Raw genomic sequence first — 108,970 nt, 5'->3', positions numbered from 1 at the left:
GTGGGAAGCCGCCTCCGCTCCGCTCACCGACAGGTTGTAACGGCGAGTGACGTTGACAGGTGGGCCCACGCGCGGCTCCCCGCGGCGCTGAGCGGTGGGGTCATCGTCGAGAGCGTGGCTTCATCAGTCACGCGACCGGTCGCGTCTGCGCCTCCCGGCGTAACATGCCTGTAATGATCAGACCATGATACTTTGGGCTGGATCAGCGGGAGGTCAGCCAGTTCGGGTTCATTTGGCAGATTAATAAATGAATAAATCACGCTGCTTAGTCGCTCTCCTTTTGACACGAGACTTCGACACAGATAAAAGTTATATATATGCAGTATATTTATAAAAGAAGTATCACGTTTAGTTGTACTAGCTGGTTTTTGCTGCACGAAATAATTTCGATATTTGAACATGGCCGTATAGCTGAAGTCAGCATGCGTTCATGCCATTGCCGTAATGCCATCCCCTCGTAATGCTGAGGCAGTCCATGATTGTGCTTGCGAGCAAAGATGCCAGCACGGCACATGGAATTCGCAGGGAAACGGGCGTCCCCCGTGCCCCCGACGATCCACACACAGTTGACAGTTGTTTACCGGTACACTGGCATCAGAGCGCACAAGACGAGGGGACCGAGACCGACCAGAGCGGATGCATCGCACTGCAAACCAACACGGACGCTGGCTGCAGTAACGCCGGCAAAGCGAGGTGGATTCGGCCGCGGCCGTGCGCCGCTGCTCTGTAAAGACGAGGCCGCTCGCCCGTCCCTGATCGCATTCAAAGTGGCTGCGCCGCTTTTTTCTCGCCGTAAGTAAAGGGATTTTCTTGTGACGATGATGTGAATAAATAACTTTTGCAACGACACTGCATCTTCCTTCTTCCATCCGTGCAACAAACGGAGCTACTGACGTTCTGACCAATCAGCCCATAGTTCCCTCGTAGGAAAAAAAAAGGACCAATTACTCGCTGTTAATCTCGTGAACTAGCTGCAGGTGATAGCCAGGCAGCTCTACCGTGTGGGCTCAGGCAAAGCATGCCATCAAGCTCTACGGTGTACCCTCTTGAAATGAGAGGCAATACATTGATAACCTGCAGGCGACAACAAACGGCGTGCCCGTACTGCACGTACGCTGTGTACACAAGTATAAGTGGTACATGAATCCCTCTCCGGCTCTCCTAAACTCTTAACCAGTCGACTGCCCTTAACTTGGCTCAATTCGCGGAGTTACAAGCCTTTGCACAATTCGCCTCTTAACCAAAGAACGAGACCTGCATTCGTTTCAGTTAATAAGGAGTTCTGCCGTGGACAAATAACACACTGAACACTACCGACAATCGGTGGCGGAGTTGAGGGGGGCTGGCAGGAGCCATGGGGGGCGTCTATCTATCGCGCACTGCGATTTGAAGTCAATACGTCGCAGAAACGGAGAGTGTTCCAAAAAAATGTTTACCCCAAAAAGTTCACAAAAAATGATCAGCCAACTATTCAAATTGTTTATAAAAAAGTTTTAGAAACTCCAAATTTGTTTGAGAACAATTCAAACTGTTCCGAATAATAGAAACCAAAATGTTCCCAAGAGATGTTTTGCACTTTTTGAAATGTTCCTAAATATTCTAGAATGTTTAAGCGACTTCAGACCATAGCATCGCACAAGCATCAGGCGTTAGTTTTTTCAAATGTTAAACACTTTACAATGTGACAAAGTTTTGAAAACATTTTCAAATTGGTTTGAAGAAATTGGTAACTAAAAAGTTTCCCAAAAATATTTTGGATTTATGTTCATTTCAAAATGTTCGAAACTTTCTAAACAGTGCATATTTGTTTGGAAACAGTTCAGAGTGTTCCGAAACATTTAGATTTGTTCCGGAACATTTTGAGATATTCAGAAACATTAAGATTTGATTTGATTTTGGGAAACATTCAAGAGTGTTCGGGAACATTAAGACGATTTTCAGAAATGTTCCGGAACATTAAGATGTTTTCAAAAGTGTTCTAGATTTGATTTGGTTTTGCGAACATTTTTAAAAGTTCCTAAAAATTCAAAATTTGTTTGGAAACATTTCAGATTGTTCCGTTGGGCTTGTTTATCAAAAAACTTTTAAAAATGTGTACATAAAATATTCCAAATTTGTTCAATAACATTTCAGAGTGTTCATGAGCATTCCTAAAAATGTTGGAAAAAGAAAATTTTAGAACTTTTAAAGTGTTCCTAAACAAAACTTTTTAAAATGCTCCTGAACATTCAAAAAGTTCCCAAACAAGTTTGTGAACATTTCAAAGTGTCAAGTGAAAAATGTTTGAAAACAACTCACAATGTTTTGGATAATAGCTAGAAATGATCGAAAAAAGTTTTGAACTTTTTAAAATGTTTTTAAAGAATTGGTTTGGAAACACTTCAGAATGTTCCATTAGAACTTTTCAAAATGTTCCTAAACATTCAAAAAGTTCACGAACAAGTTTGTAAACATTTCAAAATGTAGTGAAAATGTTTGAGAACAACTCACATTGTTCTGGATAATTGCTAGAAATGTTCGAAAAAAGTTTGAACATTTTAAATTGTTCCTGAAGAATTTATTTGGAAACATTTCAGAATGTTCCGTTAGAGTGTGAATTGAAAAATGTATGAGAACAACTCACTATTGCCAGAAATGTTCAGAAAAAAGTTTTGAACTTTTTAAAATATTCTTGAAGAATTTGTTTGCAAACATTTTAGAATGTTCCATTAGAACTTTTTGAAATGTTTCTAAACATTCAAAAAGTTCCCAAACAAGTTTGTAAACATTTCAAAGTGTAGTGAAAAATGTTTGAGAACAACTCACAATGTCCTGGGTAATTCCTTGAAATGTTTGAAAAAAGTTTTGAACATTTTAAAATGTTTCTGAAGAATCTGTTTGAAAACATTTCAAAATGTTCCGTTAGATTGTGAAGTGAAAAATGTGTGAGAACAACTCATAATGTTCTGGATAATTGCCAGAAATGTTCAGAAAAAAGTTTTGAACTTTTTAAAATGTTCAGAAGACACGCACATGTTCCAACAAAACAAAAGGTTCTTAGCAAAAATAGAAATTCTTCTTGGAACAAAACAAATGTTCCAATAACAAAATAAAATGGTCCTAGCAAAATAAACTTTTTTGGAACAAATAATGACATAGAAAAATATTATCGAAGTATAATTAAATGCAGTCTTGTTTTGAAGATCTTGTCATAAGAAATACAACGTTGTAATCAAAATTTGATTTGGACAATCATCTTTTGAACTATGTTTGCTTACTCAAATTTTATTTGCATAAGAATCAATGCAACACTTTCATTGGTCGATGGCTGCTAGCCAATGAGACAAAAGAAGAAAGAAAAAAAGAAAACAACCAATGAAGAAAAATAAACTTAAGAATAATAAATGAAAAGAATGAATATGATTCCAAGTATGAAATAAGAATATCCAACAAAAAATGTTCCAAGAACAAAAAAAATATTTTGATGGTTTATTGTAAACTAAAAAACTGAATGCATAAAAAATCAAAATATATTCATGTATGATCTTGTTTTCTTGTATTAATTGCGCACGATAATATGGTGCAAACACTTTTCAAAAATAGATAAATTTTCTATAAGGATATTTGTGTTGAAGATTGGGATTCCAAACCATTTTCTGACCAACAAATGGTCATGTGTTCTCGCGCCCCCCTTGCGTTGGAGTAGCTGCACGCCGTACACTCCTCGTGGGCCATAGTCCACAGGGGCTATCATCGAACCTGCACGCATAAAAGCTCGGAACTGGCCAGAGTGGAATCGGGAAGTCTTCTGCGTCTGCGATAGGTCGAATTCAATTCGCGCGCGCGATAAATAGAACTGGCCGGAGCCATGCCCCCCTAACAATATAATTTTGTTAAGTATTCCTAAATCTCAGCTCAATTATAACTCAAGTTTTTAGGTTAAGTATGTCTGAGTTATAGATTCATGAATTTAATTCTAAGCTATACCAGACTCTTCAGTTTGTCAAGGATAAATGATTCAATGACCATAAAATTTTTACTGCAACTTAAAATATAATTATTAGCTCACCATAATTGGACCAAGGAATATGTAGATTTGAATTAATTATTGAAATTATATATTTAAGTGTAAAAATATAATTTTACTAAAATATATCATACAATATGTTCAATGCATAGATCTATTCTCGTGGAGTCCAAGGATTTTCCATTTTATGTTTTTTATTTACTATGTTTTTTTAAAAATTCATCCAAAATAAACATAAAAGAAAACGAGGAAATCCACTAAGAAAACTATCTAGAGAGGTCATATATTCAGTTTTGCAAGTTCACATAGGTACAATATCCGGCCTTTGAATTTAAGGCAGAAATGTAAACTCGGCTCATAGTTTAAAGGAAAAAATCCCGGGGTGATAAATTTTGGAGATAAATAAGATCCCCCCCCACTGTTTTCCGTGTTCATGACCAAAAGCCCAACCCAAACAGAACCGAAGCAGGGCATCGCGTTCTCGGCTTCTCGCACACACACACACACACACCCGCCTCCGTTGCCGTCTCACCCCCTTCCCCATCTCTCATCGCCAGTTCGCCACCACCCCCCGATCCTGCTGCTCCTCTGTCCTCGGCGCCTCCCATGAAACCCTAATCCCCCCAAAACCCTGACCCCGACCAGCACTGCCTCCGCCGCTATGTCGCCCCCTCTGCAGGCGCCCGACTACAAGCACATCACGGAGGAGTGCCTCCGCGAATGGAAGGGCCAGTCCGCCGGCGCCTTCCGGCTCCCCGATCCGGTCCCCATGGCGCGCTTCCTCTACGAGCTCTGCTGGGCGATCGTAAGCTCCAGACAGTTTGGACTGCTTCGTGATTAGGTTTCGGTCAGCCCGCTGGTCCTTCCGTGCTGATTGGGTGGGTTCGGCGGCGCAGGTGCAAGGCGACCTGCCGCCGCAGAAGAGCCGCGTGGCGCTGGAGTCGGTGGTATTCGTGGAGGAGGCACGGCGAGAGGAGGAGCTCGGCTCGGTGCTCGCTGATATCATCGCTCACCTAGGGCAGGATGTGAGTATATGCAACTCATATTGCTGCCGTGTCGTGGCTAGTGGGTTGGTTCAGGGGTGTGTATTTTGATTAGTCAAGTTTCTCTGTCTGGTATTGTGTTTCGGTAGCACTAGGTGCGTGAGTATGAACTGAATTGGTCACTCTGTTGTACGTCTATTGCTTGCTGTGGTAGCTAGGTCAACAATCGAGCTGAATTGTTGGGTATTTTGAACCGCTTCTCAGTGGAATTGTATACGAGAATTAGCTCTGGGGGTACTATTCTTTCATGTACTACGAGTCTTGCCGCGATAAAAAGTTTCACCTGAAGTTGTAGCATAAACAAATTGAATCCATGCTGTTCTAGGACCTAGGTCAATATACTTAAATACACTTTTTGGTAGGTCAGAAATGAACCAGATAATTGTCAGGTAAATCTGTTCTGACATGACCTACTCAGCGGCCTTGTACACATGAGCATGCATTATAGTAGCAGTAGCTAACTATTGTTCAAGCGATCATGAGTCATTCAATGAGCTTCTGTGCTAACAGGAGAAATCTTGTTCAGATAATGAATCATATTAAGGGTCAAAAGCTCATGCACACACTTTTCGTTTCTGGTTAGGTGATTACAAACTGAACACACCTGGTGCTACGTGCTAGATGTCCTTTTCAGCATGATTTATCCAAACTTTTGCAGTTTCGAATACATAACAATTACCCAAAAAATAGAATAGCACTGAGTTGTCAGTAAGAAATTCTGTTTCTATGTATGTCTTCAAACCAAAAGGTGGACAGTAGAGATGGCACTTGATAAAATGCAAATGCGATTATTTCATTGGGTCTCTTGCCGTGTCATATCGTTTAATATTTTCTTGCCTCTATTGCTTTGTTATTTATCCGCTGCAACAGGGTCATTGAATTTTAACCTATGATCCACTGCCCCCCCCCCCCCCCCCGGATATGTCCCTTTCCACTTGTGCCCTTTATGGGTAATATTTTTCTTGTTGTGTCCTACTTTGTGGGATTCCTCTTACAGTGTTTAATCAAGCTGACATGCTTCAACCTGCAGATTACAATATCTGGTGAATATCACAGCCGTCTTGTTAGAATGGTAATAACCTAGGCATAACTTTTAGTGCAAACGCACAATTCGTACTTCTTGCTATCCAACTTTTCTTTCGATTTAATAATCTGGACTGTCTCATTAATATTATTTCAATACTCTTCCTTCAGACCAAGTCATTTGTGGAATCCTCGATTACCGCACCTAGGCTTCTGCAAGAGCGGTGCGAAGTGAGTATTGTTATTCCTCGCGCTAGTGCACTGTATCTCTGTTGACCTAAATTCAAGATAAAGAGCTGATACATGCTTTCTATTTCGTCCACCCATGGACTCAAAAGGAAGATTTCCTTTGGGAGGTTGAACAGAGTAAGCTGAAAGGCCAAGATTTAAAATCCAAGGAGGTATGCTTAATGTACCAATATGTCAATGTGCCATATGCTTTGAATACTGCCAGGATTTCACAACTGTGCCCTTTTAAGCTGGCATACTTTTGTGGTTTTTTTATTTACCTTAACATTTGCTGTATGGCTGATTAATGTTTGTTTTAAATAATTGGTATAGGTTAGGGTCAACACACGACTTCTTTACCAGCAAACTAAATTCAACCTCTTGCGAGAGGAAAGCGAGGGCTATGCTAAGTTGGTATGTATATCTGCTCGTCCTGATTTTTGCATTCCTCATTTTTGTTCTTTGTAGTGATTGTAGAAGGGCAACACATATTCTGCTCAATTGGGTTATACCTATAAAAATCATGATGCACTTCTATTTTCTACACTGGGATGTGGGCTAGTTTAATACTTGAAAGCCATGCTGTGCTATGAATAAAGATAACCATAATCCTGTACTTTGAATCATAGTCAATGGGTTTGCCTGACATACTGCCCTGTGTATCTGGCTTGTCCTTGGCAGAAAGTGCATGCGCAGCTCTTGTGCTAGCCTGGTTGAACTTCACCGCATCACATATTGCATAACGAGTGCCGCGACTGATCTGATCATTCTTGTAGCCCGTTCACCACCTCTTAGGGCGAGGAGGGGTACATTGAGAATGAGAAGCCAAGAAAATCTATATGCGAGAATAAGTAGTTCGTTAGGGTGATGTCAAAATTTGGTAATATATCAGTTTTTACGGTTTCCCTAGAGTTTCTTGGAGAGGACAGAGAGTGAACGAACCAACCAACAACCTGAACATTTAAAAACGTAGCAAGCAAGTGCACTGTTCAGTAGTTGTCTATTAAAAATAATAAGCCCATCTTATTGTTTCATTGATTCTAATGAATGGAATTAGTCAAAAAGGCAGGGAGCTATGAGTTTATAATTCCCAAGGTTACTGTTAGAAATGCATTCGATTAATTCTAGACGGCATACTCTCCAATTTTGTCACTTTGGAAAGAAATGCGAACTGTGACTATAATTAGAAATGCCACGTACTGCATATTCTTCGGAGTATAGAGTCCTTTATGTATACATTAGTAGAATCCTCTTTGTGTACTCCTCATGTGCTCATATATATTTCCAACATGGTCCTATTATTGAATACAACTGCTATTGGTTTGGAAATTACATAAATGAGCATATTCCACTGTCTGGGATTTAGTCCTACTCTTCCTGTAGCTCTTGAAGGTTCTTTGTGATGCTTATTGAAGTTTAGCAGGTTTCTAATCCTAGTTGTGTCTGCATCATTCAGGTGACACTCCTTTGTCAAGTTGGTTCAGATCTGGCCTGCCAGAATTCTTCTTCAGTTACAATCAGCATTATAAAGGTTGCCATTAGGCCTTAATTTCCACCTTGCTATATTTTTAGCTTTTTATTAATAGTACTGTGTAATAACATATTGTTATTTTGTGACAGTCATTGATTGGTCATTTTGATCTGGATCCAAATCGTGTATTTGATATTGTAAGTATTCATACTATGGCACTGTTATTAAATGTTGGACAATATACTGTTGAATTTGTATAATTCTTTTGTCCATGTTATCAGGTGTTGGAATGCTTTGAAGTCTATTCAGATAGTAACATCTTTCATCAGCTCATTCCTCTTTTCCCAAAGGTATTTTCTGTTAGAACCAGTAGCCTATATTATGGTCATAATTCATGTAGTATTTTCAGTTTTTTTACCACATCTTACATGATTGCTGTCATAATTCATGCAGTATTTTTTTCTGTATCTTACAATTTCCTCTATTGCAGTCCCATGCTGCTCAAATTTTGGGGTTCAAATTTCAGTACTATCAACGACTCGATGTCAACAGCCCTGTTCCATCTGGACTTTTCAGAACAGCAGCTTTATTAGTCAAATCTGGTTTCATTGATCTCGATAATGTGTATGTTTCTTAACAGTCCTCTTAGACATAGTTATTCACATATCTGTAACTTAAATGCCTGTCTGATCATGTTTTATTTTGTGCTTGAGGTTTTCTAGCTTTGAGTTGTAAGGTGTAACCAACAGGAAATGTTTTATCTTCATTTTTTATCCTACTGTGGCAGCCATTTCTTAGTTTCTCAATTTTTTATAAGTTCATTTTCCTCAAGTTGTGGCAAACATAGCTGCTGCTGAACCAAAGAAAACTCATATGAATACGATTTCACTGATTGTTGTCTCTATTTTTGTTTTTTTGTTGTATAATATAGCCTGATTGCTGCCAGATGTATTATCGGTGATTAACCTTCTCAAATGGGTGTGTTTCATGACTTTTTCCTCAGCTATTCTCACTTGCTTCCAAATGATGACGAGGCATTTGAGCATTTTGATTCTTTCATTTCAAGAAGAATTGATGAGGTTGGTCTCCCTTTAACTTGTTGAAAGTTTATATCTGTAACCGTGCAAGGAGTGTGATTATGGTATACTTGTTACATACATTTTCCCCTACCAAATAGCTTGAAAGGGAGTGACAACAAAAGGGTTAAGGGATGAAAGGTTTGGAAGGTTTTGTTACACATTGTTGGCTAACTACCTGTACTATACTATACTCTGCACTACCCACTAATAAAAAACTGAGAGCATTTGTTGTTTGTTTCTTAACCGGAACAATTTCTAACTCCATGTAATTTGTTCTCGCATTACCACTATGGTTGTACTGATTTCTTATTAAGTATTGTTGGACTGAAGCTCACTCCTCTTTTTCTTGAATGCAGGCTAATAGAATTGGCAAAATCAATCTTGCTGCTACGGGAAAGGACCTTATGGATGACGAGAAGCAAGAAGTCACTATTGATATGTACACAGCATTGGAGATGGAAAATGATATAGTTGGGGAGCGAGCCCCTGAGATGGAAAAGAATCAGAAATTTGGGCTGCTTCTTGGTTTTCTCTCTGTGCATGACTGGTAATATACACTTATGCCATCATCTTCCCTTGCGTGTAATTGACTATATTAAAATATATTTCTATTGTTTATTCATATATTGCAATCAGATTTCTTTTGCGGTACATGCACTAGTCTATTTTTGGCATTTTGTAAATACAATTGTTGTATCATCATACTGCAAATATATTTAAAAGCAATTTTTAGCGTAGCCAAACTTGATTGGGACAAAAGGCTTTGTCCTTGTTGTAAGTATGGACTGAATGATTCCCTCTATGCTTTCCCAGGTACCATGCACAACAACTCTTTGAGCGTCTTGCACACCTAAATCCTGTTGAGCATATTGAAATTTGTGATGGACTATTTAGGTTTGTTATATCATTTTGTTCGTTTCAATGATTGCATATTTTTATTCCATCATCTTCGTTTAGTTCAATTTCAATTTTTTTTTCTTTATGCAGAATGATTGAAAAGACAATGTCTTCAGCCTATGATATAGTTTGTCAACTGTATTATTATTTACCTCCTAAGAATGATGTTGATCTACCGAAAGAGTTTTTCCAAATGCTCACCGCTTGTGGACCATATCTTCATCGTGATACTCAATTACTTCAAAAGGTATCTTCAATCTTCCTACCATTGCTACATCACTACATTGCTTCTGCCATCTTTATATACCTAATGGTTGTTCAGTGTACCGATGTCGTATATTATTGATTTGTAACATTACAATTCTTCCAGAAGCACAACATTAGGAGCATGTGCATTACATCTATTAAGTCATGACTAGAATTTCACTCCGCAGCCTGCATTGTTTCAATAAACCATGAAATTAGAATGTCGTTGTTGTTGCCCAGTTGTAACAAATCAGCAATCAAGTTTTGCAGCCTTGCAGAGCAACATGTTATAGTTTTGTTATATTCTAATGCATTTGAATAGGGTTTTCTATGAATATCTTTGAATGGAAATTGCAAGTGTCCTGTTCCAATGTTTGGATGCTATCTACTTAATGATTCGTCATTCATGTTGACTTTTCAGGTTTGCAGAGTACTAAAAGCATACTACCACTCATCAAAAGAGTCTACCCGTGCAGCAAATGTAGTTTCACCAGAATTTTGGATTGAAGAGGCACTTGGGTCGTGCTTGTTTCCTTCGTTGCAGCTTATCCCTGCCAATCCTGCTGTTGATATGGAGATATGGGGGGTTCTTTCACTTCTTCCTTATGAGGTTTGTCATAGTATATTATTTTTACTGCTCTATTCATGTTTTAGCTATTTGGTATCTTGACTATCCTTAGTTTCCAGGCACGCTACCGTCTATACGGTGAATGGGAGAAGGAGACTGAACAAAACCCAATTGTCCTTGCTGCAAGGCAAACTGCAAAGGTCATATTTTTATTTGTCCAACGTTTTTTCTAATCTATCACTTAATGTCAAGTTTATTCACAACCATCCTTCTTTTTTACTAAATCAGCTGGACACCAGAAGGCTCTTAAAACGGCTGGCTAAGGAAAACCTGAAGCCGCTTGGGCGCATGGTGGCTAAACTTGCTCATGCAAATCCGATGACCGTGCTTCGAACAATTGTCCAGCAGGTACGTGCAACATAAGTTGTGCGCATATTATTGCTGTTGTATTTCCTTGGGAAACCTTAATCACTTACTTTTGCCCATCAATTGTTGATGTTTTTGCAAGTGACTTTTGCTTCTGTTTCTATTTTTCAAAGTAATCATCCTCTCTGTAGTTCAGTATCATCTTCTTGTGCATGAGATCTGCCAATGGCCATGATGTTCTTTTGTGTCAAATATGCCACTTGATATGCACAATTAGTTATAGTAAGATGCTTGTACTACTGCCTAGGGTGGAACCTACTATTATAAAAAAATCAGAAACATCATAAAAGCATGTTTACCTCTTCAATGCCAAGTTACCTCCATGTAATTCTCCCTTGTTCAACATAGTCTAATTGACAGCGGGGTTACTACCGCCCTGAGGAACACAAGGCATGGCTTGAACCTTGAAGGGAAGGTACTGTGAGTGTTGAGTTAGACTGTAGACTGGACTGCGAAGTTTTGAGGAGTTTGACACTATTCTCTCGTCGTCTTGATTCATTATGGACATCATTTGGGAGGATTGGCCATAAGGATGATGAGATACAACAACAACAACATAGCCTTTTTCCCAAGCAAGTTGGGGTAGACTAGAGATGAAACCCGAAAGAAATAAGTTCAAGGTTCAGGCACATTGATAGTTATTCTCCAAGCGCTCCTATCCAAAGCTATCTCTTTAGAGATATTCCAATCCTTAAGGTCTCTCTTAACCGACTTATCCCACGTCAGTTTAGGTCTACCTCTACCCCTCTTTACATTATCGACCCGCTCAAGAACCCCATTACGCACCGGCGCCTTAGGAGGCCTTTGTTGGACATGTCCAACCCATCTCAGCCGATGCTGGGTAAGTTTCTCCTCAATTGGTGCCACTCCGACCCTATCCCGAATAACTTCGTTCCGGACTCTATCCCTCCTTGTGTGCCCGCAAAACCACCGCAACATCCGCATCTCTACTACACTCAGTTGCTGGACATGTTGCCTTTTTGTAGGCCAACATTCAGCACCGTATAACATCGCTGGACGAATTGCTGTCCTATAGAATTTGCCTTTTAGCTTTTGTGGCACCCTCTTGTCACAAAGTATGCCAGAAGCTTGCCGCCATTTCAACCAGCCAGCTGAAATTCTATGCCTAACATCTTCATCAATGTCGCCATCCTTTTGTAGCACCGATCCTAAATACCGAAAAGTATCCTTCTGGACCACCACTTGCCCATCTAGACTAACATCTCCCCCCTCATGCCTAGTCGCGCTGAAATCGCACATCATGTACTCAGTCTTGGTCCTACTAAGTTTGAACCCTTTCGACTCTAACGTGCGTCTCCACAGCTCTAACTTCCTATTAACCCCTGTCCTATTCTTGTCAACTAGCACCACATCATCAGCAAAGAGCATACACCAAGGGATCTCACCTTGTATATCCCTTGTGACCTCATCCATCACTAAAGCAAATAAATAAGGGCTCAATGCTGACCCCTGGTGTAGTCCTATGTTAATAGGAAAGTCAGTGGTGTTGCCATCACATGTCCGGACAAACGTTGTCGCATCCTTGTACATATCCTTAATGAGGGTAATGTACTTAGGTGGGACTTTATGCTTTTCCAAGGCCCACCACATGACATTTCTCGGTACTTTGTCATATGTCTTCTCAAGGTCAATGAAGACCATGTGCAAGTCCTTCTTAGGCGATGCTCGATAACCCTCTCCCAAAGCTTCATCGTATGACTCATCAGCTTAATCCCACGGTAGTTAGTACAACTTTGAACATCGCCCTTGTTTTTGAAGATATGTACTAATATACTTCTCCTCCATTCTTCCGGCATCTTGTTTGACCGAAAAATGAGATTAAAAAGCTTAGTTAACCATACTATTGCTCTATCTCCTAGGCATCTCCACACCTTAATGGGGATACCATCAGGGCCCATCGCTTTACCTCCCTTCATCCTCTTCAAAGTCTCCCCGATCTCTACCTCCTGAATTCTCCTCACAAAACGTCTGTTGGTATCGTCAAAAGAGTCATCTAACTCAAGAGTAGGGCCATCACTCTCCCCATTAAACAATTTGTCGAAGTACTCTCTCATCTATCCATGATCTCCTCATCCTTCACTAGCAGTCGATCTGTCCCATCCTTAATGCATTTGATTTGGTTGATGTCCCTTGTCGTCCGCTCGCGGATCCTAGCCAACCTATAAATGTCCTTCTCCCCTTCTTTCGTGCCTAGCCGTTGATACAGGTCATCATACGCCTTACCCTTTGCTACACTCACAGCTCGCTTTGCAACCCTCTTCGCTAATTTATAGCCCTCGATGTTGGCTTCACTCTTGTCAAGGTTGCACTCTTGTCAAGGTGGAGGCGCTTGAAACACTCCTACTACTCCTTCTCCTTAATAGCCCTTTGCACCTCGTCGTTCCACCACCAGGTGTCTTTCCCCTCCTGTTTGCCTCCCCTACTCACGCCAAACACCTCTGAGGCCACCTTTCGAACACATGTTGCCATCTTTAGCCACATGTCATCTGCGTCTTCTCCTTCTTCCCAAGGCCCCTCACCTAGCATCCTTTCCTTAAACGCTTGTGCCGCTTCCCCTCTAAGGTTCCACCACTTTGTTTTCGCAATCTTGGCACGTTTGTCCCGGTGGACACGTACCCGAAGACGAAAGATGAGATAATATCCAATTTTGGAAACTTCATGTGGAATATAGACAACTATTTTCTATGATTTTCAACTAATCTTGCACTTCTGGGCACTGCAAATCGAACATTGCTGGTCGTGTTACTACTCTGGAGAATTACAGAGCAAGGACGCAGTTTGTCAGGGTGTTTCTAAATTGTAATAATTGTTATTTAATTCTTTCAAATCCTAAGTGTTGAAAAACTATTAACATGCAATCCATTTGTTCTGGTACAGAATTTTTTACAGTTATCCCTGGTTTGACTGTGTTGTGTGTTGTCTTCAATTCTCTGTTTACTTAACCTACCTATGTGTTTACACTTGCATGTCAAAATTTGCAGGTCGAAGCATACAGGGATATGATCACGCCAGTTGTGGATGCTTTTAAGTACTTGACTCAGGTAGTATCCGTTATTTTGATTTATGTATTATGCTTATGTTATTGCTTGATTTATGAATGTATCTGTACCCCATTTACTGTATCAGCGGCAATTAATTTCGACATGCCTTTGTATGGTCATCTGTTTATCTTACAGCACTGTTCTATTTTACAGCTGGAGTACGACATCTTGCAATATATTGTAATTGAACGCTTGGCTCAAGGTGGCCGTGCAAAACTCAAAGATGATGGTCTTAACCTGTCAGATTGGCTTCAATGTCTTGCATCCTTTTCGGGCCACCTGTATGTACCTTTTGGCATTGCTGTTATTTTGTTCTGGTATTCTACATGTGATATTGCTTTGTTGCACTTTATTACTCTTTGTTAGTATTTTACATTCATGGGTTAGCCTATTCAGTTTTGGGATTTATAATTTTTGTGCTCCTAATTGTTAATGATAAAGTATATCCTGCTACTGAGTTTTTTTGGTCCAATTCTTTTTTGCAGGTGCAAAAAGCATAATGCTGTGGAGCTGAAAAGCCTTTTGCAGTACCTTGTTAATCAACTAAAGAAGGATGTGGGCATTGAACTTGTTGTCCTGGAGGTCTGCTGTCTGTCCTTTTTAAGCTTCATGTTGTTTGAATTATATGAGCCTTAAGCCTAAAGACTAACATAATGAGTCATGCAGGAGCTCATTCAGCAAATGGCGAATGTGCAGTACACTGAGAACATGACGGAGGAACAAGTTGATGCTATGGCAGGAAGTGAGACTTTGCGGCAGCAAGCTTCACTATTTGGAGCAACAAGGAACTATAAGGTTGTGAAGGGCATGCATTTCTATCTCAATAGCATATAAAGGTCAAACCATTCTTTTACTGATAAATTAAATTCTTTGTAGGTGTTGAGTAAGTCTACAAACAGGTTGAGGGATTCATTGCTTCCAAAAGAAGAGCCCAAACTTGCAGTTCCTATGTTACTGCTTATTGCTCAGCATCGGTCCAAGTATGATTTTCATTAATAAACTTTATGTCTCCACATTATTGCTTTGTTGACCTGTGCTCAAGTTGTCTGATCTTTAACTGTAGTGTTCAGCACAATAACTTATATACTCCGACTAACATATATTAGATGTATCAGCCAATACCAGGAGGTGGTGTATCTCTGCACATTATAGTATAGTTGATTATAATTTTATAATTTTCTTTCATAAGTTGACGCTAAAAAATTATAATGACATTATTTGGCCGAACCACTATGAGACATCTTGTGTTTGTTTCATGAGCTGTTTGTTCTAATTTCTTAACCATGTTAAAGGAGATGCAAAACATGAAATGGAGTAATTACTAATGAATTTATATACACCAAAGAAAGTGAGGACTGGATTGGGATCAAGCATTGGTTGACATAGATCGGTTAAACCATACATTGATTTGGCAAGCTTGGTGCTAATTTCCCACTGCTAATTACATACAGTTACAGAACAGCAGTACAGCACAGCTTTGCGATGGCAAATTGGACTTTGTCTGGCTTGCCGACCTCTTACATTAAATTTATGTGTTTGCAATAGATCCTGTCATATTTAATTTTAGTTTTTCTACACCAATTTAAACCTTGATAACATCATTTTTCTTCTCAGGATCATAATAAATGCTGATGCCAATGCCACATATATCAAAATGGTCAGTGAGCAGTTTGATAGATGCCATGGAATACTGCTTCAGTATGTTGAGTTTCTTTCAAGTGCCATAACTCCAATCGCCTATGCTCAATTAATACCTCCTTTGCAAGATCTGGTGCACCAATACCACATTGAGCCAGAGGTAGTACATTTCAGTTCCTACTATCTCTGCTCCCTTGCTCACTTCTATTGTTGGGTGTGGGTTTGGGTAAACAAGTGCTATTTATCTTTAAATGCAGGTTGCTTTCCTTATGTACCGCCCAGTGATGCGACTTTTTAAGAGCACGAATGGTGGTGACACTTGTTGGCCTCTTGATGATAATGAGGAAGGAGAATCTGTATCATCTGATGATCTTATCTTGCATCTTGACTCGTCTCAGGAACCAATCATGTAAGTCTTCCATGACTAATTTGGTCATCTTTGACCAATATGCATGTTTGTCATTACATAGTAGTTGGTTTTATGGAGAGATGATATGGCTGTACTGTTGTAGTATAATATAATCCCTGAACACTCTGTAACCTGGAATCTTTATAATGCAAGATTCAAATCTATTTGTTCTTTTTTTTTCTCGAATATGCAGGAGAGCCGCTATGTGTTCATTTTGAGTATCTATTCCGTAGCATGTGTTATTGGTATCACACATATGTTATTTAACTTTCTCCTCTTATTACCATTTTCCATTTTCACTCCAAAATTTTGGGGCAATTGCCATGCTATCGTTTATTCCAAGAAGTACAAACTAGCTAATTGTTTTTCTTTTCCTGTACCGCTCCTTATCTAATATTTGCAAGTTATAACTGTTGAACTTCTGAAATGATTTTTACATTTGACATTTTTTCGTCATCACATTGGTGAAGTACAACTATAGATATTAAATAGAAATAGAGGGAAGTTTTGAGAGAATTTGGAACGTTAAAGCACAATTACAGACAACTCTTCCTCGAACGCTTGAATGATGAATTATTATACACCGAAATCTATGAATCAATTTTTCAACCCTGTGGTTAACATTGGTTCACCTGTGTTTAAAAGTTGGTGTCATTTATTACTTATAAAATATAAAATATTTGAGCTGTTACTGATGGTGTTTTTATACACCTTAACATGGACGATCTTACTGTGCATTAATTGTGTATGCATGTGTGCTTGGATGAAGTGCACAGTTGTACTCAACTTTTTGGCCTGATAATCATCTTGGAAATTGTGTAATTTCAGATTTAGAGATAATTAACTTGAGAATACTGTTCAGCTCAATGAGTATAGTTCAGAAACTCAATAAATGTGTATTGAAGATCAGCTGCAACGTGGTGCACTGGTACCTGATTAGTTTTTTATGGTATGTTATAATTTTTCCACTCATGTTTTCTGTTTCACTACAGGTGGTCAGATCTTATTAACACAGTCCGGTCAATTTTGCCAACAAAAGCTTGGAACAGTCTTTCACCAGACTTATACGCTACTTTCTGGGGCTTAACGCTCTATGATCTTCACTTCCCAAAAGACCGTTATGATACAGAAATCAAGAAGCTGCATGAGAATCTCAAACAATTGGAGGACAACTCGGATAACTCTAGCATTGCAATTTCAAGACGTAAGAAGGACAAGGAGAGAATCCAAGATTTACTCGACAAACTGAACAGTGAATCTCAGAAGCACCAACAGCACATTGCATCTGTGGTCCAAAGGCTAGCCTGTGAAAAGGATAAGTGGTTGAGTTCAAGTCCGGATGCACTGAAGATCAACATGGAGTTCCTACAGCGCTGCATATTTCCACGCTGTGTTTTTAGTACGCAGGATGCTGTATATTGTGCTACATTTGTCCAAACACTACACTCCCTTGGGACTCCATTCTTTAACACAGTCAATCATATTGATGTCCTTGTCTGTAAGACCCTACAGCCAATGATATGCTGTTGCACAGAATTTGAAGCTGGCAGGCTTGGAAGGTTTCTTCATGATACATTGAAGATGGCCTACTATTGGAAGGTATTTTAATCCTTTAGGTTTACCACACATATATCTTCATTGTATTGATGGTAGTAGATAATTGGAGTCTCTGTTATTGTCTTTTCAACTTTTCAATGCTTTTTAATTGGTTGCCTCCAACACCTTGCAGAGTGATGAATCTGTGTATGAGCGTGAATGCGTAAACAAACCGGGTTTTGCGGTATACTTCAGATACCCAAACAGCCAGCGAGTATCTTATAGTCAGTTTGTTCGGGTAGGCTTTATCCATCCTTGAAGTTATATTTACTGCTGCTTGAAATTCTTTTCTTATACATTCTGCTATTTATTGTGTTATAGATGAAATCATGATAGATCGATTTTTTTTTCATCAATTACAGTAACTTAGAATAATGCCTTTATAATAGTATATTGTTTTGGATACACCAATTCGGTAGTAGTGACAGTTCCCATAAGTTCTCAGTGTGATCCAAGTTGGGTTCAATTTTTTTTACTAGATATCATGGTATTCTCTCTTATATTTTGGTCTTGACTTGAAAATCAGGAAAAATGTGATGCTTGATATCTTAATGTGTTTCTGTTATTCACTGTTTTCCACCCTGTATAGTTTTCATCATATTTTATTATTTTGTACTTCTGTGTTTCTTTAAAGGTTCATTGGAAGTGGAGTTCAAGAATCACCAAGGCGCTTAACCAATGCATGGAATCAAAAGAATACATGGAAATCCGAAATGCCCTTATTGTGCTTACAAAAATTTCTAGTGTCTTTCCTGTGATTCGTAAAAGTGGTGTCAATCTTGAGAAACGAGTAAGTCCCTTACCAGCCATTTCTTATGCTGCTTGCATATTTCTCACCAAATTTTTTGACCAGGTGGCTAAACTTAAAGGGGATGAGAGGGAAGATCTCAAAGTTCTTGCTACTTGTGTAGCTGCTGCTTTAGCTGCTCGCAAGGTAAGTTTGAAAATGCTTGTAATTAGTGTTTTTCCCCTGTCAGTGGGAAATGTCACTTTATATACAATATATTCAAGCACGTTGCTCATATAATATATTCAAACACAATGTTCTGTATTGTGCAGAGTTCTTGGCTATCTGAAGAAGAGTTTGGCATGGGCCACATTGATCTGAAACCAGCAACAACAAGATCTGTGCCTGGTATATGGAAACCTATTAAGTTGTTTGTTTTTTGGTTGAAGTTTTATGATTAGCTTGCATCATTTATCTTTGGATCTCCTCAGGAAACCAGTCAGCCGATCCCTCGATGGCAAAAGATCAAAATGCCCGTGCAAAGTCTGAAAGTAGGCATGAAAGGTTAGAAGGTGCTATGAAGCCTGATGTTCAACAAAAAAAGAGCTCTGTGTCCGCAAATGGATCTGATAATCAAATACCATCTTCCGCCGTACAAGGGAAATCTTCAGGGATTGTACGTGTAGCGGATGAACCTCCAAAGCCTGTATCTGATGAGGGGGTTAAGGTTTCTGTGAAGCCTAGTTCAGAATCTGAGGTATCTCCCAGAGTTTATATTTTGTTATTATGTATGGTTATCATATTTTACTTTACTTTGAATGAAAAGGAACAGAAACACACAAGAATGCTTAGCAACAATCACTAAATATAGGCAGGTTTTCACTTGGACCATGCATCTTTATCATTATGTAGCTCTGGTTAATCCATATGGTTTTACTTTCAGTAGTACTGAGAGTTTTTTAAAAGTGACTGCATGAATCCATGACAACTTATGTTTAATGACAGTGTGTAGCAAATTCTTTGTTACTCCATATTTTGATGTGAAATTTTTAACATTTATTCAAAAACTAGTTTGCCTATTCTTTGCCCTTTATAGTTTCATGGAACACTGCCCAAGTCTTTAAGTGCTATTTAGATCGTGTCATTTGCTACTCATTGTTTTACAGTAAATTTAAAGCTAACAAAACATGTGTACCATGGAAAGAGTTTAGGTTCTCATATCGCTTTAGGTAATACCTGGCTAAACTAAAGGGAAGTGAGGTAGCTCCTATTAAGTTATTACATCTAAGTTATTGAATTTATTCTGGACATAGCTTGTCCAGAAATTAACCATTATGCCTGAATGCATATCAGTGAGCAATGCTGTGTTGGGCATGAGTTGTTGGAATTTATTTCAGCTGTTCTTTTATACAACAGATAAGGGCGCCACAAAAGCGTGCTGCGCATAATGCTGGGAAGATACTGAAGCATGATGTGGCAAAGGAAGATGGAAAAGCTGGAAAATCTACCAGCCGGAATTCTAATCAACAAGCCTCTACTGTTCCTGTTGACAGAGAAGCTACTCAGGCAGCTGATTCTGTCCAAGATACCAATTCTGCTAGTAGCAATGGTAACTTGCATCCAGCGCCACGAAAAGCTTCATCCTCCCAAAGAAATGCAGTGTTGGCTACACATAATGGAGCAGTTAATCCATCTGGTGAGTCTACTGATCTGACTGACGCTACTGTGAGACAGCAAAAAAGATCGGTTCCAGCTGAGGAGCAAGATAGATCAAGCAAACGGAGGAAAGGAGAAACTGAACCCCGAGATACCGATTTGAGTGAGCACCATATAGAAAAGGAAAAGAGTTTGGACTCACGTGCCGGAGATAAGTTTCGTTCGGTGGATCATGAGAAGAGTGCTAGTGAGGAACAGAACTTAAGTAGGGCAGAAAAAATGAAAGAGAAATTTGATGATAAATATGACAGAGATCCTAGAGAAAAATTGGATCGAGCTGAAAGGCGCTGTGGGGAAGATGCCATTGATAGAGCAACAGATAGATTGTCAGATCGGAGAGAACGTTCTATTGAAAGGATGCAAGAGAGAGTTACAGATAAAGCTCCTGAAAAAGGAAGAGAGGATAGAAATAAGGATGAGAGGAATAAAGGTAATAAATATGCTGAATCTTCAGTTGACCGGACACATTCTACTGATGAACGGTTCCGAGGGCAAAGTTTGCCACCGCCTCCACCTCTTCCCACAAGTTTTGTACCCCAATCAGTTGGTGCTAACCGAAGAGAAGATGATGCTGACCGAAGGGGTGGGAGCGCTAGGCATATTCAAAGGTCATCTCCCAGGTGTGATGAGAAAGAAAGGAGGCAGTCAGAGGAGAATGCTTCGTCATTTCAGGATGATGGAAAACATAGAAGAGAGGAGGATCTCCGTGATAGAAAGCGTGAAGATCGGGATGTTCTATCAAATAAGGTAAATGATGTCTTTAGCAGCTCCACGTCTGGTTTGTTATAACTGCGTACTACCTTTTTTCGTTTGGCTGTAAAAGTATATATTTTGTTTTATACTAGATGATTGCTAGCTGCAGTTTGACTGCTGAAGAACCCTGGTGCTGTAATTTCACAAAAGCCATGCGAGATTTCTGCAACTTGAAGAACCACATGTTTGACTTACAAATCCTTCATTGATTGTATAGGTAGATGACAGAGACAGGGAAAAAGGAACTGCTATGAAGGAAGACAGCGACCCTAGCAGTGCTTCCAAACGAAGAAAGATTAAGCGAGAACAGTCTTCTTTAGAAGCTGGGGAATATGCACCTTCTGCTCCTCAGCCTCCTTCCCATGGAACTGGCAGCCCACAATTATCTGATGTACGAGAACGAGAAAGAAAAGGTGCAATTTCACAGCATCGTAGCTCGCACACTGATGACCTTCCTAGGACGCATGGCAAGGATACAAGCAAGCCGAGTCGTCGAGAGGCTGACCAGTAAGTTCAATGAAGAATAATTTCTTGTTTAAATATGCATTGCTCAGTTTCCAACAATTTGCTCTTTTTTTCCACTTTGCAATTTGCACTGTGTTTCAGTTGCTTTAATTGTTATGTGAATTACCATTTGGAGTTTTTGTGAATATTATCAATTCCATTTGTAATTTTGTATACTTGGCGTTGTCATTTCTCGAATGATCCTAACTTGGTTTGACACTTCTCAACTGCAGAATGCATGATAGGGAATGGGAAGAGGAAAAGCGACCAAGAACTGAAACAAAAAGGAAGCACCGGAAATAGCTGATCAATGCTGGCATGGATTCAGTCAAACTCATAAAATTCATCCAAGCGCAGTAGCGGATAAATTTCATGTTTTCTTCTGTGAGAAAACATGTTTCAGTATAACTAAGCATACTGTTTAAGAATATACTGCTGGCGCCAGTTAGGGAGATGTGGAACTTATCAGCTTAGGAACATAAAGTCTTTTCTGCCCAGGACCGCAACTAGAAGCTAGTCAATGCGAATTTAACCTACGGAGATGGGGCATGTTTAACTTCATACATTTTGTGCTGTAAACAATGTGAAGGTCAAGAAAATACATATGGGTGAACATAGACGTGTGGCTCACCATCCGGCTATTTTGTATTGTACAAGTACTAACTGCTAACATGTTGTAGGAAAGCATTTGGATCACCATTTTTTGCACGGTCTAGTAATAATGTTAGGGGGACAGAATGATTGAAATGTACATATTGTGGTCGGAAATTTTGCTTAGCTTTTTTCTGTTCAGTTTTATTCTTTTTTATTAAAGTTGGCTCTGAATTGGTTGTGCAGTTGTGCTTCGAGCTTGACGTAATGTGCTGGTGTTCTGGTATCTTCTCATTGTTGTGAGCATGTTGGGACGAATCAAGCAAGGATGACTTGCGCTTTGCCCTTCCCTTGTTTTGACTATTGACATAACGTATGGAGAAATATCATCAGGGATGTTTGAGAGATTTTTGTTGAAACAGTGGGATTTATGTAGGAATCGGAGAAGATTCCTGTTCCTGATTAGCCATTACCGGTCGATGGTAACCTGGGTGCTGGTTCTCTAGCGTTGGAAACCGGTAATCGTTGCCGAATCAGTTTCTTATTTTTTTTTTTACCTGGCCTAGCTTGTAATTGGGTTGTTACGGGCCAGATACATTTTCATATTTCTACTCCGTACATCATCAACAATCTTACACCTTAAGCATATGGAGATGCTTGAAAAACAACTGGACCGATCTTAGTGGGAGTTTTATAAGATGTTTTATGGTATTAAATGTGTGCTACATCAGCAAATTTATTGATAAGATAGAGTTTCATCCCATGATACTTATTCAGCTCGGTTAGTTCGCATTCTTCTTAACGATGCAATGCAACCATACACTAAGACTGGCCTAGAAATTGTTCAGAGACGGTGATTCGTCGCAATGATGATAGCTCAGTCGAATTGCCAGGGTGTCCTCCGTACTTTCAAGTTTGAAGTTTGAACACAGGGCACAAAATGCTAGACGTGGCGTGCTAGGAAAATCTTGCATGACCGAAATCAAGTAGCATTTTTATTTTTCCAAAGTTCCCACAAATTCAGCACAGAATTGAAACCATGTAAATCCAATGGTATAAAGAATTCATGACGCGAAGCAATGGATGTGTTGATGGCAGTTGGCCACTGATTCGTCATTTCGTCGTGGTGCTGAGTTCTCTTCCTGCGCCTTCTCTTCGGCGTCGCAGCCATTCACTTCCTGCCCTTGTTCTTCTTCTGCTGTTTAGCTGTTGATCGCCAAGAAATAAGAAATTGATCACTGCAGGTTAAGTAAAGCACCAAGAAATCAAGAAATTAATCGCTTCCATCGGGAGTTGCAAAGAAAAATCAGGCGGAACGAACGACAGAGACGACGGTGATGTGACGATGAATTACCCAGTCTCCTCTTGGCATCGGATTTGGCGAAGAATTCCGCCCACTCGTCCGTGAGCACGAACACCGGCTCCTCGTCCTCTGCTCCCTCCGCGTGCAGCAGCCCCGGCTCGGGATCCAACTCCCCGACGTCCTCTCCTACGGCGGCGGGGGGCGGCTCCGGCTGCCAGGGCGCCGCGTTCCCGTTGGCGTTGGGGAAGAACACGGGAGCCGGTACCTGGTGCTGGTGATGGAGGTGGGCTGGCGGCGCGGGAGCGAGCAAGTGGGCGCCGTGGTGGTGGTGATGGCAGAGATGGATGTGGACATGGTGGTGATGGCGGGGGTCAAGGTGTAGGTGGAGCAGGTGGTGGTGGCGGCACGGAAGGCCGGGCCCCGGGTGCGGTGGATTCATGGTGCCTGTTTTCTCGGCGGAGGTAGGGATGGTCGGCGAGTCGACGGCGAAACGGAAGGTTTCAAGAGGAAACCCAGCTTTTGCGTGGGCAAAAGGGGCGTTTGGTTTTAATGTAAATTTGCAAAATCTGAATGTGTCACCGTAAAATAAGGGGGTTTTACATTTTTACCATTATAACGAATGGCACTCATCAGATTATCATCTTTAGATTGGCACCTACAACTATACCAGCAGAGAGAAGTTTAACTTACAATTTTACCACTTTTGCGCATGTGGCAGCCACGGTGGCATGCCACGCGAGCGCCAAGTTAGCAGGGCCCCTACGCCGTGTTCCCGACGTTACTGGGCGCTGGGCCCAACCTGCCGCCGCTAACCCTATGTCGTTTGGCCCCCCTCCCCTCTGTCGCGTTCTTCTTCTTCCCCAACCGACCCGAGCCACCGCCACCTCCAGATGCCCACCCCCCGTCCCTGCACCGTGGGTAACAAAGGCGTGATTCTTTGTTCTCAGTCAGTCAATTTTACTTCCACTAACGGCATCTATCCTAAAATCGAGCCAATTCAAGCTATAATATGTACAACTGCGACAGTAATCAACAATGGAAACGAAGCAAAGCAGTAATCCGTGAGCAAGAACTCACGCTTTGGTGGCGGCGTAGATGGTGTACATCGGATCAGAGGGTATGACGGAGGCGGAGCCGGAGCCGATGTCGAGCACGAAGGTGCGCACCTCGGGGACCTTGGGGTGCTTGGCCTTGATCTCGGCGGCCACGGCGGCCAGCTTCTCCGGGTTTCCACACCCGCAGCGACGCCCGCTATGCTCTGCTCGCTCGCCGCCCTCGCCCTCGGGTCCGGCCGCCGCCGGGAGCTTCGCCGCCTGGAGCCGGAGCCGAACCTCCATCGCGCGGGCCTTCGCTCCGGTCATCCCTGCCCGCCTCCCATGCTCGCGCTCGCCCGCCGCACTCGAGAGTGGACGCCGAGCTCCAGAGCGCGAGCATGGTCGCGGCCGCAGCCACGCCGGCGGCGAACAAGGCCGCGTCGCGCGCGCGTGCCCCACCGGCCCCGGCCATGGAGGGAGGGAGAAGGGAGCTGGCGTGGGGAGAGGAAGCACGAGGGAGGAGGTCGCGCGCGGCCGCAGCCGATGCCATCAGTGGCGCCGGTGACGACGGCCCAGGCGCCGTAGCAGCGCGCGGAGGGGCTTGCCGGGCGTAGACCCAGAGCGCGAGGCGGATGGCGGCGCGGACGGCCATGAGTAGGCCCACGACGGCCAGCGCCAGCGCCGAGGCGGGCTGCGCGCAGAGGAACTCGACGTGGGCGCACGTGCCGGCCATGGCGTCGCCAGATTGGGGGAGCTGGGGAGCAAGTGACTCGATGCGATGGCGTCGCCGGGCATGAGCAAGTTGGGCCCAGCGCGCAGTAACGGCGGGAGCACGGCGTAGGGGTCCTGCTGACTCGGCGCTCGTGTGGCATGCCACCGTGGCTGCCACATGCGCAAAAGTGGCAAATATGTAAGTTAAATTTCTCACTGCTGCTATAGATGTAGGTGGCATTCTAAAGATGACAATCTGATGAGTGCAATTCGTTATAATGGTAAAAATGTAAAAACCCCGTAAAATAAGTTGGCAAGTAGTAAAAGTGTGGTAAAAATAGGATCCCACAACCTCTCCAAATCCTCTCCTCGCTATCCAATTCCAACCCTCTCTGCCAGCTTTCTTTGCCGAGCGGCGCGGCTCCCCCATCCACCTCCCGCGGTCCGCGCTGCTCCCGACCTCCCACCCTCTCGTGTCGGCGACGACCACCCTAGCGCCGGAGGTTTCGCTCACGCCGAAGACGGGAAGGAGTGTCGCCGAAGCTCGCGGAGATGAGAGCGAGGGTCGCCGGCACGGCGGAGTGGAGCTCCAGAGCCTTCCACCGCTTCTTGATCCCGACAGTCACCGCTGCCTGCCGCGGCGCACCTCCTGAAGGCATTCCCTATGGGCGTGATCGCTTCGTCCTCCTCCACCCCGGCCGCCGCTTCTTATCCATGTCCGCGTTTGCATCTGCCAGCCCCAGCCCCGACTCCATGTCGTGAGAGCCCAACCCGAGCGCCCTATTCGCGCCCGTGTCGCCCGATGACATGCGGCACCAGGAGATCAAGGGCCCCACGATGGAGCGCAACATGTCGCCCTTGGTCGACGAGAGCGCAAGCGAGGAGAAGAGCGAGGGGTAGCAGGAGGCGGCGACACGGCGGCTTGCCGATCGGGGATGGATGGAATGCGGCAGCTTGCCTATCTTGCCCATCGGGGATGGATGGAACGCGGCAGCTTGCCTATCGAAGATGGATGGAATGTTGGGCATGAGCGAGAGGAGGTGGGAAAAGGAGGAAGATAAAGAAAGGAGTATGACACATGAGGTCCATTGGCACTATAATATGCAGAGAGTCTAGTTTTAGAGAGTTGTTAGTTTACCCTCAGTTTAGGAAGCCTTTTTAGTTAGGATTATTGGCTTATTGTTAGTCTCTTGAAGATGCTTATTGAGAAATATAAGGCAATTAGAATTACGACTTATATTACTTAACGTACCAAAAAATATATTATTTTATTTCAGTGGAGTTAAATAATATAAAAATATTTCATAAGGAGTACTCTATGCCAAAGGTGTTATTATTTGTTAATGCAAACTTCTATTATTCACAGCAGAAATAGTTTTTTTTTACTCAGCATACAACTAGATGGAGTTATTTGGTTTAACGACTTCTCGTGATTTTGCAAGAATTTGCAATAAATCTTAACCAGTATGAAAGGCGATGAGGACCCAACTGAGCTTCAAACCATGTCAATCGCACAATTTCCACATGGAACAAGAACAGCTAGTATAAAAGATTCCAGATGCTAGTACGGACATCCGGAGTAAACAGCAGTGCAATCTTTAGGCCGTGTTTAGTTACTCTAGTTCCAAAAAATTTCCCTGACAAAACCCAATCCATAACCCCCAGGTGTAATTTCGAGACGAATCATTTAAGCCTAATTAAATCATGATTGAACAACGTCGTGCTACAGTAAATAATACCTAATGATGGATTAATTAGACTTGTTAGATTCATCTCGCGATTTAGAACCCATCCGTGTAAAAAAATTTATAAATTTCATCTAGTACTTCTAAATGCCAAGATTCTGTTTCCAAAATTTTTGGAAAACGGAACTAAACAGGGCCTTAGCTAGGAACCCGTCTTTCAACATGAAAGCAAATTTGGAGCAATTGGATTGATGGCCTAACACAAACCACTCGGTGAATTTTGGCAACCAATTTTTTGATAATCAAGTGATATTTCTATACACATTGCAATAGATAGGGATCTAAAGTAATGTGCTCTAAATTTGCCATGTTCGTCTCGAGAGATACATGAGATCATGCACTCTTCAAACCACCCGCCAGCAAAATTCTGTGGCTCCTGAATTGCACTAGTTCAACTACTCAACTTCAGAACACAAAATAGTAAAACATGATTACAGCCTCACATAAGCTGTTCATCAGGTACTTAAGTCCATTATTTCAAATACTTCTTATAGTTAACGAACTTTTAAAAGCCATCCGGGCCCCCTCCAGAACCATAGCTTTGGTTGCCTCCACCAAAGCCGCCGCCACCATAGCCGCCGCTACCATAGCCACCTCCACCAAAGCCGCCACCACCACCACGGTTCCCTGCAGGCCTGTCATTAGCGAAGTTCACACGGACACTCCGCCCTTCAAGTTCCTGCAATTGTTTCAGGTCTCCATTTAGACAAATACTGCTACAAGCTAATAACCGTACTAGAAACACAGGAGCAGAGGCGTGCAACCTTAACAAGCATTTGTTTCAGGTCTCCATTTAAACAACTACGACACACTAGTAACCATACTTCAAACATAGGACCAGAGGTCTGGCTCACCTGACCATCCATTTGGCTCATAGCCTCCTTGGCATCATCACTGTTGCTGAAATTCACAAAGCCAAAGCCTCTTGACTTTCCAGTATCCCTGTCTGTGATGATCCTTGCTGCAACATGAAAGTATTAACATTTTAAAACAGAAAACAGACCATGAAACAACAGGTGAGCAAAACAAATAAGAATTACTCGATTAACTGCCAACTCAACATTTAAATGTATACTAACCTTCGGTAACCTCTCCGAAGCTGCTAAATGCTTGTCTCAAAGTCTGCTCATCAGTACCCCAGGAAAGACCTAACCAAATGATACCGAATAAACATAAAGCAAAAGTGATGGATTGGCTTCTGAGCATACATCAAAGAAAACCAAACAACAAAAACTCACCACCAACGAAAAGCTTGGTGGACATTAGCCGAGCAACATTGAACAAAGCAGGAGACGAGCTGGCAGGGGCACCGCTTGTCATAGCACTGTGCCTTAGAAGGCTGCCAAGCTTGTTGAAGGCTGCCATTGAACACTAAACCTGGCCATTGAACAGATAAGTGAGACAGACACAGACTAACACTTAAACATCAGTTTGATAGGAACCCTTATACAACACACTGGAACAAAGCAATGCATAAAGCTACAGCAAAACAAAATGGACGGCAACATATCTAAGAGCATCTACACAGCATACTAGGCATTTAACACAGGAGACAGATAAAGCCTAAACCAACTGGGACTAGATAGAAATCACATATAAAAGCAATTTACAGTATCTGATTTCTTCCAGCCGAGGTTACATATGAAAACTACAGAACTCCAATCGAAGCCTAAAATTCGCATCAGCCAAATACATTTCACCAACAAAACTACAGAACTCATATATCAAAACAATTAAGAGGATCTGATTCCCGGGAGAGGGTATAGGCGAGGTGACATGTAAAAGCTACAGAACTCCAGTTGTAAGCCTAAAATTCCCCACATCCAAAACATTTCCCCAACGAAGATGCACTACCAAACAGGACGCGTGCAAAGAAATTCCCTCTACCCTACCGGCGGGGGGCGAGGTCCACATACAAACAGCGAGCATCCGAAATCCCCTCTTCTCCACCCAAGGATCCAAACATTTCCGCTCTGCCCCCCGACTGAATCGATCTCACGAACGCATATCTCACCATCAGATCAAGCGGAACAAGGCGGCGGATGGAGACGTACCTCAAGATTGGGATGGGTCGAGGCGACCAGACCAGGAGAGGTGGTGGAATAGGGGAAGAGTGAGCGGTGGAGGCGCGGCTTGGGGTTTAAGAAACGAGGGGGAGGGAGGCGGCTAGGGTTTTGTTGGGCGTTGCCTCTCGAGGATTTTGCCAAGCTCCAGCTCGGCGCAAAATATCTAGCCCGTTGGCGGCGCCACGAAAATATCCGATGCCTCCTGCCTGGATACACATAAAGTAACTGAAATTCCAACGCGCACCAGGCTCGTACCAGAAAAGTACTAGCTCACTCAGATTCTTTTTTTCCAAACTTATTGTGAATGTAGAATAGTAGTTTAGAACATAAACCAGGCAAACTTTTTTGTAAATTATAAGTTCCTATTATCTGTCCAAAAAAAGAATGAAAACTGTCCTATTGTTTTTTCCTCGAGATATTAACGGGCTAAGAACACATTTTATGGTCGCTATAACTAGTGTTCACGTAGCATTTAACTTTTGTGGCGGGTCCAGGAGCAACCGCGGGACCCACGGAGCTTTCTGGGGAAGACTAAAAAAAACAAGGAGAACAACTAGCGTCATCATCTCGTATTCTCGTATTCTCTCTCTCGTGGACGTGGTGATAAGTCCTCGGCCCAAGAAGACTGAGTCTAGGCCTTTTGAAGTGGGCTCCTCGATCTTGCCATTTCAGCCCGGTCCACCAGCCCTGCGGCCCACGCTATTGGCAAGGCAAGCACCAAAACCCGCAGCGCGAATGGCAGGTCCATAACATTCAGCAGTAGTATCATAATCCTACGAGTCTGTCTACCCTTTGAGCCTTGACGACACTGACGTATCTGACAGCATCTGTGCCAAGTCCTCGTCGTGCTCACTCGACCGTCTTTAACACGCTCGCCGTGCCGTTCGCCGCCATTACCAGGGTTCGGCGCGAGCGGCCGTGGCAGTCATGGCCGTGCTCGCTCCGACGGCACGCAGGACGAAGCTACTGACCGAGCAGGAGCACGACGAGCAATTACGCTCTGAGCCTCTGATCGTAAGATTTTCTGCAGAAGTACCGGTCGCAAGAGGGACATGTTAGACCATGTCTTACGGTGGTTGTAGATGCAACTTGTGTTTTGGTGCGAGAATTCCGTGCTAGGGTGAGCATCGGGGAATACAACTACAGTTCAATATGGGTATGCAAACACTGGCAGTGACAAAATAGGACGCTCTCTAGTGCGAATACTCGTCAAAACCGTGTCTCACTCTAATTCACAGATGGCACATATATCCGAGCGTGACTACGATTAACTAAGCACGGAATCATCAAGACTTGATCACATGTTATCTATAATTACCATGTCAAATACAAATCTGGTGGCAAGCAAAACACTCGACATCCCTGATAAAATCCCGAGCAATACATGTAACTATCAACCTGCAACACTCAACATTCAGTAACAAAATCGGCAGCTTAGCAAGATGCAAGTACTATGCAGCAAGGTTTCCAGCCCTCTGCCTAATTCCTGCCACGAGAGCGACCGCCATGCCTAGGAGGCACAACAGTCCACCCATCGGCGTCAGGTGCAGGCCACGAGGGTCTTGGTCTGTCCACCACCATCTCCACTGGCGCAACAGCCGCTTCATCTTCCATCATATCGTCATCATCATCTGAGCTATCACTGTCGGCGTCATCTGCTGCTAACTGCTCATGAGAACAAAACCAATTACAGTGTGCCAAGAATTGCTCCTGGTATAATAACAACTAGATAGGTTGGCGCGCTATGCGCGCCTGTAGCAAAAGGTTTGATCTAAAATTATAATAAAAATATATTATTATGTGCTATAGTTAAAGCAATATCGTGTTGATGTATTTTAACAATATGTTGATGTATTGAATGAAGTCTGAAAGTTAAAGTACATAGGTATAGTAGTTTAAAGTCTGAGAGCACGCTAAATGTATAGATATATATATTTTTAGATTTTTTTGTTTTATGTTAGTAGGTACGTTAGGTGAATTGATTTATATTTATTATTGATTTTGGTAGGGTAAAAGAAAAATTTAGTAATTTGTAGCAGGTATAGTTCATGAATTGTCATACAATTATATTTTGCGAATTAAAATCCATTAAGTAGTAGGGGCTAGCACATGTAGATGTAATTGATGTTTATTATGTTCGTGTAAATAAATAATTAAATATATTTTATGAATGAATTCCAATTGAATATTATGTGGGTACCACCTGAATACCACACAGGACCCACGTTGGTTCTGTATAAATAGTACATGTAGGAATTCTTTTTTTGTATGTTAACAGATATAGTTGATGGATTAGCTTGCACTAATTATTAATTTTGGTAGAAAAAATCATAAGATTAGGAATGAATGGATGATTCAATTATATTTTGTGAGTTCACAAAGTGAAAATAAAATCCAATAAGTAATAGATGTGAATGTTTTGGTAGAAAAAATCATAAGATTAGAAATGAATGAATGATTCAATTATATTTTGAGAGTTCACAAAGTGAAAACAAAATCCAATAAGTAATAGAGGTGAATGTAGTATACAATTTTTTTATTTTTGTGTATAAAGAATAACTAAACATTTAAACACGTGGGGCCCACATGTTTTTATTTTTTTTACAATTTTATTATTTTTTATTATGAATCATATTTTTATTATTTTTTATTATGAACAGTGCCCGGGCCCACATGAACAGTACTTCAATATTATTATTTAGCATGAACAGTGCCCCCGGGCCCACATGAACAGTACCCCCCCGGCCCGCATGAACAGTGCCGCCCGGCCCACGTGGGCCGCGACTCACGGCAGCGCTCCAAATCTTGGAGCTTTAGTATATGTACTCAATTTGCCACGAGAAGAAAATATCAGGAATGAAACCAATATTACAATAGCAAAAAAAATGTTTTAAACTCTGCTGAGATGAACTATGTATCAAGGTGGATCAATGATGCTTTTTTTTACTCGGAATAGTATTCCATTAAACCAAGGGCTCGGTACAATCACCAGCGACCAGGTTCTCCAGGCCCGTAGGCACACTGGTAATACTTTGATACAAAATTGCAGAAAAAGTTAGTTAAGTGTAACAGATGCAACACTAAATTACAGAGCAGGCAATGGGAGAGAATTGCAATGACAGTAGGTACATGTGCACCCTGGGAAACATATGATTCATTGAAGTGCAAAAACAGCACATACCTGTCTACTTTGAGAAACAGCATTCCCCTGAACATGCAAATTCCTTAACTTCTCTACTGATGAATAGTTGCTTTGCAGGCACTCTTCATGTATTATCAATAATTGTTCAGCGACCTGTTTACAAAAGTTATTGAAACATATATACAATGTTTTGTACGACTAAAATGAAAAACACTTGACACCAACAGAAACACTACATTGCTTATTGTAAAAAAGTTTTTTTTTCTATTTGTGTGATATATGCTACAGAACTGTCCCTTAAAGACAGAACTGATGAAGTAATGTGTAATATAAAACAAGGCCTAGTTCTTCTGAAGAAATATTATCTGCTGCTGAGTGATGTCATAAACAGCATAAGATCTAACCAATCCAAACACTCATTGCGTAAAATTCCATATCCAAATTTCTATCCATGTACTTATCAAACTTTACTTAGGCTACCTGTCTGGCACAAAAAAAGGATTGGTCCAAAGGCAAGCATCAAGATCCAATAAGGTTAATCATGTCTTGAGCACAATTGTTTACAACTATACGGTAAGAGTATTAGATTTGCTCACACACATCTTAAGGTCCTGTGATGCTGAACTGGTATTGAATAAGATCGTTCAACGTGTAAAAAAGGCCAGGTACAACAAATCTCAATGTACTAATTAAAAACATTAAATGACATCCAGGTAACCCAAATTAATTTAAATATTCCACTAATGAAAAATTGAACAATTCTTTTTGCAAGGAACGTACCACACTACAAAACAGTCATACTGTGTGCCGATAGAGTTTTAACTGGAAATGAGTAAACATGGGAAATAAATTACCTCCTCAACACTATTATCCTCAAAGTCAGCATTGAAAGAATCAGATATTGTGTCGTACATCATATCCACCAAGTCTTCGAAATAGTGCGGACCTGAATTAGAAATCTTATCAATACAAATGGACCCCAAAAGTTCTAAGCAGATGAAATCGAGTCCACAACCAACTGAATAGATGAAAAAAAGTCCCTTGATTTCCAAAAAAACTGAAGCTGTAAAACAATGGAGTGAAACCATTATTTCCTGACTAAAAAAATCCTGCGTAAAGGTATGCACTTGTGCACTTAAATTTAAAATCGCCAAAGTAAAAGAAGAATAGTGCAAAGATGGCTCGGAGCTGAAAGCAGAAATGTAAGCATTACACAATGCTCCAGAATAGACATTTTTCCCTGCTGGCCAAACAGGCTAATCCGTGTCAATCTTCTCAAATCATACATATAAGCCAATAGATATTAAGACACTCATCTGATGGTTTATACCAACAGCAACTGGCTGGAGCCCCCGATCCCGAGGACCTGCACACTTTTTTACAACCTGACCTATCTGTATTGATTCGAAGAATGGACAAATTTCACCAAACTCTTTTTTTTACTTTTCAAAAGTGTAAATCTGCTCCAAGTGTGCCATAAGGAGATAAAAAGAATAAGAAGCTTGCAGAGAAGTAGCATTCTTCATCATGGGATTCATTTTGCAAGGACATTAGTTGGAATGTTTCTGGATAAGATCTAGGATGCATTAAGTCACTGAGATATCTGGTAATATGGGCACCAGTGGCATATTTATGAGAAAAGTATAGACGGGATGATCCAATAGGCTATGTAGTACTTAGTCATGGCTGTGATGGTTGCGCCTTGACTCCTACAGGCTACAATGCTGAATCTATGAAGTTTCTAATAAATCTCTTCAAGTCACAAGTTCTTCTAAATCGATCCCAAGTGTCTCATAAATCTCTCACATGTGGCTCATAGGTTTCCACCACCAAAATGAATGGTGACATGGTGCACCTAGGCATTTCCTTGCTGACTACAGAAGGCATCGACCATCCAAACATGTAATGATCAATAGCCACAACATCCAATTATAATGATCAATTCATACAAAGCACAACGCCATTACCCGTAGCAAATGAAACTTTAGCACACAACCAGAAACCTAAATCCTCGGTAGTTAAGCCACAGCTACAGCTACATGTAACATAGCAACTTCCTACAGCCGAGCCCAATTCCAAATCCTCAGACCGAGATATGAGAATTTCAGCGAGTGAGATTTGAGAATTTCAGCGAGTGAGATTTGAGAATTCAGCGACTGAGATTTGAGAATTCAGCGCGTAAACTAAACCCTACCAACTTCACTACCGGAACCCGCCACGAGTAGTAAATTTTCCGAGGATGCTGAAGGAGCTGGACGTACCCCTGGAGCGACAGAACCAGGAGTGGATGGACTCGCCGAACTGGTCGGCCTTGGCGCGGGAGTCGCGGCCGCCCCACTGGTTCTCCACCGCCATCTGCAGCGCCGTCCAGCGCCCGAACACCAACCTGATGCCCTCGCCAAGCGCCGCCGCCGCCTCGGCGGAGATCGGACCGCCGCCGCCGCCGCCGTTGGATGCGGCCATGGTGTCGCTGTGGTTGGGAGAGGAAGACGGCTAGGGTTTTTGCTCCTCAGTTGCGTGGATGCGTGGAGAGAACCAGCGCTTCCAGGCTCCAATTGCCGACTGATTTTTTTTTCTTCTCGAGGAAAATACAGTGGAGGAAAAGGCTCATGTTATAGGGCCAGGTTTTAGGCTTCGTGGGTGCGTATCCGTTTTGGGCTTTAGGCCTGATTATCTTTCAGGTCCAGATTTTAGAGGCCTGGCCCAAGATGGACCGTCGGGTGAAAGGTCGGTAACACAGGAACCTTCGAGGCCACGGAAACGATGAAACCGCGTCCGACCCGTTCGCCTCTGCTATAAAAATCCAGTTTCCCCACCACCGCCTCTAGGCCTCCGCAAAATTCCCCATCGCCGTCGTCTGCCTCCGCAAGCGCCTCGGAACCCTAGCCCACCGGCGACCCCTCCGGATCCGACGCGCACATCCGGCGGAATCGGCCGCTGCTACCCCGTCGTCGCGCTCCGGCACCTCCGCTCCCCGGCGTTCTCCGCCCGACTTCTCCGCGTGCGATCTCCCCCCGGCTGAGTCCAGAGGAATCGCTTGGTGGAGGCTTCGTCTACGCCCGCCCGGCGTCGAATCGAAGGGATCCGCGAGCCTGCCGTCGTCTGAGACGCTGATCGCCGATCGCGCCTCCCCGTAGATCGAATTTGATCTGTACCTCTTCGATTTTGTGTATTTCATTTGAGAAAAAATATTCAGGCCATCCCGTCATAATTGTGAGGAAGGCCTTTTGCGAGGAAACAGACTCGCCATCCATCATGGGTGTTGTGTACTACCAATATAAGAGTGAAAAGGAGATCTGTTCCATGCCTGTGCCCTATACTTTTATATCTGTCTCTGAACTCAAGCAGCTTATCATGACGAGCGGTAAGTACGGCCGTGGACGAACCCGCGGCCGTCCCATGGACGATATTGCCATCTCCAACGCCCAGACTGGCGAAGGTTCGTTTTAACGCGCTCGTTTGTTCTCGATTACTTGTCGTTTAAAACTTCATCGTAGGCCCTATGCTGCACACTGCAGCCTGAAAAATATGTGTATAATTAGCGTTTTGTTATCAGGATTTTGAGAGATCTGTAGCTTTGCCAATGAGATGTTCGGATTCATGCAGAGGGCATTTTCTTTTGAAAACCTCAATTTCTTTGTGATTGAGATTTTGTTTGCCCATGGGATGTGCTCCTGAAGGTGTCAGGAAAGCATCCTGGATGGAAGATTATATGGAGGGCTCAAAATTTGTAATTTGCGATCAATTATAACATTGCATTTCTTTTCTATTTTTCCTGATACTGTGCATGAGTCCAGTACACCAGAATAGCACTCTAATCCCAATTGTGAACTAAAGTCAATTTATCATTCAAAGATCAGTTCAATGCATCATTTCTCTTATAACTTGCAAGATTATGTTTACTTTAGTGGATTGATTGACATTTTTCTGTTTTTTTGTGCTTGTTCCTGAATTCAGAATATGCAGATGAAAGGGCAATGGTACTACAGAACACACATGTGCTGGTCCGAAGAATTAACATTCCTGGACAACTGTCAGAGAAAATCGTCTTATCCCCAGCGTAATGTCTCCTCTTAAATCTTTTACTTCACATTCAAAGTCACTGTTTCCTTTTTTTTAAAAAAAGAAACTGTTTCCCTGTTTGGTTAGAGAGGTTAAGAGAGACGGCCATTTGAAATTCATTTTTTAACATTGTTGTATTATCTGTTCCACTTAGATAAGCATGTGCTTAAGTCCGAAAAATTGGAGTTCACTATGAAACCAGCAAAATAATTCTCTGTTTCCCTAATCTTACATGTCTTCTCAGCCTCTTTGAAAAATATGGTTGTTTCCTTCAAGCCCTCTCTGTCCAAACAGATTTTGCAGCAACACATAGACCTCAAGCAGAACATGCAGGGCAGAAAATGATGACCATGTATACATGTAATTAATTGCAGGCGGAAAGTCACAGAAGGATGTTCTGTACCTTCAAGCGAGTCAGTGGTTACTGATTTAGGCTCAAAATCGTGTGCCTCCATAGGCGTGCAGGATGAAGATGCTGCAATCACGGCGGTGATTGATGCGGCTGAACTCAAATTGTAAGCTCCCTTTTCTCCCAAAACGCTAGTAGTTTTTGTGTTACCTTCATGCTGATAATCTTGCTCCATGGTGTCTGCAGGGAACAGTACCCAGCTAAAAGGGGACAGGGTAGTGGAAGGTTTGCATCAGGAAGAAACTATGGAGGGGAAGTGGAGACACCTCCACTAGGGTACGTCTGCCGCTCTTGCGGTGTTCCAGGCCATTTCATTCAACACTGTCCACAGGAAAGCAAGACACCTCCCGCTGGATACATCTGCTACAGATGCCGAATCCCAGGGCATTTCATTCACCATTGCCCCACCATTGGGGATCCTAAGTTCGATAATAATAAAATGAGTCGGTCCCTTGCGCCAGTAGTAACTGTAAGTCCTGTCAATGGCATTCTGGAAGCACTTGTCCCGGCTGCACCAGTTAGTGCTGTTGATGACTTGCCAGCAGAGCTCCACTGTCGACTGTGTAAAAAAGTGATGATAGATGCAGTATTGACAAGCAAGTGCTGTTTTGACAGTTTTTGTGATAAATGTAAGTGGTTTTCATGTACTCCGTATGTATGTATCTTAAAATCTTTATTTTGCGTGTCAATCAATGCATTATCCAAAAGTATCCAATATGTGTTACACTCAAATTTGTTTATTAATAACAGTATCTAGCTGTTTCTGGGTCAAGTAATTACACTTCGGACAATATGAGGAACAACTTATTGTTTATCTTCTGTCAGGTATTCGGGATTACATTATTACAGAGTCGAAGTGCATTTGTGGAGTCAAGGCGCTAGCAGATGACCTCATTCCCAATCAAACACTTCGGAGCACAATCAACAATATGTTGGGAACAAGAGCTAGCACTGGTGGAAGTGGCACAACAACGCACAGAAGTTCATCAGGCAGCAACCCTGTTCCCAGATTACAGAACCACACCCCTTCTGCTGCCTCAGAAAGGGTGATGAAGCAATCGACAGACCTTGAGCTGTCAGCAGCATCTGCACTTGATGATGGACTCCAGGTTGCCACAACCGGTGATCTAATGAATCAACCTCAAGAGAAATTGGCAGCCAATGTTGATATCGCGAGCAAAGACAAAGGCAATTCCACAGAAGTGTCAACAGAGAGGACTGTAGCAGGTTCTGAGGTAATTGAAGTAAAAGATGGAAGTGGATCAACATTAAAGGTCACTACTGTTTCAGGGGTCCTAGAGCACATTGCCACAAGGACAGATCAACCGAAGAAGAAGCGGAAGAAGGTAGACTCAACAAAGAATGTTCAACCTAACAATGTTGACCATGGTTACAATGTTCCATTTGACCCAGCATATTACAACCCTTTCATCAGTGGGTATTCTTGGGTAACTGAACCTTACATGTATGGCTCAATGGGAATGCCTTACGGTGGTTATCCAATGGTCCCATATGGTGTAAATTACTTCAACGGCATGCCACCACAGGCTCCTGGAATGCCAGGCTATCCAGCAAGCTATCAGAGGTATGTGTTGTCCTAGCATTTTGAGTTTAGAATGATCTTTTTTTTTTGCTGAAGTATAGTCAGCTATAATCCAGTTTCAGTTTCCGGAGTTCCCCTTTATATTGTAAGTCCTTGTTGCTGATTTCTTCAGGCCTGAAACTCAGCCCACACATCACTGGGGCACAGAAGCTGTTGCGTCACATTCAAGGCAGGCTGAGAGGCCCAAGGACACTCGTGTTCACCCCCAATCTTCAGAGAACAACTGCCAACTGGGTTCTCATGGTTCAGAATCGAGGAACAGAACCAGGTCAAGCTCTGAGAGAAGGGACCATGGGCGTCCTAACAGGTCCTCAGATGACTACCACGAGGATCAGTCAAGTAGGAAGAGAATGCGTGATTCTTCTCCAATGTATGGCGACAAACACAGCGGCCGGAGGTCGAGACACAGTTCCAGGAGTATGACTCGTGAGGAGGATGCAAGCGATGATGAGTGCAACTTCAAGAGGAGGTGGGGGCGCAGATCAGTTGGAGTGGATACAAGGCACTGAATGAAGATGTCAACTTAGGGGAGGACCAAGTGGAGGATTGCTGATCGGCGATGCTCTCTATAGATTTTTTATTACTTGTAATTGTATGTATGCATCTGGAAGCCATGGGAGCTTCTGAAAAAACAGGGAAGAACTTGCAGGTTTTCCCCAACAGAAATGTAATCAGCTATTCATGTACTACCAATAATCTGTTCTTGAGAGCATTGCCAGCTCTCGCCTCTGTAATGCAATGTCTTCAAAGATGAATGGAATTTCTCTGATTTCTGAGTTAATTTTGCATTTCTTTGTCATACTTCTACCCTTACATGCCCGTTTTGCTGTTGATACTCGTATAGTCGAATGTGGTGTTGCGTAGCGATGCATTTTCTGCAATAGTTCTTTGTACTGTGTTCCTGAAATTGTTACAGATTATAAGATAAAACCAATTTAATGCTGAGTTGTTCACCCGTAATGCAAAACGATTGGACAGCTTGAGGAGACTGGGGAACATTGGCAAACCCTGCAGTGTGATAACAGAGAGTTGAGGGCTGCCATCTACCGTTAAGCGAATGAGAGTGATTTACCAGAAATCACGAGCACACAATATCAGACTTTAAAGCGGGCGGCAGAATCAGAAATTCAGAATCGAGACATCTTTTATTAAGCTCAAGCTCTTATGAAACTATGGATTATTCCAGTGGCAGTAGTCACAGTACAAGATGAAACGCTGCATAATACCATCTTAATTACAGTGCATACAACAAGGACCTCCTGCAGGCTATATGCCAATCCATGACCTTAGATCCATATATCAGACGTGCAGTCCCCACCGGGATATCTCATCTCATGGGCCAAGGCAGGACCATCAGGCTCCTTGCTAAAATCTACGAAGAAGTTGGGGTTGATAGCCAATCCTCCTTTCTCAGTGTCAACATCGATCTGCAGCATGTGGGAGCCCTTCTTGACAAGATCATCACCGAAGAACTGCTCATCCCAACGGCTGAAAAGTGAGTTGGTTACGTATATCCTCTTGCCATCCAAGCTCAGCTGAATCATCTGAGGTCCACCTCTAAGTCGATGCCCCTGATTATAGAACACACAGTATATTATATTATCTTATTCTCAACAATCTTGTCCGATAGTGTTTTCCTCGGTATATTTAGACAGAATATCTTCAGTAAGATTCAAGTGTGCTAGATATCAATGAAGATAAAGTGTGTTTTTGAACGTGACAATGCAAATCCCGTGTGGCAAGATAGATGCTGTGCATTTTTTGGTACTTCACACTTCAATAGCTTACAATTCACCATATGCAACTACCAATAAAACTCCGAATCATAAATATAAATTATACTTCTCAATTAAGAAGGTTTCGAGGGGAGAAATTACCTTGACCTGGGGCACATTATACTGTTCTTCATGGCCATCATCAGTAACATAGACGACATCGCTGCCCTTCTGAAGAAGCCCACCAACCCATACTTGTCCTGCCAAGACAGGCTTGGCAGGGTCCTCAATGTTGTACTGCCTGATATCCCCATGAAGCCAATTGACCAAGTAGAGATAGCGGTCATCAAGAGAGATAACAAAATCAGTTATCAATCCTGGCATTTCTGGCAGAATCCAGTTGCGAACCTTCAGTGGTTTTACATCGATAGCAACCTACAAACACGGTCATAGGAAGTGTAAGTGAGTTGGAAATCAAGTTATTAGGTGGGAAAAAACTTTAGCATGTAGCATGGGCAAACCTCGTGGCTCCATGATCCATCTGCGGTTTTGAAAAATCTAACCATGTTGCTTGTCAAAGCACATCCAACGTAACCGGTGTCCTTTGATGGGTCATGTAAAAACCTCACCTGCAGAAGAAAAAAAACAGACAATTGTGATTTAGTTGTTTTACGGTATTGTTATTTTAGACAAACTGCACTTCAAAAGAGGTTTAGCAGTCCCAATTTTTTTAAAACTGGCAAGGAGTTAATCACCCATTACAAAACTGAGGCATGTCAGCCTCCAGCTGCAGGTATCATATGAGTTGGTTAAAACCGTCACTGTAAGAATACTACAAGAATGACTGGTAGCATTTACAGAAAACAAAGACAGCTCAAAAGTAAAAAATATGGTCTGATGAAACCTATTCCGGCAGTAGTTGCTGCATTTTTAACATTCTATTACCTCAAGGGGAAGAAGTCCCGTGTCTCCTAGATCAAGGGTCTGCTTGAGCTCACCACCAGGCCAATCATACACATGAAGATGCCTTCCGTAGAGACCATCCTGGACATGTTGAAGATTGAAACCTGTCCTGAAGGCTGCAGGGGCTCCCCATGATGAACTGATCATCGTCTTGTGACGAGGCTGGTACCAGAAGTCATAGCCAAACAAGGGGCTGTGACCTGGCTTTTCCCAACTACAAGTAGCAAAGATTTAATCATTAATCAAGACACTAAGAACAACATTATGAATCTATCTGTTTCTCTTGTCATGTAATAATTTGCCATGCATGAGCTGCCATATTTTACTCATATGGATCTTGTTTGCTCATATTTTACTGCAGATAATTGGTTATGCTCTGTAATTGTCCCTAGTCACATGTTATTTTTCCACATCAATTTGCCTGTATTGTGAAAAGAACTTACCGCCCTTTGACATTAAACTCTGAATCCAACAGGAGAAAGCCATTGCCGGCTGCATTCCCCTCCTTGTCCCCAAGGCAAGAAATCATAATGTCACCAGATGCAAGGCAATGCGATGTGTGAGGAAACCCAAGCCCGGTCTTCTCAGCAATGTCCTCGGTCTGGACCACCTTATGCAAGGATGGCGCCCTCGGGTCTGTTGCAGTGTCCACAACATACACACGACCTGACCTGCAGATAGCCATCCGAGCCACATCAGAAATACAGTTCTACGCATCAGCACTCCAGCAAGTCAGTTAATTCATTCATGTGGAAATGTGGTCATCTCCATTTGATACTCACAGCAATGAAGGCAGGATCAAGAAACGGCGCTTCGCTGATGGATCGCCATGGCAGGAGCTGCAAGAGTTCCAGCCAGAGTGATGCAACTCGTCGCCGATGTGGGTCACTGGGAGCCTGTGGATCACTTGGGAGTATGTAGGAGAGCTGGGGTCCAAATCCACCGTCGCAAGGTAATCTGGCTTGTTAATGCCAGTGCCTGCAATAATACGCAACTCATAAACACAAAATCCCCGTAACATGGCAAGATCCACTGCTGTCTTCACCATCACTTGGTTCTGCGGTCTTAAGAAATTCCCAAGGCAGAAACCATGTGAACTTCTGCCACTAACCGAAACGGTTTCAGAACTGGTATTGTCTGTTTCAGGCATGGCACAACTGCATTGGTATCGGAAACTAAAAGACGGTCTTAAATTATGAAAACATACACCACTCGTACAGAATATTTGCTCTGTCTTGACTTAATTTCAGGTTAATTTTGATTAAGGGTCGCTTTCCATCCTAACAACCCGTATTAAAGAACTGCTAACGCTCTATTAGAGCTGCTATAAAAAACCGATTAATCATCCAAGATCTGACTGTGTGGTGATGTGTGATGTGTGATGTGCCCATGTCTATGCGTATCAGTGTACTATGTCGGTATCTGTATCTCCATGATCCTTCCATTCATGGCTTGTTGCAGGACGACGGATGGGGGTTACGCAGGAAGCAAACTCACCGTTGTAGACGCAGGTGACGTAGATGAGCTTCTCCCTGGGGCCCTTCTCCATGGCCTCCAGCGGCGTCGCGTACCCGGGCCCCTTCGCGGCGTGGCAGCACGCCCCGCCGTTGGCCGCCGCCGCCGCCGGCACGTCGACCGCCGCTGCTCCGGTCATCTTCTCGCTCCCCTGTGCTCTCAGGTCGCGCGCCAACCACCTGCAGAGAACAAAACGAACGCAGCCTTTCCGGTCAGACCTGCTAGACCAGGATCTCGGCCACCGGAGCGCCGGAGATGAGGAAGATGCAGAAGCAAAGCTGCTCACTCGCTCACCCGAGCCAGACAAGAGGGAGGAGATGACTTGTGTGCTCGCGTTCCAGAGTTTGGTGAGGAGGGGAGGCCGGCCAATTATAGCCCCGGCCGCGACGCTGACACGCCGTGGCCCGTTGGTTGCGCGCCGTGATCCGCGCGGACGAGGACAGGGGAAGGCTGCGTGAACCTGGGCCCCACGGCGTGGAGGGGGTGGGGTGGCCGTCGTATCTGGACGATAATGCGGGGAGGTGGGATCCACCGCTGCGCCACGCACGGGAACGGAAGCGGAAGGCGACGCGAGGCTGTGGCCGGGGCGGGGTGCGGTGGCCCGTTGGTCCTTTCACCTAGCGAAGACCGTCGCTTTGCTCGGATCCACGTCAGGGCGTGTTGGTCCTTTCTCCCGGGTGTTGGCTGGACTCGGCCAGCAGCTGATTTCCAGTGTCGCGGCATGGGTTCAGCGTCACAACTGGTGTCATCTGCACTTGGACGCTTTCTCGACAGTGAGTGTGCCGCCGCGATGAAGTGAATTTGACGATCTGGGACGGTGAGTTCATGGGCATGCATTTCCGCCGCCCCCTGCGTTGCGCTGCTTATTGAATTCTGAACATCCTTATAGTCAAAGTAGGGGGAACGCTAAAAAGCGTCTGACCATTCAGAACATATCCTATCTATCATCAGTACATGGATCATGGATAGGATTGGCAGATAAGATTAAGGACACCCGGGACACGTCAGACAACAAATCACAGGCGTGAACGGTGATCCCCGGACCTTGAGGTCTCTAGCTCAAATCCTGGATAGCATGGCGCCGGCGCAAGACTGCAGGAGGAAGATGGCTGCACGCAAGATGCCACTGACAGATCAGGGTGGATCTGTCGGAGCTGATCGCAGACGCTTGCAGGCTTGCTCATATCTCAAGGGCCGTGCCCACATTATCATTATCTTGCGTAGCTCAGTTATTGGAGACGGCGGCGAGCCACTCATCGGCGGATCAGAACTCAACGGGCTCTAAATATTCTCGCACTATTTTATTAGTAGCATCCAAGCAGTGCGGCGAAAAGTTCAGGACCCGTATACAGTATCGTTCAATCTTAAGTAGTTTAGGTGTGGCGCAGCTAAGCTAGACAGAGCTCCAAGCCTCGATTCATGGTGTTCAGATCGCAGAGGATACTTTTATGCGTGTTGGGGACAAATCCGGAGAAGGTGCCAGCTGAGCAGAGTAGTGTGCGCAGAAGGGCTTGGTTGGGGACTGGATTTCCTAGCCAGTAGTCATCTGGCAACATGGAGCAACAAATTCACCAATGCATGGCAGATGGAATCAGCAAGGCGGCCCTAATTAACTCGGGATTAAAGAACACGCTGCAGGATCACGATGGAGATGGCTTGTACTACTATATCATATCTCATCATATCAGATACTAGTAGTTTATTCATGGAAGCAAACATGGAGTAATGGGCATGACAGAGTAGCCTTGGCACAAAGCAACCAACAGCCAAATGAATGTTTACAACCAACAGCACAACGTCATATTCAGTTTTTTTTGTTAAAAATAAGTGATTTATGATTTAAATATCTATTTTGTAGTGGAAACTAAAACCTACCTGAACAATCAACAATGTCGGTGTATCTCCGGCTCCAACTCCATTAGTTATTGGAGCTACGAGCATCAGTTTCAAAAATTATGACACATGTTATCCTTCACAAATAAATGTGAAAATGACTCCTATTATTGTTTTGGAAAAAGTCCGGTTTACACCCTCCAACTATCACAAAAGTCCGATTTTAAATCTTGAACTACAAATCAAATAACAAAGGCCATCCAACTGTTGAAACCAAACAAATTTGGCCTTTTAGATGGTTTTGAAGGCAATTTTCCATTTTGTGAGAATTAAAAATATTCAACTTTAAACTAAAAAATTCATAAGTAATTTATTTTATATCGGAAAAAATATGAAATGATTATCAAAAGTTTCTAAAAATGTAATACTTTTCGGTTATTCATATCTATTTTTTCATAATATTTGGTTGCTTGTAGTTATGTCTTTTACTTTTTAATAACCAAGATTCAAATAGAGCAATAATATATATGTTACATTTTTAAAAAGAAATTGGTACTAGTTTCTATTTTTTTATTTAAAATGAATTAGTTTTGATTTTTTTTATCTAATTAAAATTTATTTAGTTTTTTAAGAAAACACAAAACCACCGTGAAAACCACTCTAAGGGCCAAATTTGTCCGGTTTTGACAGTTGGATGGCATATGCTATCCGGTTTTGTAGTTGAAGCTTGAAAAATCGGAGTTATGCGATAGTTCGAGGGTGTAATTCGTACTATTCCCTATTATTTTTTTGGAGGGTGGGGATGCGAGGGTCTCTTGTTATGATATAGGCGGGCCCAAACGACTTATGTGAACATTTCATATCTAAATAGGGCGCAATGCAAGAAGAAACCCATGTAGAGGTAGATAGTTAAGACTACACTACTGGTAAACAGCGGGGTTGTCGAGTGGCCCTAGCACTCGGCAAAGGCCTTATTACACTTTGGCAAAGTGTTTGCCAAGTGTCACCCTCGGCAAACATGACACGGCAAACAAAATAATGGCAAAGAGGTCTTTTCAATCACTCAGATGATGACGCGCAAAAGAGTAGGGGGACGGTTGTACAAGAGATCTCTTCAATTACTCGGATGATGAGGAGAGAGACTCCACAGCTGTACACAATCAGAAATCGGTAAAGTTAAGAGTATTGCGCTGCATTGTCTTTGTAATTTTTTCATTTATTTACTAATCCTTTTTCTAGCGTGGTAACGTGACACGTGTATGTTTGCACCTAAGCAGCTAAGCCAAATGATTTTATTGAACTCATCAAATTTGCAACAATACAAAGACACCATAACTTTAAAAAAATGAGAAAGAGACGGAGACGGCGAGCTACTGGGCGGCAGATCAAAACTTAACAGACAACTTATATATTTTGATAGTGATTGTATTGTTAGCAAGCATGTAGCGCAGAGAGAAAACGTATATACATTATCATCCTAGTATAGCTTGGATGGGGCAGAATCTTGCAATGCCTCCTCACATGTTGGCATCTTTCCGGTTTATACTCCCGAACTAGCACGAAAGTTCAACTTTCAACTATAAAATTGAATAACAGAGACAATCCAACTGTTGAAACTAGACAAATTTAATTTCTTAGGTGATTTCCCATTTTATGAGATTTAAAAATATTTATTTTTAAATTAAAAAAATTCATAAGTAATTTATTTTAAGTCAAAAAATTACGAGATGGGTACCAAAAGTTTTCTAACAATACTTGTCACTTGTTTAGATTCATTTTTTTTTATGTTCATAATATTTGATTGTTTGCAGTGATCCCTAATATTTTTGAATAACTAAGATTTAAATGGAGCAATAATGCATATGTTACTAGTTTCATATTTTTTGATTTAAAATGAATTAGTTTTGATTTTTTATATATAATTATATTTTTTTATTTTTTAAAAAATGCAAACCACCTTCAAAACCATCTCAAGGGCCAATTTTGCTTGGTTTCGGTAGTTAGGTGACTTAGGTTGTCTGATTTTGCAGTTGAAGGTTGAGAATCAGGCTTTCACGATAATTCAAGTGGTCTTTTCCCTTATTTCTAGAGGACCCCATATGTTGGAATCCGAGAGAGCTAGCCGGAGCTAGGCCTGGGCATGATTAACCGAATAATCGAAGGCCGAACCGAATTACCCGAGAACTAACCAAACCGAAAAATTCAGTCATTGTTCGGTCTTGGATTCCTAGTAACCGAAATAATTTCGGTCCATTCGATTCCAGACCTTGGGTAACCTAAGTACTCGAGATAATCAAAATTTAGTCCAATAACATATTCGGCCCACCCCAATACCCAACCCTAAATATACAACAGATGTTTCCACCGGCCACCCCAACCTCATCCTCACCCCGACTCCCTGCCCCACCCCTGCCTAACGAAGACGAACGAAAAAAATCCCGTCCTGTCCCGCTCGTATTTCTATATTTATCCCACTCATTTCTGTATTTACGAAAAAATACGGAAACGAGATGAGAAGCGGGAAGAGGTGTATCCCGCCCGTATTTGCGGGATTCCGTTTTAGCCGGAATGATCTCGTATTAGTCCCATATTTATAAAATTCGGAAAAAAAATTTAGTAGCCACACTATACATTCTATCTTGTTCCTCAACATCAACCTGTGTACTTTATGGCTTAATCATTGAAAAAAATGAAACATAGATAATATATTTTGAAAATATCTTGCATAAAAGAGTATATATTGTTATGTTCATGCAAAATAAAATGGTGATTAAATAATAATGTATTTCGACAAGTACTTCCATTTTCTGTAATAAAATATGAGAACAGAGATAGTTGATATATTTTTCGTTTTCATCCTTGCTCCTCCCGGCTGCCGCACACCTCCCATCCGCCGCCGCTCTAGGCGGGCACAGTTATCCATCGCTTGAGGTGATGGTTGCGCTAACCATCACCTGAAAGTAGGAGCAATTAATTTTTCCCACCAATATAGACATAATTTTGGGCTGTATCTCAAGTCCATTTATTAATCAAATGCACAGCTGGGAGAAGTAGAATCCCATTAGTACTATCACAAGAACAGATCCACCCATGCAGGTCGGGATGAAATTGATGACATCACCCATGTGCAATGGGGTCAAGCTAAAAAAATCTATAAATTTTGAACTGTACATCTGAATTAAATTTCGATCACATCAATTTATTTCTTACGATTAGATCTTCAAAACAAGATCACACTTGACTATATTTGCACGAGATTTTTTAAAAGCATTTTCTTTAATACTAAATAATTAATTCTGGAAACTGGGAACAAATATTTTAACAACACGAACAAATAATTATTTTTACAAAAAAAAATAAAAGGTACAAACAAATAATAATGTACAACGAACAAAATATTAAATATTGCGAACATTTGATTGTATAGGCTAAATAATAGAAAATGAGTGTCACGAACAAATGAGTCAACATGTCAGAACAATTTGATCAACAAAGCGAACAAATAATTTGACATTGCGAACAAATTAGTTACATGCAGATAAATAATTTTACATGAACAATTTCATCAGTAAAAAAATATTCTTATAATTATATATACAGGTGCTAAAACAAGCTTGTTTTTTGCTTATGCCTATATGAATTGTATAAGTATATAAAGAAATTAAACTGTCGCGGGGTTTCTAGGGGTACCCACAGCCGGGTGGCGGAGCGCACCCGCCTATTCCCCTGTGAGGGAGTACTCGGGGAAGTACTAGGCGATGGGGCTGAATCTATGCTGAGACAAGGACTCAAGAACACACGATTTAGAGTGGTTCGGGCCGCCGGAGCGTAATACCCTACGTCCACTGGGAGATGTTTTGTTCTTGGTGGTGTGTATGAACCTATCCTCTGCTGGCCTTGGCACTCACCCAGCCTGAGGTCTTCTAGCGGCGCCCCCTCCTTCTATAGATCAAGGGGGGGCGGATACATTGGACGTTGGGCCCCGACAAGTGGGCCCAACGTGCTGTGCAGCATACTGCGCAGAGTACTTAAAAGACAACAGTGGTTACGAATCTTTTCCTCCGATATGCGTACTGCTGCTCTTCTGACCCAGGGGGGTCTTCCCTTGTCCCGTCAGCTAGGTGCCCGTTGGAGTAGCGTAGCTTGCGGCGTGGCCTGCTGAGGCTATTATGTAGGCGTCATAATGGGCGAAACCGAGCCGTCGTATCCATCTGCTATGGCAGACTGGCAGGCGTGGCGTGGGCGGCGCCAGCGGCTCCACTACCTTGGTAATACGCGATCAATAGTGTCCCCTGGTTAATGAAACGCCTCGCCTTCTGCTACAACAATGCGGACGTCCATCTACCACAATGAATGCAGCGGTGGGTGAGGCTTAGTAAGCGGCCTTGTGCCTGTAGACACGTGTCGGCTCCGGACCGCCCCGAGGCAGGGCGTCGACTTCTTCCCTCAGAGAGGGGTCCGGTCACTATACAGGTGGTCCAGGACCCCATGAGGGGTCCGGGACTCCGCGGGGGTCCGGACTCCTCAGGAGGTCCGGAGCCCCTGCTACTTGCGTTTGAGTGCCTGCCTCTCCCGGGACACGTGGCGTCTCTGGACCTTCCCCAGTCGTGGAACAGTTCCGGATTGTTGTCGGGGGAACAGGACTTCGGACCGCAGGGGTCCAGCTGTTTGGATGTAGTCAAGGATAACTACAAAGGTCCTTGCCTAGACACGGCAAGAGGGGGTACCCAGTCCTGGAGTACCGACATAAACTATTTAAAAACTCTACATGACACATATACAACTTAATAAATTCTATAATATAACTAACAAGTTTGTTAATCAAAACATGAAAGAAAAAATAGAAAGAAAGGAAATAAGTGAACAAAATAGTATCACTAAATGGAAGAGAAAGCGAGAATAAAGAAAAAAGTAAAGAAAAAAATATTATGCCTCATCATATTTGGATCACGAATGAATGAACCTGCATTGAAGAGAAATATACTAAGTAGTAACAAATACAGTAGCTATTGCAATGAGAAAATATACAATTTTCACATTACAAAAATAGGAAAATAAAGTGATAGAAAAGAAAAGAATTTATAAATCTAAAGTCATTTGCATGAAATCACATAACAAATTAGATTAAAAAAAGTCACCTATTGTATGAAGAAAAGAAATAAAAAAATAATTAAGAAAAGTCACCTCAAATACAAGGAAGGTAAATAAAAATGAAAAGGAAAAACATGTTAAAAATGAGAAAACAGAATAATGACAAAAAAATATGAAAAAAAAGTGTTGGTCAAAAAGTAGTAATTTTGAGAGAAAATAATAAATACAAAAGGTAAAATATGTTTATAATGAATAAAATAGGAAATCATAGAAATAGAAAGAACAAAATGAAACGATGAAATGTTTTTCTATTATGAAATGGTAGAATTAAAAAAGAAGAAAACAAAAAGAATACAAAAATAGGAATAAAACACACGACAAGAAAAAAGAAGAAATAATAACAACAAAAAGCTGGTTGTGTCATTTATTGCTCCGCGTGATGCCATGTAAAACAAATCACGTTATCTAGTCTAGTGCATGCATGCACATATAATATCCTCGGCGCACTTTGCGGCCTCAAAAGCTATAGTAATTGTTATTGGGTCAAATAAATTAACGGAAACAGCCCATCAACTGAGATACAATCCTTAACGCGATGCATGAAGTTTTTCAGCGCGGGCGATAACTAGCCCCAGCGGGCTCTAGGCTATAGCACGCCGGCACGCCGCGCTGCCGCAGCTACGCCTCCTCCTCACAGTTTGCCCTTACGATTCGGTGGGTCGGTCTCTCCAGGCCGTAGCCCGCCTCTCCTCTACGGACCTAACCATTTCGTTCGGGCTTGGGCCAAAACTAGGCCCAATCCGGGACTAGGCCTAGCCTCGTCGTCTCGTCTCGTCACACTTCCGTCTCCGCCGCTAGCGGCCAGCCCCGCGGACGGACCACGCCTCCGGCCTCCTTCCGCCGGTCGGAGACGTCGGAGAACGCCAGCTACCTCGAAGTCCCTTGCACTCTCCTGCGTTGCCACTCCCTGGTGGTTCCGGATTGGCGCGGACTGGAGATCCATCCTGACATGGAATTGACCCCTTTTCCAGGTAAACCCTAATTCGACTTTTGCTAAGACTGAGTTCTGTTAACAACCGTGAGAGTTAGAATCCCACGCCAAGTCCGCTGCTATTGCACTCGATGTAATGAATTGAACTAGTTTTTGTTGTTTGCGGCGCGAATTTGGAACCTGTACTGCTGATAGCTTATGCGAGTGCGGTTTCTGCTCGGAGACTGCGGTTTGAATGGATTTGGATACTGATACTTGATAGGATGTAGCGCATGGAAAATTCATAAGTGAGGCAGCTTTAGTTAGGCATGAACTGAATGTCTTCAGAATTCAGATTAGTGGAACCATGACAATGTATGCTTTTGATTAGGGCCAAACAGTGTGAATTGGTAACCTAGTTATGTGCTGATGTTTCTATGCTGATTGCCTTCTGCTGCAGATTTTGAGATTAAACTCCAGAAGTTCAGCTAGGCACACATAACATTTAGCTGTTGCTTAACCATGGATAACTCTCAGAATCAACCATTACCACCTGGTGTTGGAGCATGGCCACAGGCACCTCCCAATCACCCGCCACAGTTCCATTCTGACCCACAGTCTTATCATTCTCCATTTGACACTAGACCTGACAATGCTAGTGCCAATGGTAGTGATAGTGCAGCAAATATTGAATCAGCTGTCCAAGAGGCTGTTCTTCACGCACAGGTACACCCCCCCCCCCCAGATTATATTCTTAGAGTTGCAGTTCTGTTTCTTTTTTATTGAGTGTTGATAATTTTTTCTGATAACTAGGACGTTGAGACCCAGCAAGTCATTCAAAATCAAAGGTGTGTTTTGTCCCATTTCAGTCTTTACTAGTTACTGGCAGCTGCTTTATGTTTCTGTTACACCTTTTTCTATCAGACATGCAAACACAACAAGTGAACCTACAACCTATGGGGAAGACTTACTGTCTAACCGCCGTGATCCTAATGCATTGAAGGTGACTATCTTGATCGCTGGTCTTTTTCTTCTTTATGGGTTTTCCGTTTTCTGCATCATGTGTTTTGTATATGACTTTCATTAGCTTAGCCATTTTTTAATTCTTGGTTTTGTAGGAACACTTACTAAAGATGACAGCTGATCATCGTGCAGAGATGGCAAACAAAAGGGGGAAGCCACTTCATCCAAATAATGGTCATTTTTTTCCCATGACAATGCTATTTACTTATTTTCAGTTATCTACTTCTAGAGTAGATAAGCAACTATGATGATTTTGATTTGAATCCATACCGATTCATTAAGATTAGTAATTCTGTCTCAAGACTTGTGCATCTTTCTGCTAACTGGAGTCATTTTGTCTATTTCTTCGTTATGCAGTTGTGAAGCAGCCTGTTACTTGCTAATTTTTCATTAGTATATATTGATGTATCTCTTTCCCAAACCTGATGATTGAGCACACTTACAGGAAATGTTGAAATTGGCAATGGCTATGGTGTACCAGGAGGGGGTGCTTATTATGCTGCAAACTTGCCAAGTGCTCAAACGAGTATGCCACATCTCTAAGCCACTTTCTGGTTCCAGTATTATAAATAAGTGCTAACTCTTATCCTTTTCTTCAGACAAACCTAGAGATGAATCTGATAAAGCAAAATGTGGAAATGATCTCCCTGATTTTTTGAAGCAGAGGTTAAGGGCAAGGGGAATTCTCAAAGATGAGAGAACAAATAAGAATAACACGGGTACACAGAATGTAAGTTAACAGGAGTAATTCCTTGGAAATTGAAGTGGGAGGTTGGAAAATAAATACTTGTGGCTGTCAGGACCTTGATCTAGTGCCAGCACCATCTTATTACTCAGTGGTAGGCATGGATCATTTGTTATAATCTAGGATCATGTGTATACATTATTTGGGCGTGGAGAATATATTATCTAGCATATGAACTTATGAAAGCTATATGGTTATTAAAAGTCCACCTATGGTACATAATTCCAGAAGAACAGTGGAAAACTTGATGAAACTGTCTGAGCATATATGTAGATACTGAAAAAGGTTTGGAAAAAGATGCCTTTTTATCTTTAGCCTTAGTTTGTGCATCTGTCAGCCTTGATGTTCAATTGACATTTTATCTAGCACATATTTCGTGTTAATTAGTATATTATTCATTTCGTGCCACTGAATGACAGGTGGATTCTCAAGAAAATCAGAACAAATCTGTGCATGAGTTGCCTCCTGGTTGGGTGAGTTTGTGCCTGAGTATTTTCTTTTTCTTTTTGTAATTTTTCTGCTCATTTCATGTGGTTATCAGTCTGAAATGGTGAGCCAATATATGTTTTTCATCAGTTTTTATTACGCCAATACATGGGGTACCATCAACAATACAACTTTACATTTGTTTTTGTTAGCGAGGCTTATAGTGGGCCGGCCTTTGGGCCTTGGCGCCCAGCCTAGGCGGCTAGGGTTTTAGATGGGTTATGGTAATTGATCTCGATTAGGCAAGGATCTCCGTTGATTGGGTGTGTTCTATAAACCCTATATACCGATCCTTGCCTATATAATGTACCCCATGTACTCTCGTTAATCAATCACCAATTTCCCGTGCCATATTTGCTTTCATGGTATCACGAGTACGGGTCTTCTTCCCGGTTCGACTTCCGCTGCCCTAGCGCACCGGCACCTCGCCGCGCAGCGCCCGCGCGCCGGCTTCCCGCCGTGCTGCGCCCACCTCCCCTGCGCAGCCTCCTCCGCTGCGCGCCCCCCAGCCCCTCCCATGGCTGGGCCCTCCCCTGCCGACGCCGAACAGGCGGCCGCCGCCGCCAAGGAGAAGGCGGCCGCCGATGCTGCTGCTAGGGAGAAGGAGACCGCCGATGCCGCCGCACACCAGGCGCGCGCCGCTGCTCTTTAGCGCGCCGCCGATGCCGAGGCTGAAGCGGCTGCCGCCGCCACCAAGGAGCGGGACGCCGCCGCCCAGCGGATCCAGGCCGCCCTGGATCGCGCGGCCGCCGCTCGCGCCGAGGCTGGCGCCCCACTGCAGCGTCCCCCGGAGCAGAAGGACGGCGACTCTCCCCATCTGCAGCACCACGACTTCCACTCTGCCATGATGCTGCACGAGGCCGCCGCCGTCCTCAACCTCCACGCTCAGGCTGTCTCCATCCAGAACATCCGGAGTCTGATCACGACCGTCCTCGACGTCAACTCCGGCAACTACGCTCGCTGGCGCGATCAGTTCCTGCTGACTACCGGCAAGTTCTCCCTGCAGGATCATGTGCTGGTCGACGCCCGCACCCTTGGATCCCCGGACTGGGCTCGCATGGACTGCGTTGTCCAGTCCTGGATCACCGGCACCCTCTTCGACGATCTCGCCGAGGCCATCTCCAGCCGCGGCGCCACGACACGCGATCTGTGGATCGCCGTGGAGACACACTTCCTGGGGAACCGCGAGACTCACACCATCCTCCTCGACGTCGAGTTCCACGGATTCTCCTAGGGCGACCTCTCCATCGCCGACTACTGCCGGCGCTTCAAGAAGATGGCTGATCAGCTCGACGATCTCGGGTCTCCCGTCTCGGACCGCACGCTCGTCCTCAACGTGCTTCGTGGCCTCAACGAGCGCTTCACCAGCATCGGCGTTCATCTCCGTCGCGCTCGCCCGTTCCCGACCTTCAAGGAGGCCCAGGCTGAGCTGCTGCTTGAGGAGATGAACATGGCGCACCAGTCCTCATCGGCGCCGCCCGCCGCGTTCGTCGCCTCGTCCACGCCCAAGCAAGCCGCGCCCTCCGGGGGCGCAGGCTCTGGGGGCACCCGGCTCCAGCACACCTTCGGCACCCGGCTCCAAGCCCAAGAACCGGCGCTCAAAGCGCGGTGGCGGCAACGGCGGCAACAACGGCGCCAACACCCGGGTCCCCGACGCTGCTGCGACCTCCGGCGGCCAGGCTGCTAGCACCAAATCGGCGGCCTCCCCTTGGCCGTCCTTCTGGAACCCGTGGACTGGGTCCATCCAGATGTGGCCTGGTCCCCGGCCTCCCCTGGCGCCACTTCCTCCACGCCCGCAGTAGGCCATGCTGGTTCAGCCGAACCAGCAGCAGCAGCAGGCCATGCTCGCTCAGCAGCTCCAGCAGGCGCAGTACCAGGAGGCCCCGGGCTCTGCACAGGACTCCTCCAGCCAGTGGGTCGCCCCGCCAGGGTTCTACAACCCCTTGGCCGGGACGCCCTCCTGGGATCAGCAGTCGCTCGCCTCCACCTTCAGCACCATGACGCTGAATCAGCCGCAGCCCAGTAACGAATGGTATTTCGACTCAGGTGCTACCTCTCACATGACATCTCAGTCTGATATTCTTTCACATACTTTTCCTATGCGGTACCCTACTCCTTCATCAATCATTGTCGGTAATGGCTCCTTGTTACCTGTCACTGCTACTGGCACCACAGTTATTCATCCTTCCTTGCATCTTAATAATGTTCTGGTTTCTCCACAATTTATTAAGAATCTTATTTCTGTTCGCCAGTTCACTACAGATAATAATTGCTCTGTTGAGTTTGACCCGTCTGGTTGTTCTGTGAAGGACCTTCAGTCTCGGAACGTGATCATCAGGTGTAATAGCTTAGGGCCGTTGTACCCCCTTTGTCTTCCGGCTGCTCGCTCCCTGGTCGCCACCTCTGGGTCTTCACTCTGGCATCGTCGCCTCGGTCACCCTGGACACGAGGCCTTCTCCAAGCTAGCGTCGTCTTCCGGCCTTCCTACATGTTCCCATGACAGTAGCACCTCGTTGTGTCACGCATGTCAGCTTGGCCGTCATATGCGTCTTCCTTTCAGTACTTCAGTGTCTAGAGCGTCTAGTAATTTTGAACTCATTCATTGTGATCTGTGGACATCTCCTGTTCTTAGTGTCTCTGGTTACAAGTACTATCTCGTTATACTTGACGATTGCTCTCATTATACCTGGACGTTTCCTTTAAAACTGAAGTCTGATACTTACTCGACGCTAGCTCACTTTTTTGCCTACGTGACTACTCAGTTCGGCTCCACCGTGGAGGCGGTTCAGTGCGACAACGGCAAGGAGTTCGACAACTCCAGCTCTCGCACGTTCTTCCTCACCCACGGCATACACCTCCGCATGTCCTGTCCCTACACCTCGCCTCAAAACGGTAAGGCTGAGTGCCTCATTCGTTCTCTCAACAATGTTGTGCGCTGTCTTCTGTTTCAGGCCTCCCTTCCACCCTCCTACTGGTTCGAAGCTCTGCAGACAGCCTCCTACCTTCTCAACATTTTGCCCACCAAGACGCTCCGGTTCTCCACACCACACGCTGCCCTCTTTGGCACCGTGCCCTCCTACGACCACCTTCGCGTCTTTGGCTGCAAATGTTACCCGAACCTGTCTGCCACCGCCACCCACAAACTCTCTCCCCGATCCACCCTATGTGTCTTCCTGGGATATTCCGCTCACCATAAAGGGTACCGCTATCTTGATCTCTCCTCTAACCGGGTGATCATCTCTCGTCATGTCACCTTCGACGAGTCTGCTTTTCCCTTTGCTGAGCGCGGCTCCTCTTCCACACCGGCGGATCTTGAGTTTTTGGATGCTACTAACACTATGCCAGCTCCTATCGGACCTGTGCATCAGCTTCTCCCTGCAGGCTCTGGTGACTCCCTCCCCGCACAGCCACGTGCGGCTGCGCCCCCCTCGGCATCACCTGACGACACCCTGGCTGGTTCGGCAGCGCTCCTTGCGCTCCCAGTCAGGGTCTCGTCCACCTCGATGCCGCCGGACGCGCCTGCACAGCCACGTGCGGCTTCGACTTCCTCTGCAGCTCGCGGCCCTCCACCGGGGTTTGCGCCGTTGCCCTCCTGCTCGGCTCCAGCTTCCTCGGCGCCTGACTGTGCGCCCACAGTCCCGGCGCGCTCGGCTTCCACGACGCCTCCTTCGACGTTCGTGCCCCCCAGCGCGTGATCACCCATGTGTACACGCGCCGGCCGCGGCCTGCTGGATCACCGTAGCCGCCCCCTGGTGCTGGGCCGTTACCGCCACCGCAGCCGCTCCCTGGTGCTGGTTCGGCGCCGCCTGGTGCTGTTGTGGTACCGCCGCCGTCCAATCAGCACGCCATGCAGACGAGAGCCAAGAGTGGCTTTCGGATGCCTGCACTGTACCACGCCGCGCCCCTCTCCGCAGTCCCGAAGACCTACCGTAGTGCTCTTGCCGACCCAAATTGGCGAGCTGCTATGGTAGAAGAATATGATGCTTTGATGAAGAACCACACTTGGGATCTTGTGCCTCGTCCTCCGCGAGCCAATATCGTCATCGGCAAGTGGATCTTCAAGCACAAGTTCAACGCCGACGGGACTCTGGAGCGCTACAAAGCGCGTTGGGTGCTTCGAGGTTTCACTCAGCGCCCTGGTGTGGATTTTGCAAAGACTTTCAGCCTGGTCGTCAAGCCTGCCACTGTCCGGACTGTTCTCTCTCTGGCACTTTCTCGGCGCTGGCCCATTCATCAGTTGGATGTGAAGAATGCCTTCCTGCATGGCACCTTGTCAGAGACAGTTTATTGTGCTCAGCCGTCTGGTTTCGAGGATTCCGCCCATCCGGACTTTGTTTGCCGCCTCAACAAGTCCCTGTATGGATTGAAGCAGGCTCCCCGTGCTTGGTACAATCGGTTTGCCACATTCCTCTTGTCTCTGGGTTTTGTTGAAGCCAAGACAGACACATCGCTCTTTGTCTACCAGAGGGGTTCAGATCTTGTCTACTTGTTACTATACGTTGATGATATCGTCCTCACTGCTTCCTCTCAGGCTCTCCTTCAGCGGATTATTGCAGCACTTCAGCATGAGTTCTCCATGAAGGATCTTGGCGAACTGCATCACTTCCTTGGTATGCATGTTCAGCGATGCGGTGATGGCTTACTTCTCTCTCAGCGGCAGTATATGTTGGACATTCTGGACAGGGCTGGCATGGCTGATTGCAAACCGTGCTCAACTCCAGTTGATACAAACCCCAAGGTGGCCGCAGCTGATGGTGCTCCTGTGGACGATGCCTCTGATTTTCGCAGTCTAGCTGGCGCTTTACAGTATTTGACCTTCACAAGGCCAGACATTGCCTATGCTGTTCAGCAGGTCTGCCTTCACATGCATGATCCTCGGGCACCTCACTTGGCGGCTCTGAAGCGCATCCTTCGCTATGTTCGTGGCACTCTCGACCTCGGCCTTCTGCTGCGACCGTCTTCCTCGACTGATCTTGTGGTATATACTAATGCTGACTGGGCTGGTTGTCCGGATACGCGCAAGTCCACCTCGGGCTATGCTGTGTTTCTCGGGGACAATCTCATCTCGTGGTCCTCCAAGCGTCAGAATACTGTCTCCAGATCCAGTGCCGAGGCTGAGTATCGCGCCGTGGCCAACGGTGTCGCCGAGGCTACTTGGCTGCGCCAGCTGCTTCAGGAGCTTCATGCCCCTCTTCGCCGAGCTACGCTGGTGTATTGTGACAACATCAGCGCCGTCTACATGTCCTCCAACCCGGTTCAGCATCAGCGAACCAAGCATATTGAGATTGATCTCCACTTCGTCCGGGAGCGGGTTTCCGTTGGTGATCTTCGAGTTCTTCATGTGCCGACTTCCTCACAGTATGCCGATATCTTCACCAAGGGCCTTCCTTCTTCTGTGTTCACGGAGTTCAGGTCCAGTCTGAACGTGCGCGGTGACTGACGATCAGACTGCGGGGGCGTGTTAGCGAGGCTTATAGTGGGCTGGCCTTTGGGCCTTGGCGCCCAGCCTAGGCGGCTAGGGTTTTAGATGGGTTATGGTAATTGATCTCGATTAGGCAAGGATCTCCATTGATTGGGTGTGTTCTATAAACCCTAGATACCGATCCTTGCCTATATAATGTACCCCATGTACTCTCGTTAATCAATCACCAATTTCCCGTGCCATATTTGCTTTCAGTTTTCACTATGATTTATAGAATAAGAGGATAATAGTTACTACCATTATTCCATCCTAGAGTACCTGCAGCTGCCCATTTACAGATTTGACCATATGCTCAGGTATTTAGATGTGCCAAGTTATAATGAATACTAATAGATTTCTCACCAAAATACTTCCACTTCATTATCTTTTAATAATTTCTGTCAACATATAATTGGAAAGAGTAATGTTCAAGGTGTGCGCTGGTGATTGTTTTATGTCCAAAAGGATAGGTAATAGAGAAGGGATGTAGTATGGCCGCACAAGGAGCTGGTTATCTGGCATTAAGGCTAACTTATCTGGCTTCAGGTTGAAGCAAAGGACCTGACAACCGGTACTCCTTATTTCTACAATCAAAGCACTGGAGTGAGTCAATGGGATCGTCCCGGTGGTGCTGTGAACACCATGCAACATCAAGTTTCTTTATCCTTGCCAGAGAATTGGGAGGAGGCAGTGGATGAAACAACAGGTATAGGAGCAAAACAATTCTAATTTATCACAGACCTTATGACTCATGTGCATCTTTAGCCCTAAACTTTTGAATCCAAAAGAATTTGAAATGTCCAGATGCAAGACCAAAAACATCAAACGTTGTTAAACTATAAATAGGAAGTTGAGTTGGACAAGCTATCCTTTAAAATATTCAATAAAAGCATGAGACCCTTTTGTGTCCTAAATTATTCTTTTTTCCTTGCTTCTTGGCCTCCTGCGAATGTGCGTTTGTGGTTTATTATCCTCAGTTTAATGTGACGCGTGCATTATTTTAGGCCACAAATACTATTATAATACAAAGACACAGGCCACACAGTGGGAGCCTCCTACTTCTGTGAATACCATTGTTACACATCATGTTCCCACCAACACTGCAGTAGAGCCAATCACTCAAACTGCAGATATTTGGGATTCTCAAATGCAGAGATGTTCAGGCTGTGGTGGTTGGGGAGTTGGTCTTGTCCAATCTTGGGGATACTGCAATCACTGCACTAGGTAATCTGTTTAATCTCACCCCTTAAAGTAGATCAAATGTTTTGTTATGAAGCTTGATTTATCATTATCTCTCTCATATAGATGACATGATTTTGTACAAAACTACACTTTTGAATGGATCTGTGTGATCTAAGCTTTATTTGTGATATTGTCATTGGCAGATGTGTTACGTCTTGCATGCTTTGTCTTTATGTTATGAGCTACTATTAACACCAAATCCAATGTATAAACGTTGAAAAACATAGCTAAATGTTTACTTGCTCATGGCAGGGTTCAAAACCTTCCTTTTCAACAGTATCCATCTTACACAAACAATATGGCGCATTCTGGTAACAATGCTACCAGAACTCAGGGGAATGTTGCTGCTAAGGACAGGTATAATGGTATATTCATTTTGCTCATTAATGGGTTCGATGAATGGGCATTTTTCTTCCATATGATCATGGTATATAAGGTACTTTATGTCCCCCCGTTGTCTACTTTAGCAGAAAAGTGTCATTTGATTCATTTACATGCAGATCAAGCTCAAAACCACCCTCTGGGAAACCACACAGAAAAGATCACCGCAAAAGAAATCGCCCCGAGGATGATGAGCTTGACCCGATGGACCCAAGTTCTTACTCAGATGCTCCACGGGGTGGCTGGTACATGATATCTCTCTTCCTTGTCTACTATTATTCAGTTGATTTTCACAAGCTTCGTGGTGTTTGCAGTAAGATATTCTTATTTTGGCTTTGTGCAACCAATGAAGAATTGTATACATAATAAATTAGCTCCCTCTGAAATAATAGGCTAATAGCGTTGTACTCTTGTTTTTTGCAGGGTTGTTGGTTTGAAGGGTGTACAACCACGAGCAGCAGATACTACAGCAGCTGTATGTTCTTTTGATTTGCAAACTTTATGCCCTGAAGTTGTTTTTCTCTCTCTGGAATTTGCACGGACATGTTATGGGTGGTCGGGATTATGTGGAAGTTAGTTAGGCTGTTATTATTCCCATGCAAACCTGCAGTATCTTATAAATAGCTACTAATTTCATATTTTGTTTTATACTTAGAATAATGGGGCCTCATTTTTTTATGTTTAATTTGCAGGGACCTTTGTTCCAACAAAGACCGTATCCCTCCCCAGGTGCTGTTTTGAGGAAAAATGCAGAAGTAGCAACCCACGGCAAGAAACGCGGCGGTATGGCTCCGATAACAAAGAGAGGAGATGGCAGCGATGGACTTGGGGAGGCGGATTAGTCTTTTGATGAACTGAAATTCTTGTGCAATCAGAGTATATTCTGTGGTTTGGTTTCTGGAGCTGGTTAACCATGCGTGCAGTGCAGTATGGAGAATGGAGAAAATCAAGAGCATTATTATATATGGAGAAAATCAAGAGAATTATGGGCAGCCCATTTTCAGGAAGAAACTGTGCAGCAGCTAGATTATAGTGAACCCAGCAGTGCGCTCACCCTGTTTTGTAGAGGCCATTCACAGTGCCCTGGTTTGCTTGGAATCTGTAATTTGTAAGTGGAAAGCGACAGCATTTCATAGTTTACGCAATGTTCCGAGAGATATAAGGAATCACATTTTCTGGAGAGGCATCATTTTCAATTGCATTGAGTTTAATCTGCGATGTACAAAGCCAGTAAAAACATCAGGCGCCTTACGATTTCATTAAAAAAAATGCATGTTGCCACCTAAAAAGAGATGCTAATCAACTGAATTCGAGCCTCGTTACACTCTCACGATCAATATCCATCCAATTAGTTACCAGCAGTTCAGGACTGCGTGCAACTATTCATCATTTTTCAAGCGATGTATGCGGTATGCCCTTTTCGGTGCTTCGTTATTACCACGCAACCTCAAACAGATTTACCCTACTGCTATCTCCAATATCACATTTAGATTATTAACATCTTGTCTTATTTTCTATACAACAAAATGCCACTTAATCTAAAACTCGCCCCCTCGCCCCCTGATCCTACTTCTCACTGCCAACCTCTTGATCCCCTTCACTTTCCGAAAATCCCCTCTCATACTTGCGGACCCAACAATTCCTTCCACCGCTGCACCTCCCACATTCTTTCCAAGGCCGGCATTCAAATGAACAAGCGTATGCTCCTCCTCCTTGCATTTGGCATCCTTAACAGCCATCTCCTTATTTTCCAACAACCTTTCTCCTTAGATTTCTTATATACTTCTATTTCTACTGACCGTCCTCCTTAAAAATGTATATAGCTATAAAATTGAATGCTTTGGAATAAAAATAGGATATCAAATTTGAACGTATAATTCTTAGAGCAAGTATTTGCTCAAAGATTAAAATGTTTAAAACTTAGATTGCGGGCGTGCCTTATATTTTCAAATGGAGTTATTATTAAATGATTTTATTTTGAATTATTTGTATTTATCATAACTTCAAAATTCACGTCTAAAAACTTCAAATAAAGCACATTTAATATTAATATATTTCAGGCTTCCCATTTGAAATGAAATGCATATCCAGCTAGGAGTGGAAGATAAAAGAGTGTCACAACCAGTACACTGGACTTCCCTTGCAAAACAAACCAACTCAATACTCATGTGGAGTAAAACCAGGGAGAAGAAAACGAAAAAAAAAGAGAGAGAGGAAAACTAGCCCCCCTCCCCTCCTCCTTCGCTAATCCCGATCCCGATCTCCCCGCAAACCCACCTCTCCGGCTCTCCCCCACTCGCCGATCCAGATCTCCTCCACCTCTCCACTTCCCCACTCCAACCGGACGCCTCCGCCGTCGCCGGCGGCGGCCCCGCCCCCCGAGGAGGAAGCCTCTGCCCTACCGGGAGCGGGCGGCGGCAATGGAGCAGCTGCGGACAATCGGGCGGGAGCTGGCGATGGGGTCGCAGGGCGGGTGGGGGCAGTCTAAGGAGTTCCTCGACCTCGTCAAGTCCATCGGCGAGGCGCGCTCCAAGGCGGAGGAGGACCGCATCATCGCTCGCGAGCTCGAGCACCTCAAGCGCCGCCTCGCCGATCCCGACGTGCCCCGCCGCAAGATGAAGGAGCTCCTCCTCCGCCTCGTCTACGCCGAGATGCTCGGCCACGACGCCTCCTTCGGTCACATCCACGCCGTCAAGATGACCCACGACGAGTCACTCCCGCTCAAGCGGACCGGGTACCTCGCCGTCGCGCTCTTCCTCGACGAGCGGCACGACCTCGTCATCCTTGTGGTCAACACCATCCAGAAGGACCTCAGGTCCGACAACTACCTCGTTGTCTGCGCAGCACTCACCGCTGCGTGCCGCCTCATTGGCGAGGAGGCCATCCCTGCCGTGCTGCCACAAGTTGTAGAGCTGCTTGCGCACCCTAAGGAGGCCGTGAGGAAGAAGGCCGTCATGGCGCTGCACCGATTCTACCAGCGATCCCCCTCATCTATTTCCCACCTTGTCTCCAACTTCCGCAAGGTTCAAATTTTTCTCCATTATTCATTTACTTTGACAAAATTCATGTTTTTCTTATAATTGATACCATAGCATAATAACATGTAATGATCATGCATTTGCTCCACGGGCTCCAACTTTGTCTCAATCTACTGCCACTTCTTTTTAAGGTGGCTATTCTCTGGACTACGCATTTACAAATGTCTCTCTATGCTAAATTGAAGCAACTAGCGGTTGTATCCAATTGCATTTTGTTGACCTGAATCATGTGACCTTATATCTTTGGCATGCCCTGGATGTTGAGGATATGCCATTTTAGATAGTATATAGTCAGTCATTGGTTGCAATTTGGACCGAATATTAATCTTTGCTTTCCTTCGTAATTTTGATGCAAGCTAGAGTAACTTCTCTTATCTTTAACTGCGGCACAGAGGACTGTGTGAGGTTCTGAGTAGTTGTGCGTCTTACTGTGCAGAGGCTCTGTGACAACGATCCTGGTGTGATGGGTGCAACTCTGTGCCCCCTCTATGACCTGATCTTGGAGGAACCAAATTCATACAAGGACTTGGTTGTTAGTTTTGTTAACATCCTCAAACAAGTTGCAGAGAGGAGGCTTCCGACTTCCTATGATTATCACCAAATGCCTGCACCGTTTATTCAGGTGCGTGTGCTAAGTTGAACATTATTTGATTTATTAGGTGTTGATAGGTTTCCACTGCGAGTCTGCGAGTTATGTTTTTTCTAGTAGTTTTGAGTCTAAAGTTGGCACCATTTTATTCCCCTTAGATTTTTCTGCCATTATCTGCAGATAAAACTATTGAAGATACTTGCTGTGCTGGGTAGCGGTGATAAACAAGCAAGTGGACATATGTACACAGTATTGGGTGATATATTCAGGAAGGGTGACACTGCAAGCAATATTGGAAATGCTATACTGTATGAATGCATATGCTGTATTTCATCCATTTTCCCAAACCCTAAGATGCTAGAGGCTGCAGCTGAAACGACATCAAAGTTTCTGAAGGTTTGCACATAATCATTATTATGGGACAGATAAACGGCACTCATTTTGGCCCCAAGCTAACCAACTTGATATGTTGCCTCTGTGGATTGCAGAGTGATAGCCATAATCTTAAGTACATGGGTATTGATTCTCTTGGCCGGCTAATAAAAATAAATCCAGATATTGCGGAAGAGCACCAATTGGCCGTTATTGATTGTTTAGAGGTAAGGAATATGGCAAACGTTGATTCTCCAATATGTCACTGACTATTGTTTCTCACTGCAAGAGAATGAAGCTAAGACCCTTTTATTGTAATCATGTTCTAGTTTCAGAACTTAATGTGAGAAATGTTTCTAGTGCTTTTATCATTTATGGTTATTATTTCCAGCCTCTGTTGACACATTTCTTTGTGTCAGCAGTTTAGCATTTTAAATTTGTTTTCTCAGTAGCACTCTATTTTCTCACTGGATTTGTAAATAGGACCCTGATGACACTTTGAAGCGCAAGACTTTTGAGCTTCTTTATAAGATGACAAAGTCAACAAATGTTGAAGTGATTGTTGATAGAATGATTGAGTACATGATCAACATAACTGATCATCATTACAAGACGGAAATTGCATCACGTTGTGTTGAACTTGCAGAGCAATTTGCACCTAGCAATCTGTGGTTCATCCAGGTAATTACATGGGTCAACGTGTAAATGTTGTCAAACATCTTCAGTTGATTATTAACAGCAGAACCTTTATTTTCCTCTGTTTTCCTGCAGACTATGAATAAAGTCTTCGAGCATGCTGGAGATCTTGTCAACATAAGAGTGGCACACAATTTGATGCGGCTTATTGCTGAAGGCTTTGGCGAGGAGGATGAAGGTGCAGACAGTCAACTAAGATCATCAGCTGTATGTACTCTGAACTCCAATATTTTGTTGCATCGACATTCTTGACACCGAACTTTATTATTATGGATAGATAAAAACAAAAGGAAAGCTTAAGGACTAAGTTCTACCTCGATTTATCTTGTCAAATTCACTGTAGTTGCTCATAAAGAGACTGGACTTACTAAAGGAAAAAATCACATATTCTTGGTTTCGGACCTTACTATTGAGGAAAATTTTCAGATTATCTTTTATGCTTAAATTCCAGCTATGTTAACAGTGTTTTGAACAGCCTTCACAATTGCTTGTCTCTGATGCCCACCTCACTTGATCTGCCAGTAACACTTTTGTGTTGTGCTTAAACAGGTAGATTCCTATCTCCGCATTGTGGGAGAGCCAAAGCTTCCTTCTTCTTTTCTGCAGGTAGTTATCAACTTATTTTCTATTGCCATTCATGTTCCAAATTGTAGTTTCTGGTACAGTTAATGTTGATTCGTTTCACATTCAGATAATATGCTGGGTTTTGGGTGAATATGGAACGGCAGATGGGAAGTATTCAGCTTCTTATATCATTGGAAAGTTGTGTGATGTTGCAGAGGCCCATCTCACAGATGACACTATCAAGGTATGTTTTTGACTTTTTGTACCTTAGTTCATGATTCATTGATCAGTTTACCTTGGTATCTTTATATCCTGCATGCTCTATGCTAAAATATGTCAGCTGGGTTTGATTGGATAATCTGAAAAAATTAGGCTTGATTTGATAATCTGGACTGTCCCTGAGATGTTTTTTGTTGTTGTAATATCATATTTCTTTTTTCTGCAATTTAAAGGGTAGTACATAGTACATTATTGTTCAATAATATAAACACGGTATGCAGTTCGATCTATTGACCAATTCTTTAGCATAACTGTGGACTTCGGTCAGTTGCCCAGTTGAAATTTATATCCCCAAATTTGACATATACATGTTTTTGTACGTACAAGCATATGTTTATGTAAACTGACCACGCTGTACATGGTTGAAGCTTCTTCCTCCACATAGCATTAATTCGACACTGGATATTACTGACTCGATCTGGAAATTTTATCATCTATGAGCACCTATATTCTGTTGCTGATAAGTTCTTTTGTATGCTGTAATTGACATATGGTACTATTGTTTATTTGGTTTTGCTTATGAAGGCGTATGCAATCTCGGCAATTTTGAAGATATTTGCATTTGAAATTGCTCTTGGAAGGAAGATTGATATGCTGCCTGAGGTAAATGAAAATACAAAACTTTTTTTTGATTCGTCAGTTTGGAGCCACGAAATTTCATTATATATGTGTTCACATGCACAAAAAGAGCATCATATTTTCATCAAATTTAAAACACCTATAAGATAGGATTATTGAAAATTGTATTGAGTTCTGATCAATAGATATAAATATCGATGTAGACAGACATGTATCTTGCTATTCAAGTCTCCTGCTTTGTTCATTACTTTAGCAAGCACTTACTTCTTGAAGGCTGGTTATTTATGGACAGGAAAATCAGCTAAGAATGGGCTAGGTAAAATTTCCATGCATTGCAAAGTTGAAGCACCACTGACACAAAATCCTGTGATTCCTGCATTGCATATGATTTGATAACAATATTTTGCTAAATTAATTTAATAATTTATTATCATGATATTCGTTGTCAAGGAACCAAGAACATTCGTTGAATAGTTATATGATTTAACACTGGACAATATGAAGCAAAGGATATAGGAATCAAGTAAAATATTATTGTTAATTTGGTGCCATTATTCAGTTTCTACTTCAAATATTTATGGATCTTCCATCTTCTTGCAGTGTCAAACATTGGTAGATGAATTGTCAGCTTCACATTCAACAGATTTGCAGCAACGGGCATATGAACTACAGGCTTTACTAGGCTTGGACAAACGTGCTGTTGAAAGTGTTATGCCCGCAGATGCAAGCTGTGAAGATATTGAGGTACTGTTATACCATCCTTGGAAATTAGCTTGGTCCTATTATCTTTTTCTTATTTTTGAGATGTGAATGTTTGGGCATATCTTTCCTGATCCCTGCACAAATAGGAATGTGAAACGAATAGGATTTCTTTTACATGGGTTGTTCACAGTTTCACATGTCTGAACCATACCTACTAACCTGCATTGCTAAATACATGACTATATCAGTTTTCATTACTTGGGTTGCTTAGGGGATAGATCTTTTAGTTATAGAGATAAGTAGTTTGAGTTGGACTGTATATCTTTACATAGTTTTAATAGGTCGAGTATAAATCCAGTCTGTTGGGAGCCCCTTATAATCATCCTTTTCTTCAGATAAGTAAGCAAAAGGAAATTTTCTTTTATGGCTCAATGTTCTGTCCCCATTCATGGTCCCAACCTTCTCCTAAGATCCCTCCCTTGAGCTGTTGTCACACTTTCTTTTTCAACTCTTACGGGGCTGTTTGATATGGGGACTGGGATTAGAGTAATGGGGTTAATCCTAACCCTAGGCTGAGATTCCTAGTGGTGTTTCTTGTCAGTTTTTGTGCACATGAATCTGCACTTACTTTTTTGAAGAAAGAATCTGACCATTTTGTAAATACTTGTTTCCATTGCAGGTCGACAGAAACCTCTCATTTCTAAATAGTTATGTGCAGCAAGCCTTGGAAAATGGTGCTGCCCCTTACATTCCGGAGAGCGAACGCTCAGGTGTGATAAGTGTTGGCAGCTACAGAAGCCAAGAACAACAGGAAACATCTGCCCATACTCTTAGATTTGAGGCCTATGAGATGCCTAAACCTTCATTGACACTAGCAACCTCACAAGTCAGCATGTCCACACCACCTACTGACCTGGTTCCAATTCCAGATCCTGGTTACTATAAGGAAGACCACCAAACATCAAGGTCCCAGCCTTCAGGTGATGCGATTTCTGGTGAGTTTGGTGTCAAACTTTGCCTTGATGGGGTTCAAAAGAAATGGGGAAGGCCAACCTATTCCTCTTCTACACCTTCAAGCTCAGCATCTAGCCAACAAGCAACCAACGGGGGCTCTCATTCTGATGGGGGAGGCTCAACCAGTTCTCAGGCGCGGGAGTCCTCCTATGGTTCAAAGAGACAGCAGGGCACGGAAATTTCAGCAGAAAAACAACGGCTTGCTGCTTCACTTTTTGGTTCAGCAGCTGCTAAAGCTGATAGGAAAGCACAAGCTTCTCGAAAGGCATCGAAGGAGAGTGCTTCAGCGGAGAAAGCAACTGCGAGTAGTGCGGCACCCCAACCCATTAAAGAGCAAGTAATCCCTGCTGCCCCAGCACCTGATCTGCTGGATCTGGGTGACGAGCCAGTCTCATCAGCTCCTCCGTCAGCTGACCCTTTCTCACAGCTAGAGGGGCTTCTTGGACCAGCATCAGCCACTCCGGTGGTTTCTGGAGCTCTGGCTACCAGCACTTCCAAAGCACCAGATCTTTTGTCGATCTTCTCAGATGATGTACCAACTGGAGCGACCAGTGGATCCACTGATCCCGCTCTAGGTGATGTTAATTTGATGAGCTCCCACAAAGGAGCAACTGCAGCGGCTGCAAAGAAGGGTCCTAGCCTTCAAGATGCCTTACAAAAGGATGCGACTGCACGACAAGTAGGTGTGACACCAACAGGGAACAATCCCAATCTTTTCAAGGACTTGCTAGGCTAGAGGATATACCAGATGCTCTGTGTGGTCTCTTTTGGGCAAGTGGAGCTCATCTCCAACAAGGTCCGATCACTGAAACAGCCAAGATCGATCTTGCTGAGGTTACAAGGGGTATATTTGTTGAGTCACAAGACACGACCTTTCCCCTTTCAATTGGGAGGGGGATGGGCTGTTGAGATTTGTGGATGGTTGCGGGTATTTTCTTTCCTCTTGCGTTTTTTCACATGGTAATTTTCTGCCGAGACTAGTGTACATGATGATGATGTGTAATTTGTCTGAGCAGCGGGGTGTGGAGTCGAGTTGAGTTGTGTACCGTGTTGATGTCCCAATCCAACCGGTTGTTGTTTGAGTCGAGTTAGAGAGGAGTTGTATGGTCGTTTGGCCGGTGGTGGTGTCTTGTTGGTTGTTGTGGTGCCCAGTCTGGGTGTTGTTTCTTCTTTTTAATATAATCGGCAGCTCTCCTGACTGGTTCGTTTAAAAAAAAATGATGTGTAATTTGTACATGAGACCATGGTCCAGAAGCGTGTGCTGGCGCCTTTTTTTTGTTCAGCTGGGAGATGGGGCCTGTGCATCTGTGCTTTTAGAGTTCCCAACATTGGATGATTGGATATACAATACAGTACAGTGGCTGGCACTGGAAAAGTAGAATAGTCGTGTCATTTTCTCTGGAACTGGGTGGAATAAAATGTACAAGGTTGTTGGTCACGTCCGTGTTTTAGCTGATGAGAAGCCTTGCCGAATTTTAACGTATAGCTGATGAGAAGCAACACCAGTGTTTGTTTTTTCAGAGTCATTAAAACATGTTGCAACGAAGTAGGGCCATGAGATATTCAGTGTTTATTCATGAAAAGAGATCGTCTTTTATTTTCTGGAAAATAGCAGAGCCTAGCGCAGGGGCCTGCCCCCGAGTTTTTTTTTAAAAAAACAGTAATGTTGGAGCACACTGTAACGAGCTATGGACTCCGGCCAGCCCAACAATTAATATACAACAATGTAGAATGTGCATGACTGAATGACTGATGGTACAACACACGCAAGTACAACAGTATAGTAGTAGTAATAGTAATATATAACAGCAAACGATAAGGCGAACCGTGTATTAGATGTGGTTCAGTGGTTGCCATGTCATGTCAGGTTTCAGGTTTGTCAGCATCACCCGTGGCCCTGTGCTTTGCCCGCTTGCCGGCCGCTCGAAACTAGAGAGTAGAGAGTAGAGTGGAGGCCCCGTGACCCCTTGTGGGACAGGATCGGAAGCCCACACCGTCACCCTGATTGTGCTACCGCGACTTCGATGCTGTAACTTATAATCAAATGGATATAAAATAAGCAGCACGCAGTATATAAGCTGTAGACACCGGCCGGGCTCATGGATCGTTTGCCAGGAAGATGAACCAAAAGCTCACGGAGATGGATCAAGTTATAGTACTATACGTAGCACGCGAAAGTGAAAGGAAACAGCCGGCTGGCGTTTTGACAGCAACAATGGATCACTGCAAAAACTAGTGACGCGTGCAAGTATGGTGACATGTAACATTGTGTATCTCGCAATGCAGCAATCTACGGCCACTGCTCAATTAGTGTCGCCATAGTTGGGGGCCTACTTACTCATCCTTATCCATCGCCTGCCGGCCGTCTCTGCTTGTTCCGATCGATCTGCTAGTCAACTACAAGCTAATGTCAAGTCAAGTGGCAGTATCGTATCCATCTAGAGCAAGGTGCGTGTACACCTCAGAGCTGGTCGTCAGCGACGACGTCATCGGCCTATACGCCGTGCGTGTATGCTTGCGTACTACTTGCATTGACGAAGAAAAAGCAATGTGGATCCCGTACGCTAGCTAGCTGTATGCCTGTATCATCCCCATCTAGCTTGAAAGAATCAGAGGAGCGGAAGATACGTGGAAGAAGCGCTCGAGCCCTAACTTGGGTCTCGGCGTGTTCATGTTAACTGAGCGTGGAACAGCCCCACGCGTGGCATATACATAGATAAGAGCTCGTGCGGTATCTCAGAGATAAGATCGGTTTGTTAGAACAACTCCTATCTATGCTCAAGATCTAAAACCGATCTTATCCCTTAAGCAAACCACCGGCTCAACAAACATATACACGTTACAACTTGACCGTGACAATATATTCTAATAGCCTCCCTCAATCATAACCGAGCTAGGTTAAGATTAGACTTGAAATTCTCCAATAATCGAACTGATAGTGCCTTTGTAAACCCATCAGCAATCTGATCACCTGTAGGTATATACTTAATTTCTAATTGTTTCTGTAGGACTCGTTCTCTGACGAAATGGAAATCAACCTCTATATGCTTTGTTCTAGCATGAAAGACAGGATTGCTGGACAAGTACTTTGCTCCAAGATTATCACACCAAAGCCTGGCAGCTTTAGGACTTTTTATCCCCAATTCCTGGGTGTTAGGAGCTGCATTTTCTTCTGGAACTGGAACTGCAACAGTATCATTAGCAAGCTCACAAGGACTATTAGTGGATTGATCTCCTACCGTTGTACCCCTAAAAAAAGGGAATAGAGATGGAAGGGATTCTACGTCAGTTCGAAGATGTGCACCGGCATTCGTATGAAGTTCAGAGAAGGGAAAAACATTCTCATCGAACACAACATCCCTATATATATATATATATATATATATATATACGCCCAGAGGAGACATCTAAGCACTTGTATCCTTTGTGAAGGGTACTATATCCAAGAAATACACACCTTTTAGACCGAAATTGAAGTTTATGGGTATTGTATGGGCGGAGATGAGGCCAGCAGGCGCACCCAAATACTCGCAAGGCTGAGTAATCAGGTTGTCGATCATAGAGGCGCTCAAGAGGAGTGGTGTGTCCTATAGTTTTACTAGGGACACGATTTATAAGATATGCTGCAGAAATAAATGCCTCATCCCAATATTTGAGGGGCATGCTTGCATGAGAGAGGAGGGAGAGACCAACCTCCACAAGGTGACGATGTTTTTGCTCGGCAGAGCCGTTTTGTTGATGCGCATAGGGACATGAAACATGATGTTCAATCCCAAGTTTAGAAAAAAAAAGAATTGAGGGCATGATATTCCCCACCCCAGTCAGTTTGCATGGCTAGAATTTTTCTCCCAAACTGGCGTTCAACCAGTGCTTGGAACTCTTGAAATTTTTGAAATACGTCAGATTTGAATCTTAGCAAGTAGACCCAAGTAAATTTGCTGAAATCATCAATAAAGCTAACATAAAATTTCTTCTCCCAACCGACTCCGAAGCAGGGCCCCAAACATCAGAGAAGACAAGTTGCAAAGGAAATTCTGAAATACTAGAGGAGTTAGGGTAAGGCAACTGATGGCTCTTCCCTTGTTGACATGCATCACAAACTGTCCTGTTACTAGATTCATCTAGACAGGGGAGATTATTCTTGTGTATAACTTGCTTAACAATGGACGCCGATGGATGACCAAGACGACTATGCCACTGGGACATGGAGGATCTCGTGGCACCATAGGCATGCTTTATTGGTGGAGATGGGAGTGGATAGAGGCCGTTGCAACACCGTCCTTCAAGAAGAATATTCTTTGTTTCCTGATCCTTAATGAAAAAGACATCCGGGTGAAATTCAAGGAAGGCAGAGTTGTCAGCAGCAAGACGATGAACAGATGCAAGGTTTTTCTTGGCTTGTGGAACATAGAGAACATTTTTAGATGAATATCTCGACTAGGGGTACGAACAGTAGTATGACCAATGTGACTAATGTCCATACCTGATCCGCTTGTAGTGTGGATCTGATCATTCCCATGATATTTGTTCTTGACGTTCAGCTTGTCAAGTTCGCCAGTTACATGGTCCGTGGCACCGGTATCAGTATACCAATTGGTGTCCACGCCATAGGAGTACGAGGCAGCTGCAACTAGGCGTTGATCAGGAACATAATTTTCATCAAACTTGTGCCAGCACTCCGCAGCTGTGTGGTTCTTCTTGAAGCAGACTTGGCAGCGGCTGTCATCGACGTCGCGGTTGTTGAAGTTGTTGGGCGCACCACGTGAGTGTCCCTGGCGCGCTCCTCCTCCATTGCCACGTCCTTGTGCTGCACGGCTAGAGGATCCTCCACGGGAACCCCCACGACCACGCGATCCATTCCTGCCGCCACCACAAGAGAACCCACGTCCTCTGTTTGCAGAATTTGCGGACGCTTGGTTGTTACCATAGACCAGATCCATTCGACTCTCAAAGCTGAGGAGTTGAGAATACAATTCCCCAACCGAGATGGGTTCTACCCTTGTGCACAATGCGGCTACAAGTGGTTAAAACTCCTCTCCTAGGACGGTGATGATGTACTCCACCAGTTCTTCATCTTCAAGCGGCTTCCCTGCAGCCGCCATGTCATCGCTAAGTGCCTTCATCTTCTCGAAGTACTCGGCTGCAGATGCACTTCCCTTCTTGGTATTGGATAGTGCTATCCTGGTGTTCACAGTACGCGCACGCGTCTATGAGGAGAACATGCTGCTGATGATGCTCCATGCTTCAGCAGCGATCTTGCAGGTGGTCACTTGGGTGAGGATCTCCTTGGTGACCGACGAGAGGAGGTAACTAAGGGCCTGTTGGTCCGTAGCCTCCCAATCTTCACGTGCCGGGTTCGGCACTGTTTCTTCCTTGCCATCAGCGCCCTTGCGGATGATGGTCTCCGATGGTGCTTTGGATTCACCAGTGAGGTAACCCATCAACCGAGCGCCGCGGATGGCCGCACGAACTTCTGCATGCCACAGCGCATGATTCCTCTTCGTGAGCTTCTCCGTGACAGATTGCCCAAGAAGAGTGTTTGCTGGAGTGGAGGATGAACTCGCCATGGCGATCGCTCTACTGAGATGCAAATCACTCGTGGGAAGGTATGGCTCTGATACCATAAAAGAATCAGAGGAGCGGAAGATATGTGGAAGAAGCGCTCGAGCCCTAACTTGGGTCTCGGCGTGTTCGTGTTAACTGAGCGTGGAACAGCCCCACGCGTGGCATATACATAGATGAGAGCTCGTGCGGTATCTCAGGGATAAGATCGGTTTGTTACAACAACTCCTATCTATGCTCAAGATCTAAAACCGATCTTATCCCTTAAGCAAACCACCGGCTCAACAAACATATACACGTTACGACTTGACCGTGACAATATATTCTAATATAGCTTAGCCATTTACTGGCGAGAACAGCACTCATTGGGCTAAAAAAATTTGAGACGCGTAGACATGATCGGCTGAAGACGACGCATTCGACGTAAAAGTAATTAAAAGGTGTCTGTTTAGAAAAGAAGAAGAAGAAAGTGCAAAGTGACTACTGAGTCGGATCGATCAGTTACATACTTATACGTTGATGCGCACGATAGTGAAATCCCGCGCTGCGCGCCTTTGTTATTAACAGCAGTGCTGATGAGTGATGAACATCGTGTGTGAAAGCTCGCGCGAGCACAGCTTTCGATCCATCGCCCTCAGGAAGGAAAACTTTGGCGCGAGCGCAGTCAGCATGCATGGCCTTCGTCTGCTTTAACTAATAATTAATTTTAACCTTGCATGAATGCAATCGATGGGTCAATAATGGTCTAGCTACCCGTGACGTACGAACGCCGCTCTGCTAACTCAGCATCATTATCCCCTCGCTCAACTGCTGCTAGCTATCGATCTTGATCGATCGGCCAGGCATATATTTCCAACCCATGAGGCAATCGAGCTTATTATAAGAATTAAGTAAATGTATGGTAGTATATGCATGTTGTTATTAGCCTATTCGCAGGGGTTTAATTTATCTCCTCTCCTAAAATTGGATTCGCGCATATCGTTCGTTTTTAGCTTGAATAATAAAAATAATAATAGGTTTTTTTTAGCTAGGGTACGGTCTGAAAAATGCAGTTTATTAATTGGTGCCTCGACTTCGAGCTCTTAAGAATGACTGGTGCTAATTTTGGCACACACCTATAAATGGGCATGCTGATCATAGATTTACCACTGCACGCACATCCGAGCGCTGATGGATTCACAATGCTAATGATATGAGCTAGTGCGCTTTGTTTAACTAAACCCATAATATATACATGTCACTGCAACACTCTGAATAATGGTTGAAATAGCACACTGCAGATGGTACCTACCCATCTTTGTTTACAAAGATGGGTCATCTTGATCGAGAATGGGCCGGCGAATGACTGTAATGATCTCCTTTGTTTTTTTCGTGTGGATCAAGATATGATGCGTGCAGGAAGTTGGATAGATGCCGGTAGGGGTTCGCCGCGCTAGCTAGCTGCACCTTCTTCGTTCTGTCTCAAGATTGGTCGATGGAAATTTGTGCACCAATACTTAATTAATTGAATATGTGCACACCAGTACATACAAGTAGTGCATGTAATAAACTAGGTTTGCAAGTCTGTTGTCAGGAAGGTACAGCTAGGGCAGGCACACCCATAAGCATCTGGTAGTCCTTTTTTTTTTTGAAAACTAACTGGTTGTCGTTATCGTCAAGATGGTTTTTCTCTAGCTTATCAATGGCTCAATGCTACCTAAGCTATGACCAAGCTCGAAAGTTCTTGCAAAGTTCCCTGTTGGTGTTGGATTGGACCTGGCGTCCAAACGCATGATATGCCTTGAGACATCTGCTTATTTGTACGTGCATGGATCTTGGATTCCTAGCTAGGCCGTCGTTTCGATCAGATCCAAGGCGTGGAGACTTAATGATGAATATTAGAGTTTTGTTTTTATGTAACCAACAAGTTATTAGAGCTACTGTATATATAAGCTTTCTGATGCGATCGAAAACCCAAGCTCCGAAAAAAAAAATTAATCAGGAGCTAGACCTTTGGGACTGAATAATCCAAGTTCAGGGTCGTCAATCCGGCCTCCTTTGTGGTGCAGAAAGAGGGAGAAATAGTTCCGAGAGAGAGGAGAGAGAGAGAGAGGTGGTTGAGAGATTTCTGAACGAACATGTGTGCTGATCGATGCTTCTTTTCTATGGATCAAATTTATTTAATTTGGACCGTTTCTCATGAGCAAAAAAAAATGTATGCAGAGGGTGACGAAATTGCATTGGGCACCACGCATGCAGTGCTTGACGCATGTCTTGGAAAAAAGTGCATTTTTCTTTTAACTTGCGTTGGGTAGACGTTGACTTGGAGCCCTATATATATAAGCTAGCACACTGCTTACTCAACTGTGCTCATTGCAATTTGCAAAGGCGTGCAGTGGCCGCTTACGGCATAGTACTGTCTGCCTCCACCTACGGGTACGAACGCGTGCATGCTGCCAAAGCCTCTTCTTTTCTTCCCTTTATTTTCACTTTTTACTGTTCCACTGGAGTCTCCAAATATCTCTTGAGCTAGCTTTGTTTCGGGACAACCCATCCTTTTTTTTTTTGAAACAGCGTCCATCCAGTTGTGTAGCTAACGGGCAAAAAGTGTTCGTTTCGTGTGTCGTAGGAGCAACCCTCGCTTTGGTTTCTGTAAACTGAATTTAGTATCTCTCTTGTGTGTGTGGGTGTGGGTAGCGTGCAGGAGTGAGTAGGTAGACAAGTCTACGACCAGGATACACGCGCACCATGTCATACTGGAGCAGCAGATCACACTTCGCCGGCGGCCAGAACAACGGCAACGACCAGCAGGACGGGTACGGTGGCGGCCAGCCGCAGTATGAAGCAACCGGCGGCGGCAAGAAGCGCGGGTCCTCGAGGCTGAAGAAGACCAGCGGCAACAAGAAAGACGCCGACGCCGACGACGACTACCCCAAGTCGTACGCCAACGGCAGCACCGACGAGGCCGATGACAACCGCTACAACAACAGCTACGGCGGTAGCGACGACTACAACAGCGGCGGCGGCGGCAACCGCTACAACGGCGGCAGCGTAGTCCTAGGCGCGCCCTACTACGGCGGCGGCGGCGGCGGTTACGGCAACAGCTCCCCCTACGGCGGCGGCGGCGGCTACGGCAACAGCGCCCCCTACGGCACTGGCGGTGACGGCGGGGCGTTCTGGGCTCCGCAGGACGGCACCAGGTCCCCCTTGTACATCAGCACCAGGGAGGTGCACGTGTACGGCGGCGCGCCGGGGTACGACAACGACGGCCAGAGCAACGACCAGAGGAGGAGAGGCGGCGGCGGGTTCTTCGGCCCGGCGTTCCACGCCGTCGGCCACTTCTTCGACCGCAAGTTCGGTCTCAACGACAGGGACTGACGCGCCTAAGGCATGCCCTTCATGCTCGCCTCGGCCGCTCGGCGACAGATCTATCTGCGTGTAATTTCACACCTTCGACCGTACTACCTGGCCTATAGCTATTGTGCTAAGCTACTTTTCCAACAAAAAAAAACAAACTCAGTGTTAAGCTCTAGGCTCTAGCTAGAGCTTACCGGGATCTGTTCATTGTGTCAAAAGGGGTGCAGCTTGGTATACGTTTTCGTTTACAATTCCGAGCGCGCCAGTGTTTTTTTCCTATCCTTTTCTTGTTGTATCGATGTACTATACTACATGTCTGAACTCTGAAGAATGCAGATGGTTAAGTATACATTTTATCGTGTCCTTGGTGATGATTTGTATAAGGTATAGCGATTGAGATTAATAATAATGCAAGTCCTCAAGTATGGTGTACTATTTTTATTTTTAAGATATGCACATATGTGCATGTTTGCATTGCTCGTACATATATGTTCTTTTTAGAGCATGGCTAGTAATGCAGCCGGCCGAGCCGGTTGTGCGCGCGGCCTTTCGCCCGCTGCAAGCTGCGTGCCAGCTGTTGCCTCTATCCGAGCCCACAAGCAGAGATGGATCGCGCATTTCAGCCGGCAGCAAGCAAAGCGCCTGCTTTCTTCTCTCTTCTCCTTCCTCTCTTCCACGTAGGATTTTGTCTGCTTGTAAAAGTCACACCAAGTGCCATTTTTGGATTGTGAGAATAACTCCAATAAGATCTGCTTTGTTGCAAAGCCTACCCGCGCTGCTCCCGCGCCCATTAGTAATACTGAGAGTTTTTGCCTCTTCGCCAATTTAGTCAAAAGTCAAGATACTTTTATAATAAACTAGTAAGGTGCCCCACGCAAATAGCGCGGATAGCTAGGTTTTTTATATTCTCCACTTATATTATACTACGGAGGATGGACCTTTTACCTTTATGTGCCGTATACAGGTCTACAAATTTTTTATTTTAGTTGGCAAGGTACAATCTTTTCCTTTATCATCAATATGACTTGTGTCAATTTTTTCTCTTTATTCTTTTAATTATAGTTGTTTCTTGTAAACTAATACTATTAAATTGTGCTTCTCCGTAGCCATTTCGATAATTTTTTTAGGGTTGTTCTCATGCCCCTTAAACAACATATGACCAATTTGGTAGGGCTTCATCTCTTTCTGAAATTGATTTAGTTTGGGCTTCTGAGCCGAAACTATTTTAAAAGAATATTTGGCAAAACAACTTTTTAATTAGAATATGATAATTTTGGGTGAAGCCGTTTTATTTTTACCTATATTTACCACAAACTGTTGGAGAAATTATTGAAGAAGCCACCAACAAACACACCCTAATTATCAGGGGGTAATATGTGTCGGTGCCCTGACCCGGCGGTCCGGACCCAACAAGTAATGATGCTGCGTGTTCCTCGTCACAGATGATTGATGTAAGAGGCAACACAGTCACGCACGGGTTTATCCTGGTTCCGGCCGTGGGGCCGCACGTCCAGCAAAGGGGTGTGCGGGAGCACTGCACTGTCTTGCACCGGTGGTGCTAGTAGTAGGGGGTACATGCGAGGCGAGAGAGGGAGGGAAGCTCCCAGGTCTCTGCTAGAGGAGGAGTTGATTGAGGCCGGTGCCAATATCGGGGCTCAGAAGAGCATATGTGCTCTGTGAGTAGTGCTGGGTGTTGTGTTCTACCGGATGAACTCCTCCCTAAGGGAAAGCCCGCCTCCTCCTTTTATAGGCACAAGGAGGGGCAGTGTACATCCACAGGTAATCGTAGAAGTCGTCGTCTTCTCCCCGAATCGCGGGGGTGCAGTGGTCGGGCACTGTGGAAAGTACACTGTGGGGTATGGTGCCTGGCGTGGCCGTCGCCCTGGGCGTCGTCCTTGGCCTTGCGGAGATCGCGCCGGCGTCCTTGTAGTTCCAGCGAGCGGCGTGGTCGCTGCTGTAGAGGGTACCGTCCTCCAGGCGTGGCGTGGCCACGTTCCGAGGGTCCTGCAGGACAAGGTCTTGTCCCGGTCAAGGCGGAGCCGCTTCCGAGGGTCGTGCCCATGCCATCCGAGGGCTCCGGGGAGGGAAACGTTTGAAGGAGGTATGGGGAGTTGGCAGCACACTGGCTGGAGCAGTGCCGAGCACGTCTCACACTGCGTCGCAGGTTTCTACAGTATCTCCACAGCGTCCGGGATGGCGGAGCAGTGACTGGAGTTGACGGATGGGACTCCGGTCACTGCCACTGTGAGGAATGGCGGCCTGACGCCGTCTGACCCGGGTGCTGTTGGAGGAGTGGTTGGCGTTTAATGCCTCCGTACGGCGGGCAGGTGAGCGGAAGGGTCGTTCGTCCTTTCCGTCGAGGGGTGGCCTCGAGCGAGGCGGAGATGATCCGCTCTCCCGAGGGTAGGCTCGCTACCCTCTTGCGAGGCGGAGATGATCCGCTCCCCCGAGGGTAGGCTCCCTACCCTCGAGCGAGGCGGAGATGATCCACTCCCCCGAGGGTAGGTTCGCTACCCTCGAGCGAGGTGGAGGCGCGGGGCGCGGTTGAGGGTCTCGGCGGGGAGCCCTCGAGCGAGGCGGAGATCGCCCCACGGGTCCGAGGGGAGCTTGAATGGGCCGTACTGTGTATGTGGGCCACGTATTGGGCTTCTTTGAATCCTTTCCTTTCTTCCAGATTGGAAGGAGGCTGTAGGCCTTCGTGGGCCCGGTTGCCTAACACGTGTTTGCACTTTTAGAGCGATTTTAGTCCCCTAGTTGGGGTGCCCCTAATCATAGTACCCGACAATAGCCCCGAGCCTTTGGTCGAGTCAGGGGATTCGGCCAAAGGGTATTTGGCAGTTTTATCCCTTGATGTGATCGATCGGCGTTGCGTTCCCGCCGGGCGCGTCCGGGCGCTTGCATGGTGGATGTGACAACTCGCCGGTCGGAGTAGTGCGCCCGCAAAAAAAGTACTCCGAGGGTCCTGTTTTGTTTTGGTGATGAGACGCGTCAGCGTGCTGAGCAGGCCAGGGTCATGATAGCGCCTGTTGCTCTGCAGCTGATGTTAACGCCGCGCTGTCCCACGTGCAGGGTCTCAGCCCTGCTTTCCCTGGTTGTCTTGCGGCGCGCCATTCGAGGGCAGTCGGCCAGCACCTATGCTACGCTGCTCAGCGTACGGTGGCTTGGCTTTGCCCTGTCTTGTCACGTCTTAGCATGGTAGCCGAGGGCATCTTTTGCTCTTGGGGTGCCGCGTCGTCACGGGCGGTCCAAGCCTTCCCCCTGTGACAAGCTTGAAGCTTGGCGCCCGACGCAGCTATAAATTGGGGTCGTGGGACTTCCTTTCCTTTCCAACTTCCCTGCTCTTACTTCTAGCTTCACCTAAGTCTTGTAATGTGTCCCTTTGCCTTTCACGACCATCCCCCGGACGGGATGGCCTGGCTTCTTTAGGTTTTGATGCTAGAAGAATGCTTGCGAGTGGCGGGGGAAAGCTGGAGAGGGCGTGCTCACCGTCCCTCGGCTTCAGTGGGATTAGCAGAAGAACATTGGGCCTGTGGGGTCCTGCTTCTGCGATGTCCCTCAGCCTGAAGGGGCGTTGAGACGCCTGACCATGGTGTTGACGCCAGGTTTGGTGGCCGTTCTTCGCATCGTCCCTCTTGGCGACAACGTCGCTCTTGGGGAGATGGTGCAGAGGGTGCTGTCCGCCAGCTTGCCACCCCTTCCCCCCCCCCCCCCTCAGGGTCTTCGGTGGAGGAGACGCTAGAAGAAAGCTTGCGAGAAGGGCATCCCGCCGGACCCGTGCGGTCTGGGGGCTGCTCCTCGCAATCCCGAGCAGCCTGGTCGTAATGTCGGCCAAGGACTCGGTGCTCTTCATCGGCGCTCACACCTCCCCAAGACAGGGAAAATTGCCACGTAGGTGGCAATGCGTTTGTACTTCTCGACGGCTTCGAGCCGGTAACCCTTTGTAATCTTCGTTTGCAAAGAGCAATGAAGTCTCCTTCTTCCTCAGGGAGAGGATGACCGAGGGTGTAAAGGTGAGCATCGGCCCTGCAGAGGCTTAGCCCTTCATGGGTGTGACTCGGGTACTGACCGCGGTAGCCTTGGCTTGCCCGACGGGGGCACAACGGTGCTCCGGGGAGCATTGTTGGAGGAGTCCGATCCAGGATCGGGGTTTGTCGCTGGACAAGCAGTGAGGTGGCCACTCCGAGTTGCCTATGCAGATCATAGTCGCCTTGTGCACCATGGTGCCGCCGCTGGGCATGTCGCCGTCGTGCTGCTGAGGGCGTTCGAGCTGGCCTGCAGAGGGTTCTGATCCTCGAATGTGTGAAGTTTCCTCTGTGGGGGCGCGTCAGTGCACCTGCGGGTGTAGCCCCCGAGGCCTTGGAGTAGTGTTTGCACTCGTTCAAGGGCTATAAACACCGCCCCGCTTGGTTGCTTTACTGGGGAGGCTGCTTAGCTTCCTTTTCAGCCGGCTTCGGCGTTCCTTTCAGCCGGCCTCGGCGTTTTTCGTGCTGGCGCAGCGACTTGGGGTCCTGTTGAACCATCTAGCGGGCGCGTGTTGAGAGTGAGGGTTTTGGCCAAACACGTGAAGCTTCACAGTTGTCGATCCATTCGAGGGTGCGGCCTGAGCCGCAGTGTGCGAGGAGCCCCCGAGCCCTGGCCCGTGTGAAGGCGTTCAGGGGATCCTCGACTTTTATTACGACCCTCGCCGCCCTTCCGTAGGGAGGAGGGGTGAAGAGCACCATGCTACCCATGCCCGGGCCGCGAGCTATGGCTGCTTCAGTGAGCTGTTATCGGGTGGTTCAAGTGGACGTCCGTGCCCCATTCGATAAGGGTCGGCTCGTGGTCCGTGGATACGTCACATAAAGCGCTCGCAAAGGTTCGCGAGGCGGGGCTCGGACCCGTTCGATAAGGTCCGAGGGCTCAATGCTCTCCCTCGATGGGATCCCCCTGCTAGGCACTCTCGACCGACCTTGAACACTGCGTAGGATGTCTCGAACTCCGCGTTCGAGGGTAGCTTGTACGGCACATCCATGCAGTCCCTGACTCTGGTGATCTGGAGCGCCTATCGAACCCTCGACGGGCTAGGCTTCGAACCCCTGATCAGTAAGGCCTCGGAATAAGGTTCCTTCGAGGGTGAAGAGCCCCCGAAGGGAATATTCCGTCACGGTTTGCAAACGGCGCGGAGTCGCGGGTCGTGCGTGCGGATCTTCCGTCGGTCATGGGCGACGTGGCCTGGTACGTGCGGTGCAGTGCGGGTGCGCCTTTTCAGGCGTCTGCCTCGGGTAGGCGAAGAGACGTGGGCGGCGGCTGACGGATGGAACAGTGCTACAGTCGTGCCGCGCCCGTCGGTTACCGCGCCATAATTATTGCCAAGTGCACGCGTGGGGGACTCCGCGGTCATGGGGCCCAGTCGTCGGCGACAGCAGAATCTACCGCCACTGTGGCTGGCACAGTGGCTGGAGCAGTGCCGAGCACGTCTCGCACTGCGTCGCAGGTTCCCACAGTATCGCCACAGCGTCCGGAATGGCGGAGCAGTGACTGGAGTTGGCGGACTGGACTCCGGTCACTGCCACTGTGAGGAATGGCGGCCTGACGTCGTCTGACCCAGGCGCTGTTGGAGGAGTGGTTGGTGTTTAATGCCTCCTTACGGCGGGCGGGTGAGCGGAAGGGCCGTTCGTCCTTTCTGTCGAGGGGTGGCCTCGAGCGAGGCGGAGATGATCCGCTCTCCCGAGGGTAGGCTCGCTACCCTCGAGTGAGGCGGAGGCACGGTCGAGGGTCTCGGCGGGGTGCCCTCGAGCGAGGCGGAGATCGCCCCGCGGGTCCGAGGGGGGCTTGAATGGGCCGTACTGTGTATGTGGGCCGCGTTTTGGGTTTCTTTGAATCCTTTCCTTTCTTCCAGATTGGAAGGAGGCTGTAGGCCTTCGTGGGCCCGGTTGCCTAACATGTGTTTGCACTTTTAGAGCGATTTGCGTCCCCTGGTTAGGGTGCCCCTAATCATAGTACCCGACAATATGGTATTGTCAAAGGTGCTAGCTAGTGTTTCATATATTGATAATATATGGTGAAGAGCATATCAAGGCTCAACAAATACCATAGTTAAGCCACTACTTAGCTACTAATTCATAATGATTGATTTCTAACATTTAATATTTATTGTTTGTTTGTTTCTCGACTGAAAGTAGAAGCATGCATCTTTCTAACATTTTCCAAACCAATACTACATTAAAACTGAATGTTAGATGGTGGAAATTGTCGTGATATAGTTGTTGTACTCTATTATGCTAGACAACTGATCAAGCAAGTCGTAGACAGCGGGGTGTTTGGTTCCCCGGGAATTTATTTTAAACTCTGTCACATCGTATGTTTGATGCTAATTAGGAGTACTAAACATAGACTAACGACAAAACAAATTTTGTAACCCCTAGACTTTTTCACGAGACGAATCTATTAAGCCTAATTAGTCCATAATTAGCCCATGTGATGCTACAGTAAATATGCACTAATCATAGATTAATTAGGCTTAATAGATTCATCTCGTGAATAAGCCCTATGCAGTTAGTTTTATAATTAGCTTATATTTAATCTTTCTAATTGGCATAAAAAATTGATGTGTCAGGGCTTAAAATAAGCCCTAGTAAACCAAACACCAGCGTAATCGAGGCAATAGTTAACTCATCACAAAGGCTAGGGGTGGGCATTCGGTTCTTCGGTTCGGTTCGGTTCGGTTCCTCGATTTCGAAGAAATTCGGTTCCTAGAAAATAGGAACCGATCGGTTCCAAGAAATTTTAGGAACCGAGTATTTCGGTTCTCGGTTATTTCAGTTCGGTTTCGGTTCTAACCGAACTAACCGAATTTTTTTACCGGAAACTAAGATAACAAGAAAAATATACATGTTCTATAGCAAATTTAGACAATACTTCCTCTACTTTAGAGAATAATAATTGAGAAGGGAACAATAACAATATAGTAAGAGAAATACATGGCAATTGAAGTATGATACATCACATGTAAACTAAATATACTCTTACAAAATGCAAAGTTTATGTAATTCGGTTCTTTCGGTTAATTCGGTTACCCGAGGGTAGGAACCGAATTTTTTTCGGTTATTTCGGTTCCACGCTTTCTGGAACCGAATAGGGAACCGATCTTTTTGGGTTTCGATTATTTTGGTTTCGATTTCGATTATTTCGGTTTGGTTTTTGGTTCTCGGTTAATTATGCTCACCCCTAACAAAGGCAACAAAAGAAGTTGTACCAGTAGTGATAATACCATAAAAAAATTTAGCCACATGTGCTCTTTATTTATGTAATTTGCTTCCAAATATCAATTGAGACTGGAATACCATTTTTCATTATTTTCCTTGTAATTTATTTATTTATTTATCTATTCATCATTTACATGTCCTTTATTTTATTTCCTTCCAAATTCATGTAGAATACTTATTATTTTATTGTTAATTTAAATTATATGCTAAACATATTCAACAAAATATTTGGATTAACTTAAAACATCATATTATTATAAAATTAATGATGTATATATTTTTACTATTAGCATGGTGATTTCAAACTATACTTCTAAATGTAGCTTAAATAAATTTTATTTTGTTTTAAAATTCAATTCTTTCTCAATTGTATTTGACACATTTTAATTTTGCTATTTTTCATAATTCATCTACAAATTAACAACTAATTGTATTAATTTTAATTCTAGAATTAGCTATTTATCAATCATTTGTGAACTTGTAATTTCTTTTTTAATTTGAATTTGGTTATTTATTATTTGTATTTGACCTATACAGTTGCAACCCAAAAGCTTTAACAGTGATAATATTCATCTTTAAATTTTTCAGATATCACCGCAACTTCCATCAAGTTATCTGTGAAGACATCATTATTTATAATAAATCTAGCTAGTCAAACAAACACATTATAACCACAGTTCGACCTACATGTGGTATAGTGATTAATATACATAGAGTAAATATCACTTTGGTAAATGTATCATGGTTTATGCAGAGGAATATAATATACAACTAATAAGGGTAGCATCTAATTTGATTAAAGTTCCCAATATACAAATATCTTTAACAAATACAGTAGATAATATCATGATGTTTGTACGTGACTGTTGTCACTTATCTCAATGTAATGTATGCGAACCAACTCAAGCAAGTTGCTAAGCACTTTAATTGGATGCTAGTGCCATTAAGGCAAGGAAGATGTCAAAGATACGGAGATACATGGCCTAATGCAAATCTTCCTTGCGATGGCCTCAAGCGCCATATCTAGATTCTGGCCCCGCTTGCTCGGTAGTCTAGAAGGTGCCAAGCAACATGCAAGTCTAAAAGTGTTTGACCCACTTGATCTCCTCTTTAGAGTTCACTCTATTCGGCTGGCTGTGGATGGTGACTGGTGTTGATTTGGTGTGAGAGAAAAATATTGTTGGCTCATCTGACTAAGAAGAGATACTGCACTTTATAAAAAATACGTAGGTAGGGTCGATGTTGGTTGTAGCCGAATAGAGTAAGATGCTCCAAAAGCATTCGCTCACTGCTACTTTGCCGCACCAAATCCCTTCCTGGTAACAAATGCCATGGTGGCTGGGTGGCAGCTCGAGGGGTGAGGAACGATGTGTTGAAGCAAAGATATTTCAAATCTTGCTTCTTAATCACTATACAAATCAATTACAATTTTTTATTTTTTGAATTTATCAATTTATTAGTCGTATTCGATATGGACTCGTATTCATCATGAACTTTTTGTCAAGTTCTATTTTTTTAAATTCTGAATTTAGCTAATTAGTAATCATATTCGGCATGGACTTGTTGGTCATGTACAAATTTTCCTTATTTTTTAAATCCGAAAATAGCTATTTATTAGTAGTATTTGATATGGACTCTCGAGTTCTATTTTTTAAAATTCTGAATTTAGCTAATTAGTAATCATATTCGGCATGGACTTGTTGGTCATGTACAAATTTTCCTTAATTTTTTTAAATCCGAAAATAACTATTTATTAGTCGTATTTGATATGGACTCTTGAGTTAGTTTGGATCGTTAGATCTTTATAAAATCCAATGGTGCAAATCTTTCTCTTTTTTAGATTAATGTTGGAATTTCAAGATCCTCTCGGCGAACGTGATGGTTTTTTTTAACACTCCCTTATTAATATAATAGATATAATTCCAACATGTGCAACTACTATACCTTCGGAGCTTACACCAATGGAACCACCACTTCATTTGTTTCCACTGATGTGCAACCACTGCCACCCGCCAGCCGAGTCAAGTTCTAAAGCATTTGGATTACGCATGCTCATCATATCTTGCAGAAAAAAAAAAGGTGAAACGAGCAACCGGCCGGCCGGGACATTGCAACAAAACGTCATGGGGATCGAAGTTTTAAAAAATTACATTTAGAGTGGTTTGGTTTGCCATCGTTCCTTGATTAATGTATCCCCCCCCCCCCCCCCCCCCCCCCCGTTTTTTGTTCAAGTGATCCAACGGTTGGGTTTAACTAGTTGGACTCCACGTCGATACACAATCATCCACTCCTTCCGATGACCTGTTGCATGCATTGACTAGCCGCCAAGCCAGCTTGCTTTAACCTCAAAATGACGCGCGCCACGGCCCACGACAGCGATGTGGGGCGTGTTGATCTAACCTCCTACCTACGGATACTCAATTGTTACACGCGGCCAAGAAGAAGCGGTTGCACAGTTGCACTGGCAACCGTTGATCGCGCCTACCAACCTCCCGTGCTAAAGAATCGTACCCGTCCATTCAAGCAGTGTTCCAAACTCGCAGTCCACGAAACACTTACCCTACCTTTTTTTTTAGAGGAACCTTACCAGTCTCACAGACTCAAGAAGTTACCTCTCAGTCTCGAGAAGGCGAAATCGCGTCTCCTTTTGAGATTACAAAGTACAATTAAGACACTCATAACGCACGCACACTCATATTCTTATAAATACACGTACGCAAACCCAACCCCTATGAACATCTTCGAAGACTGAGCCGGCAAATTCTCGAGATTAACGAAATCATAGCACAATAAAAGCAGTCTAAAAACACACACACACAGCCCAATAAAATTAACCAACAACAGTGTCTGTAAGGCCGAAACCTTACAGCAAAAGCATCGTTAACTGGGCCTTACATGGCGGCCGGACCGGAAGCCCATGGAAGCAAAGTAAGAAAGAACTCCACGAGGAAGAAGAAGGTTCTAGCGACTCGGTAGCAGCGAAGCAAGCGCCATGGGGGAAGAAGCGGCAGCTGATCTGCCTCGCCGCCGCCGTCGCCGCCGCGGCCATCCTCCTGACAGGTACCGAAGGATTCTCCGTCTACGATCTCGACCGTCTTGTCTGAACCGTTTGCCGCACTGAGATTTGTTCATTTTCGTCTGCCCGCCTTTGACGTGATTTGCTTGCGATTTTGTCCCCAGCGTCGGCAAAGAAGTCCGGCGATGTCACCGAGCTTCAGATCGGCGTCAAGGTGCGCTCTCTTTTACCGGGTCGATCGATCCTCTCCATCTGTTTAATTGCTTGTTATTCTTGCGGATCTGCGACTAACCGGTTCTCTGATTTAGCAAAGGGATGTCTAGTCTTTTAACAATTCTGCGGACTTGGATGTGGTGGGCGTGAGTACATGATGCTAGGATAGGGAGCTACACAGATCTGCAACTGCAAAATCGCCCCCCCCCCCCCCCCCCCCCGCGTTTTAACGCAAGGTCGTGAAGTCGTCGAATGTACTTAGTTTCACTTGACTTTTACTATATGGCATTCAAAAGATGAATTCTGAACGTGATTGTGGTACTGTTTGTTGATCATTGCTCCTTAATTTTCTTATAGTCGGTGGACAAACTAGAAGAGGTCTAAAAGTACATCTCAAGATCTAGCCTGTATACCCGCAAAAAAAAAGATCTAGCCTGTATGGAAGGGGCGTACCTCCCTCTTGCTACCTCTAAAAAAACCTGTATTGGGCGGCTAGTACCTTCTATCAATGTTTTGGACCACGCTCAGTGATGACTCATTCCCTCACGGACTCACAGTCCATGAAAGCCAAATTGGGACCTTAAGTGATATAAGCATTTGAATGCTGTTGAAGTTCTCTGTCTGGGCCCTTATCATATGCTTCGATAGAAATGATATGTATCCTTTGCTGTGGATTTTTGCTACCATTTCAAGAAGAAAAAGACTAAGAGTCATTGAAGCATGATAAGAATAAATGCAATATTCAGTTACAAACTGTTGCGTGCCTTTGGGGGTGTGATAGTGAAGAATTGCATGTCATCAGATTCTCCTTTCAGCAATCTATTTGTTCTTTGCAAGTTTTGTTCATATATGATTTATAAATCAGAATACTACCATACGTAGGGTACAGTTTCTTTGCTGTTACGTTTTAAAAGGAGGTATCCTTTCTACTCTCTGATTGACATATTGTCTTCTCTTACTCATCATCTTCCTTTCAGCACAAGCCAGAGTCATGCACCCTGCAAGTACACAAAGGTGATAAAATTAAGGTCCATTATCGTGTAAGTATCTGATCCGCATTTTTTTAGCCTTACTGTATTGCCACATTGTTTTTTCAGGGATGTAGTCCTATAAAGGATTTGCACATGTAGGCATACAAATATACCTCAACTTGTGCCAATTTAGATAGCTATATGCAGGAGAAGTGTGCTTTGTAGATTCAATATCTTGTTTGACTAAAGCACTCCTTGATACTTTTCCTGCAATATTTTTTTTCTTTTTTTTTTTGAATCATTAGGCTGAAAGGCTTGATATGATTCAGGGTACACTCACTGATGGATCAGTATTTGATTCTAGCTATGACAGAGGTGACCCGTTTGAATTTACTCTTGGAAATGGCCAAGTGATAAAAGGTTATTTTTCTACATGTAACAATATACTTTCTATGTCTATCTGTGGTCCAATAACCATACTAGGCTGTGTTGGGCTAGAAGAATATGTCATCAGAAAGATGGGTGAAATGACATATGCTATTTTTGTCACACGCAATCTTAAATCCGCCAACCGGCGTTGTTGTTTTCATCTATAGGTTGGGACCAAGGATTACTAGGTATGTGCGTCGGTGAAAAGCGGAAGCTAAAGATACCTGCAAAGATGGGTTATGGTGAGCGAGGCTCCCCACCGAAGATTCCAGGTATGGCCGATCATTTGTTTGCTTGCTTGCTGGTTCCATGTGAAGAAATTGTGTGCGTAGATTCTTTCATCTTCAGTGTGGCCATTTTTACCTCGCCATGGATTTCCATTTACAGTTTATTCTATTAAATATAAAGCTGTATAAGAGTTCCAATAAAGCTAACCATAAGTTTTTTAATGAATAGGTGGAGCAACTCTGATCTTCGACACGGAGCTTATCGCTGTCAATGGAAAGACATCTGGTGATGGAAAGGCAGAAAGCAATAGCGAGCTGTAACACATTGAAGAGTTTCAACTTGAGCGTGTAGCAGCTTCACTAATAGTGGCTGGCGCGAGTTCACTAGATGAAAGGGTTGTTGTGTTATGATTTAGATGGTTCAAAGACAAGTCTGGTTATGCTCTTTGATCTATGTAAGCGACAGTTCATATACCTTGGAAACTTTTTTCTCTTGGTTGGATGAGAATTCGATTTGTGTTGTTGGCACGGTCTTCAACACAATCTGCTCGTGCTTGCTCTGTTCAGTTGGTTGTGGCTGGTGACCGGTGCCGATTTGTTGTGAGAGAAAAATACGGTTGGTGGCTGATGCTGATTTGTTGTGAGAGAAAAACACTGCTGCTGGTTGCCAACAGAGGTGGATCTAAATCTCAAATGTAACCAGTGTTGGAAATTCAAACCAGATATTTTTCACATGAGAAGTATTCAGTGATTGTCAGTTTTTGCTTCTATGATGTTTAGCTTTCCTGTGGACACGGGAGAATGAGTCGACCTCACGCAGCGTACTGCTCTGCTAAAAACATTATCACGAGATGTTCTGGGCTGTAGCCTCTTAGAGGTGAAGGCCGGGACGCTTTTTTAAAATCACGAGATGTTCAGACTGAACTGGACCGGCCCAGAATCAGAGGCAACAACAGGCCAACAGCCACAGTGGGTAACAGAGAACCAGCGTCGAGAGCAGCTTGCGCTCGGATCCCATGCGATTTGTCATCGGTGCATAGGAATAAAAGTGTCGCGCTTGCAGCATGTTCTCTGCATCATCCTCCTGCGGCACGAACCTCACCTGTTCTGCTCAGCAGGAACTACAGTCTCGATGCGATGCGGAATTGCAGAGGATGAGAGAATAAACAGTCATTAAAACTCAAAAGGCAGGATATTGCGACAGTCATCTGAATCTGATGCGGCATGCGTGCGTTTGGCACTATAGATCTTTGACCTCTGCAGCTGTTCCACGCAACAGGAAACGCAAGCCAAGTGTACGAACCGTCTGATGCGGCCGTCTGAGCAAAGGCTGTTCGTCTGAAAAGCATTCAGGGTAGCGAGCCTGCCTGAACGGGGCACAAAAGTCTAGGACCAGGAGCACATTTTGAGGCGCTAGATGATGAGCCGCTTTGACCAAATTCCTACGCGAAGGACGCCGAGAGTCATGCATGGATGGAGCCGCCATGGACGCGCCGCGCCCGCACCGTCCCGTCTCTTCAGAGTTCAGAGTTTGGTTTCAGACGAGACGGAGCCACGACCACGAGCGGCGAGCCCATGGCGGCTATGCGGAGTCGTCAGTCAAAGCTAGTCGTAGCAGCTGGCTGCCGGACGGGTCCTGGGATTCGACGTGCTTGCGCGCATGGGCGCAGACACCTTTCTCCGCTCATGGCTTTTGGGCTCCACGCACGCTCGGGCACGAGACTGTTGGCCGCGGCCTCGAACGGATGGCGCGCGCCCCCTCTCCTCGTCTCGGCGTCGCGTCTTTTCCCTGGGGGCAAGTGGACAAGCCCTGCCGTTTCCCATCGCGTGTCTCGGCGACTGTTGCTGACCTGTAGCTAGGGGTGGTAAGCTTCTTCACAACCTAACAAGATCTTTAAATTATTTAATTTAAAATTATATAAGATTAGAACCCAATCCTTTTTAGGACCCGGCTTTTAGATTTTCTAATTCAAAATCTTGGGTCCTTTACCACCCCTATTTGTAGCTGCGTGCACCGGCGCGTGGCGGGGACGGAAGCGACGCACGCCTCGCCGACGACGCCAGTGGCGTACCGGGGAGGCAAGGCAAACGCATAGTCACAAAGTTTCTGGGTCGACCGGATCGAAGAACGGGGTCAAGAGTCAAGGATCATCACTTTATAAAATTGTGATACAAAGAGGTTATATATCTATAGAACGATAAATTATTATGTGGAACGCGACTCTGATTCATCCGGGTCGATATCTTTGGGTCGATGCGTCTTTAAAAAGATAAAAACTATATATGTGTGCTACTAACGAAGAAACTAGTATGCACAAGCATATAAGAAGCGTATAAAAGAGTACATTTAGACCATACTACACGTACTCAGCTCATTATCTAACAAAAAACACCCCAATCTGCTATCAATAACCTTCTTATCTCAATTAAATCTGCTGGCAATGAGGCTGCGACCCTCTCAAACCGAGACGTGATTCAATTTTAAATGGGACACTGACTTTTTTTCGACCCGACCCTCGAATCGGAACAGTGTTCCGAGTCGCGGGACGAGACATCGACCCTAATCCTGTAACTATGGGCAGGCGCCACCGCGCTGTGTGCCTACGCCCCAATGGGGTGCTGATGTCCGCTCCGTTCTTGCACTGCTTTCCCTTTCGTTTCTGTTGGCATGGTAGTGTAGCTTGAGCATTGTTTGCCGAATTGCCATTGCTGCGATTGTTATGCTACGTCGCCTGAATTGTTGAGGAATCATCGATAGTTTTTGGACATTAGGTTCATAAAACTTTCTTTTTGGCGATGCTACGTCCAAGCTTAGAAAGAAATACTTACTAGTGTTGACGAGAAGTTACCGCATCGCCAACTTTTCTGTATCTTTGGATTTACAGAAAAAATGAGAGCTGTTCTTGGACATGTCGGGCCCATCGTATCAATTCCCCTCGGATTTCCACTACAGTGACAGCAACAGTGCCTCCCGCTGCGACACTTGCAGCGTAGGATCACTGATGACTGACGTCGTCCTCCGGTACTCGGGGGCCGTCCGAGCCCTGCGCGTTCACAGCCTCGTTCAACTGAACTGTACTTGACATGTTGCGCACACAGTACAGTCACAGCCTCTCTGCTTGACTGCTCCGCGTCGTGCCGCCGCTCAGGCGCTCACAGTCACCGGACCGGAGCACCAGCCAGCTCTCCCTCTTGGCCTCCTCTTTACAGCAGTCGTGCTCGAGCCCGAGGGCTCTGCTAGTGCTCCTCTCCTCGTTTTTACTGCTGGGGCTGGGAGAAAGGGAAAATGTCACCTGCCTCCGCTGCGGTCACGGTCACAGCAGAGAGAAAAGCAGAGGAGGGAGGGGAAGGGGAGACCAATGACGATGGCCTACCCCCATGACATGATCCACGACCGGTCTACAACAGCGGCACCAGTGCTGCCTCCTGCAGCGAAGCAACTCCCAATGGCATCCCTGTCCAATTAGGGCAGTAATATGCCCGCCCGCCCTCCCAATCACCTCGCCGCTGCGCCATGTCAGGAGGCCGCCGCGTACGGTGATCTCATGATTCCTCATTTCCACCTCTAAAAATTAACCGCATCAACAACTCTCTCGCTCGCAGTCACCCGATAATTATACTGCTCCAACTACAGATACAGCAAGTGGCACCTGCACCAGCATCACACGGTGGTCTCGGTAGCAGGTCTCTCTCTCTCTCTTTCTCTCTCTCTCTCTCTCTCTCTCTCTCTCTCCCGTCATCTCAATGATTGGAGGCCATGTTACCGAGGCGGAGGAGCAGGTGGTGGAAAAAAGATGTCTGTCACAGGCACCGGTAAAAAAGGCGTCAGCTTTCTCCTCTCCACATCATCAGCAGTGGAGTCACAGGACGAGAGTACCCTGCCGCTCCGGCCCCGCGCACTCCGTACTAAACAAAGCTGCGGCTTTGCCAATAATAATTATTTATATATATAATAACTATTAGTTGATAAAACAACTAGTTGAGCCATGCTCCATCCATCGCGATGATGAGTTGTAAGACCGTCCACAGCGATAGGAGGAAATGGAGGAGCAAATCTACTGTTTGGCACTGTAGATGTACTGTTTGGCACTGTAGACAGAGAGGGCGTGGGAAACGAGGCAAGAGCAAATTTGCTCTTGCTCTTGCCATTGTGGACAGCCTAAACAGCCTCGATCGCCCGGCCGCGATCGCCCGAAAAGACAGCGTTAGATTCAGCCCCATCCATGATCCATCGATCGCGGCTAACCGGCGATCGCCGGGGGAGATTAGCCAGCCGGTGGGGCCCCGGCGGGGGCGTCGTCCAATGGGCACGCGAGATGAAATCTGCCAATCTCGACGGGACTGCATCGCTTACGGGGAGGTGGAGGCCCCGGCGATTAGCGGTGGTTAGATCTTGACCGGGCGCCGGGAAGGATTATTAATTAGGAGTATCTTTTTTTTCCTTTCGGGATTATACTAGTCGTGCGCCCTGCGTGTGTGTGTCTCTCTGTACACTAGGCCGCGGCGGAGGGAGGCGCCCGGCGCGGCAGCCCCCACATGGCCGGCGGGATAAACTAGCGGCCGCCGGCCGGCCGGCCGGCCACTTACCCCCAGGGTTAAAAAAACCGGCCGGAACCGGTCCGGTAACCGCGGTTACCGGTCTAACCGGCCCGGACCGGTTCCGGTTCCGGCCGGTTTCAAACCGGCCCAAATTCAAATTTTAAATTTAAATTTCAAAATATGGAAAAATCCCAAAAAATTCTTAAAAATACTTCAAGTTGCGACAAATCTAATGGTGTCAAATTTTTTCAAATATTCGTTCATTTAGTATACTTTGCGAGCATTTGAAGTTAAACAAAAAAAACATGCATACAAAAATATACAAATACAATGTAAAAGTAGTACAAAAGAGAGTTGGAGGGTTCATTTAGGCTAAAACATATTATACAAACATTCATTTAGTATACTTTGCGGGCATTTGAATTTAAACTAAAAAAGAAAAAAAATTTGAATTTAACCTAAACCGACCGGTTACCGGTCAAACCGACCGGTAACCGGTCAAACCGGACCGGTAAACCGGTCTAACCGGCCGGTTAGATGTTCGAAACCGGTATAACTGTGGGTTTTGAATTCAAATTTGAGTTTGGCCGGTTTTTACCGGTAACCGGTCCAACCGGTCCGGTAAACCGGAACCGGTGGCCGGCGGTTCGGTCCCGGCGGTCGGTAAAAAAATCCCTGCTTACCCCTCGCCCCGTTTGCTGCGGCGAGACGCCGGGAGGGGGAGAGCCGAGAGGGGGGTCTTGTACTTGTTTAGTCGGGGGAACGGGGCGCGGGGGACGAGGCAATCATTGACGGCGGATTAGATGCCCTGCCCAGTCAGAGTTGTTTGTGCTCCTGCCCTATGGTTGGTTCCTGCGGTGGCGTCCGTACAGACTGCAGGGAGAACCGGTGGTTTTTACTGGCTGACCGGGGGAGCTTTTAGGGCAGATCCTTAGGTAATTGCTGTCATTAGCAGCGCTAATCTAATGATGGGCGTGTCTGCTGCATGGCAGATTGGCAGGGAATCATTGTCGAGTTCGCCTGGGGGAGTGTGCTGTGTGCAGGCAGGTACTCCAGTACTACTGATACGTAGGAGTAAGTATGCCGGTTGCCGCAGCAGCGGCAAGCGATCCTACCGTCAGGTCAGAAGCAATTGGAGTTAATCCTAACCTAGCAGTTCCTTTGATGAAGCATTGTCATTTCAGTCCTACTCAGCGCTACTTTCCTTCGGTGCCATTACAGTTGGTGTGCTACGCATAGAGTCTGTGCTTGATTTCTGCCATTTTGGTTGAATCGAGAAATAAAGTGGTTGGCTGAGTTTGTCGTACTATCTGCCATATATGTGAACTGAACCTCGGATTGTTGTCAATGCCTCTCATCAAAGTTGGTTATTTACTCGTTGTCAGAGCATCTCCAACAACCTTTGTATGCTAGATCAGATAGCTAAAAAAAGGAGAAAGACCGGTAAAATTCTCATCCAACAGCCTTGATATTATGCTCCCCTCGCCATCGCGCTCGGTATTCCCTATGCCGAGCCATTCCGCCTCGCCATCGCGAGTCCCGCCCCTCCGTGTCCATCTCGTTTCCCACTAACAGCAGCTCCCCTCCCTCATTTGATGCGACCGCGTTACGCCCCTTTGCCGGCGAGGAAGAGCGGCGGCGGCGGCGCGGCATGGTGGGTGGGAGGAGCCCCGCCTCGCCGAGCGAGGCCATGACAAGGAAGAGCAGCGGCGGCACGAGCACGGGGGATGGGAGGGCGGTCTAGGATCTATTGTCGTTACAAATTACTTTTACAAGTGCTTTTTTTGAACAATCTTTTACAGGTACATTCAAAAGTAGAAGCACATACACTACATTGGGGTAAAAGAATTCAGAACTATTTCTCAAAAAAAAAAAGAATTCGGAACTCCACCAAAGCTCCAAATCCAGCCTAATCAAGTTATAACTTTTGTTTCAATATTATTTTAGCCGCCTGTCTTTGTTTTCTCTTCATGAGCCCGCAATTAGTGCTGATGCTGCTGACAATGAGGACTTGAGGACAAACACCTAATTCCAGTGATGAGCTGCGTGCATGCATCACACCCTTCACAACTCATGAAAGCTTCCACTGGATCGGTCGCCTGGCTAAACAAAGCCGAGGGAATGGTTGAAGCAAGCAATATACAAGTACTGTCAGTGTACTCTACATCACTTTATATTCATAAAAACAAAGGGCTCCAGATCTGGGATTCAAACAGAGCTGCACCGTAACCACTTGGCGTCCATTGCTTGGCCACCGATTTGTATATTGCTGTCAAAGGCGTGTGCAAAAAGATGCCGCCAGACAGGTGTTTGAACAGGGGCAACATCTAAATACAAAATTGCCCTGCTTTTGGCTTCTAAAGATGCAGGTGAATTAGAAACGGCCTTTGCCTACCTGGCCTGTTGGTGGCCCTTTTCATCAGGGATCAGTACTTTTGTACCGGCACCCAAGTGGTAGCTAGCTCAGCTCAGAAATTTTAAAAGGGTGCATTTCACTTTGTTTCAATGCAGACAAGAAGTTCTCGTACAGTGCGTGAGTTCAGCAGATAAATGTAGAGAATTCTGAACCTGTTGTACAAGAATGAATCACATCAGAAAATGTAGCTCGATTGGTGTTGAGGTGATGTGATCCGGGACAATTCTGGATTGGGACTTGGGAGCTTCATTCAGGCCTTGTTTAGTTCCCACCCTGTAAATAAAAAAACGCAAAATTTTGCGAAGGAATCTTGCTAATTTGAATTACTAAATGAAGTCTATTTATAAATTTTTTTGCATGGTTGGGCTGTAAATCACGAGATGAATCTAATGAGCCTACTTAATACATGATTTGCAACAGTGATGCTACAGTAACCATCCGCTAATTATTGCTTAATCATGGATTAATTAGCATCATTAGATTCGTCTCGCGATTTACAACCCATCTGTGCAAAAAGTTTTGTAAATAGACTTCATTTAGTACTTCAAATTGGTAAAATTCCTTCATGGATTAATTATTGCCTCTAATGATTTCATTCCCGTGTTACTCAAAGAAGAAAAGATGCCAGATCCAACATGGAAGCGTGCTCACCCTAGCTTGTCTACAAAGGATTCCCAAGCACAACCTCGGTGGTCGCCTCATCATCATGTTACAAACAAAAATGTAGGCCAATGATATCATGTTATGCTAGAAGGGAAAAAAAATATCCGCTCGAATCTTAAAGGCATTCGACTGATCTGATGGCTGGAGACATCGTAGTCATTTATTCATACGAATTTGACCGGTACACTGCAGCTTTTTTTTCGAAGGACACGGCAGAAAATTTATTTGGTGCTCCACGAACTTATTAGCCGGCATGTCCTATATACACGACTATTCGGACCCTACGATTTTCCCAGTATTTAAGGGGGGCATCTTTTTAGTATTGATCAGGCCTACCATCAACTTGAAGCAACTGATGCTACAGGCTACTTGCAGGGATCCAAACAAAGGCTGAAAGAGAAACATCAAGAAAAGATCAAGATGGTATTTTGTTCGTTTGGGCATGGAAAGAAATGAGTAGCTCCTGTTCGGGCGAATACGGTCTCTCTACAGTCCCCAAGATATGATAAACAGGCAGAGCTGCTCCAACAATGCATCTGATCAGAACATGCCAAATCGCCACTGAATCATGCATGCCTGCATGCATGCATGCAGCGGATCATTGAGATAGTAGCCAGGAAAGGACATATGATCTTCTTAATATGGGCCCCACATGAGACGCTGCAGGAAACACAGAGGAAGGCGCGCCACTGCAAGTTTTGAGCTCGTCTGGAACGAGATTAAGAAGTCTAAAACCAAAGGTTTAGGCCGCTGGCTCCAGGGTTTGTCGATTGGCATGTTTGCTCTGATCGATCTCTCAACTGCAGAGGAAGCATGCATTGTTCGAGCCATCATCCATGCCTGACATCATTGTCAGCACTGCAAACCACATGCCACATAACTACACATCCATTTTTTTTATTGCCCGAACGATGGAAGAAAATAGTGTACATGTAGTCACCGGAGAATTAATCCACACTAATAAATTTAACGACATTGACAAAAAAGTGGCCAATACAAGGGAGGAAATATTTGACCGCCGGCCAGCGCGCGGGTCCCTACGACTCTAGAGCTCCCCCTCCCTCGCGATTGGCGGCGCCGTCGCCCCCGGGCGCCGGGGCGACGGTGGCGCCCCCAGTTTCTCCCGGCCCGTGGCGGCTATTGCCCGACGCCGAGATCCCCGACACGCGCTGCAAGTTGCGCGCGTCGCGGTGGCGCTGTCATTGCCAGGGCTCGATAGGCCGGTCGGCCGATGAGGAGCCAAATCGCCCCGGCGCTAGCCCCATCCCCAACGAACGCTCGTTTTCACTCGGATATCCCCGCGATCTCACCTCCCCGACTCGCCATCCATTTTCCTCGAGACCTCAGATCCTCAATGCAATGCACGTCAACTCGCCACCAGGGCCTTTTCACTTCTTCATGGCCTGCCCACACATCATCCTCTGCTCTGCCGGCTGGTGCGGTAACAACATGTGACAGAAATACAGAACGGGCAATGGGCTTCGCATTTGCGAGACGGATGCGTGCGCGGAGCGTGAGATGACACGGTTGGTGGCGCCAATCAATTAGGCTGGGGGCGGGGACTCTCGCTTGATGAGCGAGAGGAACAGGGACTGCAGTGCAGCTCCATGGTCCAAACGGCTACCTTTTTCAGATTGCTGGGTTTACTATGGACCCCCGGGAAAAAGGCTCTGTAGTGTACATGCACGCATTCAGTGCTCTGCATGCATGCTCTTGCAGCTCTCGCTCTACTCTCGTCGGCCGCCCCGGTCAGTCACTACTCACTCACTGTGTGTGCCTGGGAATCTACTGTGGCTTGATCCGCTGGGGGACGTACTGTTGCTGTCACTAGCAGGTGGGCCCGCCAACAACATGGTATGGTCTCATGATCTGTGCCCTCTGGTTTACAGAGCTGCGCGTGTGTAGATTTGGAAATGCATGTAGAATGAAGAGGTGGAAAATGGGTCCGAGTTCAGTTCAGAAAAAGAAAATGGATCTGAGTGCCTGACGCTGGAGGAGAGAATCTCTCCGAATACATCAGAGTCCAGCTCCCTTCCAGAAGAATACAAAAGTAATCAGGCTCCAGCTCAGGTTTGTAGACTCATAGCACTGTTAGGTATTAGCCTCTAAGAGCTATGCTACTAATGTGAGTGTTCCAAGCCTAATGCAGTAGAATTGACCTTTGGTTCAGACGCTTTACCGACGTGCCTGATCTGCTTGGCCTGTTGTAGTATCATCACCAGGAAGAGCTCCGTGACTCCCGTCTACTCGAATTTTGTACGAAAGCAACCGGAGAAAATTATTTGCACTTACGGTTGTCAGCGAAACCAGTGACAAGTTTATAATTTTATAATAAGTTTTGAAGTAAATTCCATGTGATCTGATCCTGCACTCAGTAAAATAGTTTTTTTTTGCAAAGTGCTACAAAACATGCATAGCACACGCAAACATGACACACACCGTATAAAGTAATCAACTGATGTGTACTTACGACGGAACAAGAATTTAGGAGCACAAGATGGAATTGGCAAAATAAACAACAACAGGCTACTCACGTAGCACTAGGCAATTGCATGACACGCCTCGCAAGCAGGGCAGCTGGGTCGCAACAAGCTTGGGGGCAAAGAGATTTGCCGGCAAAGCGGAGAGAAAACTGCCTTGGGCCAGCCAAGGAGGGAGACCAACGCCAAGTTTTCAGCAAGGAGAGATGGGATCACAAGCAATTTACCATACTCCGGTAGCTTAATTTCACAAGCACCTCCACTAAAATACACTGGTTTCCCCGGGGTGAGAAGCATCAGGTCAGACTTCCAAGGTTTAAACCGCCATATACAATCCCCACCCTTAAACTGTCAACCAAGCAAAAAAAAATACTACTACTCTAGCAGCTGTCATCAACCCCAAGAAAACCGCCTGCAAAATATCATCAAGGCCATTTTCAATTAGCCACTGACATTGTACTCTTCCTAGCTAATAGTACGATTTTTCTACTACATCTGCTCTGATTCACTTGTCCTTTCAGATCGAGCGTAGAAACTAGTCTCTGATGCAAAGGGTCCGATAGGTAATTTTCTAGACTCCTAGGTACCATATGTTGACAAAAAATACTGAAACAAAAAACAACTGTACTTTTGATACTAAGAATTTTAAATAAAATCCTTAAACTACCATGCATGAGAGGACTTTTATTTAAAATTGTAAAAATTAAGTTTGACTGCAGGCATTCTTGGAGGAGGATATCTATTACTGCAGTTTGTTGCTGCTATCTGCCCCTTGTTGAGAGTGGGAGCTGAGACCTTGAGGCGCCTTGATTTGCTTGCAGCTCACTCCAGTGAGGACTGAGGCGAGCACGAGCAATTGAGCATCCCATTCGTTCCCCTCTCACTCACTCCCATCTAATTTCGCTGCTGGCCTTTCCGGGTCCCAATGATTGCCGGGGAGATGGTAACTGCCGCCCCGGCTACGGGGCTCTTTGCTTGCAACCAAAGGAGCAGGGCTATCGAGTAGTACTGCCCCTGCCGCCGCTGCACCGGCTGCAACACAACGCAACCACAGGGGGCCAGGCCCTGTGGCTGCGGGTGACGAGCCGACGGCGACGCGATGCACAAAGAAATGGTCCCAAAGCGGGCCGGTGTCTGCCGATATCGCTCAAAGTGGCCTCAAGCGTGTGCTTCCATCTTACTTCAGCCGATCGTATCATTCTACGCGAGGAAACGTCGGATGATAGCCCCCCAGCCTCCCCCCGCGCGCGCGCTTTTCTCATCTCAAAGGAGAAAAAACTAAAGATTTACTAGGTGAGAATAGTGTGGAACTGAACATGTTTTAGCTCGAATTGGGAGCTCAGTCAATTAAAATAAACCTGATTTTAGTAAAGGCTAAATACAGTAGCTGTTTTTTTACTTTAATGCCGGTGTCGGCTCTGCAAATGGAGCTTTACACTTTACAGAGGTGGAGAAAAGTCATAGGGGCTTATATGCATTGTTACAAAGCGCGCGATGTCATTGTTAAGGCGCAGCGCAGGGGAGCTTTTTTTGTGCGTGGCCTCTTTTGGGCTCCAATCCGAGGTTAAACTAAGAGCCCAAAAGGCAATGACAGCGAGTAAAAGAGAGTAAACTAATGTAAGACTTGGAAAGAGAGGGTAAAAGGTGTAGGACTAGCCAACTGGTGCTTTTAGAGGAGAGGACACAAGGGCAGGGGCACTGCTCCATTGGCTGCAGTCCCTTCCATCCACAGGGAGATGTTTTGTTGTTCTCACTCTCTCTCATGATTTCTTTTATCTTTTTATATGCTTTTCTTAAAGGGAATTTCCTTTAGTATACTGGTATTTTGTGTTCTCACCAACAGGCATGTGACTGTCAGCACCGATCCCGATGCAGCGATTAGAATAAGCTGCGCATCATATCTGTAAAGAAATGTATAGGGGCCCAACTGTCCGGTGGCGGTGCCTGCAGTAATTAACCGGCACTAATCCCTTCTCCGTCACTTCATCCCCACAACCGTACCGAGCCAGTTGCAAGTTCACATTCCCGTTTGCAGGCTCATCACACAAAAGTCAATGACGATTTGCAGGTTAAAATAAGCCTGCAACCGAGAGAACAGCAAGCTGCCACACAATGTACCCTCTTCCTCAAATTCTACCTATAAACTACACCATAACTTCAACTTCTCAAAGCTTCCGAAGCGTACATCTATCCATGGAAAATCGGCGGCAATTTTTCCAAGTAGCAGCGACCAGAACCATTTCAAGCCGGCCATTGACAACGTGTGTGTTCTTGTCTCTTTGGTTTTCTTTTCAAAAAATGGAAATAATAAAAAGAAATAAATGTGGGCTGTGGTACGGTGGAGAAGCGGTGTTGGACGCAGAAACCGGGGTTGCTGTTGGTGCCGTGCATTAGGGCAAAATTAAATCGAACTGGGACAATTTAATTCCGGAGGTGCATCACTATCACCGGTAGGTGTGGTGTGGACAGGCACAGCCCTTGGCCTTGCTCCCCACCTTTCCCTCCAGCCCCAGCCAGTCCTTGCAATGCCTGTACGCCCCTGTCCCGTCCCGTCTTGTCAGCACCACCCCAAGGAAAGCGAGCGAGCACGTCCACGGTTTCATTGGATCCGCTTCGTTTCATTGGTTTGGTTCAGAGACGGTGGAATTTTGAAAAAAAAAAAAAGGAGGCCATTTCAATTGATTAGTTAATTTATAGATCGACCGATCGAGGAGACGAAATTCTCCACGAGATGGTTTAGAAGCCCCGGAAGTCAGAGATGAGGCCGACTTCATTTCCCTTTTCGTGCAGATGGGTGGACATGGTCATAGTGCTAGACTGCCAGTAGAACATTCCAATCTTTCTGGAAATTTTGGGGACTAATTTAAATCCTGAAATCGAGAGGATTGTTTAAAAACCTCATCTGCATCCCTACTTCTTCCATAAACAAAATTTGGCAAACCATACACTGTCCTACACATCAGAGCTGTAAACATGTAATAATTTCTTACGTTTCAACACAGGATGAATTGAAGTGAGTCTTGACAAAAGGGTTTTATGAAACCAAACGAAAAAGAGAGAGAGAGAGAGAGAGAGAGAGAGAGAGAGAGAGAGAGAGAGAGAGAGAGAGAGAGAGAGAGAGAGAGAGAGAGAGGAAGAGACTAGTAGTGCAGTGCAGCAGAAGCAAACATGAATGAGTGACTCCCGACTCCCTCCTTTTCCTTCCGGGATAGCTTGTGCGTAAAGGCTTTATCATGTTAAGGCAAAGGGATCGATGGGGGTTTACCCTACCACCCTGGTGATTCCCAGGGAGACATTTTCCCGTGTCCTCGCAACGGAACAGTGGCCCCTATCCGTAAGCGCCACTGTTTGGCTTGTATACCGGAAGAGGCAGCGCTATTGTTCGTACATTTGGCTCCTGCACGGCTGCGCGCTGCCTCGACGGATTTGGGATGGAAATGATCTCGGTCCACGGAGTGCGGAGCTCCGATCCGCCACTTGTTTGACCCCGTTAGATGGTTTATTAGCAGCATTTTTTGCGTTACCCTCGAGGTAGATGTTGTTGCTGGGTGAAGGAATCTCATGCCACTAGGAGTTGTCTCACGAGTCTGAAAAATAGGACAGCATGCTGTGGTAAAAAGGAACGTGGGAGTATTCCCTCCGTTCATTCTTAATATAAAAGGCGCATTTTGCTTTGGCAAGGCATTTATGCATATATTTTTATAAATAAAAATTATGAATCTAAGAATCAGCTAGGCTGCGTTTATTCTAGTTATGCACGGGTCGGGATACTTTCAAGATTTCCAAATCATCTTGATGCTTGAAACTAATAAAAGTTATCATTTCAAAAAAAACCCTAAATTTATGACATTTAAAACAAATACTATAAATTATGTGACAGCAAAATTCTTATGCTTGAGACGAACTTGCTCTCAAACTCGAATGTGAGTGACCAGTTCCATATTCTAAATTGTGTTTTACGATAGCAACGGCAAAGCGGAAATATTAAGAGTCACACGTGTGATTGGCAGCCAAAATTATTTTGTGTTCAAAAAATCTTCCACAAAAAAATCATCCAAGTGTGATTTTGTTTGAAGACTTTATCGCGGGAACGCAGTGATGCAGTCGGATTTTAATTTAGATATACATTTTTGGAAAATATGACAGTGTGACACCTTGACCGCTAGTCCCCGCAAAATTGTCTGGTATCCACTAGACACTGCTAGTAGCCTAGTAGTTTAATGCTCTCGGTAGTATAGATACCGTACTTGTTCTTGTTTGGTGGGCAAATGGGATTGGACAAATATCCCGGCTCAATCCTAAAGACCTTATCGTTTCTGTTCGTCTTTCATTGCATTTGAATGCGCGTCTTAGATGTCTATCGATATCTACGTCCTACAGAGGTCTACTTGAAGTACTCCCAGCATTGAGTTGAGATTTGTAAACCATGTATCTGATTTTACTAGTGCCAACACGAACCCATATTTTGCACTTTTGCCCTGCTGTTTATATTTACCTCCATTCATTCTCAAGTATATCTAGTATTTCCAAATCACTTAACCCAAAATGTTGCCTGTGTGATATCATAGCGGGCAAGATAGAATTACTATTAATAAATTGATGGCATAGAATATTCTTGGATAAAATATCTGATATTAGTCATACTAGTCTATCAACCTGTGCTCTCGCACGAGCTAGTTAAAGATATCTAATAATTATCTATCTTACACTTTCTTTAACTAATTATTAAATATTCTAATCTAGTACGGTAAAGATATGTATTTATCATTATGTAATTGTAGTAAATGTGATTGGTTTAGTTACTAATAATTTTTTCTCACTTTGCATCACCCTTCCAATATGTTTGATATGTATTTAATTGAGCACTTTGTTTGAGCTATGTGAACAACATAAAAATTGATATTCTTATCTCTTCTCTTATACATGAATATATGGTGACACACATATTATGGTTAGTATTTTTATATAAATAATAACATAAATAATATATTAATAATGATAAAAATAGTAATTTAGAATTTTATATTGATGCACTTTAAGATTTTATTATAATAATATAATTTTGATTCAAATTTTAGGTTTATCATAACTTTTTATTATGTTATCATTAGATAATATATATATAAAAGTTTAGGGGGTTATTTGATATTATTTTATAATGTCATAAGTGGGTAATTTACTTGAAGATTAGGGGATTACTTTAGATTATTTTTCTATAATGGCAGAACTGGGTAATTTAGATATATATTTAGGGGGTTACTTTAGCCTATTATCATAATGGCAAAGGTGAGTAATTTATTAGAAAATGATAACAGATCCAATGTCTAATATAATTAGAGTTGCCGAATTGATGGTCGGATGTTTTTTATTTTTATGAGAATTTGTAGAATTTCTCTATTTTTTTATAGATTGTCCACCTAGAATCCTAGGTAAATTCACCTGGAGGCTTCAAAAGGAGCTTCCAATTAGTAATAGTAAGATAACAACAATAACCTCATTGAGAAATAAAATTTTGGTGCATTTGTGTTCTTACCCCTACTTTGAAGTGTAATTGGGATTTTACCCTCATTTTTTAACTTTATGATTTTGCCCTCTACTATTCACAATTCAGTGCGATTTTGCCCTAGTCAATAACGCAAAGATTAAGGGCAAAATAGCAATGACATGTGAAAAATAAAGGGCAAAATCACAAAGTGAAAAAATGAGGACGAAACCACAATTACAATTCAAAGCAGGGGTAAGAACACAAAAAACCTAAAGTTTTGGTTTCTCTAGCAACTTAGCAAGGATAGAAGAAGAATGCATCGAGATGAACAGGTAAAACTCGGGAACACGTACCAAAATTGATATAATGTGAGAGGTTTGGAGGAGAAAAACTAAAGTTATCATCATCATCCTCCTATTTAAAACTAGTAAATTGTGTCTTATTATGTGACACACATTGTGGATCATTCCGATTTTTTTCAAGATAAATATATAATTCAAAATTCAAACATTAATGTACAAGTGTCAAGTGCTATTACAAAATGATCGGCTACAAATAACCCATTTTTGAACTTGTTGTTTTAAATATCAAGTAATCAGAGCACATATACTTAGGGTGAGACTCGGCTGCTAACAAGAACAGGCAGGCAATCCCAATTTTCCACCCACGCTAAGGCTGGTTCCAACGGGGTCGGTACCGACCCCCGCCGGTCGGTACCGACCCGGCTACCGACCCGCGCCGGTCGGTAAGCGCGGAAACCGAGAGCGCGGGGCGGTAGCGCTACCGACCGGCGTTGGAGCCACGCGCGGTCGGTACCGACTGGTCGGTACCGACCCGGACGGTCGGTACCGACCCCGCGTCCGGTCGGTACCGACCCCGCGTCCGGTCGGCTGCCACGCAGCGCTCTGTGATTGGCCAACGGCTGCCACGTCAGCTAGCCGTTGCAATTAGCCGTTTTTGACCGTTTGGACTCCAAAAAATTCGAAAAAAATTCCAAAAAATCACAAAGTTCGTCCCCAACTCATCCAAAAAATCACAAATTTTTATTTCGAATTTTTATGTAATTTCTAAATTTTTAAATTTAATAAAGTGGTTTTGCTGTGTCAATTTAAATCATAGAGCAACGCGTTCTGAAATGGTTAAGTCTGGAATGGAGAAACTGACGCGGCGCTGATGTGGCTGTGGGCTGAGGCTGCAGGCTGACTGATGGAGCGCTGGGGTCGAGTGGGCTGGCGAGAGCTGACGTGGCTGTGGCTGTGGGCTGGGGCTGCAGACCCGCTGTTGGAACCAGCCTAAGTCACCAACATCATCGAACAGAAGGGGCTGAAAACTTCAATCAGCCATAAAAAAAATTGTCACAGCACACAAACAAACCACAGCGGTTCCCATCCAATGGGCTCCTTGTTCTATCCTGGAATTAAAAACTGAAAAAACCATTAAAAATATTTTGGTTTTTTGCCAGTATACGATCTAGTCCAGACTACCAGGCATCCTTTTGTCCCCTTGTGGCCTAGTCCCCTCCCCGATTTAATGATTGGTTGATCCCTCAATTTCATAAGCAAAACAACACACCATCCCTGCTTGTGCTTGGGGACCATCACCTTCATCTAAAAAAAGTTCCAGGATCAGAAAACAAAAACGCAAGCAAATTGCACGCATTGTTTTCTTTTCTGGGGGGTTTACAGCACAAATAAAGGCGGCAGCAGTGCCATCTTCCTTTTCCCCTCCTCTCCTCTCCACCTCGCGCAAGCAACTCACCGCACCCGCACCGCACCACCACCACCACACTCCTCTCCAGTGCTGCTCCCTCTAGCTTCTTCCCCCCCCCCCCCCCCCCCCCCCTTCATGGCAGGAAAGGCTGGGGTGATGATGCCCATAAGCCATCCAATTTGACCCATGCCATCCTGGACCTATATACATACTGCCCCTGCGCGCACACTCGCAATCTCTACTTCTCTACCGCTGCTGTGCTAGCTCCTCTCTCTCTCTCTCTCTGCTTTTGCCTCAGCCTGCTGCAAGCTTTTGCTTTGGTTTAGGTGCTTCTTTTCCACTCCTTTACTGTTCCCCCACTTTTGCTTGCTTTGTCACGCACACGAAAAGCTCCTGCCTTTACCTTCTCGGACCTTATCTCCGCTCCCGTAGTGGGATTTGGTGGGAGCTGCGCTGCTTGCCCCTCGCGTTTCTTTGCTCAATTGGGGTCGCAGCTCGCGGGTGCGCGTGCTCGTGCTCGGAATTCGGGTTCTTTGGGTGGGGATTGCGCGGTACCTTGGGCGATTGCGGACGCTCGCTGCAGATCTTTGCGCAATTCCGGCGAGACGGAGATGAACTGTGGGCCGCCCGACCAGCTGCCGCCGGCGTCGGCGCCGTCGTGCTTCCTCAACCTCAACTGGGACCAGTCCATGGCCGCCGCCGCTGCCGGTGACCACCTCGACCCGGCGCTCAGCTCGATGGTCTCCTCCCCGGCGTCCAACTCGACGGCCGCCGCGGCGATTGATGGCCTCGCTCTGCACGGGATCTCGCCGCAGCCGCAGTACGGCGGCACGCCTCTCAGCTCACCCCCTAAGCTCAACCTCTCCATGATGGGCCAGTTCCACCACTACCAGCCGCCGCAAGTCGGTGGCGCCGGACCCGGCGGCTTGCCAATCCTGGAGAACTTGATGCCGATGGGCCACCTGGACCAGTTCCTCGCCGACCCCGGCTTCGCCGAGCGCGCGGCGAGGCTTTCCGGCTTTGATGGCCGCCCCGGTGGAAGCGACTATGGCGGCGCCGTGCCGGGACAGTTCGGCCTCCCGGACGCCGGCCCCGTCGGTGCATTGAAGGAGCTGGAGCTCGGGAACGGCCGGGATGAGTCATCGGTGTCCGATCCGGCGTCGGCCAGCGCGGAGATGGCGTTGAAAGGTCCTTCCGACGGCAATGCAAAGAAGCGGAAGGCCAGCGGGAAGGGGAAAGGCAAGGACGGCCCCGGGTCCACCGCCGCAAAGGATCCCGCCAAGGTACGTGCGCAATTGCGTTTGTTTGGTGCCTCAATTCGCGACGCAGTTCGTAGTTTTGGAGCCAAAGATTTCATTTTGGGAGCGTTTTACAGGAGGAATCCAGTGGGAAGCGGTGCAAATCGGCGGACGAGAGCAATGGCGCGGAGGACAACTCCGGCAAGGGGAAGGCCGCGCAGAGCAACAGCGAGAATGGTGGCAAGAAGCAGGGAAAGGACACATCGAAGCCCCCCGAGCCGCCCAAGGACTATATCCATGTCCGGGCGAGGCGCGGTGAGGCGACAGACAGCCACAGCCTTGCTGAGAGGGTACAATTCCTTGGGGCTCAATTGCATAGTTCTTGCTATCACCCTTGCTGTAGGTTCATGTTTTGATTTCTCTCGCTTCTGTTGAACAATTCAGGTGAGAAGGGAAAAGATCAGCCAGAGGATGAAGCTGCTGCAGGATCTTGTACCCGGTTGCAACAAGGTAACAGAAAAGAGATGCCCTCATAATCGATATCATGCACTTGCTGTCCCTAGTGTAGTCTGTTGTGCTCAGATTTGGAATTGGGAAATGTTACTGGTTTCAGGTGGTTGGCAAGGCAGTCATGCTCGATGAAATCATAAACTATGTGCAGTCCTTGCAACGGCAAGTCGAGGTATGTGCCCACTTTCAATTCACAGCTGGAGCCTGGAGTCATTGTGAAACTGCAGTTTTTGCCATTTTAGAATGGAACCACTGTCGATATATGCTTATCTGAACCCTTTCCTTTAACATCCATTTTGCAGTTCCTGTCCATGAAATTGGCTACTGTGAATCCCCAGCTGGACTTCAACAATTTGCCTAACCTCCTTCCTAAAGATGTGAGGACAAGCATACATGATTGATCGCACTACCGTGTTTGGTTCCTCTTATTGAGGCAACAGTATTTCACCCTATCTCATATTCCAATTCTGTTTGTAATCAGATACACCAGTCCTGCGGCCCGATGCAGAGCTCGCATTTTCCACTGGAGACCTCAGGTGCACCGCTGCCATACCTTAACCAGTCTCACCAGGGGAGCCCTCTAGGTTGCAGCCTAACCAATGGCATGGACAACCAAAGTAATATGCACCCACTTGACCCGGCATTTTGCCGGCAGATGAATTCTCAACATCCTTTTCTCAACGGAGTTAGCGATGCGGCCTCGCAGGTAAAATGCACACCAACTTTGTGAGCTTAAATTATCACTATCTGTATGCAGTGACACTGAGGATGAATAAACAATACATCACAGGTTGGGACTTTCTGGCAAGATGATCTTCAAAGTGTTGTTCATATGGATATCGGCCAAGGTCAGGAGATTGCGGCCACCTCTTCGAACAGCTACAATGGTACACAAATTTCAGCATCCAAGTGAGCCAATATCTTAATTGTCAAACATGGCCATATATGAATTCTGATACTGAATTACCGCAAATCAGGTTCGTTGCAAACAGTCCACATGAAAATGGAGCTTTGACATAGCTGAAATTCAGTCCAAAGCTTGACGCCTGTGTATATAAAGACGAGAGATCAGCTTGCAGCGGAAGCACTCTGAGATTCAACCTAACAACGTTGGGCCCTAGCAGTGTTTTAGCTTCTAATTTTCCTCTTGGTGTAATCATTCTTTGAACAAAATGTGAAGAGCACCATGCATGACGGTTAGTTACGCCTTTGCTTGTTTAGCTGCAATATCGCACGCAACGAAATGCGGTGCCTGCCGTACATGCTCAATCAGACCCTTATCCTCTCAAGCGAGAGGGAAGACCTGTAATATCATTTGTATTGCCATTATATTTGTAGCTGATAAATATAAATATTTAAGATCCCTATCACTGTCATTCCTGGTCTCCGTGAGCTGAAATCCTTGCTTCTGCATGAATAATAGACTTGTTTCTGATTCCTGCATCTACTTGAGTAAGAGGCATAGCATTTTGAGGAATGTTGAGTACTCTATCCTGCTTGTGATGAGTGAATTGTTAACCGTGCAGTGTGATCGTGCGTTTGGTCTTTGGATTGCAGGTACACGGGCGTCGAGTGTCGACGGGGAGCTGCCGTGGAGGTGTTGTGGCCGATGGAC

At 44.9% G+C, this 108,970-nt stretch overlaps 11 protein-coding genes and 1 non-coding gene across 16 annotated transcripts; 7 read left to right on the top strand and 5 right to left on the bottom strand.

Annotated features, from left to right (window-relative positions):
• The first annotated feature begins 4,461 nt into the window (after positions 1-4,461).
• Positions 4,462-22,217, top strand: LOC120709051 (THO complex subunit 2-like). 2 transcript variants are annotated; one of them, XM_039994565.1, is made up of 33 exons: positions 4,462-4,811; positions 4,903-5,031; positions 6,080-6,121; positions 6,244-6,303; positions 6,411-6,473; positions 6,634-6,714; positions 7,757-7,831; positions 7,921-7,968; positions 8,053-8,121; positions 8,262-8,395; positions 8,775-8,850; positions 9,207-9,397; positions 9,664-9,744; positions 9,838-9,994; positions 10,415-10,603; positions 10,681-10,761; positions 10,850-10,969; positions 13,990-14,049; positions 14,203-14,330; positions 14,535-14,631; positions 14,716-14,844; positions 14,926-15,029; positions 15,664-15,847; positions 15,945-16,096; positions 17,089-17,695; positions 17,826-17,930; positions 18,327-18,482; positions 18,546-18,626; positions 18,752-18,827; positions 18,911-19,176; positions 19,836-20,882; positions 21,106-21,395; positions 21,626-22,217. In XM_039994565.1, exons 1-33 carry the CDS (start codon positions 4,668-4,670, stop codon positions 21,693-21,695), a joined length of 5,292 nt encoding a protein of 1,763 aa, XP_039850499.1. In that variant the 5' UTR covers positions 4,462-4,667; the 3' UTR covers positions 21,696-22,217. The 2 variants fall into 2 exon arrangements, with proteins under 2 accessions (XP_039850499.1, XP_039850497.1); XM_039994563.1 differs by having other exon boundaries at positions 18,327-18,626.
• Positions 22,218-22,938: 721 nt separating this feature from the next.
• Positions 22,939-23,870, bottom strand: LOC120709052 (uncharacterized histidine-rich protein DDB_G0274557-like). Its single transcript, XM_039994566.1, has 2 exons — positions 23,338-23,870; positions 22,939-23,189 (listed from the first exon to the last, which is right to left on the bottom strand). Exons 1-2 carry the CDS (start codon positions 23,723-23,725, stop codon positions 23,155-23,157), a joined length of 423 nt encoding a protein of 140 aa, XP_039850500.1. The 5' UTR covers positions 23,726-23,870; the 3' UTR covers positions 22,939-23,154.
• Positions 23,871-26,986: 3,116 nt separating this feature from the next.
• On the bottom strand, positions 26,987-29,003 carry LOC120709050 (glycine-rich RNA-binding protein 2, mitochondrial-like). The gene is made up of 5 exons (XM_039994562.1): positions 28,831-29,003; positions 28,015-28,153; positions 27,856-27,924; positions 27,631-27,737; positions 26,987-27,455 (listed from the first exon to the last, which is right to left on the bottom strand). Exons 2-5 carry the CDS (start codon positions 28,139-28,141, stop codon positions 27,282-27,284), a joined length of 477 nt encoding a protein of 158 aa, XP_039850496.1. The 5' UTR covers positions 28,142-28,153; positions 28,831-29,003; the 3' UTR covers positions 26,987-27,281.
• Positions 29,004-30,114: 1,111 nt separating this feature from the next.
• LOC120709049 (pre-rRNA-processing protein TSR2-like) lies at positions 30,115-34,565 on the bottom strand. Its single transcript, XM_039994561.1, has 4 exons — positions 34,246-34,565; positions 32,839-32,930; positions 32,024-32,137; positions 30,115-30,507 (listed from the first exon to the last, which is right to left on the bottom strand). Exons 1-4 carry the CDS (start codon positions 34,445-34,447, stop codon positions 30,322-30,324), a joined length of 594 nt encoding a protein of 197 aa, XP_039850495.1. The 5' UTR covers positions 34,448-34,565; the 3' UTR covers positions 30,115-30,321.
• Positions 34,566-34,810: 245 nt separating this feature from the next.
• LOC120709046 (E3 ubiquitin ligase PQT3-like) lies at positions 34,811-38,839 on the top strand. Its single transcript, XM_039994558.1, has 6 exons — positions 34,811-35,423; positions 35,942-36,044; positions 36,421-36,561; positions 36,642-37,084; positions 37,281-38,040; positions 38,171-38,839. Exons 1-6 carry the CDS (start codon positions 35,240-35,242, stop codon positions 38,565-38,567), a joined length of 2,028 nt encoding a protein of 675 aa, XP_039850492.1. The 5' UTR covers positions 34,811-35,239; the 3' UTR covers positions 38,568-38,839.
• A 341-nt stretch (positions 38,840-39,180) lies between these two features.
• LOC120709047 (selenium-binding protein 2-like) lies at positions 39,181-42,683 on the bottom strand. Of its 2 annotated transcripts, none has more exons than XM_039994560.1 (8): positions 42,546-42,683; positions 42,234-42,430; positions 41,519-41,714; positions 41,180-41,407; positions 40,719-40,950; positions 40,295-40,402; positions 39,936-40,208; positions 39,181-39,629 (listed from the first exon to the last, which is right to left on the bottom strand). In XM_039994560.1, exons 2-8 carry the CDS (start codon positions 42,388-42,390, stop codon positions 39,345-39,347), a joined length of 1,479 nt encoding a protein of 492 aa, XP_039850494.1. In that variant the 5' UTR covers positions 42,391-42,430; positions 42,546-42,683; the 3' UTR covers positions 39,181-39,344. The 2 variants fall into 2 exon arrangements, with proteins under 2 accessions (XP_039850494.1, XP_039850493.1); XM_039994559.1 differs by having other exon boundaries at positions 42,538-42,674.
• A 7,305-nt stretch (positions 42,684-49,988) lies between these two features.
• On the top strand, positions 49,989-60,694 carry LOC120709045 (E3 ubiquitin-protein ligase NEDD4-like). Its single transcript, XM_039994557.1, has 14 exons — positions 49,989-50,206; positions 50,606-50,871; positions 50,959-50,993; positions 51,070-51,148; positions 51,264-51,342; positions 51,614-51,694; positions 51,768-51,898; positions 52,333-52,386; positions 58,407-58,566; positions 58,865-59,084; positions 59,355-59,459; positions 59,603-59,728; positions 59,907-59,958; positions 60,176-60,694. Exons 2-14 carry the CDS (start codon positions 50,668-50,670, stop codon positions 60,323-60,325), a joined length of 1,476 nt encoding a protein of 491 aa, XP_039850491.1. The 5' UTR covers positions 49,989-50,206; positions 50,606-50,667; the 3' UTR covers positions 60,326-60,694.
• Positions 60,695-61,664: 970 nt separating this feature from the next.
• Positions 61,665-68,525, top strand: LOC120709044 (AP-4 complex subunit epsilon-like). Its single transcript, XM_039994556.1, has 11 exons — positions 61,665-62,506; positions 62,958-63,143; positions 63,291-63,506; positions 63,599-63,709; positions 63,966-64,163; positions 64,254-64,385; positions 64,728-64,784; positions 64,870-64,986; positions 65,547-65,624; positions 66,201-66,344; positions 66,982-68,525. The coding sequence occupies exons 1-11, from the start codon at positions 61,904-61,906 to the stop codon at positions 68,050-68,052; spliced, it is 2,913 nt and encodes a 970-aa protein (XP_039850490.1). The 5' UTR covers positions 61,665-61,903; the 3' UTR covers positions 68,053-68,525.
• Positions 68,526-72,261: 3,736 nt separating this feature from the next.
• Positions 72,262-72,400, bottom strand: LOC120710879. Its single transcript, XR_005690049.1, has one exon. It is a non-coding gene; the product is annotated as a small nucleolar RNA Z247 (small nucleolar RNA).
• A 2,829-nt stretch (positions 72,401-75,229) lies between these two features.
• Positions 75,230-76,636, top strand: LOC120709043 (glycine-rich protein 2-like). 2 transcript variants are annotated; one of them, XM_039994554.1, is made up of 2 exons: positions 75,230-75,293; positions 75,555-76,636. In XM_039994554.1, exon 2 carries the CDS (start codon positions 75,606-75,608, stop codon positions 76,233-76,235), a length of 630 nt encoding a protein of 209 aa, XP_039850488.1. In that variant the 5' UTR covers positions 75,230-75,293; positions 75,555-75,605; the 3' UTR covers positions 76,236-76,636. The 2 variants fall into 2 exon arrangements, with proteins under 2 accessions (XP_039850488.1, XP_039850489.1); XM_039994555.1 differs by having other exon boundaries at positions 75,231-75,293; positions 75,562-76,636.
• Positions 76,637-81,411: 4,775 nt separating this feature from the next.
• On the top strand, positions 81,412-88,860 carry LOC120710299 (peptidyl-prolyl cis-trans isomerase FKBP15-1-like). Its single transcript, XM_039995933.1, has 7 exons — positions 81,412-81,428; positions 86,328-86,518; positions 86,639-86,688; positions 87,665-87,727; positions 87,988-88,078; positions 88,255-88,359; positions 88,544-88,860. Exons 1-7 carry the CDS (start codon positions 81,412-81,414, stop codon positions 88,633-88,635), a joined length of 609 nt encoding a protein of 202 aa, XP_039851867.1. The 3' UTR covers positions 88,636-88,860.
• Positions 88,861-105,626: 16,766 nt separating this feature from the next.
• On the top strand, positions 105,627-108,731 carry LOC120709042 (transcription factor bHLH77-like). Of its 2 annotated transcripts, none has more exons than XM_039994553.1 (8): positions 105,627-106,890; positions 106,983-107,195; positions 107,290-107,355; positions 107,459-107,527; positions 107,658-107,732; positions 107,837-108,061; positions 108,146-108,242; positions 108,333-108,731. In XM_039994553.1, exons 1-8 carry the CDS (start codon positions 106,219-106,221, stop codon positions 108,368-108,370), a joined length of 1,455 nt encoding a protein of 484 aa, XP_039850487.1. In that variant the 5' UTR covers positions 105,627-106,218; the 3' UTR covers positions 108,371-108,731. The 2 variants fall into 2 exon arrangements, with proteins under 2 accessions (XP_039850487.1, XP_039850485.1); XM_039994551.1 differs by having other exon boundaries at positions 105,647-106,890; positions 108,146-108,264.
• Positions 108,732-108,970: the final 239 nt, after the last annotated feature.

Source organism: Panicum virgatum, chromosome 5K, assembly GCF_016808335.1.
Source record: "Panicum virgatum strain AP13 chromosome 5K, P.virgatum_v5, whole genome shotgun sequence".
In the NCBI taxonomy this organism is placed as follows: Eukaryota; Viridiplantae; Streptophyta; class Magnoliopsida; order Poales; family Poaceae; genus Panicum; species Panicum virgatum.
The sequence above is the reverse complement of the archived record's forward strand: the minus strand, read 5'-3'. Positions and strand labels throughout refer to the sequence as shown.

Coding starts and splice junctions, on each gene's coding strand:
- LOC120709051 (XM_039994563.1), top strand. CDS start 4,668: ATGTCGCCCCCTCTGCAGGCGCCCGACTACAAGCACATCACGGAGGAG. Junction 14,050..14,202: donor CTTTTAAGTACTTGACTCAG/GTAGTATCCGTT, acceptor TCTATTTTACAG/CTGGAGTACGACATCTTGCA. Junction 16,097..17,088: donor TCGTCTCAGGAACCAATCAT/GTAAGTCTTCCA, acceptor GTTTCACTACAG/GTGGTCAGATCTTATTAACA.
- LOC120709052 (XM_039994566.1), bottom strand. CDS start 23,725: ATGAATCCACCGCACCCGGGGCCCGGCCTTCCGTGCCGCCACCACCAC. Junction 23,190..23,337: donor CGATGCCAAGAGGAGACTGG/GTAATTCATCGT, acceptor GGCGATCAACAG/CTAAACAGCAGAAGAAGAAC.
- LOC120709050 (XM_039994562.1), bottom strand. CDS start 28,141: ATGGCAGCCTTCAACAAGCTTGGCAGCCTTCTAAGGCACAGTGCTATG. Junction 27,925..28,014: donor CACCAAGCTTTTCGTTGGTG/GTGAGTTTTTGT, acceptor TCATTTGGTTAG/GTCTTTCCTGGGGTACTGAT. Junction 27,738..27,855: donor CTTCGGAGAGGTTACCGAAG/GTTAGTATACAT, acceptor TTCATGTTGCAG/CAAGGATCATCACAGACAGG.
- LOC120709049 (XM_039994561.1), bottom strand. CDS start 34,447: ATGGCCGCATCCAACGGCGGCGGCGGCGGCGGTCCGATCTCCGCCGAG. Junction 32,931..34,245: donor CTGGTTCTGTCGCTCCAGGG/GTACGTCCAGCT, acceptor TTTCTAATTCAG/GTCCGCACTATTTCGAAGAC. Junction 30,508..32,023: donor CTGTTTCTCAAAGTAGACAG/GTATGTGCTGTT, acceptor TCTCATGAGCAG/TTAGCAGCAGATGACGCCGA.
- LOC120709046 (XM_039994558.1), top strand. CDS start 35,240: ATGGGTGTTGTGTACTACCAATATAAGAGTGAAAAGGAGATCTGTTCC. Junction 36,562..36,641: donor GATGCGGCTGAACTCAAATT/GTAAGCTCCCTT, acceptor TGGTGTCTGCAG/GGAACAGTACCCAGCTAAAA. Junction 38,041..38,170: donor TATCCAGCAAGCTATCAGAG/GTATGTGTTGTC, acceptor TGATTTCTTCAG/GCCTGAAACTCAGCCCACAC.
- LOC120709047 (XM_039994560.1), bottom strand. CDS start 42,390: ATGACCGGAGCAGCGGCGGTCGACGTGCCGGCGGCGGCGGCGGCCAAC. Junction 41,715..42,233: donor CGTCACCTGCGTCTACAACG/GTGAGTTTGCTT, acceptor GTATTATTGCAG/GCACTGGCATTAACAAGCCA. Junction 40,951..41,179: donor GAGTTTAATGTCAAAGGGCG/GTAAGTTCTTTT, acceptor TGCTACTTGTAG/TTGGGAAAAGCCAGGTCACA.
- LOC120709045 (XM_039994557.1), top strand. CDS start 50,668: ATGGATAACTCTCAGAATCAACCATTACCACCTGGTGTTGGAGCATGG. Junction 51,695..51,767: donor CTTGCCAAGTGCTCAAACGA/GTATGCCACATC, acceptor CCTTTTCTTCAG/ACAAACCTAGAGATGAATCT. Junction 59,729..59,906: donor GATGCTCCACGGGGTGGCTG/GTACATGATATC, acceptor TGTTTTTTGCAG/GGTTGTTGGTTTGAAGGGTG.
- LOC120709044 (XM_039994556.1), top strand. CDS start 61,904: ATGGAGCAGCTGCGGACAATCGGGCGGGAGCTGGCGATGGGGTCGCAG. Junction 63,710..63,965: donor CCGTTATTGATTGTTTAGAG/GTAAGGAATATG, acceptor ATTTGTAAATAG/GACCCTGATGACACTTTGAA. Junction 64,164..64,253: donor GCAATCTGTGGTTCATCCAG/GTAATTACATGG, acceptor GTTTTCCTGCAG/ACTATGAATAAAGTCTTCGA.
- LOC120709043 (XM_039994554.1), top strand. CDS start 75,606: ATGTCATACTGGAGCAGCAGATCACACTTCGCCGGCGGCCAGAACAAC.
- LOC120710299 (XM_039995933.1), top strand. Junction 88,079..88,254: donor AAATGGCCAAGTGATAAAAG/GTTATTTTTCTA, acceptor TTTCATCTATAG/GTTGGGACCAAGGATTACTA. Junction 88,360..88,543: donor CTCCCCACCGAAGATTCCAG/GTATGGCCGATC, acceptor TTTAATGAATAG/GTGGAGCAACTCTGATCTTC.
- LOC120709042 (XM_039994551.1), top strand. CDS start 106,219: ATGAACTGTGGGCCGCCCGACCAGCTGCCGCCGGCGTCGGCGCCGTCG. Junction 107,196..107,289: donor GCCACAGCCTTGCTGAGAGG/GTACAATTCCTT, acceptor TGAACAATTCAG/GTGAGAAGGGAAAAGATCAG. Junction 108,062..108,145: donor TTAGCGATGCGGCCTCGCAG/GTAAAATGCACA, acceptor AATACATCACAG/GTTGGGACTTTCTGGCAAGA.